Consider the following 109,921-nt stretch of genomic DNA (forward strand, 5'->3'; position numbering starts at 1 on the left):
TTCAGTTTCTGAATTATTTGTTTTTTGTCTTTTGGTCAATTTTGATTTGAGACGCTCAAACAGCTTTGACTTTCTGTAAGCTGGCTCTCCTTCTTGCCTTCGACAAAACCCCATCACTGCCAGTCTATCTCCATACGAGGGAAAATAGCTTCTCATCTGGTCATCAGTCATTAGCAGGAGGACACTGACATCAATCTGAAAATAAATAAAATTGTCTTATTATGCAATATTTAAATAAATGATTGTTGATATTCATGAAATTACAGTATGCCTATGCCTGGGTTGATTCATACTTATCACAGGCCTACATTTAAGAAATTGCTTACAAAAAAAAAAAAAATATTGAAAAAAAAAAAAAGAAAACAGATGAGATGAGCTGTTGTTTTCCTTAAAATAAAAAAATAATAGTTACTATTGAATGATTTGTCAGCTATCATAAAGCTTTTCAGAACAGTAGATGTCATTTTAATGGTTTGTGACATTTACTCTTACGTTTTAAAGTAAATTAATGCAACATTTAATATAATTAATTATTGTTCTGCACTGTGTACGTTATACAATCAAATGCTTTCGCAGACAATAGCAGGTGTCAGTAGACATGTTCCGCAACAATGTCACTGGCACATGATGCAAAAACAAGCTTCCACATTGTTCAGCTGTGTCAACTGGAATTATAAAAGAACAGACACTTCTGGTGGTCCCAACTGGAAAAAAAAAAAAAAAAAAAAAAAAAGTGAAACAGTATATAAAGTGGTAACAACCAGCAGGGGTGTATACCACCAGTAATTGACACTTTTTTAATCTTTTTTTTCCTCCTCGTCTCAAGATCATTCAGAAGAGTGCTTGACCTTAACACTGCCTCTTCACAATGCAATGCAAGTTTGTAGGTAATAGGCCCATTAACTGCATGTCTATTAATGTGGCTACAGAAAGTCAAATACTACATCTCCAGATAAGTATTACATCCAGCATCATGCGAAAATAAAGTTTTACTGTAAATTATATGACAGTTAATGAGGTATCTGTGGTCACATGTCACATGTATATTGTGTGTTTTCTAGAACGGGCAGTTTGTGTAATAACCAACATAGAGTAGGCACTGGTATTACAAAATATTCAGTAGCACATGCCACTAAAATACAGATGTGCCACAAACTAACAGATTGTTAGAAAAAAAAATTACTTTGAAGTGTTTAATTGAATTAGCCTAGTTATTTACTTTTTTATCCCCTTATCTGTCAGTCAGAGGTGGACAATGTCAGTGACACATGCAAATGCTACTGGTCGTGCCACCTGATGTGTCAATAAGCATGTGTGTCAATAAGCGGCACGTGTCACTGGGTTCTGTGCATCAGATGCCATGATGTAATTTAAATGTTAATACCACCTCTCTATACATCTCACAATTCTGAGAAAAAGGAAACAAAAGTTAGAACTGAGAAGTATAAATTCTCACTAGTGAGAGAGAGGAAGACTTAAGTTTAGTCTTAATTTTATTCTGTCAGGCAATTAAATCCTGGTATTTCAAAAGGGTGAAAACCATTGGCACATCCTTCTATGCTTTGTGCAATATCCAGATTTCACTGGCACCCCCAAGTAGTGACTCACAGATGAGGTGAGCAGCTACAGAGCACGTGTTACATAAAATCTTAACTAAATAGCTTAATGCTGGGTACACATCACAAGATAATCGGGCTGATTTTGGGCCGATTTCTCCCCTTCCGACAATCCTAGGTAATATCCCAATTACCTTGATGGTTCTACAGATTATCTTATCAGATTTTCCTGTGGTGTGAGGTGTGTTAAGAGTAACTGAATCTACTCAGAAGAACACTGGAGGTGCCCTGATTGCGAATCAGAAACCCTGATGTGTGGGGTGAACCCCGGAGGACAAACGCGCGCATGCTTGGAGAAACAATATCCAATCAGAAAGCGAGCTGACAGAAGACAGAAGCATAAATGCAGTCATGGCAGCACAAAAATGGACTTGGACAGAAGAGATGGAGGATCAGCTTGTCAATTTGTTGCAACAGCATGAGTACATACCAAACATACCAAAATAATTCCAAACACTATCAACACAATTGTCTTCCTGCCTATCGTCCGTCATGTTTATTCTGAAGTCTCCAGAGATTTTGGGAGATTTCTCGTGTTCACGGTCAGGACTCTGGTTGAAAATCTGTTCGTGTGCGGTGTGCTGTGTTTTTCACATCACGGCACACCACACACTATAGGAGCAAAACGGTTAAATCTAGGATTTGTCCATCCTCATGTTTGTGGTCTCTCACATTTTGAAAATCTTTTAAGTTTTCAAAAATCTTTTAGTGTGTACCCAGCATAATTTAGTGGTTTAAAAAAAAAAAAAAAAAATGCATTTACAAATCAGTTATATTTTTCAAGATGTATTCAGTTTGTGGCACGTGCCACTGAATGTTATGCAATACTAGTCCTATTGTACATTTCTGATCACACAAACTGCCCATTCGAGAAAACTCACAGAAATAAATGTATCAGTGTTCACTACAGATACCACATTAACAGTTGTATCGGTTACGCAAACCCTTTATTTTTGTAACTGCCCCTATAATTGTAATGTAGGTCTGCACAAGATAAACCAAAACTTACTAAATAATGTTTTTTTTTTTTTTTTAAATTAAGCTACATTGAGACTGCAGGTAAATGTGGCCCAAATCTGTTTCTTTTTTGGTCAGATCTGTTTCTCTCATGGTGAACAGCACAAACCACATGGAATCTGATCTTTTCAATAACAAATTGTGCCACTTCCATATGCATTACTAAATACGATACAGGTCAGATGTATCGCCATCTGAATATGGGGGTATTTTTGTTCCATAATTCCAAATAAATAGATTATGACCCACAAATAAATGTAAATAGATTCATTTAAAAAAAAAAAAAAAATGTATGCACAAATACATAGAACGAGATCCACAAATATATGTTAGGAGTTTCACAAAAATTAACAGAATTCACAAATAAATAAAACGAGATTTGCTAATAAAAAACATTTCACAAATGTGTTATATCATAAGCACAACTCTTCCTGGCATTAATTTGTGAATCACCACCTGTACACCTGTGAATCACTTTCTCCACCCACTGACTACTCTTGCCAATCATATAATGGTTACATTACACTGACCAATCGCAGCACGTTTGCTACAGCCAATTACTTTTTGCTTTACAACCAGGCAGGAACAGATTCATTTCAAAGAGATTCAAAAGAGGGGCACTTAGTTGGAAATGAGCTGAAGTACCATGTGTGTGGTTAAGTAATGAATCGGCAAATTATACAGATTCATGACAATAATGAACAGTAGTGCGTGCAAATTAAGTTCTCTTATGGATATAACATTTACAGGTTTATCAAGCACCTCTCAAAAAGGCATAAGCCCTTATGTTGATTTTGTGGAGTTAAAAATTGACATTTCATGGTTGCTGATGTACAATAAAACTTATCATCAGTAAAGTTTTGGCCATTATTTGGATGGGGTCCACAACACAAAAGATTTTTTGGAGTATAATGCTTCTTTATATTGCCAACAGGATCAGTAAATCAGGTTAACATGAATTCTCTAGCTGATGCAAGCAGCCCGGTGCTATGCAGCAAATAGTAGACATTATAATAGTTATAAATAAATGGTTTACATTAATAGGGTCATGTAAATGCAGCTTGTCCACAATGAGTGCGGTGCGACACTGGCAGAACAGATAACCTATTCTACTTCTGAAATACAGTATTCCACACTTGCACAATACCATAATACCAAATATGAACCTGAATGACCATCAGTGACGTGCCAGTATGAGACTCATAACTACAGTGTGTGTATGGTTTTTGTGAGTGGATGCAAATAAAAATGTTGTAATGCTGAAAAATACACGTTTGTATTTATTTTGGTTGCTGTAGCTACCTTTTACAATCAAAAATGATTACGTCGGATTCATTTGAAATATTTGTGTAATCATTTCAAGTGTTTGACTGCTGGAAAATGAAATGAAATGCATAATCTATTTGGAATTCAACAACCTGTCAAGTTTAAAAAGAACCCACGTAGACTATCTTCTCTACAAACAATGATAACGATTACAACAAACTCAGTGTCAAACTCAGTTCCTGGAGGGCCGCAGACCCTGCATAGTTTAGTTCCAACCCTGCTCCAATAAACATGCCTGTAGCCTTCGATTAGGAGGACTTGATTAGCTGAATCAGGTGCATTTAATTAGGGCTGGACTTTGCAGGGCTGTGGCCCTCCAGGAACTGAATTTTCATTAATGTTTAAAATATTACTTAAGACACTAATGTTTTACAGCTAGCATGCTGCTCATATCGGTCATTAAAATGTTTGACTGATAAATGGAAATGCTGTTGGCTGTTGTGTGATAATCTATTTTGGCGATCTATTTTGTTTATCACAAGGTTGAGTCCAGTTAAGTTAATAATTGATGCTTACGGTTCTAGCCAGAATAACATGACACTTCAATAATGCGTCTGTATACGATATAGCGTTGCTCCCAATAACAGAGAGCACAGTTTCTCTGGCATTTTCAAATGGTGCATAAAATACAATAGTTTGGCTTGGCTTGACACACAGTCTAATGGTCTAACGAAATCTAAATTTTAAATATTTTTCTTTACCGATGTTTAATACCATACATCATATTAAAACCAATGCAGGATGAGACCGCCCATGACCGTAAAGCAAAATGCGATTGGTTGTAGCGAGAATGTGCTGCGATTGGTCATCGTAATGTGACCATTATCTGATTGGCTAGAGTATTGTTTCAAAATCCACAAATGCGCAGAAAGAGATCCACAAATGCGTGCAGCGATCCACAAATACGTAGAAAGCAATTCACAAATGTACAGGTGGAGATTCACAAATTAATGCAGGCAGAGTTGTGCTTATGATATAAAAACATTCGTGAATAGGTTTTTTATTAGCAAATCTCATTTTATTTATTTGTGATTTCTATTAACTTTTGTTAAACTCCTAAAATATATATTTGTGGATCTCTTTCTATTTACTTGTGCATACAATTTTTTTCTCTCTTTACATTTATTTGTAGATCATAATCTATTTATTTGGAAATACGGAACAAAAATACCCCCCTATTCTGAACAGTCATATCAGAATTTGACTTGTACATCAATCCAGATCAACATTCATCACGACTCAATGTTCATGGGAGCCACTTCAATGATTTTACATAACCAATGCTATCAAGACAGGTATGTGTCGGAACACATCAAGCAAAACATTAGGGCTCATAACATAAGTTTCAAAAAGCATTTGTCATATCTTTGTCTTTGTTTTTCACTATAAATAATCAAAAATCACAATCGCTTACTTTAATGTCCTCCTTGTTTACTTCCATATGACTATGAGCTGCATGACATCTTCAGTGTTCCCAAGAATTGGGCTACTTTTACACTGTTGATGTAGGTTGTTTTTCAAGTCTGCAGGTTGAAAACATGATTGGGCTACTTTTGGATCTGTTTACACTGGAAATCTGATAATGTCGGTAAATATCAGGAAACATATTTACATCAGGAAACACATTTCTGAACATTCCTTTTGCCATTAATTGTAATAATCCAGTGAGATTTATGTATGCACAAGGAGTCTGACAACAGTTAGTGCTCCACACAGAGATCTGATCTCACCATCATCCATCTAAGATTACATCAAGTAACAGAAAAAAATAAAATGCTTGACACTTGAAGAAACTTGCATGCAAAGCTTCCTGTAAAATTGCACTGGTGTACCTTGGACAAAAGATGTTTTGTCACAAAAGCATCCTCACATTACTGTAATTTTACACAAGTGCCTAAAAATTCACATTTCTGTAGCTTTGCAGGAAGCTTTCTTTCAGCTTTCTCCAGTGTCCTGGAGACATTGCCACAGTTCTTCTGGATTTAGTCTGTCTCAGTTTATTTCTGTTTCTTCATGCAGTGGTGTGTTGTAACAAATAATATTTTGTTACAGTCCTTTAGTATGTTTTGGGAGATTCTGTGCTTCACTTGAGTTTTTATATTTCTGTCAACTTTCACTTCTACTTCACTACATTTCCTTAATAAAATGTACTATACATTTACAAAACATTTCTCTAAATCACATTCATTACTTACTAGTTGGATGAACAGACTGCAGGAAAGCAGGTTTGATGAATCAGTGGTTTGGCATTTGAAAGTTAGATTGTAATATACAAGTTTAATGAAGTTAGAATTAACTTTTTTTTTTTTTTTTTTTTACATTTTAGACACAATATTGCACATTTTGCTATATTTTGGCCACAAAAATAGTTCTAAATGGCACTGGATGGTGTTTCCCTTTGGTGAATGAATCCTTTTGAATGAATTGGTTGAATGAATGATTCAGTTCACTCACTCATTAAAACAGTCAAGTGTGTAACTAAAGAATCTAAATGCCTGTTCAGATTCAGATTCCATATTTGCAAAAAATGTTTTCTTATGTACACAATCTTGCTGCTCAAACTGTGTATAGAGCAATTTTTTTATATTTATTTGCTCCTTTTCTATTTTGAATTCACTTGTACTTTTCATACTTAAGTACATTCAATATTTTAAAAAAATACTTACTTTAAAAAAAAAAAAATACAACTTTTACTCAGGTAATATTCTAAACATTGACTTTAACTTCTACCAAAGTTACGGTTTTCATGTAATCCCAGATGGACTTGATGAAGGCGAGATTAGACCTCTGTGTGGAGCACCAGCTGTTGTCAGAAATCTCACTGGATTATTACAATTAATGGCAAAGGGAATGTGTGCATATGTAAACTGATTTCTAACTGACACACTACAACAAAAGATATAAATAACTGGCTTAAAACTTTTTTTAAATACCAACATGCCTAAGACCAGCAAAAAAAAAAAAAAAAAAAAAAAAAGTATATTAAACATATGGAGAAGCCTAATGGTTGCACAAATTAACTGGTATATAATAAACCATGTGTTTGAAAGCAACATATTAGTAAATATTTTTCTGCCATTAAGTGCGTATGTTACACCAACTACATAATGCTCCGCAGAGAGTGGCATGTGTCACTCGAGATTGGAGTTAGATAGATCGTATGTGTGTAGTTAGATAATGGTGGGGGGTGCTTAGGAGCGCTGGCCACATGTTCCAGGAGCGTTTTAAAGACACTTTATTACGCCAAGAGGATTGATCAACAGCTATTACAGACATTGTGATTTCTAAAGAAAATTGTGCTGCCACAAAGGACTACTTAACGACCAGTGACGTTGTGATTAATTGCCGCTCTTGCGGGACTGGAACGTACTGAAAAAGAGCGCGTGCTGTCTGCGAAGACACTGACCATCCAGCACGGCTGATTCCTTTCCCTAGACCTCGGGGTGGGGTCTTGTTTCCTGGAGATGGGGAAGTGTTTTACATTTTAATTCTTTTTCATGTGTTGTGTGTATGTGTGATTGTGTACGCTGTACGCTGTGAGTTTTACAGTTTTATGAACATGATTACTCTGTGTACGGGACGGGGGCGGCGCTGATCTTTTCACTTTGCTAATGCACAGCATAAATTTGGTTTAGTAAACTTTGAGTTCATGTTCGGGGCTGGGGTTGTTAATTAAAGAAAGGGAGATGGTTTGTATCCTGTTGTGATGTGAATTCCGGCACGTGCGGGGTTGGCGCTGCACCATGTTAATAAAAGACGCACATTGATTCAGCTCCTGCTTGTTTATTGCATAAAACACAAACAAAAATCGTGTCTGACCCACTCCATGTCTCCCGATATATTACGCATCTTATGATGTCTCCTCTTATCTTACTCATGCTGTTCACTTTTCATTTTCAAATTGAGAATGGGTTGTCGTGAGACAGGCGGAAAGAGTCGTCGCAATAAAGAAGACCCTTTTCTTTATAGAATGTGTTTTTAAGATTTAAGATTCGCTGGTTATTGTTGTATACTGCTACTAATTAAGTACTTTAACTCTTCAAACTTTTATTTTTATATTTCCAACATTTATTTTTCACTGGCACAATGTGTTAATGTGATATTAGTGGTATGACTTTAATTGTATTTTGTTAATTGATGAAATTAATATGCTGATAAATCTGTATTGAAGTTCAGCTATGAAATGTAAAAGATAAAACCTAAATAAAGCTGATGTGAAGCAATAACTTGTGTTATTGAATATATAACAGTAAAATTAAAACAAATAAAAATAATAAAAATTAACTGTAAAAATAACTAAAGTATGATTAAAACTACTGTTGTTATTTTTACGGTAATTTTACTGTGGTATGAAATACAGCAACTACTGGATAATTGTTGCCAGTAAGTTACAGTTAATTTGACAATAAACATTTTACAGTGTAGCCAACATCATTCTCTAATAACCACCTTGCCCTTGTACTTGCTGAACTGAAGAATATATTCTCTTAACACCTCTTGCTTGTCAGAGACATCCCCTCCTCTCTGTAACACAACAGAGCGGGCATTCATCTTGACCAGATCTTCTCTTTGAGGTGCTGACTTGTCCTGCAAAGAAGGGCTGTCTTTAATTCTTTTTGCCTCTTCAGAACTGTACATAAAAATATATGTGTGTTTATGAAGGTGTAAAGAAGTCTTTTGTCAGGTTTTATGAAGTTTTTTTTTTTTATTTAGCATGTTCAGAGATTCAGTTTTTCTTTTTGTTGCCTCAGTGCAACGTTGTGCGATAAGGGGTACTTTTCAAGGATGTTTTGGACAATACCTCACATTGGCAATAATGTGTGACAAGAAGGGAAGATGCAGGGTTCCTGTGATGTGCAAAAAAGTGTAACATACACCTCTTTTTCACAGCAGAGAAGAACTGCTTTTTGAAGTTTCGTACAGAGTGAAATCTCATTACATGAAGTATATTATATGACATGACACACCACATGATGCAAACCTATGCCTGTATCAAATCCAATATATCAATATGTTTTAAGTGTTGTTGTTTTTTTTCCCTTTTTACTTAATGATTTCTTGACATTTTTGAAAAAGATTTGTGATTTTTTTATTGCTCTCTGAGCATTGTCTTATGATAATTTTCTCTATGATTCTGTACTGTTGTTGCACAACATTGCCTCTAAGGCAACGAAAAAATATTTTTGAGTGGGTGGGTCAAAAAAAGTTTGATCAATAATATGTTCCCAAATGAACCCAGAAAATACAATGCAATACAATAAAATAAAATACTTCTGGTATTTTAAAGAACAAATGGAAATAAATGAAATATATATATATATATATATATATATATATAAGGCAAATATTAAAAGTGCAATAGTATGTATATACCTATATGCATATGATTGTGCAAGGAATGTATTTGGCAAATGACATGCCCAGACCTCAAATACTGTTTTATAACACAGTGAAGTCACTTTTTTTCCCCCCTCCATCCACCTCTGCTTCTCAGCCTCATAGAATGGAGACTGCTGAAAGTCTCTCCATGCCATTTCTGCACTCAATCCCTGAGCCTGATAAAGGAAAAACACTTTGGCAGGACAGTAAATGTATTTGCCTACCACTCCAGGGAATCCAGTGTGAATATGAGGACTGTCAGGTTGTTTCAGTGGCAGGTGGCAGAATCTACACAAACGACCAGTAGGATGCTCCAATGCTGACTTCCTTTTGCCTCTCTCCTCAATCACCCTCTTCCTCTCTGCCCCTCTCTGCTTAGAGGCCTCCAGTTCCCGCTGAAAAAAAAAAGGAGTCTCTGCAAAGTCAAAAGAAAAGAGAGTTCTTGCTCCCGTGGTGCTTGGCCAACAAACCATCAATAGCATTTCTCATTGGATCCGTCCATCTATTATGATCACAAAGACCTGGCCACCTGTCTTAACGGGTCCAGTGCGAGCAGCACAGGGAGAAGCAGCTATAGGCAGTGGTGATGTGCTTGGCAGTTCTAAAAGAGATTCACAAAATTACAAAATTAAGTATTTGTGTTTTGTGTGCATAGATGAGGCAGACAAATTACACAAATTGATGTCTGTATGAATAACATAATAACCTGCATCTAAAAGAAACTCCTCAGATGTTTGTTCCTTCACTGTCACAGCACTCGGAGTGGAAAACCAGTGAAAATGGCAGTCTGTGGGATGGCCTCTAGCTCTGCAGCAAGAGGGGTCTCAGCAGAAGAGGAATCCTCTAAGCATTCCTGAAATTGTAAAATGAGTGTAATATGCAAGTGAGAATTCTTTTTTTTATCAAAAGTCTGTTAACAAAAAAGTTTAAAGACTTACCTGAGATGGAAATGAGAACTCAAAGCCAGATGAAGACTCTTCTTGCATCTCCACATCTCCTAGGTCTGTCTTCCTGCTTTTGTGTTTGTCAAAGTCAAGAGTCTCCTGTGTCCCTGCTGGAGATGTGCAAGGCTGGATATTTGGGTTGCCCTGTCACTGTTATAGATGCCCTGTTTAACTCCATCATCAAAACAGGGTCAAGCACTCCAGGTAAGACAACCCCAGCCTGCTTCAGGTCAACCAGCCGCTGATAATTCCAGCGCACCACACCAGTCATACCCTGCACCTGGAACAGCTCAGGAGAGATGCGATTGCCCGTGCCCATCCAGATGGGCACAGCAGCTCCTTCACCCTTGACATGGTTGAGCTGCAAGGTCCCACCATGTCTGAAGAGGATTCCTTCCTCCACCTCAGGGTCTCTCAGGCAGCCTCTAAGGATGTGGTACACTGAATCCACCACACTTTTAACATTGATGATTTAAAAAGGAATCCTTGTTGGGATCCTTTACAAAATAGAAATGGTGGAGCACTTCTTCCACTCTTTGGACCAGCTCTCTAGGATGTGGCACTTTTGTCCTGCAGTGCTCTGTGATGTGCTGCTTGGTGGGATTAGATGGCTCAATACCACAGAATCTGTATGCTTTCTTCAGTTTCTCCAGGTCACTCTGATCTACTACAGAGAAGGCAGACAAGAGGAACTGGCAGAAGGAGCTATACAGAGGATGGTGCTCCGAAACACACTCCCTAGTAAACCGCTGCACACAGTAATACAAGTCCAGTTTAACAACTAATGTCCTCATTGTATTTCTGGCAAGCAGCTTGTAAATTCTTGAGGTTTCCTGATGTAACTTCTGCCACAACAGCTTAAGTGGTCCTCCAAGTTTCCCACTGCTGGTGCTCATACAGTCCTGGGTCCATCACTCTGAAAGTGGCACAGCAGTCCCTAAGTACATAAAAGGGAAATAAAAATTCATTTTAATGTATTCATTACCTTTGCTTACACTACTTGATGTGATGTGTGAGGAGATGTGATTATTCTTACCTGTCCACCCACTGGTACTTGGCCTTGGGAATACCAGCAGCACTGTAGCGATTGGCACCCCATGCCACCCATCAGTGTCTTTGTAACCCCCAAACGGTGCAGTTGTGTCATCCTTCCTCAATGCCCCAGTGATGGTTTTCTACAGCCCTGCTTCGGCATCCCTGACGTTCTGCACATTGAGAAGGAAAGCCAGGTGTGCTCTTTCATATTTAAGGTGAAGCACCTCGGACAGCTGGTTGGCCATGTCATTAGGGAATTTTCCAGAGCTCCTCAGTTCATCCATCACCGTTTTACAGATTGCCTTCTTATGGGTGAGGAAGGCTGGCAAGATGTTTCTGAATCGCTGTGCTAGCATGTCCAGCCACTGAGGTTTATCAGCGAACCAGTATTTTTTGCATGCCTTAAAGCACAGACGTGAAGCAAGGATGTAATATTGCCCACCAGTGCGAAGAATCACTCGGGGCCTTCCCACACCAGAGGACACAACATGAGGATTTGGACAGCTGTAGAGACAGGGCAGAATGTAGTTGTTTCTAAGCCTTTCCATTATACTGTGCTCAGGTTTCCAAATGAAGAAGGGATGGAGCTGGAAGTATTTTGGTGACGGAAGGCCCATGTCTGTCTCTATAAGCTCAGGCTGAGGTGCATAGCACCACAAGGAGACCATATTCATGAGGTGTCTTACTGGGTGTGATCCTGGCCAGAGCCCTATGTACTCCATCTCTGTTTTCATCCAAATTCTTTGATGAAGAGAGCAGTTCCAGAGGCTAATATCTTGCAAGTAGCTGGGAATAGGTGCCTCCGTCTGTGCAGACGGCATTGATGCAGGAGCTGTAGTTGCTGATTGTGCTGCCAGAGGTGGTACAGAGCCATCAGTCTGTGAAGAAGACCTACACACAGGAGCTGATGGACTGGGAGAACTAGAGACTGCATGTGATGTCGGTGAAGGCTGTAGCAGAACTGCATGGAACACAAAGCAAAGGAAATTAATATACATATCTGTGCGTGTGTAATGCATTGAATGCATGTGTGTGTTTAACTGTCTTTACTTTTTTGTTCAAGTAGCTGGGAACAGGGGTTTCAGTCAGTGCAGACGGCATTGGTGCAGGTGTTGATTGTGCTGCTGAAGGTGGTACAGAGCCTTCACCCTGTGAAGAAGATCTACACACAGGAGCTGATGTTGATGGAGGCAGACCTGCATGAAACAGCACAGGGAGGAAATTAAAAACATATTAAAACACTGAATGTACATGATGTGTATTTGATTGTCTGGACTACATTGAATGACTAGAATCAATATTTTTTCTAGTAATGCAAATTCTAATAATGTTCAAATGTCTGTAAGCAAACATTCCACTTTTAACAACCGTTTTACTATATTACTTTATCTGGGCCCATAACCTGTTAACAGAGTACGTGCAAATAACACACAAACTTCTGTGTACTTTTTCCCAACATCCAGTCGCTCTGACTGGCACATTTTTATTAAACAGAATAAGCATGTGCAATCATTCAGTCATTAATTAGGTCACATGACATACACTTGACACTGTGATTGGATTGCCTGTCCCACAGAGAAAAACAAAGCTGGGAAAACAAATAAAATACAAATATAAATTAATTCAAATGAATACAAATGAGAGCATAATACTTATACATCTTAACAAAATCAGTTTAAATAGCATGAATCCTATTCATGAAGTGCACTCTCCCTCACCACAGGTAGGAATCAAACCTTAACAGTAGTTAGAACAAAAGAATGTTTTTTAGAACAGGCAAGAACACTGCCAAAACAACAAATAAGAAAATTAAAATTAGAAATGGAGGATAAGTCTGTATGTTACAGAATAAGCCTCCAAAACTGATGTGGAAAGTAACCTGTAGTAGATAAGACTGTGGATCTTTTATTAACTCAGCAGGCTGATCAGAGGCAGTACTGGAAGGAGCAGTTGATCTTGCAGTGGAAGCCGAATTTTGCTGCCTGGAACACACTTCTGTCTCATTATAGAGAAAGCATATCCATCTGCCCTGGTATCCCAAATTTTTTAAGTGTCTTGTGCTCTGATGGGCCTTTCCTGAAAGATACTTTGACTCTCCCGGGGAAAGAACTGTTTTCTTCATGATGCTGTTCTGAAATCAGAATGTATTCATTACCGTCTCAGCATTAGCATAAAAATACTTAATATAGTGAAATAAGACAGTTAATACTAAAGCATCAGTAATATATAAAACAGATTTTTTTAAATTGCCATACTACTTCATTATATTACTTTTTTTTTAGCTGAACAAATGCAGCTTTAGATGGTTATTTAACTGTATTAAACACTTTTGCTTAATATATGTGTAAAAGCATGTATGTGTATATGTGTAACGAGTTTTACACAAAGACACATTTTAAATTATACCATTGAATTGCACACACATATATATATTTTTTTTGTAATCAATTTTTTTATTTCTTATTTTATTATTTGTGTACTGTTGTTGTCTCTGTGTACTGGAAGCTTTCTCTGTCACCAAAGCCAATTCCTTGTGTGTGCAAACATACTTGACAATAAAGCTTTTCTGATTCTGATTCTGACTTAAAAAAACAAAAACAAATCTGAAGTCGTTCAACCCCTAGTATGAAGTAATGAAAATAGTATGAAATAATAATACTAATACAAATAAAAATAATAATATGAAATGTGGACAGATATGAGGGTGCAAATGACAAGACTGTTAGCTGATGTTACTTTGTGTTTTACTCTGCTATTTTAAAGGGTTATTATTAGATGAATGTATTTTTTAACATAAATGGCACTTCAGCTGTGGTTGTGAACACTAGGCGGCGCAATTAGGCTTATAAAGCAACAGAAACACAGAAATAAATGTGAGTGAAAGGATTCAGTCCTCTATCTGTAATAGCAGAAAGTCATGATGATGATTTTTCACGATTTTCATTTACGCGTTGGTGGTAGTGGTTAGCGTATTAGCTGCTTTCCAGGTTCGGGCCAGCCCCCAGTAATAACCAACTGCAGAACCGCAGAACCATACTTCATGACAGTCTGCAAAATTATTAATTAATAACAATTATAATAGTTCAGTTGTTGTCATTAATATTTTAATAATGAAAATATTTAAATATGATTAATTAAAATGAAACCACCCAACAATATTTTGAACATGTTTTACACACTTCATATATATCAACATTTTGTATTTTGATACATTCTTTAAATTAACTTTGCTAAAGAAGAATGTACAACTTACAGTTTAAATTAAATTTACTATGCACAGGAACACAGAGAGTGTTATATTAACAATTATAGTACAATTATTTATAATCGTTTTTCATATAGATACACTTGACAAAAAAATAAAAAAACATATGGTGTGCAAAAATAAGACTAATTCTGTAAGAACTGTCTTTGAGTAGGATGTGTATAATAATTATTTAAAATGACAAAAATATTTAAAATAATATTAATAATTAAATTATTAATAAACAAATATAGGGTTTTGTTATATTTCTTACTTCTTTTTAATGTAGTCCCTAAGATATTATAAACATTAAAACAATAAGACAAATTTGAGTCAGTTTTCTTTGTGTAGGTGTCTAAAAATGTAACTGTTATTAATAAACAATTATTTATGGGGACATTGCCATTGGTAATTAATGTTTTACATATTGAAATATTTATATTTAAAATGAAAACACCATACAACATTCTGATGTTTTAATCCTGTTTTTGTATATTTTTATTGTATTCTATATTGCATATTTTACCTTTTTAAACAGGCGTTGTCAACATTTAGTATTCTGATATACTTTCACATGTAAAATTAATTGTTAAAGGAGAATGTGAAATGCAAAGTTTGTCTAATTGAAAAGAACTATAACGAACATATAGTGTTATAGCAAGTACTGAAAACACTGCAAATAAGTACAACATTTTTAAAACATACAAGCAAGATAAAAAAACATATTTACAAATACACAAGATAAATCCAGAATCCAGAGTAAGTCCAAAATTGCAAAAGATAGAGAGAGAGAGAGAAAGAGGGCATGGAACAAACAGAATGATTTTCATGGCCAACAGAATTATAATGTTTGTGAACGAACTTATTATTATATAAACTATTACAAATACTCATTATTATATGAACTAGTTCTACTAATGAACAGCCGATCAGAAATGCCCTACACATGCACAGACCTTAAGTTATTTTTTCTTTTCAGCAATCCACCTCTGTCTCTCAGCATCTCTCAGATTGGGGACTGCTGAAACTCTGTCCATGTCATCTGTGCATTCATTCCCTGCGCCTGATACAGGCAGAGCACTTTAGCTGGACAGTAAATGTATTTGCCTGACATTTGCACACAAAATTATGGTTACGTTTGTGATGTTTGCGGGTCAATTTGACCCGCATATTTTAATATTCTAAGGCAACTGTACAGACCCAAATTAAAAACATGTTTTGGTTATATTTTGTTACCTTAGTTTTTTTACTACCCAATGAAGCTAAAAAAGGAGCTTTTCCTCACTTATTTCAATAAAAAAATATATTTTGTCAGCCACATATGGTAAAAATGAGCTATCAAAGTTTGTGAAAATATAAAGTTGTTTTACCTGTTAACGTTCTGTTCCACTTTTTGAGCATAGATATAAAAATGACTTTTCCAACCTAAATTGTTAAAAATCTTGAAAACGTCAGAGCACAGATTTAAGTTTGGTATCTTTTTAAAGAGAAGACTTCACAGATTATTGTAGAAGTAAAAAAAAAGTTGTAAAAATAAAGTTTAAAAAAATATAGAAGTTTGTTTATGAAAATTTAAAATATATAAAATATATTTTTTTATATTTTTATATAAAATATATATTTTACAAAACAAGTTCAACTCTAAAACTATGAAAATCAAAGCTAAATACTATCTGAACAAGTTTTGTGCCAAATTTTAGGTTGATATCTCAAAAAAAGAACTTCAGTAAGATTTTTTTGCACGCAGTACCAAACTTTTTCATTAGATGACATTCATATTCCACCTTTGACCATATAAGCACTCGTCAATTTCCATATATGGTTTGAGTGATCTGAACCATATTTTTCCATACTTTTCAAAATATTTATGAAGTAGTATAGTATAGTATAGTATAGTTTGGCACCACATCACAAATGAAGAATCTATCGCTATTTATCTATTGCTCTATCATTTCTTTTGAAAATTAGTCACCAAATATGAAACATAGAGATACAAAAATACAAATATTTTTATAAATCATAAATTCATTTATTCATTATGTGTAATGTGTGAAAAGGATTGATAAAAGTTAATAATTTGTACATGATTGTATGGGGTTTTTTTCATAGTGTGATTTTTGGGGAATTGTATTGAATCCAGTTAGGGTCAATTTGACCTGGAACAGTGCATGAGGGTTAATCTTACCTGCTAGTTAAGCACTATTAGAATGAATAGGAAAAGTTAAGGGAAGTTAAGCTTAACCATTTTCCTGCACATAGACAAATTCTACTGCTTTTGTTCATGTAACCATCTTAATAAATACATCTACATCATGTTATTTTATTTTATTTTTTTTACTTTTAAATACTGAGGCGACTAAGCAGATAAGCAGGTTGGTTCCAGTGTTCAGTGTTCTGACAGTAAATCTTGTCCTTTTAACTTTTCTACCAGGCCAAGGACAGGAACACATAAGAACACAGGACACAAAGTTTTAGTACAACATCAGCAGAGTTTACTGAACAATCTTTTAGTTGTGTCTTTCCCAGTGCTCAGTGTAACTTACTCTGACCAGCACTGTTTCAACAAAACAAGGTCAACGGACTAAACCTTAAAATGGAGACCTCGTCTTATCTTTATTTATGAAGACAACACAAGATTAGATTAAAGAGTAACAAGGTTAAAAGTATTAAGTAAATGAACATTGAATAATAATGAACAAATATACATGTAGTGATATCAAGATAAAGATATGATAAAACAAATGTACAATTAAGTACAACATTTTTGCTCAGATTGGGTCTAACTATACATTTTACTGCAAACTCACAACTTCCGTACAGCTCAAATAAGTGTATTAAAACAGACTGGATTGGAGATTGGAGTTCATTTACATCACATTTACATTTATTCATATAGCAGACTCTTGTATAAGAATACATGTGGAAGACAAAAGAGAAAATACAGGCTAGAACACGGAGACGAGACCTCAGTCTCTTGAACTTGATGTGAGCAGAGAGCGACTCACCAGTTCAGACAGATAAACACCCAGTACTACATAAAAAAATAAAATAAAAAAAATCTTTGTAGCCTAATATGTATATTAAGGTAATATATACATTACCACAATGTTGCAATATTTGAAACATTTCAACAAAATCATTCTGCTTCAGATGAACCAGATTACATTAAAAACACGAAGAAACTCCTTTAAAAATAATCATAAAAATAAACTACCAGATGTTTAGTGTTTTGCAAAGTGATTGTCAGTTTGTTTTATCATGAATTAAGCCATTTACAACTTCTTAATGATGAATCATAAGGTTACAGTCCAGGATCTTATTACAAATCACCATATTTCAAATCGCTTGTCTCCAATGAACTTCTTTCTGTCTCTGACTTTGTTTCCGAACAGTCTGCAAACACAAAATTGACCACAATATAAAGTCATCTGATGTGAGAAAAGTCAACTGAAGTTAAAGTATTCATCATAAAGTATATCATTAATGTATATTTGGCTAAGCTGTGCACAAAATATCTATTTTAAAATGAACCACTTACATTTATGTATGACAAGTAATTTTAAATATGCATTTTCATATATCAAAAATACAGACTTAATCGTATTTATAAATGCTTAAAAAAATGCTTATCATGTGTCCCTTCTATTGTAATTAAACAATTTAATCAGATTACAGAAAACAGATATGACTTTATAACATAGAAATCAAATGATTTATGTTATGTTAGTTAAATCACTAAAACGACTGTTTTATTAATAAATGATGTGGGCTCATAGAGGGTTAATAAACCTATAGTAATAAAACAGCGATCACACACTCACCGTACAGTCTGAATATTGCTGTGAGCGGAGACGACACTGTGGATTCTCTCTGCTGATTCATCTGTGACATTATTGTGACTCAGGCTATAAGAAGAAATGAGACAGAAACAATAAAATGACAGAAATAAACATAAGTTTGAATAAAGAGTTTCTCTGTTCCTGCCGTGTCTCTGTAACTCACTCCAAAGTCTGAGTTTTGTGCAGATGCGGCAGCAGCGGCTTCATGCAGTCGTCAGTGAGTTTACAGTGACTGAGATCCAGTTCTTTCAGCCCTTCAGAATATTCCAGAAACAGCGCCAGCTGTTCACAAGCGCTCTGGTCCATCTGAGTGTGACTGAGGTCCATCTCTCCTCCCAAAGCCTGTGAAAGAGCCTCAGCCATCCTCAAAGAGCCTTTCTGAGATCCACCTTTACTAATACAAGCCAGAAACTGCAGCAGCAGAGCTTTACTACAGCTGATGAGAGGAAGGAGAACACAAAGACAAACATGAATGTGAGAATAATACTGTATATAATGAGCACATTATGTCATATCAGTAATAAAAGCGAACTGTCAGATTTCTCACCTCAGCTGGACTTGAGGCAGGATTGGCCAAAGTTGTTTCAGGGCCGTATCAGAGATCTCACAGTCCTGTAAAATCAACTTCACAACCCTCTGGGTTTTCTGAAGCACAGATGAGATTATTCTACAGTCTTTATTTGTAAGTTTCAAATGTTCTTGATTTTTCTGTGTGTCTGTTAAATCCAGAGCAGAGCAGCAGGAGAAGTCTAGTCTGTTGTGAAGAGCAGAGAGCAGAGCAGCTGCTGCCTCCTGCTGGAGATCAGAGGAACTGCAGCAATGAAGCAGCTTCAGCAGCAGCCGCCTGTCAACACTAAAACACAAAAAAATGCTAACAAAGAGATTCTTGAGCAAAACAACAGTCTATTTAAGTCTAAGACAGTTAAGTCACTGCAGTTAAATCAGTAAACCTGAGTAGTTTGACTTTGTTAAGCAAAGGCAGAAAGCTCTCCAGCTCCTCCTCTGGTATGGAGGTCCAGAGCAGATTGAGTTTGATAGTGTTGCAGTGCTCTAGAGTGAAGCGCAGGGCAGCGCAGTGAACAGAGTCCAACACTCTGCCGTTCAGGTTGATGTCATTTCCTGCTGAACTCATCAGACTGGACACATACTGAGGAAAACGAGTCTCATAAATCTCCATAATGATGGACAGAGTAAAGCTGGGGCTCAACCTGTGGAGAATAAGATCACTCAATGAATCTACCTTAATCACAGGCAGTCAATGAATACAAATTCACAAACTGACAAGAAAACTACAAGCAACTTCAATGACCTAATGGATGAAAGTGTTTAGTCACAATATCAATTTGCAGGCCGATCTGGAAGGCTAATTGGCCATGGGAATTTCTGATGGGTGTAGAATAGCAGTTTTCAATTTATGATTAAAAATAAAGTCTTTGTCTACAACATAAATTACATAGTCTGACCTCAAATTAGTGTTTTTTTTTTTTTTCTAAGTTTCAGTCAAGTTAACTGAACTACACAAGGACTACAACTGGATGTTAGTTTAATGTGCATAACAAATCAGACAACTGTTGTAGTTTTTGTGGCAACTTCTGTTTTAAAAGCGCAAAACTACTGGTTTAAAAAACGTCTCAGGTTACAGATGTAACCCTGGTTCCCTGAGTAGGGAACGAGACGCTGCGTATAACGCATTGGGAACCTTCTGCGTGTTTGCATCATTGAAGCACTCATGTATCTAACCAATCGCGTAGCGAGGCGTCAGAGGCGGGTGACGTCACGGACCAGGAAACTATAAAGCATACCCGGATGCAGAGATCGCTAGCTTCTGGGATAAGTCTGAAGCAAGCACTCGCAAGTATGCTGGGGGTACGACATCTGTAACCTGAGACGTTCCCTTTCATGGGAACTGTCGACGCTGCGTATAACGCATTGGGAACGCAATCCCAGCTGTGCCGTAACTTCAAGTACTTGCCAATGTTAGCTTGACAATACAGAAGACCCCGGAGTGGAGCCGACATCCAGGTTGTAAAACCTAATAAATGTGTGCTGGCATGACCATCCAGCTGCATCACATATATCATCAATGGAAATTCCAGACATCAAAGCTTTTGATGCCGCCATACCCCTAGTAGAATGGGCGTGGACATTCAGTGGGGAAGGCTGTCTGGCCGCTTCGTATGCAAGTGAGATGGCCTTGACCACCCACTTGCTCATCCTCTGCTTCGATGCTGGGCCCCCTTTCTTAGGGGACCCATAACAGACAAACAGTTGATCTTATTTTCGCCACAGGGCAGCTCTCTGGACGTACGCATCTAAAGCCCTCACTGGGCAGAGCTGATTCAGCTTTTCCTGATCCGAATTCCCAAAGGGAGGAGGGTAAAAGGCCTGGAGCACAATAGGGCCTGGGACATTGGTGGGGACCTTCGGCACATAGCCAGGTCTAGCATGAAGGAATGCCTTCACCATTCCTGGGGCAAATTCCAGGTAAGATGGAGCAACTGAAAGTGCTTGTAAATCTCCTATCCTTTTCAGGGAAGTGATAGCAAGTAGGAAAATAGTTTTTAGAGTGAGGAATTTTTCTGGAACCTCCTCTAATGGTTCGAAGGGAGCCTCGGCTAACCCTTGCAGTACCACGGCCAAGTCCCAGGCCGGAACCCTTGTGCGCACTGGAGGCCTCAACCTCAGTGTCCCACGGAGGAAGCGTGTGACAAGGGGGTCTCGTCCAACCGAGGAATCCCCCTCAAGAGGAGCATGATAGGCTGAGATAGCCGCAACATAGACTTTTAAGGTAGAAGGGGATAAGCCTTCTGAGAATTTTTCTTGAAGGAATCTTAGCACAAAGCTTATGGAAGAGTGGACAGGGTCCGTATCATTTTGTCTACACCAAGTAGAGAATAAATTCCATTTATAGGAATATAGCTTCCTCGTGGAGGGAGCTCTGGAGTTAAGGATGGTCTCCACAACCTCAGTTGGGAGACCGGCATCTATGAACCTGGCCCCCTCAGAGGCCAGGCCCATAGCTTCCACAGTTCTGGGCGAGGATGTATTATCGTGCCGCCCGCTTGCGACAGGAGATCCTGTCTGAGGGGAAGCTCCATTGGGGAGCCGTCTAGTAGGGACACTAAGTCCGAGAACCATATCCTGGTTGGCCAGAACGGGGCTACCAGTATCAGGCTGGCCCCCTCCTGGCGTACTTTCTCCAGAACCCCCAGGAGCAGAGCGAACGGGGGAAATGCGTACAGACGTAGCCTTGGCCACGTCTGTACCATGGCATCCAGACCCAAAGGTGCTGGATGTGTTAGGGAGTACCAGAGTGGACACTGGGTTGACTCTCCTGATGCAAATAGGTCGACTTCTGCTTGACCGAAATTTCTCCATATGAGGTCCACCACTTCCGGGTGGAGCTTCCACTCCCCGGGCCTCGGCCCCTGTCTCGACAGGGCGTCTGCTCCCACATTTTGATACCCCGGGATGTAAGCTGCCTTTAGCGAGAGCAGCTTCCCTAGGGACCACAGGAGGATCCGACGGGCCAAGTAATATAGTTGGCGAGACCGCAGACCCCCCTGATGGTTTATGTATGAGACCACCGACATGTTGTCCGTGCGGACCAACACATGGTGGTCTCTCAGGTCTGGGAGGAAGTGTTTCAGTGCTAGAAATACCGCCATCATCTCCAGCCGATTTATGTGCCAGGAGAGCTGATGGTCCTCCCATAGACCCTGAGCTGAGCGACCACTCATGATCGCCCCCCAGCCCGTGAGGGAAGCATCTGTCGTAAGCATTACACGACGACCAGAAGTCCCCAGCACAGGTCCCTGGGACAGGAACCAGGGATTTTTCCACATGGCCAGAGCACGAAGGCATCGCCGCGTGACTTTGATCATGCAAAAAGGATTTCCCCTCGGAGAAAACCCCCTGGTCTTGAGCCACCACTGTAAGGGTCTCATGTGCAGAAGGCCAAAAGGTATCACGTTGGACGCAGCTGCCATCAGACCCAACAATTTCTAAAACTGTTTTACAGTGAGTGACTGGCCTAATTTCACCCCTTTCACGGCTGCGAGAATGGAACTCACACGAGCGGGGGACAGATGCGCCCGCATCGTGGTGGAGTCCCAGACTACACCCAGATAATTGGCAGTCTGAGCCGGAACTAGCACACTCTTTTTGGCATTGAGCCTCAGCCCAAGCCTTTTCATGTGGGACAGGACAGCATCTCGATGCTGAGCTGCCAGTTGCTCTGATTGAGCTAGAATCAACCAATCGTCGATATAGTTTAGTACACAGATGCCCTGGAGTCTCAATGGAGCCAGGGCTGCATCCACGCACTTCGTGAATGTGCGGGGTGATAATGACAGGCCGAACGGAAGAACCCTGTACTGGTAGGCTTCGCCCCCGAAAGCAAACCTGAGGAACTTCCTGTGAGAAGGATGGATGGACAGTACGCAGTCTTTCAGGTCTATCGCCACAAACCAGTCCTCAGACCTGATCTGTGGGATAATCTGTTTGAGTGTAAGCATCTTGAATTTTAGCTTTTGTATAGAGCGATTTAGCACACGTAAATCTATGATAGGACGTAGTCCCCCATCCTTCTTTGGAACGATGAAGTAGCGGCTGTAAAAACCTGACAGCTTGCTGGGAGGAGGAACCCTTTCTATAGCTCCTTTTTGCAAAAGTGTCACAACCTCTTGTTCCATCACCAGAGACTGCTCGGGGGTCACCACTGTGGGAAGGACCCCATTGAACCTGGGCGGGCGAGACCTGAACTGAATTCTGTAACCCTTCTCTATAATGAGCAGCACCCATTTCGATATATTCGGTAGAAGTTTCCATTCTGCCATAAAATCTACTAAGGGAACCAGTCTCTCGAGACTGGCCTCTGGTGTTTTTTGAGCACTTGGCTCGGCTCTCTGAAGCGGCGCACCGGCAACAGATAGCCGAATCAAGTGACGGCCGGCCCTCCTCGGAGGGTCGGCGGGGACCACTGCGCCCTGACGCACACTGGATGGCAGGGTTAGCATAACGGTCCCCTGAGGGCGCCGAAGGGAAGCGGGTGCCAGATATTTTAACACCGGGCTCCCTCCGGAGGGGACCGCCCTCACTGGGTCCTGACCCACAGATGTCAGGACCGCTTCGAAGCCTTCTTGGCAATAATAACGGCCCGCAGGTCCGCTTTACCCCCAGAAGGCTTCTGCTGTGTGGACCGCCCCGACCCCCAGGTTTTCTGCGGAGGGGTACGAGTGGCCACACTAAACTTCTGTTGCGCTCTGTGGTGCGCAGAGGAACTCGTAGACGGCCGAGGCTGCTCCCGCTCAGCAGCCCCGGGGGGAATTTTTGAGCGGCGGGGGAGGAACCTCTGGAACGCCGCAGATTGTTTTTTAGTCTCCTGGAACCTGTCGAAGACTGACGTTACAGCGTCGCCAAACAGGCCCGCAGGAGACAGCGGCGCGTCCATAAGGGCAGTTTTGTCTCTGTCCCTTATGTCCGAGAGGTTCAGCCACAAGTGCCTCTCCGTGGCCACCAAGGCTGCCATAGAGCGACCCACTGACTTGGCCGTCTCTTTGGTGGCACGGAGAGCCAGGTCTGTTGCTTTCCTGAGCTCCTGGATGCACTCAAACGTGGCCTCCCCGCTCTCATCGATTTCCCCCAGCAGGTCAGCTTGATATGCTTGCAGCAGCGACATCGTATGTAAGCACGCTGCTGCCTGGCCTGCTGCCGCATAAGCCTTGCCCACCAAGCCTGATTTTGTCTTTAGGGGCTTAGTGGGCAGCGTCGGGGTTTTTAGGGACGATGCAGATTCGGGCGAGAGATAGCCCGCGAGCGTCTCTTCAACCCGAGGCATCGCCCCATAGCCATGCTGTTTCAGCCCCACTATATTGCTATAGATCGATGTTTGGGGGCTGAACACTCTGTATTGAACTGGCCTTCTCCACGATCTCGACACCTCGGTGTGGAGATCGGGGAAGAAAGGCAAACCCCGACGCTGGGGTAGTGACTGGGCAGGGAGAAACCGTTCATCGAGCTTGCTTTTCGGTTTTGTCTCAGCTCTCTCTGCTGGCCAGTCGATTTTTAACTTATCGACAGCCCTAGTCACTACCTCCAAGAGCTCCTCATACGCTGGGGAAGAGGATGGCGGTTCCTCCTCCCCAGCCTCGGCGCTTGCCGCATCAACCTCCTCGGAGGAAGAGAGGTGAAGCGCCGGTGTCTCTCTCCGGGGGGAAGAAACCGCAGCGCGTGCTTCCACCACCAGAGGAGAGACACTGGACCTGGCAGATGAGGGACGAGATAAGGCTGGGCCCGTCTCCATCCCCTCTGCCAGCTCCATTTGTGAACCCCACGAATGGAGTCTGCGCTGTGCCTCAGCAGCAGCGGGACCCGATCCGCGGGGAACACCAGCCAAGGCACCCTCCTTATCAAAGAGTGCCCGGCGTGATCTTAATACTCTGAGGGTGAGCTTATCGCAATGCACACAGACAGCCCCCTCGAGAGCTGCCTGTGCGTGCTCAACCCCCAGGCAAACAACACACATTTCATGTGTATCCCCCGGTGTCAGGTATCTATCGCAGGGATGTACACATTTGACAAAATGCTGCTGTTTTTCCGCCATTTTTTCCTGTGTCTTTATATATATATATATATATATATATATATATATGGTGCTTGTGAAAACTCTTGTCCTCAGACAAAGAGATTTTAAACAGGCTACTTTCGATGGTAGACAAACAACACCAAATAAGACACACAAGATAACATAGAGTGCTTGCTGAAGACAACAGAAGCTAGTGATCTCTGCATCCGGGTATGCTTTATAGTTTCCTGGTCCGTGACGTCACCCGCCTCTGACGTCTCGCTACGCGATTGGTTAGATACATGAGTGCTTCAATGACGCAAACACGCAGAAGGTTCCTAATGCGTTATACGCAGCGTCGACAGTTCCCACGAAAGGGAACCTCACTTTTGAGGCGTGACTTTGTGTAATATATGTTGCAAAATATAACAGGAAAGTATCTTCAAGTATAAACAACAGACATTATTTTACTCATAAATCAAGTAAAATGAGGATTAAAAAACATTTACAATTCCAGAGGAAACTCATGACTCAAAAACAGTCTTGTAAACTGAACATCTCTCTCCTTAAGAGATTCTTTTACCTTTTCAGCTGGATTCTGTCTAACACCAGCAGAAGTTCTCTGATGTTTTCACAGAGGATTCTGCTCTTTCTAAAGTCCAACTTCAGATTCAGAGCTTGGTGTTGCAGCAGGTAATGAATCAATTCCCAGGTCAGTGAGCAGGAAGTCAGATCTTTAGACACCTTCTTCAGGAAAGAGCGTGTTAGTTCATCATCCTGTGCTTCATACACCAGTGAAACCAGCTGCTGAAGAGTCTCTTTAGAGAACCTGAACACACACAGACAGAACAGCACTTGTCAGTTTGTGAAACAGGTTGATTTACTCACAAAAATGGACCTACTGAACTGAACACAGACCTGATAGTCAGAGTTTCCTGGAGACCCAACAGAGCTGTGAGAGACAGAGCCTCTGATTTACACTCAGTGAGATCCAAACACTGAACAGACAACAGTCTCAGGAGAGACGTCAAGCTGCTCAGGATATGAGAGAGATTTTGCTTTGAGACTTTTGTGAGCAGTGAAAACTCCTCTGTGCTCAGTGGAAAAGGAGCATTCAATGACCTCAGTGCTCTGAACATCTTCACTAACAGTTTGTCTTCCAGACTGTCAAAGATAAAATAAAATCATAAAATCATGAGAAACATTCATTAGTACATTTAAGGATGTTTTAAATGGCAATGCAGATAATGAATGTCAAACCTCAGTTTCTGCAGGTGTGTGATGTGTCTGAAGAGCAGTTTGAGTCCTCTGAGAGAGATGACGCTTGTGTTTAGAGTCAGGTTTAGTTTTAAGGGGGAACAGCCCAGAACTCTCCCCACAGATCTGCAGGTGCTGCTGGGTAATTTTCCACTCAGAGTGACGGTGAAGTCTAAAGCCTGGAGCAGAGGAGTCACCTGATCTACCTTCACTCTGGGTCCAAACACTTTACATAGTGAAGGGATGAACCGCTCAGCATTCCTACAGGACAAGGATTTAATGAATGAAAATGAATAAACATATACACACACATATACACACATATATATACATATATATATATATATATATATACACACAGTGGGTACGGAAAGTATTCAGACCCCCTTAAATTTTTCACTCTTTGTTATATTGCAGCCATTTGCTAAAGTCATTTAAGTTCATTTTTTTCCTCATTAATGTACACACAGCACCCCATATTGTGCTGTGACACTCATATATTTAACTCAGGTGCTGTCCATTTCTTCTGATCATCCTTGAGATGGTTCTACACCTTCATTTGAGTCCAGCTGTGTTTGATTATACTGATTGGACTTGATTAGGAAAGCCACACACCTGTCTATATAAGACCTTACAGCTCACAGTGCATGTCAGAGCAATTGAGAATCATGAGGTCAAAGGAACTGCCTGAAGAGCTCAGAGACAGAATTGAGGCAAGGCACAGATCTGGCCAAGGTTACAAAAAAATTTCTGTTGCACTTAAGGTTCCTAAGAGCACAGTGGCCTCCATAATCCTTAAATGGAAGATGTTTGGGACGACCAGAACCCTTCCTAGAGCTGGCCGTCCGGCCAAACTGAGCTATCGGGGGAGAAGAGCCTTGGTGAGGGAGGTAAAGAAGAACCCAAAGATCACTGTGGCTGAGCTCCAGAGATGCAGTCGGGAGATGGGAGAAAGTTGTAGAAAGTCAACCATCACTGCAGCCCTCCACCAGTCGGGGCCTTATGGCAGAGTGGCCCGACGGAAGCCTCTCCTCAGTGCAAGACACATGAAAAAGACACAGAGCCCTGACTTAAACCCAATTGAGCATCTCTGGAGAGACCTAAAAATGGCTGTCCACCAACGTTTACCATCCAACCTGACAGAACTGGAGAGGATCTGCAAGGAGGAATGGCAGAGGATCCCCAAATCCAGGTGTGAAAAACTTGTTGCATCTTTCCCAAAAAGACTCATGGCTGTATTAGATCAAAAGGGTGCTTCTACTAAATACTGAGCAAAGGGTCTGAATACTTAGGACCATGTGATATTTCAGTTTTTCTTTTTTAATAAATCTGCAAAAATGTCAACAATTCTGTCTTTTTCTGTCAATATGGGGTGCTGTGTGTACATTAATGAGGAAAAAAATGAACTTAAATGATTTTAGCAAATGGCTGCAATATAACAAAGAGTGAAAAATTTAAGGGGGTCTGAATACTTTCTGTACCCACTGTATATATATATATATATATATATATATATAAAATTATCGTGTCATGGTAATATTCAAGCATATTGATTTCAGTTTACAATATGTGGTTGAAAAAGCATATATTTTAAATTAAATATAAAGAAATTTAAAATGGTATTTAAAAAGTATTTAACACAGACCTGAGCTGTGAGATGTAGGGCAGACACTGGAGGAATCCCCTCACTTCACTCTCTTCATCTGTCCAGTCTATCAGCTCTACTGGTTTCTTCTCTGTTTGGAGTTTCAGCACTTCTAGGAGGATGGAGCTCTTTCTCTCTGAGAGATCTATGATCCAGACTGCAGGAGCTGACAACTGATAAATTGGCTGTAATGCTGGAAGGACACTCCTGCCTGTTTGAGTCTCACAGTCCTTCACATGTGACCACAGATCCAGCAGGAAATCAGAGTGATGGTAAGCAAAGTTTTCACAGCGGGGGATAGATGTGTAGCTGCACACAGATGTTAATAGTTCAGTGTAATTTTCTTCTGTATTTTCATCAAACTCTGATGCTGAAACAAACAGATTCAGCAGAAACTTTACAGCATCTTCCCTCTTCCAGTAGATAATGTCACAAAATCTGTGGAGATAAACACATAATTATCACTTTAATGTACAGTGTTGGAGAATATAAAATATTGAAAGTGACTCATTGATTTATTACTAATTATTATAAAAACATATAAACATAAGTTGTACATAAGTGGAGTATTTTTTTTATTTTTTATTTTTTCACAATTCAGTTTTAACTTCATTCAGTATATTTCAGGTGTAGTGTCTGGTTGTGTATAGAGTGTGTGTTATAAATATAATCCCAAATTAAATAATTGGTAAATAAAGAATTTTTGTGTAGCTTATATCTTTCGAAATCTAAACAAAATTAAAAAACAAAGTTGGAGTAATTTAATTTCCTTTAAAAAAAATCATTTGAAATACATGTAATTGGCACATATTCAGCTGATATGAAGGTAAACCTGTGTCAGACAGTTGGTTTCTACACTTTGTTTGTTTTCTGATTGACAGCATGGATTAACAGGCAACAGATAATGTGATTATATATCGTGGCTTCATCCAGCATGCTAATCAGACTACAATTGTCCTTGTCGTTCTGCACTAACTGTGAAAGTCAAGGGTAATGTGTGATGTTTTTTAATCCTGCAAATATTTGATTATGTATTGTGTCATGTATATTTGGACAGAGACATAAAGATTGTAGCTCAACTATGCAAAAACCCACTGTAGCTCGATTATAACTGCATATATAAACATACTGTAGGCTGCATGAAGCTGCTATAATAGAAATACATGAACAGAATCAATCTCTACAGAGACTGAGTGAACAAGATTTGATCAACAGATCTAATTACAACAGGACTATCAGCGGTCAGCTACATAAACACAGCCGCTAAATTAAGACATAAGAACTAGTCTGACCAACTAGCAGTTAGTTAGTGCTAATCAGTCTTACTTTACAGATTCAAATTACACCAATCTACCTTTTTATGTAACTGGTTTAAAACAGTTATAATCAGTCTTCAAGAAAAAACTATGAAATGACTGACTTGTAAGACTAGTCTGAGAAGTTTATGCAACCGGCCACTGTGGTGTTGACAAAACCACACTTCAATTCAGTGTTTTCAATTTTGGTTCACATTCACATATATTTTCCACCCAACATACACATTAATTTAATTAATTTTATTAATTTTATTGTGAGCACTGAATACATTAAAAGCAAATATGGTGGTCTGTTGCCTATGAGACTCTCACCTGAGCTGTGAGATGTAGGGCAGACACTGGAGGAATCCCCTCACTTCACTATCTTCGTCTGTCCAGTCTATCAGATCTACTGGTTTCTTCTCTGTTTGGAGTTTCAGCACTTCTAGGAGGATGGAGCTCTTTCTCTCTGAGAGGTTTATGATCCAGACTGCAGGAGCTGACTGATAAATTGTCTGTAATGCTGGAAGGACACTCCTGCCTGTTTGAGTCTCATAGTCCTTCACATGTGAACACAGATCCAGCAGGAAATCACACTGATCAATCTGATACTCAGTATCATCATCATCATAATTCTCCTCACAGGGGAAAGATGTGTAGCTGCACACAGATGTTAATATTTCAATGTGATTTTCTTCTGTATTTTCTTCAAACTCTGAAGCTGAAACAAACAGATTCAGCAGAAACTTTACAGCAGCTTCTCTCTCTATGTGGATAATGTCGCAAAATCTGTGGAGATACACACATAATTATCACTTTATTGTACAGTGTTGGAGAATATACAGATGCATGATGCATCTCAATTATAATGTTGTAGAAAAGTTCATTTATTTCAGTAATTCAACTCAAATTGTGGAACTCGTGTATTAAATAAATTCAGTGCACACAGACAGAAGTACTTTAAGTCTTTGGTTCTTTTAATTGTGATGATTTTGGCTTACATTTAACAAAAATTCACTATCTCAATAAATTAGAATACTTCATAAGGTCAATAAAAATAAAAAAAAAGGATATTTTAAACAGAAATGTCAGGCTTCTGAAAAGTATGTTCATTTCTATACTTGGTTGGGCCTCCTTTTGCATGAATTACTGCATCAATGCAGCGTGGCATGGAGGCAATCAGCCTGTGGCACTGCTCAGGTGTAATGGAAGCCCAGGTTGCTTTGATAGTGGCCTTCAGGTCATCTGCATTGTTGGGTCTGGTGTCTCTCATCTTCCTCTTGACAAGATTCTCCATGGGGTTCAGGTCAGGCGAGTTTGCTGGCCAATCAAGCACAGTAACACCATGGTCATTGAACCAGCTTTTGGTACCTTTGGCAGTGTGGGCAGCAGGTGCCAAATCCTGCTGGAAAATGAAATCAGCATCTCCATAAAGCTTGTCAGCAGAAGGAGGCATGAAGTGCTCTAAAATTTCCTGGTAGATGGCTGCGCTGACTGTGGACTTGTTACGATGACAGTCACAGCAGCCACAGTGCTTAGCTCTCCAGTGTTTGTACTGTTTTTGTTAGTTTTTCCTGTTTTTTGTTTTTCAATACGATCAGTTTTACCAGGGGTGAACTGCTGAACATTCGGCAGTACACACCACAAAATCTTTTACCGGATTTCGATTATTCAGACGTGTTGTTGAATGTTGTAGTCGGTGGAGCGGCAGCGCTGTTTAGACGCTTCAGGACGCGCAGACGGGGGAAGCGCGCCGGCGCGCTCGTGAAGCTCAGACAGCGCGGATCTGGACAGCATCCATCTGGCCAATCTCCGCTCTCTACCCAACAAAACGGACGAACTCCTTCTGCTCTCCCGGACAAATAAGGATTTTTCGAACTCTGCTGCTCTGTGCTTCACGGAAACCTGGCTGAACGACGCGACGCAGAATCAACAGGGAAATCGTGCGGCGGCGATACGTGCTTTTACGTCAACGAAAGGTGGTGTTCAGATGTAACTGTGTTAAAGAAGATGTGCTGTTCCGATCTTGAAACACTCTTCATTAACAAACCGTTCTATTCGCCGCGGGAGTGTTGCTCGTTCATTCTGGTGAGTGTCCGCAAGAGCACGTGAGCTCGGCTTTATGATACTCGCTGATATGATCACAGAAAGTGGGCAACAACACCGGGACTCTGTTTTAAACATTCTTGGGGACTTTAATAAAGCGATTTTCTCTCACGTGAACTTCCAAAATACAGACAGCATGTTACTTGACCCACCAGAGACAGTAATACACTGGATCACTGTTACACAGCAATAAAGGATGCATATCAGTATTATTTCTGTCCCACGGGCAGTTTGGAGCTCTCTGATCACGGTTTAGTTCATCTCATACCGACCTACAGGCAGAAACTGAAATCATCTAAACCTGTAGCAAAGACTGTAAAGAGATGGACCACCGAAACAGAACGGGCTTTACAAGCCTGTTTCGAATGGACTGATTGGAGTGTTTTTGAAGCTGCTGCCACCGATCTGGACGAGCTCACAGAGACTGTTACATCATATATCAGTTTCTGTGAGGATTTGTGCAGTCCTACAAAGACTCATTTAACTTACAACAATGACAAACCATGGTTCACTGCAAAACTCAGCCAGCTCCATCAGGCTAAAGAAGATGCTCGCAGAAATTGGGACAGAGTCTTGTACAAACAGGTCAAATGCACACTGCAAAGAGGAATTATTCCGATAAGCTTGGAATCAGTTCTCTTCTAATGACATGGCTTCAGTGTGGAAAGGTCTGAAAGTCATCACCAATTACAAGACACCATCCCCCAGCTCTGTGGAGAATCAACAACTGGCAGACGATCTGAACGAGTTTTATTGCAGGTTTGAAAAAACACCATTCACACCTCCTGTAACCCACACCTGCAATTCAGTTCAGTGAAGATGATGTGCGCCAGGTCTTCAGAAAGAACAAGAGAAGAAAGGCACCAGGCCCAGACAGCGTTTCACCAGCCTGTCTGAAAACCTGCGGTGACCAGCTGGCCCCCATCTTCACACAGATCTTCAACAGATCACTGGAGCTGTACGAAGTCCCCTCATGCTTCAAACGCTCCACCATCATCCCCGTCCCAAAGAAACCCAAAATTACTGGACTTAATGACTACAGACCTGTGGCTCTAACGTCTGTGGCCATGAAATCATTTGAAAGACTGGTTTTGGCTTATCTGAAGGACATCACTGGACCCCCTTCAGTTTGCTTACCGAGCAAACAGGTCTGCGAATGATGCAGTCAATATGGGACTGCATTATGTTCTGCAGCATCTGGACAGACCAGGGACTTATGTGAGGATCCTGTTTGTGGACTTCAGCTCTGCTTTTAACACCATCATCCCATCACTCCTCCAGCCCAAATTAACTCAGCTCTCCGTGCCCACCTCTGTCTGTTAGTGGATCACCAGCTTCCTGATAGACAGGCAGCAGCTAGTGAGGCTGGGAAAATTCTCATCCAGCACCCGCACCATCAGCACCAGTGCCCCTCAGGGCTGTGTTCTCTCCCCACTGCTCTTCTCCCTGTACACCAATGACTGCATCTCTAAAGACCCCTCTGTCAAGCTCCTGAAGTTTGCAGATGACACCACACTGATCGGCCTCATCCAGGACGGTGACGAGTCTGCTTACAGACTGGAGGTTGAACAGCTGGCTGTCTGGTGCAGTCTTAACAACCTGGAGCTCAACCCGCTCAAGACAGTGGAGATGATCGTGGACTTCAGGAGAAAACCCCTTGCTCTCCCCCCACTCACCATCATGAAAAGCACTGTGACTGCAGTGGAGTCATTCAGGTTCCTGGGCACCACAATCTCCCAGGAACTGAAGTGGGACAACCACATTGAGTCTATTGTGAAATAGGCCCAGCAGAGGTTGTACTTCCTTCACCAGCTGAGGAAGATCAACCTACCACAGGAGCTGCTGAAACAGTTTTACTCTGCCATCATTGAATCCATCCTCTGCACGTCTATATCTGTCTGGTTCAGCTCAGCTACCAAATCTGACCTCAGAAGACTACAGAGGGTAGTCTGGTCTGCTGAGTGAATCATTGGTACAACCCTCCCCACTCTCCAAGAACTGTACTTATCCAGAGTGAGAAAAAGGGCAAAGAAAATCACTCTGGACCCCTCACATCCAGCACACTCTCTCTTTGAACTGTTGCCATCTGGTCGAGGCTACAGAGCTCTGAGCACCAGAACGACCAGACACAGGAACAGTTTCTTCCTTCAGGCAATCCATCTCATGAACACTTGACAAACACGGAACACACAACACTATTATACATTCTTTACTTAAAACACATACTTATATATATTTCAAATTTGCACACATATTTGTACATACAAATTGTTTATATTATATATATTTTTTTTGCTTTTTTTGCACTTTGTCTATCTTGTATATTAGTCTTTTATTCTTTTTATTATCTGTGTCTTGTCTTGTCGCTGTCACTCTGTTCCACTGTGGAGCTTCTGTCACTAAAACAAATTCCTGGTATGTGTAAACATACCTGGCAATAAAGCTCTTTCTGATTCTGATTCTTTCTGACTTCAGAAAACACAGTGGACCAACACCAGATGACATGGCAGCCCAAATCATCACTGACTGTAGAAACTTCACACTGGACTTCAAGCAACATGGTTTCTGTGCCTCTCCACTCTTCCTCCAGACTCTGGGACCTTGATTTCCAAATGAAATGCAAAATTTACTTTCATCTGAAAAGAGGACTTTGGACCACTGAGCAACAGTCCAGTTCTTTTTCTCCTTAGCCCAGGTAAGATGCTTGTGATGTTGTCTTTGGTTCAGAAGTAGCTTGGTACGTGGAATGTGACAGTTGTAGCCCATTTCCTGAAGACATCTGTGTGCGGTGGCTCTTGATGCACTGACTCCAGCTTCAGTCCACTCCTTTTGAAGCTCTCCTAAGTTCTTAAATTGGCTTCGCCTGACAATCTTCTCAAGCCTGCGGTCATTCCTTTCACTTGTACACCTTTTCCTACCACACTTTTTCCTTCTAGTCAATTTCCATGAATATGCTTTGGCACAGCACTCTGTGAACAGCCAGCTCTTTCAGCAATGACCCTCTGTGGCTTACCCTCATTGTAGAGGGTCTTGATGATCGTCTTCTGGACAACTGTCAAGTCAGTAGACTTCCCCATGACTGCTGTTGGGATTACTGACCTAAACCCAGCATTTATACCCTGAGAATGTTAATTTAATAGAACTTGAAATTAAATATTCTAATAATTTGAGATTGATTTTTTTTTATTTTGATGAGCAGCAAGCTGTAATCATCAAAATGAAAACAAAAAAGTCTGAAAATATTTTACTTTATGTCTAATAAATCTAGAATATATTTAAGTTTTAGTTTTGGAATTAAATTACAGAAAAAAAAAAAAAACTTTTTCATGATATTCAAATTTGAGATGCACCTGTAAAATATTGAAAGTGACTCATTGATTTATTATTAATTAATATAAAAACAAATAAACATAAGTTGTACATAAGTGGAGTATTTTTTTTCACAATTCAGTTTTAACTATTCATTCAGTATATTTCAGTTGTAGTGTCTGGTTGTGTATAGAGTGGTGTGTTATAAATATAATCCTAAATTGAATAATTAGTAAATAACAAATTTTTGTATAGCTTCTATCTTTCGAAATCTAAGCAAAATTAAAAAAAAAAAACAAAGTTTGAGTAATTTAATTTCCTTTAAAAAAATTCATTTCAAATACATGTAATTGGCACATATTCAGTTGATATGAAGGTAAACCTGTGTCAGACAGACAGTTTCTACACTGTGTTTGTTTTCTGATTGACAGAAACACTTAATCAAGATCCATTAAAGTCAAGGGCTGTTTTGTTCTGTGTATTACATCACATCAGTAATCATGTTTACATGCACTTTAAACATTCAATTTCAGTTGGGCTAAAACAATTATTAGTCTTTTAAAATGTTCTGGACATTTTTTTTAGTCCAGTTGAAATTGTACTGGTTTGAAGATTGATTAACAGGCAACAGATAATGTGATTGTATCTTGGCTTCATCCAGCATGTTAATCAGACTACAATTGGCCTAATCATTGTGCACTAACTGTGAAAGTCAAGGGTAATGTGTGATGTTTTTTAATCCTGTAAATATTTGAGTATTGTGTCATGTATATTTGGACAGAGATGAAGATTGTAGTTCAACTATGCAAAAACCCACTGTAGCTCGATTATAACCGCATATATAAACACTGCGTGCTGCATGAAGCTGCAATAATAGAAATACATGAACAGAATCAATCTCTACAGAGACTGACTGAACAAGAGTGAGAGAAGGATTTGATCAATAAATCTACTTACAAGATGACTGCCAGCGGAAAGCTGCATAAACACAGCCGCTAAATTAAGACTGTGTCATAAGAACTAGTCTGAACAACGAGCAATTCGTTAGGGCTAATCAGTCTTACTTTTTAGATTCAAATTACACCAATCTACCTTTTTATGTAACTGGTTTAAAACAATTATGATCAGTCTTGAAGAAAAAAAAAAAAAGGAGATGACTAACTTGTAAGACTAGTCTGAGAAGTTTATGCAACCGGCCGCTGTGGTGTTGACAAAACCACACTTCAATTCAGTGTTTTCAATTCTGAATCCACATATATATCCACATATATATTGTCTACCCAACATATACATTAATTTCATTCATTCTATTGTGAGCACTGAATACAATAAACAAGCATTGTGGTCTGTTCCCCATAAAACTCTCACCTGAGCTGTGAGATGTAGGGCAGACACTGGAGGAATCCCCTCACTTCACTCTCCTCATCTGTCCAGTCTCTCAACTCTACTGGTTTCTTCTCTGTTTGGAGTTTCAGCACTTCTAGGAGGATGGAGCTCTTTCTCTCTGAGAGCTTTATTCTCCAGACTGCAGGAACTGACTGATAAATTGTCTGTAATGCTGGAAGGACACACCTGCCTGTTTGAGTCTCATAGTCCTTCACATGTGAACACAGATCCAGCAGGAAATCACATTGATCTGAGTGATAGTAAGCATAGTTTCCAGAGAGGGGGAAAGATGTGTAGCTGCACACAGATGTTAATAGTTCAGTGTAATTTTCTTCTGTATTTTCATCAAACTCTGATGCTGAAACAAACAGATTCAGCAGAAACTTTACAGCAGCTTCTCTCTTCATGTTGTTAATGCCACAAAATCTGTGGAGATAAACACATAATTATCACTTTATTGTGCAGTGTAGGAGAATATAACATATTGAAAAAAGTGAATTTGAATTATTAATTAATATAAAAACATATATGAACAAAACATGGAGTGATTTTTTTTTTTTTTTTTTTTTGCACAATTCAGTTTTAGCTTCATTCAGTTTATATTTCAGCTGTAGTGTCTGGTTGTGATAGAGTGTGTGTTATAAATATAATCCCAAATTGAATATTAAATTAGATATTTTTGTATAACTTCAATCTTTTGGAATCTAAGGAAAATTAAAAAAAAAAAAAAAAAAAAAAAAAAGTTTGAGCAACTTAATTCATTTCCTTAAACAATTGATTTCAAGTACATGTAATTGGCACATATTCAGTTGATATGAAGGTAAACCTGTGTCAGACAGACAGTTTCTACACTGTGTTTGTTTTCTGATTGACAAGATTGATTAACAGGCAACAGATAATGTGATTGTATCTTGGCTTCATTCAGCATGTTTATCAGACTACAGTTGTCTTCGTCGTTCTGCACTAACTGTGAAAGTCAAGGGTAATGTGTGATGTTTTTTAATCCTGCAAATATTTGATTATGTATCGGGTAACACTTTACAATACGGGTGCACTAATATGCATTAATTCATGCTTAACTAATGCACAGATAATCATGTTTTAATGTATGACTCATGAAGAACTAAACCATTAATAAATTATTACTGCATCAGCAACTAATAAAGATTCTATATGATAAATTAAGTAATATATGAATTGTTATTAATTAAATGTGTCATAATGTATTAATTCCTTAATAACATATTTTATTAACTGAAAGTGTAAAACAACCACCCTAATAATGCAGGTGGTAAAAGAGAAAGCTAGGGATGCACTGATACCATTTTTTAAGGACCAAGTACGAGTACCGTTACTTTTTTTTCTAGTACTCGCCGATACCGATACCGACGCGACACCTATACATTTGTTAATTTCTCTCTCTCTCTTTTTTTTTTTTTTTTGATGTTGCAGTTTTCCAAGCACAACACAGTGAGACTAATGAATGTAGGACAGCTTCTTTATTATTACTCTAATGAAAAAAGTAATAATTTTTATGTGCTTGTCACAAACTTAAAGAACAAAAATTTCACAGTGTCCAATAACCTTCAAAGGGCATAATTACCAATATATATAATTGTTGTTATAAAAAGAAATTTACAAACAAATTACAAATACAACAAATACTATAGAGATACAAATTAAATAAACTTGTTTTTCAGATACAGTAGGTTTATTTACCATGTATACATTTATTTAACATCTTTTGTTGTTTTCTTAACATTAAAGAGAGGAAATGTCATTGCTGGCTATGGAGGCCTCACTAAGCCATCGGATTTCAACAAAAATATCTTAATTTGTGTTCCGAAGATTAACGAAGGTCTTACGGGTGTGGAACGGCATGAGGGTGAGTAATAAATGACATTATTTTCATTTTTGGGTGAACTAACCCTTTAATGACAAATATAGGCTACGGTCCCTTTAAGACCGAATCCATGGATACTGACACATATCCTGTTTTCACCCAAATTTTACGTCCACTTAAGCCATAACCGACTGTATTTACGTGAGATACTCCACACGATGGACATTTTGACAACTATGTGTGCATTTGACCATTCAGGCGCGAGGAGAACTGATCGCGCGCTGTCTGAAAGAACTAAGAACACGCGCAAGAAAGAGAGAGAGAGAGCGCGCGCGAGAGAGCACTTTTGGTCTGTGTCATTCAGCGCGATTCGCGATTCTATCCCGCCTTCACTAATCGATAACGAATTGTGATTGAAAGCATGCAGTTTGCAATGTGCGGGTTGTCATCATCAATTTTGAAGTATTTCCACACCTCTGAGGCTGACATTGTTTCTGCTGCTGCCGTCGGTGTCTGTGCACGGAAAATTCTGTCAGTTACGTCACGCGAGGTATCGGTCTTTGGTATCGGGGGTATTTTTACGAGTACGAGTACAAGTACATGAGCTTGGTATCGGTATTGGTGCATCCCTAGAAAGCCACATGAAGAATCAGAGTTCATCACAAGTAGCTTTATCACGAGCTGAAGTATATAGCCTACTAATATAAAGAAGGTGCACAGAGTCATTCACGCAAACACAAAACACCATCATGGTAACCCACAACACGTCTTACATAATGCAATAAACATTCATTAAACAACAGAAGATGTAACATAAAACCCTAATGTACATAACTGATAAGAAAAACTATTAAGAAACATGATTATTTAAGCAAAATACTTTCAAATGTGGAGTGTCAAACAGGGAATTGTGGGAATATCAGTTTACAGTTTTTGACTGTAAATTATACATTGATTTGTTCTTTTTTACTTATAAAAATTGTAAAATTTACAGCATTTTACTGTGAAAATTACATAAAATATCTGGTTAGAGCTTTTACAGTTTTTCCCTGTATATAGCGTTTTTACAATATTTTACCATTAAAATCACATTCATTTTTTACAATCTACAATAAACAAGCATGGCTGGTCTATTCTCCATAGAACTCTCACCTGAGCTGTGAGATGTAGGGCAGACACTGGAGGAATCCCCTCACTTCACTCTCCTCATCTGTCCAGTCTATCAGCTCTAATGGTTTCTTCTCTGTTTGGAGTTTCAGCACTTCTAGGAGGATGGAGCTCTTTCTCTCTGAGATCTTTATTCTCCAGACTGCAGGAGCTGACTGATAAATTGGCTGTAATGCTGGAAGGACACTCCTGCCTGTTTGAGTCTCACAGTCCTTCACATGAGAACACAGATCCAGCAGGAAATCACATTGATCAGTCTGATTCTCAGTACCATAATAATCACAGGGGAAAGATGTGTAGCTGCACACAGATGTTAATAGTTCAGTGTAATTTTCTTCTGTATTTTCATCAAACTCTGATGCTGAAACAAACAGATTCAGCAGAAACTTTACAGCAGCTTCTCTCTTCATGTTGTTAATGTAAAAAAATCTGTGGAGATAAACACATAATTATCACTTTATTGCCCAGTATAGGAGAATATAAAATACTGAAGAAAGTGACTCAATTTTTTTTTTTTCACAATTCAGTTTTAACTTCATTCAGTATATTTCAGTTGTAGTGTCTGGTTGTGTATAGAGTGGTCTGTTATAAATATAATCCTAAATTGAATATTTAGTAAAATAATTATTTTTGTATAGCTTCTATCTTTTGAAATCTAAACAAAATTAAAAAACAAAGTTTGAGTAATTTAATTTCCATAAAAAAATCATTTCAAATACATGTAATTAGCACATATTCGGTTGATATGAAGGTACTACCTCAGACTACAATTGGTCTCATCATTGCGCACTAACTTTGAAAGTCAAGGGTAATGTGTGATATTTTGTAATCCTGCAAATATTTGATTATGTATTGTGTGATGTATATTTGGACAGAGAGATGAAGATTGTAGCTCGACTATGCTAAAACCCACTGTAGCTCGATTATAATCGCATATATAAACACTGTGTGCTGCATGAAGCTGCTATAATAGAAATACATGAACAAAAGTGAAAGAAGGATTTGAACATCAGATCTATTTACAACATGACTGTCAGCGGTCAGCTGTATAAACACAGCCAATAAATTAAGACATAAGAACTAGTCTGACCAACTAGCAATTAGTTAGGGCTAATCAGTCTTACTTTACAGATTCAAATGACACCAATCTACCTTTTTATGTAACTGGTTTAAAACAGTTATAATCAGTCTTGAAGAAAAAACAATGAAATGACTAACTTGTAAGACTAGTCTGAGAAGAAGTTTATGCTACAGCCGCTGTGGCGTTGACAAAACCACACTTCAATTGAGTGTTTTCAGTTTTGGTTCAGATTCACATGTCTACCCAACATACACATTAATTTAATTAATTTTATTGTGAGCACTGAATACAATAAAGAAGCATGTGTGGTCTGTTCCCCATAAAACTCTCACCTGAGCTGTGAGATGTAGGGCAGACACTGGAGGAATCCCCTCATTTCACTCTCTTCATCTGTCCAGTCTATCAGATCTACTGGTTTCTTCTCTGTTTGGAGTTTCAGCACTTCTAGGAGGATGGAGCTCTTTCTCTCTGAGAGGTTTATGATCCAGACTGCAGGAGATGACTGATAAATTGTCTGTAATGCTGGAAGGACACTCCTGCCTGTTTGAGTCTCATAGTCCTTCATATGTGAGTACAGATCCAACAGAAAATCACACTGATCAATCTGATACTCATCAGGATCATCATAATAATTCTCATCATAGGGGAAAGATGTGTAGCTGCACACAGATGTTAATAGTTCAGTGTAGATTACTTCTGTATTTGCATCAAACTCTGATGCTGAAACAAACAGATTCAGCAGAAACTTTACAGCAGTTTCTCTCTTCATGTAGATAATGTCGCAAAATCTGTGGAGATAAACACATAATTATCACTTTATTGTACAGTGTATAGGAGAATATAAAATACTGAAAAAAGTGACTCATTGAATTATTAATTAATATAAAAACATGAACATAAGCTGGAATGATTTTTTTTTTTTTTTTTTTTTTCACAATTCAGTTTTAACTTCATTCAGTATATTTCAGTTGTAGTGTCTGGTTGTGTATAGAGTGGTCTGTTATAAATATAATCCTAAATTGAATATTTAGTGAAATGAATATTTTTGTATAGCTTCTATCTTTTGGAATCTAAACAAAATTAAAAAACAAAGTGTGAGTAATTTAATTTCCATAAAAAATCATTTCAAATACATGTAATTGGCAAATATTCAATTGATATGAAGGTACTACCTCAGACTACAATTGGCCTCATCATTGCGCACTAACTGTGAAAGTCAAGGGTAATGTGTGATATTTTGTAATCCTGCAAATATTTGATTATGTATTGTGTGATGTATTTGGACAGAGAGATGAAGATTGTAGCTCGACTATGCTAAAACCCACTGTAGCTCGATTATAATCGCATATATAAACACTGTGTGCTGCATGAAGCTGCTATAATAGAAATACATGAACAAAAGTGAAAGAAGGATTTGAACATCAGATCTATTTACAACATGACTATCAGCGGTCAGCTGTATAAACACAGCCATTAAATTAAGACATAAGAACTAGTCTGACCAACTAGCAATTAGTTAGGGCTAATCAGTCTCTTTACAGATTCAAATGACACCAATCTACCTTTTTATGTAACTGGTTTAAAACAGTTATAATCAGTCTTGAAGAAAAAACAATGAAATGACTAACTTGTAAGACTAGTCTGAGAAGAAGTTTATGCTACAGCCGCTGTGGCGTTGACAAAACCACACTTCAATTGAGTGTTTTCAGTTTTGGTTCAGATTCACATGTCTACCCAACATACACATTAATTTAATTAATTTTATTGTGAGCACTGAATACAATAAAGAAGCATGTGTGGTCTGTTCCCCATAAAACTCTCACCTGAGCTGTGAGATGTAGGGCAGACACTGGAGGAATCCCCTCATTTCACTCTCTTCATCTGTCCAGTCTATCAGATCTACTGGTTTCTTCTCTGTTTGGAGTTTCAGCACTTCTAGGAGGATGGAGCTCTTTCTCTCTGAGAGGCTTTATGATCCAGACTGCAGGAGCTGACTGATAAATTGGCTGTAATGCTGGAAGGACACTCCTGCCTGTTTGAGTCTCATAGTCCTTCATATGTGAGTACAGATCCAACAGAAAATCACACTGATCAATCTGATACTCATCAGGATCATTATAATAATTCTCATCATAGGGGAAAGATGTGTAGCTGCACACAGATGTTAATAGTTCAGTGTAGATTACTTCTGTATTTGCATCAAACTCTGATGCTGAAACAAACAGATTCAGCAGAAACCTTACAGCAGTTTCTCTCTTCATGTAGATAATGTTGCAAAATCTGTGGAGATAAACACATAATTATCACTTTATTGTACAGTGTATAGGAGAATATAAAATACTGAAAAAAGTGACTCATTGAATTATTAATAATATAAAACATGAACATAAGCTGGAATGAATTTTTTTTTTTTTTTTTTTTCACAATTCAGTTTTAACTTCATTCAGTATATTTCAGTTGTAGTGTCTAGGTTGTGTATAGAGTGGTCTGTTATAAATATAATCCTAAATTGAATATTTAGTGAAATGAATATTTTTGTATAGCTTCTATCTTTTGGAATCTAAACAAAATTAAAAAACAAAGTGTGAGTAATTTAATTTCCATAAAAAATCATTTCAAATACATGTAATTGGCAAATATTCAATTGATATGAAGGTACTACCTCAGACTACAATTGGTCTCATCATTGTGCACTAACTGTGAAAGTCAAGGGTAATGTGTGATATTTTTTAATCCTGCAAATATTTGATTATGTATTGTGTGATGTATTTGGACAGAGAGATGAAGATTGTAGTTCAACTATGCAAAAACCCACTGTAGCTCGATTATAATCGCATATATAAACACTGTGTGCTGCATGAAGCTGCTATAATAGAGATACATGAACAAAAGAGAAAGAAGGATTTGAACATCAGATCGAAAGGTATAGTTTTGTTGGTGCTGAGGCAGTTTTAGAGGAACTAGATCGACTCAGTGACTTGGACAGCGACGGGAGCTATGATTCAGTTTTTGAGACTGTGTTTGCGACTTGAATAATGCATGTCAAATTATATTTTTGTATTACTGTTTCCTTTATTACTGTAACTGGGTGCATGCATATGAAATGTATTTGTTTGTGCTTAAAATCCCGATGATTTGTTGCTTCTGAAGTTGTATTTGTGAATATTGTGCATTATAATCGTATTATTCTATTATAAATAAATAACTAAAAGATATATTTTCATGTTGCAGATCTTGTTTTTGTCTACCCCATTACATATTTATTGCATTTATTGTGTCTCTTTGAGGAAAAAGAACATGAAACATGTTTGGGAATACTTGTAAGTGCTTTTAGTAAATAGTAAAAGTGGGATTTTTGGTGTAAAATTCTTTATAATAGCTTGTTTTTGCAGCCAGGACTTTGGAGACTCCAAAAAGACACTAAAAATCCATTTTGCCTCCCTTTGGTTTCATAGCTATAACTTTTGAAAGCAAAATGTTAAACAAATAATTATTTTTTTTCAGTGTTTTCTGACATCTAGTGGAATCAAATGGAATTTACAATAGGTAGCTGTGTCACACAAGGCCAGAGTTATACACTTTCAAAGAGAGGATTCAAAGAAAAAAAAAAAAAACAAAACACAAAAGCGCCTATTTTTTTGTGTGCTTATTTTGATATTTTGAACACATATAATATTTTTTATTACATTTGACACTTTATTTTGTTTTTTTAAAGGGTTTCCTTTAAAATGACACCAATATTTTGCATTTACTTCACTGTATGTGGGTAGGGGGAGCCATCAGATTTGGGTATGTCCAATTTCAGGCGGAATTCCAAAATAACCCAAAGAGCTTAAGGGGTTTTAAAACAGTTATTATCGGTCTTGAAGAAAAAAACAATGAAATGACTAACTTGTAAGACTAGTCTGAGAGGTTTTATGCAACCGGTCATTGTGGTGTTGACAAAACCACACTTCAATTCAGTGTTTTCAATTTTGGTTCAGATTCACATGTCTACCTGACATACACATTAATTTTATTAATTTTATTGTGAGCACTGCATACAATAAACAAGCATGTGTGGTCTGTTCCCCATAAAACTCTCACCTGAGCTGTGAGATGTAGGGCAGACACTGGAGGAATCCCCTCACTTCACTCTCTTCATCTGTCCAGTCTATCAGATCTACTGGTTTCTTCTCTGTTTGGAGTTTCAGCACTTCTAGGAGGATGGAGCTCTTTCTCTCTGAGATCTTTATTCTCCAGACTGCAGGAGATGACTGATAAATTGGCTGTAATGCTGGAAGGACACTCCTGCCTGTTTGAGTCTCATAGTCCTTCACATGTGACCACAGATCCAGCAGAAAATCACATTGATCAGAGTTACTGTTAGCATAGTTTCCACTGAGGGGGAAAGATTTGTAGCTGCACACAGATGTTAATAGTTCAGTGTAATTTTCTTCTGTATTTTCTTCAAACTCTGATGCTGAAACAAACAGATTCAGCAGAAAGTTTACAGCAGCTTCTCTCTTCATTGTTGTTAATGTCACAAAATCTGTGGAGACACACACATAATCATCACTTTATTGTGCAGTGTAGGAGAATATAACATATTGAAAAAAGTGAATTTGAATTATTAATTAATATAAAAACATATATGAACAAAACATGGAGTGATTTTTTTTTTTTTTTTTTTTTACACAATTCAGTTTTAGCTTCATTCAGTTTATATTTCAGCTGTAGTGTCTGGTTGTGATAGAGTGTGTGTTATAAATATAATCCCAAATTGAATATTAAATTAGATATTTGTGTATAACTTCAATCTTTTGGAATCTAAGGAAAAAAAATAAAAAATAAATAATAAAAAAAGTTTGAGCAACTTAATTCATTTCCTTAAACAATTGATTTCAAGTACATGTAATTGGCACATATTCAGTTGATATGAAGGTAAACCTGTGTCAGACAGACAGTTTCTACACTGTGTTTGTTTTCTGATTGACAAGATTGATTAACAGGCAACAGATAATGTGATTGTATCTTGGCTTCATTCAGCATGTTTATCAGACTACAGTTGTCCTCGTCGTTCTGCACTAACTGTGAAAGTCAAGGGTAATGTGTGATGTTTTTTAATCCTGCAAATATTTGATTATGTATCGGGTAACACTTTACAATACGGGTGCACTAATATGCATTAATTCATGCTTAACTAATGCACAGATAATCATGTTTTAATGTATGACTCATGAAGAACTAAACCATTAATAAATTATTACTGCATCAGCAACTAATAAAGATTCTATATGATTAATTAAGTAATATATGAATTGTTATTAATTAAATGTGTCATAATGTATTAATTCCTTAATAACATATTTTATTAACTGAAAGTGTAAATTAATTACCACAATGGCTTGAAGTCATGTACTTCAACTTTCAGTTGTCTGCTTTAATTAATTATTACCTAATGATTTGAAAATGTATCATTATGTTATGACTACTTGTTGAGGCACATGACTATTAACTAATTGTTAAGTAATATGTAATTAATGGGTCTTGACAGTTGTGCATGCAGTGAGTGTAATGACAGATAATGTGTTTGAAGGATGGGTAAGTTGGGCTGCACACAAACATCAGCACAACAGAATCTGAACTACAGATTGATGTTGCACTGTGTTTAAACTGGATGCGACTATTATCGAGTCATGCAGCAACAGCTGTTTACACTGGACATGACAGACCATTGCAAGTCCATTTGTCTTTCATAACAGAAGTGACGTTTTGTTGTGTTGTGTTGTGTCATGCCGCACCCTGTGTAGTATCACTATCTCTGATTATAATGGGTTCTATTGTCTTTGTCCGGTCTTGACACAGTGTTATGAAATAGCAGTGCCCGCCCACATGTTCTCAGTGTTCCACCTTTGAATTCTAGACCTCAAGCTTAAGCTGACACATTCCTGTGCCATGAACAACAAGGTTCTGGATGCAGCAGTTCATCTGGTACAGTGGAATCATGGTTGTAGATAGTTGGAAATTGAAATCCATGGCTTAGTGTAGATGTCAAAACCATATTGACATATTACCTAACAATTAGTTAATAGTCATGTGCCTCAACAAGTAAAGTCATAACTTAATGATACATTTGCAAATCATTAGTTAATGACTAATTAAAGCAGACAACTGGAAGTACATGGCTTCAAACCATTGTGGTAATTAACACATTAACTGACACTATTAGTTAATAAAATATGTTATTAAGGAATTAATACATTATGACACATTTAATTAATAACAATTCATATATTACTTAATCTATTAATCATATAGAAACTTTATTAGTTGCTGATGCAGTAATCATTAATTAATGGTTTAGTTCTTCATGAGTCATACATTAAAACATGATTATCTGTGGTTAAGCATGAATTAATGCATATTAGTGCACCAGTATTGTAAAGTGTTACCATGTAATGTGTCATGTATATTTGGACAGAGAGATGAAGATTGTAACTCGACTATGCAAAAACCCACTGTAGCTCGATTATAACTGCATATATAAACGTACTGTGTGCTACATGAAGCTGCTATAATAGAAATACATGAACAGAATCAATCTCTACAGAGACTGACTGAACAAGATTTGATCAACAGATCTACTTACAACACGACTATCAGCGGTCAGCTACATAAACACAGCCGCTACATTAAGACATAAGAACTAGTCTGACCAACTAGCAGTTAGTTAGTGCTAATCAGTCTTACTTTACAGATTCAAATTACACCAATCTACCCTTTTATGTAACTGGATTAAGTTATGATCAGTCTTGAAGAAAAAAAAAAAAGATGACTAACTTGTAAGACTAGTCTGAGAAGTTTATGCAATCGGCCGCTGTGGTGTTGACAAAACCACACTTCAGTTCAGTGTTTTCAATTCTGTATCATGTCCACATATATATTGTCTACCCGACATACACATTAATTTCATTAATTCTATTGTGAACACTGAATACACTGTAAAAAAAAAAAAAAAAAAAAAAAGAAAATCCGTAGTTTTTACAAAATAATTTTGGCAGCTATGGTTGCACATTTACAGAACAAACTGTAAATTTTACAGTATAAAACTAATTTACAATCAAGAAAATTTGAATGTAAACCAGTAAATTCAACAATGCACACTAGTACTAAAATCTGTTTTGTACCTTTAACATATACTGACAACCACCCTAATAATGCAGGTGGTGAAAGAGAAAGCTAGGGATGCACGGATACCATTTTTTAAGGACCAAGTACGAGTACCGTTACTTTTTTTTCTAGTACTCGCTGATACCGATACCGACGCGACACCTATACATTTGTTAATTTCTCTCTCTCTCTCTCTCTCTTTTTTTTTTTTTTTTTTTTTTTGATGTTGCAGTTTTCCAAGCACAACACAGTGAGACTAATGAATGTAGGACAGCTTCTTTATTATTACTCTAATGAAAAAAGTAATAATTTTTATGTGCTTGTCACAAACTTAAAGAACAAAAATTTCACAGTGTCCAATAACCTTCAAAGGGCATAATTACCAATATATATAATTGTTGTTATAAAAAGAAATTTACAAACAAATTACAAATACAACAAATACTATAGAGATACAAATTAAATAAACTTGTTTTTTCAGATACAGTAGGTTTATTTACCATGTATACATTTATTTAACATCTTTTGTTGTTTTCTTAACATTAAAGAGAGGAAATGTCATTGCTGGCTATGGAGGCCTCACTGAGCCATCGGATTTCAACAAAAATATCTTAATTTGTGTTCCGAAGATTAACGAAGGTCTTACGGGTGTGGAACGGCATGAGGGTGAGTAATAAATGACATTATTTTCATTTTTGGGTGAACTAACCCTTTAATGACAAATATAGGCTACGGTCCCTTTAAGACCGAATCCATGGATACTGACACATATCCTGTTTTCACCCAAATTTTACGTCCACTTAAGCCATAACCGACTGTATTTACGTGAGATACTCCACACGATGGACATTTTGACAACTATGTGTGCATTTGACCATTCAGGCGCGAGGAGAACTGATCGCGCGCTGTCTGAAAGAACTAAGAACACGCGCAAGAAAGAGAGAGAGAGAGCGCGCGCGAGAGAGCACTTTTGGTCTGTGTCATTCAGCGCGATTCGCGATTCTATCCCGCCTTCACTAATCGATAACGAATTGTGATTGAAAGCATGCAGTTTGCAATGTGTGGGTTGTCATTATCAATTTTGAAGTATTTCCACACCTCTGAGGCTGACATTGTTTCTGCTGCTGCCGTCGGTGTCTGTGCACGGAAAATTCTGTCAGTTACGTCACGCGAGGTATCGGTCTTTGGTATCGGGGGTATTTTTACGAGTACGAGTACAAGTACATGAGCTTGGTATCGGTATTGGTGCATCCCTAGAAAGCCACATGAAGAATCAGAGTTCATCACAAGTAGCTTTATCACAAGCTGAAGTATATAGCCTACTAATATAAAGAAGGTGCACAGAGTCATTCACGCAAACACAAAACACCATCATGGTAACCCACAACACGTCTTACATAATGCAATAAACATTCATTAAACAACAGAAGATGTAACATAAAACCCTAATGTACATAACTGATAAGAAAAACTATTAAGAAACATGATTATTTAAGCAAAATACTTTCAAATGTGGAGTGTCAAACAGGGAATTGTGGGAATATCAGTTTACAGTTTTTGACTGTAAATTATACATTGATTTGTTCTTTTTTACTTATAAAAATTGTAAAAATTTACAGCATTTTACTGTGAAAATTACATAAAATATCTGGTTAGAGCTTTTACAGTTTTTCCCTGTATATAGCGTTTTTACAATATTTTACCGTTAAAATCACATTCATTTTTTACAATCTACAATAAACAAGCATGGCTGGTCTATTCTCCATAGAACTCTCACCTGAGCTGTGAGATGTAGGGCAGACACTGGAGGAATCCCCTCACTTCACTCTCTTCATCTGTCCAGTCTATCAGCTCTACTGGTTTCTTCTCTGTTTGGAGTTTCAGCACTTCTAGGAGGATGGAGCTCTTTCTCTCTGAGATCTTTATTCTCCAGACTGCAGGAGCTGACTGATAAATTGGCTGTAATGCTGGAAGGACACTCCTGCCTGTTTGAGTCTCACAGTCCTTCACATGAGAACACAGATCCAGCAGGAAATCACATTGATCAGTCGGATTCTCAGTACCATAATAATCACAGGGGAAAGATGTGTAGCTGCACACAGATGTTAATAGTTCAGTGTAATTTTCTTCTGTATTTTCATCAAACTCTGATGCTGAAACAAACAGACTCAGCAGAAACTTTACAGCAGCTTCTCTCTTCATGTTAATGTCAAAAAATCTGTGGAGATAAACACATAATTATCACTTTATTGTGCAGTGTAGGAGAATATAAAATACTGAAGAAAGTGACTCAATTTTTTTTTTTTTTTTCACAATTCAGTTTTAACTTTATTCAGTATATTTCAGTTGTAGTGTCTGGTTGTGTATAGAGTGGTCTGTTATAAATATAATACTAAATTGAATATTTAGTAAAATAATTATTTTTGTATAGCTTCTATCTTTTGAAATCTAAACAAAATTAAAAAACAAAGTTTGAGTAATTTAATTTCCATAAAAAAATCATTTCAAATACATGTAATTGGCACATATTCAGTTGATATGAAGGTACTACCTCAGACTACAATTGGCCTCATCATTGCGCACTAACTTTGAAAGTCAAGGGTAATGTGTGATATTTTGTAATCCTGCAAATATTTGATTATGTATTGTGTGATGTATATTTGGACAGAGAGATGAAGATTGTAGCTCGACTATGCTAAAACCCACTGTAGCTCGATTATAATCGCATATATAAACACTGTGTGCTGCATGAAGCTGCTATAATAGAAATACATGAACAAAAGTGAAAGAAGGATTTGAACATCAGATCTATTTACAACATGACTATCAGCGGTCAGCTGTATAAACACAGCCATTAAATTAAGACATAAGAACTAGTCTGACCAACTAGCAATTAGTTAGGGCTAATCAGTCTTTACAGATTCAAATTACACCAATCTACCTTTTTATGTAACTGGTTTAAAACAGTTATAATCAGTCTTGAAGAAAAAACAATGAAATGACTAACTTGTAAGACTAGTCTGAGAAGAAGTTTATGCTACAGCCGCTGTGGCGTTGACAAAACCACACTTCAATTGAGTGTTTTCAGTTTTGGTTCAGATTCACATGTCTACCCAACATACACATTAATTTAATTAATTTTATTGTGAGCACTGAATACAATAAAGAAGCATGTGTGGTCTGTTCCCCATAAAACTCTCACCTGAGCTGTGAGATGTAGGACAGACACTGGAGGAATCCCCTCATTTCACTCTCTTCATCTGTCCAGTCTATCAGATCTACTGGTTTCTTCTCTGTTTGGAGTTTCAGCACTTCTAGGAGGATGGAGCTCTTTCTCTCTGAGAGCTTTATCTTCCAGACTGCAGGAGCTGACTGATAAATTGACTGTAATGCTGGAAAGACACTCCTGCCTGTTTGAGTCTCATAGTCCTTCACATGTGAACACAGATCCAGCAGGAAATCACATCTCTCATAACTCACAGATGATAGCAGGTTCTTCACAGTTTCTTCTATTCTCTCTTTCTGGTGGACAGCAGCTTGCAGACACAAATCCAGTATAAATAATCTCTTTCTTTTCTCCCATGATTCAGCTGTTTTATTCTGTGGCACAGCAAATCTAAAGATAGAATGAACAAGATTCTGTTAGAGATGACAAAGTAAGTGTTAATATAAAAATGAACAACTAACACTGATCTATTGTAACAGCTTATCAAATATAATCTGATACAATATGAGATCAGCAGGAGACAAGAGAATTTCATCCTCTGAAGTTTGTGGTGAGAATCAGCATGTCAGTCCTGATAACTCTGTCGGGTTTATTTTGTTTTTATCAGTTTTATTTTTACATAATCTCTTAAATATTGTAAAAATATATAAAATCATAGTTATAATTGTAATGATGGGTCGGCAGAGCGGGGATCCATTTGCAAGCTTTATAAAAGAACAATATTTACACAGGTAGACAGGGGCAAAGGCAGGAACATAAACAAGGACAGGCAATGGTCGAGGCAGGCGGCAGACAAACAGAATCAGGGTACAGGCAAGGATCAGGGCAGGCAGCAAACAATCACAGTCCAGGAAACAGGCAAAGATCAGGGCAGGCAGCAGAGAATCACAAAGAATAAACACTCCAACCGGAAACCAGGAAACAGTCCACAAGAAAACGCTCAGTAATGATCACAACAGCAAATCAAGACTTCGCAATGAGGTGGTGTGTGTGTAAGTCCTTTATAGTCCAGGTAGTGTGCTAAGCTGTATGTGGCAACTGGTGATTGGTGTGGAGTGTGCATGTGATTGGCAAGGAGGATTATGGGAAATGGAGTCCAGGAACTGACAGGAACAGACAGTGATCGTGACATAACGCCCCCCTTCCGGAAGGCGCGTCCTCGCGGCGTAAATGGCACAGATAGGGAGGGGGTACATTGGAGACCTGTTGGCAGACGGGAACGGGGTCTCCAATGCAGGTCCAGGAACTCGGGCAGCCATGGCGGGTCAGGTGCCACGGGCGGCCACGGCGGGTCAGGTGCCACGGGCGGCCACGGCGGGTCAGGAGTGTCGGGAGGCCACGGCGGGTCAGGTGGCTTGGGCGCCCACGGCGGGTCAGGTGGCTTGGGCGCCCACGGCGGGTCAGGTGGCTTGGGCGACCACGGCAGGTCAGGGTCCGTAGCTGGCCACAGCAGTTCACAGGCGGTTGAAGGCCGTGGGCGTGTAAGGTCCCCACCCGCAAGCTCAAGCAGTTCGGAGGCCGCTGATGATCGCGGCCGTGCAGGGTCCCCACCCACAAGCTCCCCACCCTCAGGTATATGGCCCCCCCCCAAAAAGTTCTTGGGGAATTCAACGGAGGCCGTGGCGGTTTCGTGGGTAAGGAGCTCGGGTGGCGCCGGCAGGGAGAGGAGCTCGGGTGGCGCCGGCAGGGCGAGGAGCTCGGGTGGCGCCGGCAGGGCGAGGAGCTCGGGTGGCGCCGGCAGGGCGAGGAGCTCGGGTGGCGCCGGCAGGGCGAGGAGCTCGGCGCCGGCCTCCGTGGCCGTGTCAGGAAGAGCGGATTGCTCTGGGACGGCAGCGGGCTCTGGGAAGGCCTCCGGGCCTACAGCGGGCTCTGGGAAGGCCTCCGGGCCTTGAGGGATGGAGGAAGCCTTCTTCCTCCTCCTCCTCCTCCGTTTACATGGTTGAGGCGGTGGCTCTGTGCCTACCTCCTCTGTGGGCTCACGGGTTGGAGCGGACTCACTGGCTGGGACGACCCCTATGTTCCCAGACACTGGCGGGGCGGCCATCTTGCCCGTGGGCACTGGCAAAGCGGCCATCTTGTCCATAGCATCCCGAGAGTTTGAGTGCGTAGCAACCGGCGAGCTTGAGTGCGTAGCAACCGGCGAGCTTGAGGGCGTCGCAACAGACGAGCTTGAGGGCGTCGCAACAGACGAGCTTGAGGGCGTAGCGGCCGGCGGGCTTGAGTGCGAAGCGGCCGGCGGAGGCTTAGGAATGCCAGCCGCTCGTGCTGAAGTCAGCGGTGGATCAGCCACACTGGAACGCAACCCACACCGCTCCCAAACAGATCCAGAGACGTGATGTAGATCTAGAAGATCAGTGGAGATGGGACGTGACTCGGGAAGTTTAACTTGGTCTTGACTTGGCATTGTAGTAGTGGTGGCCGCCATTTTGTGAGTGTCATCTGGCGTGGCAGCCATTACACGACCAGACGAGGTGTCGCATTCCTCCGCGACACCCACAGTAAAGGGAGAGCCCACATTCAATAAAGCATAATCCAGAAACTGACTTAGAGATGAACGGGGTCCCTCACGAATGAGTTGTTTTTTAAGTGGCTGGTTAACACCCTCACAGAAAAAGTCTATCAGTACACAGTCTGGCAGATCTGAACCATATGCAACATCCAAATATTCTCTGATGTATTCCTCCAACGACCGGGTGCCCTGCTTGAGCCATAATAATAATTGTGCAATGTTCATACCGGGCCAGTGTTCTCCAGGAGAGCCGCTGGATCCATGTGTCGGCGAAGTCTTCTGTAATGATGGGTCGGCAGAACGGGGATCCATTTGCAAGCTTTATTAAGAACAGTATTTACACAGGTAGACAGGGGCAAAGGCAGGAACATAAACAAGGACAGGCAATGGTCGAGGCAGGCGGCAGACAAACAGAATCAGGGTACAGGCAAGGATCAGGGCAGGCAGCAAACAATCACAGTCCAGGAAACAGGCAAAGATCAGGGCAGGCAGCAGAGAATCACAAAGAATAAACAATCCAACCGGAAACCAGGAAACAGTCCACAAGAAAACGCTCAGTAATGATCACAACAGCAAATCAAGACTTCGCAATGAGGTGGTGTGTGTGTAAGTCCTTTATAGTCCAGGTAGTGTGCTAAGCTGTATGTGGCAACTGGTGATTGGTGTGGAGTGTGCATGTGATTGGCAAGGAGGATTATGGGAAATGGAGTCCAGGAACTGACAGGAACAGACAGTGATCGTGACAATAATACTCCAAAACCTTTGATGTCATTTGTTCAGGTCAAAGTTTGCACTCTATGAAGTACTTGTTTACAAAGCACATTTGACAAATTAAGCCTAAATTGCAAATTTGTCAGCAACATACGTGTAAATTGTTTTTTTTTTTTTTTTTTTTTTTTTTTTGTAAGACCGATTCTGAAATCTAGGATCATAATTGTTTACAGATACAAGTTTGCTTTGTAAGAATATGACTAAATACATTTGGATTAGTTTACAGACACAATGTGGACTTTTACTGCAGCTCAGTTACAACCACAAACACTAAGAGTACAAAGTACCTTAAAGCACAAAATGACTGTCAAAATAATCTGACTATAGTCACAGACATTAATAAACAAGTGTAAGATAAATTGTTCCCAAAAAGTGTGCATGTGTGCACCTGAGTTTCATCTGTCTGGAGAAAGTACAGGTGTTTTAAACTATTGGTGATGGCCAACACAGTGGCCAACACAATCTCACAGCAATTCGTATGTATTTTACGAGGTGGCTAATTTGTAGGAATTCGTATGACCTCACGTTTTTGTACAATTTGTCTAGACTCTAGTGATGGGTAGGTTTTGGTGCGGGGTTAGGAGTGGTCCTCCCTGGTGAGGCTTTTTGAAAAATTGTACACATTCGTACGAGTGAGATAGAATGAATTTGTACGAATTAGGCACCTCATAAAATACATACGAATTGCTGTGAGATCGGGTTAAAATGGCTGATAAATAAAGCAAACTCCCACAGACTGACTCAGAAAAGCTTTATATTCTACTTTGTTTAAGAATTATTTATCTATCCCCTGGTTTCACAGATGAGGCTTAAGCTAGTCCCAGACTAAAATGCATGTTTGAGCTGTTTTAACTGAAAGCAACTTGTACTGAAATATCTTAAAATATGTCAGTGCCATTGTTTTGTCTCAAGATGCATACCAGTAATGTTTTTTTCTAGGGTATATGCATTGACCATTTACGGCTATATATTGATACATATAAAAATATTTATAAATGAAGACAAAAATAGCATTACAAGTAATATTCACAAAGTTTTATCCTTCATTGTGTACATATACCGATCAGGCATAACATTATGACCACTGACAGGTGAAATGAATAACACTGATTATCTCTTCATCATGGCACCTGTTAGTGGGTGGGATATATTAGGCAGCAAGTGAACATTTTGTCCTCAAAGTTGAAAATATGAAACATATATAATTGTGAAATATATTACATTATATATTTCTATGTGTGTGTATATACTGCATGATATACTGCATCTTCTTCTTCTTCTCCCAAATGAATTGCTTTTTTGAGGGCCTAAACATGCTCGAAAACTCATGAAACTTTACACGCGCATCAGAAGTGGTGAAAATTTATGTCTGTTATGGATCTCAGAATTAGGCGTGGCAAAATGGCTCGATAGCGCCACCTACAAAATTTCAACGAAGTGCCCCTCACGCTGCGTTTCACGTACAGGTGTGAAATTTGGTACACACATGTAACATCCCAATACCTACAAAAAAGTCTCCCGGTACGAAATCTGAAAACCAACAGGAAGTGAGATATTTAAAATTTTCTCTGCAAAATTTGTGCAGTTTTTGCCATTTCCACACGTTGTACTTTAACGAACTCCTCCTAGAGCTTTAATTAGATCAACATCATATTTGGTCAGTCTAATCTAAAGGCCTTTGAGACGTTAAATTGCAACATCTAGAGTTTTCCCTGAAGGGTGTGTCTGTGGCGGCCTGACAAAGTTTGATGTTTCACCATGAAAAAGGAAGTTGTTGTAACTCGGGCAAACAATGTCCGATCTGCCCCAACTTCACGTTTTATTAGAGTCCTGGCCTGAAGACATCTACATGACAATATTCAGTTACAGTCATAGCGCCACCTGCGGGCAACAGGAAATGACATGTTTTACACTGTGATTAACTCCTCATAGAGATTTAACCTGATCAACATCATATGTTATCAGTCTAATCTTAAGACCTTAGCGATGATAAATACCAAAGATCTTGAATTTTCGCTGAAGGGCGTGTCCGTGGCGGCCTGACAAAATCTGATGTTTCGCCATGAAAGAGGAAGCTGTTGTAACTCAGGCATACTATGTCCGATGTGCCCCAAACTTCACATGTGTGATAAGGGTCCTGGCCTAAAGACATCTATATGAGAATATTCAGTTAGTCATAGCGCCACCTGCTGGCAACAGGAAGTGACATGATTAACGCTGTTATGGTCTCCTGACAGCATATTAAAATGTGCCAGCAAGTTCTAAACAGGCTAGCAACATGCTAGAAAAAATGTTAGCAAAACACTTAGCTAAGGGCTAAAGCATGCTATTAATACAGTGTAAGAAGAAGTTGCTTTAACTCAGGCATGCAATGTCCAATCTACCCTAAACTTCACACATTTGATGAGAGTCCTTCCCTGAAGACATCTACATGACAATATTCGGTTATAGTTATAGCACCACCTACTGGCAACAGGGAGTGACGTTTTTAACGATGCACTATTAGCAACATACTAAAATATGCAATTGACTACTAAACATGCTAGAAACATTCTAAATCATGCTATTATCGTCATGAAACAGGAAGTTATTGTAACTCAAGCATACAGTGTCTGATCTGCCCCAAACTTCACATGTGTGATAAGAGTCCTGGCCTAAAGACATCTATATGCCAATATTCAGTTAGTCATAGCACCACCTGCTGGCAACAGGAAATGGCATGCTTTACACTGTAATTCACTCCATGAAACACATTTTAATATGCCAAGAAGTTCCAAACATACTAGAAACACGTTAAGTCATGCAACACTTGGCTGAGTGCTAATGTTTGCGATTAACAACACAAAACAGGAAGTTGTTGTAACTCAGGCATGCAATGCCTGATCTGCTCCAAACTTCACCTGTTCGATAATAGTCCTGGCCTGAAGACATCAACATGGCAATATTCAGTTACGCTCAAAGCACCACCTGTTGGCAGCAGAAAGTCTGGCACTTTGAAATGACTTTGCCATAATTCTCCTGTATTACTCGCTTACATGCATGTTGCCCACTTTTCACTGTTTTCCTGAGGCCAACGGGTGGCGGTGAGCCCGGGTGCGAGGGCCCTTTCATCGCTGCTTGCAGCTTTAATTAGGGCCCGAACACCAAAGTGCGAGGACCCTATTGGATTTCCTCCGTTTATTATTATTAGGGCCCAAGCCACTAATGGCGCAGGGCCCTCTTGATCCCCTAAGGATTATTAGGGCCCGAGCACCGATGGTGTGAGGACCCTATTGGAATTACTCTGTTTATTATTATTAGGGCCCAAGCCACTAAGGCGCAGGGCCCTATTGTTTTTCTAAGGATTATTATAATTATTATTAGGGCCCAAGCCACTAAGGTGCAGGGGCCTATTGTTCTCCTAAGGATTATTATTATTATTATTTTTTTTTTTTTCTTCAACCTTCCAGGGCTTTTTGGGGGCCTTAACGTGCTCAAAAACTCTTGAAAATTGGCACACACATTGGAATCTGCGGCTATTAGGACGCCGCAAAGGCTGGGACCCGGGCGTGGCACAGGGGCTCTACAGCGCCCCCTTGAATGGGGTCCGAAACCTTGGTCCATATATCAAACACGCTTGCATGAATTATTATGAAACTCAGTTCACATATAGACCTCATTGGCCCGAACAACTTTCGTGCTCAAAGTTATACGCTAGCTCAACAGGAAGTCAGCTATTACGAGTTGTTTGAAAAACGCATGCTCTGGAATTTGATATACTCCTCCTAGGCGATTAATCCCATCACCACCAAACCCGGTCAGCATGAAGTCAAGACATTGATGATGCTAAATTGCCAGCAGATTTTTGATATCTCGAATGGTTTGGCTGTGGCGAGGCAACAAATTTATGGCGAGAAAAGGGAAACAGGAAATGTGTTATAACTTATGCATACATTGATTGATTTTTATGAAAATTCAGCTGTGTGTTCATTTTAGGACTCCGATCACATGGATGTGACTATTGTGAGTCAAAGTTATAGCAAAGTTATAGCAAAGTTATAGTTATAGTAATATGTATTTGTGATATCCTAAATATTGTTGCCAATATTCTTGATTGTTTTTGAGGCGCTTAACATGCTTCAAATTGCATGAAACTCAATACACACATCCAAGATGTCAACCAGTAGACATAAGCAAAAGCCTAGAAATGGGCAGGGAGGAGGGCCTCTATAGCGCCACTTTTTGACAAAAGTGGGGGGGGTTAGTTTTACCTACAGTCATCAAACTCGGTACATGTATTGTTCTCATCAAGTTGAGCAATTTTCTATTTTACACTCATTAGCTCCGACCAACAGGAAGTCAGCTATTTTGGTTTGAATGTGAATTTTTTGAAAAACAGGCTATCAATTTTATACTACTACTCCTACAGGCTTCATACAATTGACACGAAACTTTTTTAACTTAGTGCTAAGACATTGAAGTTGTTAAATTGCAAACGGATGTTGGATATCTCAAACGGTTTGGCCGTGGCGAGGCAAAAAATTTATTGCGAGAAAAGGGAAACAGGAAGTGTTATAACTTCTTCATAAATTAATTGATGTTGATGAAACTTCAGCTGTGTGTTCGTTGTACAAGGCTGATCACACGGATGTGAATATTGTGAGTCAAAGTTATAGTGCCACCAACTGGCAGCAGGAAGTGTGTCACTTTCAACATGCTTTGAGATCACCCTCTTAATTTTACCCGATTTGCTTCAAACTTCATCAGAATAATGTCAAAACATGGCATATGTAGACCTTTGAAAAGAATTGTGATATCTCAAGCACTGTTGCCTTGGCAACGCATCAAACTTTAATATTTGTTTTGGATGCTTTTGAGACTCTTAGCATGCTTCAAATTACATGAAACTCGACACACACGTCAGGATTGTTACCCAGTAGACATGGGCAAAGCCTTAGAAACAGGCGGGGAGGAGGGGCTCTATAGCGCCACCTTATAGTGCAGTAAATGTGGAGTGAATTTGACATAGTCCTTTGATGTTTAGCCGTTTTAAATTCCTATTGCCCGCCGTGCACAGTTGCCCTGAAGCCACCGGGGTGGCGGTGCCACCAGGCTTGGGCCTGCCATCGCTGCTTGCAGCTATATTTATTATTATTATTTTATTTTATTTTTTTTCTGTCATCTGGGGCTTTTTGGGGGCCTTAACATGCTCAAAAACTCTTGAAAATTGGCACACACATTGGAATCTGCGGCCATTAGGACGCTGCAAAGGCTGGTACCCGGGCTTGGCAGTGGGGCTTTCAGCGCCCCCTTCAACGAAGTCCAAAAACTTGGTCCATATATCAAACACGCTTGCACGTATTAGTATGAAACTCAGTACACATATAGAACTCATCGGGCTTAACAACTTTCGTGCTCTAAGTTATACGCCACCCCAACAGGAAGTCGGCTATTACGGGTTGTTTAGAAAAACGCATGCTCTATAATTTGATATACTCCGATCACCACCAAACTCGGTCAGCATGAAGTCAAGACATTGAGGATGTAAAATTGCCAGCGGATTTTTGATATCTCGAACGGTTTGGCCGTGGCGAGGCAACAAATTTATGGTGAGAAAAGGGAATCAGGAAGTGTGTTATAACTTCTGCATACATTGATTGATTTTTATGAAACTTCAGCTGTGTGTTTTTTGTAGGAGTCCGATCACATGGATGTGACTATTGTGAGTCAAAGTTAAAGCACCACCAACTGGTAGCAGGAAGTGTGTCACTTTTAAAATGCTTTGAGATCACCCTCTTTTTTTTTTACCTGATTTGCTTCAAACTTCATCACAATAATGTCAAAGCATGGCAGATGTAGACCTGTGATTGAATTTGTGATATCCTAAATATTGTTGCCATGGCAACACATCAAACTTTAATAATATTCTTGAGTGTTTTTGAGGTGCTTAACATGCTTCAAATTGCATGAAACTCGACACACACATCAATATTGTCGACCAGTAGACATAGGCAAAACTGTATAAACGGGCAGGGAGCAGGGGCTCTACAGCACCACATTTTGACAAAAGTGGTACACATATTGTTCTCATCAAGCCGGACAATTTTCTAATTTACATTCATTAGCTCCGACCAACAGGAAGTCAGCTATTTTGGTTTGAATGTGGATTTTTTGAAAAAACAGGCAATGAATTTTATACTACTTCTCCTACAGGGTTTAAACAATCTACACCAAACTTTTTTAACTTGGTGCTTAGACATTGCAGTTGTTTAATTGCAAACGGATGTTGGATATCTCAAACGGTTTGGCCGTGGTGAGGCAACAAATTTATGGCGAAAAAAAGGAAACAGAAAGAGTTATAACTTCGGCATACATTAATTGATTTGCCCTGAAGCCACAGTGGTGGTGGTGCCACCGGGCTTGGGCCTGCCATCGCTGCTTGCAGCTATATTTATTATTATTATTATTCTTTTCCAAACATTATCACAGTTTTGAGGGCCTAAACATGCCCGAAAACTCACGAAACTTTGCACACGTGTCAGGACTGGCGAAAATTGACATCTGATATAGGTTTCAGAAATGGGCGGGGTAAAATGGCTCCATACCGACACCTATAAAACTTCAATGGTGTGCGCCTCGGGTTACGTTCGACGTACATGTACGAAATTCGGTACGTACGTGTAACGTCCCATTACCTACAAAAAAGTCTCTTGGAGCTAAGTCCTAAACACAACAGGAAGACGCTAAATTGCGAAGATCTTGAGTTTTCATAAAAGGGCGTGTCCCTGGTGGCCTGACAAAGTTTGATGTTTCGCCATGAAACAGGAAGTTGCTGTAACCAAGGCAAACAATGTCCGATCTGCCCCAAACTTCACACACTTGATAAAAGTCCTGTCCTGAACACATGTCCATGCCCATATTCAGTTATAGTCATAGCGCCACCTGCTGGCAACAGGAAGTGTCATGTTTAACGCTGTTATGGTCTCCTGACAGCATATTAAAATGTGCCAGCAAGTTCTAAACAGGCTAGCAACATGCTAGAAAAAATGTTAGCAAAACACTTAGCTAAGTGCTAAAGCATGCTATTAATACAGTGTAAAAGGAAGTTGCTTTAACTCAGGCATGCAATGTCCAATCTACCCCAAACTTCACACATTTGATGAGAGTCCTTCCCTGAAGACATCTACATGATAATATTCGGTTATAGTTATAGCGCCACCTACTGGCAACAGGGAGTGATGTTTTTAACAATATGATGCACTATTAGCAACATACTAAAATATGCAATTGACTACTAAACATGCTAGAAACATTCTAAATCATGCTAGCAACACCTAGCTGACTGCTAAAGCATGTTATTATCGTCATGAAACAGGAAGTTATTGTAACTCAAGCATACAGTGTCTGATCTGCCCCAAACTTCACATGTGTGATAAGAGTCCTGGCCTAAAGACATCTATATGCCAATATTCAGTTAGTCATAGCGCCACCTGCTGGCAACAGGAAATGGCATGCTTTACACTGTAATTCACTCCCTGAAACACATTTTAATATGCCAAGAAGTTCCAAACATACTAGAAACACGTTAAGTCATGCAACACTTGGCTGAGTGCTAATGTTTGCGATTAACGACACGAAACAGGAAGTTGTTGTAACTCAGGCATACAATGTCCGATCTGCTCCAAACTTCACCTGTTCGATAATAGTCCTGGACTGAAGACATCAACATGGCAATATTCAATTACGCTCAAAGCGCCACCTGTTGGCAGCAGTAAGTCTGGCACTTTGAAATGACTTTTCCATAATTCTCCTGTATTTACTCGCTTACATGCATGTTGCCCACTGTTCACTGTTTTCCTGAGGCCAACGGGTGGCGGTGAGCCCGGGTACGAGGGCCCTTTCATCGCTGCTTGCAGCTTTAATTTTGTTTTTATCATTTTTATTTTTACATCATCTCTTAACTATTGTAAAAATATATAAAATCATGGTTATAATACTCCAAAACCTTTGATGTCATTTGTTCAGGTCAAAGTTTGCACTGTATGAAGTACATGTTTAAAAGTATATTTGACAAATTAAGCCTAAATTACAAATTTGTCAGCAACATACATGTAAATAGTTTTTTTTTTTTTTTTTTTTGTAAGACCGATTCTGAAATCTAGGATCACAATTGTTTACAGATACAAGTATGCTTTGTAAGAATATGACTAAATACATTTGGTTTAGTTTATAGCCACAATGTGAACTTTTACTGCAGCTCAGTTACAACCACAAACACTAAGAGTACAAAGTACCTTAAAGCACAAAATGACTGTCAAAATAATCTGACTACAGTCACAGACATTAATAAACAAGTGTAAGATAAATTGTTCCCAAAAAGTGTGCATGTGTGCACCTGAGTTTCATCTGTCTGGAGAAAGTATAGGTGTTTGAAACTATTGGTGATGGCAGAGTGGCCAACGCAATCTCACAGCAATTTGTACGTATTTTACAAGGTGGCTAATTTGTAGGAATTCGTATGACCTCACGTTTTTGTACAATTTGTCTAGACTCTAGTGATGGGTAGGTTTTGGTGCAGGGTTAGGGGTGGTCCTCCCTGGTGATGCTTTTTGAAAAATTGTACACATTCGTACGAGTGAGATTGAATGAATTTGTACAAATTAGGCACCTCATAAAATACATACGAATTGCTGTGAGATTGGGTTAAAGTGGCTGATAAATAAAGCAAATTCCCACAGACTGACTCAGAAAAGCTTTTTATTCTACTTTGTTTAAGAATTATCTATCTATCCCCTGGTTTCACAGACGAGGCTTAAGCTAGTCCCAGACTAAAATGCATGTTTGAGCTGTTTTAACTGAAAGCAACTTGTACTGAAATATCTTAAAATATGTCAGTGTCATCGTTTTGTCTCAAGATGCATAACAGTAATGTTTTTTTCTAGGGTACATTTATAAAAGCTACTTAAATACCGTAATTGAACTAAGGCCTAATCCTGGCTTAGGCTAAACCGAGCCAATATGTATTACTTTTGGGGAATTAATGAAGTGGTTGGTATTTCTGAGAATTTTTGGCTGAGCAACATTAGAGACAGACTAACAGTAGTAGTTCAGATTCTCTCTAGTGAGAATAGCTGCTCTGATGAATATTGATTCAAAGTAAAAAATAAATAATAATAATAATAATAAAAAAAGGATTAAATATTTTTTTCTAGTAATTCTCAAGCATAGTACAATTGTTGCCACTAATTGTGACTTTGTGTCGGCAACGCTAAAAATGAAAGATGGAGCGGTCACAGCGATAATGATCCCGGTCATGAGTCGGAACCGCAGGTGGTAAGTAAAAGTGCATCAAATGTCTGTTTTGTTGGCAATCGGCACGTAAGTGCATATAATGTAAACAACACAAACGTATGAGTCAAAAGTTATCCAGGGATAATGTGATGGTGTATTGTGTGTGTTTATATCTGTTTAGCTGACCATTGATAGCTTGCAGACAATTGCTACGCAAAAGCTGCGCGTGCTTGTGACTCTTTAGCTTCGCCCACGGCACACATCCAGGAGCTCAGCTGTTTTTGGAATCGGTAACACATATCTGTCTTTTATAAATCTGATAAAACTTAAGACTCTTCAGAGATATGAAGGATGCTACACTACTCTATAGATACTCAGGATTAACATGAGATTGGCTGAAACTGTGTGTTATGTACCCTTTAAAGGAGATGTAGCACTTAAACCAAATGTTTGTGACAAAAAAGGTCAAAATGAGGGTTAAAAATAATCTTTTTGAATATATGACTGTATATAATATTGACAGAGAAAATATTAAAATAATTGCGAACATCATGTCAAGACCCCTTAAATCTATGTTCAAGGGCATGGACATGACAAAATCGTTGATTTAATTACTTTCCTGCTCTCAGTGTGTTTTGGCTCAATATTAATGTAAATGCAGTCAGTTCCACCCAAAGTAAATGTAAACAGTAGGAACAAACAAACAAAAACAAAAAATGGATAGCTATCAAAACAATGAATCTGTCTTACAGTATAAATGCAGACAAAATCTTCAGATGTATTAAAACAACCGAAATTAAGCTTACATCACTAACGGATCTGATGTATTTCAAATTATTCAGCATTATTTACCCATTATTTCAGCATTATTAATGCATGTAAATGACAACATTAATATAAACTGAACCAATACATTTCCATATATGGGAAACTAGTGCTCATATTTTTCAATATACTGCAACATATGCATTGACCATGTATGGCTATATATTGATAGATATAAAAATATTTATAAATGAAGACAAAAATAGCATTATAAATGACAACATTAAAATAAACTGAACCAAACTATGAGTGGAATTTTCCCATAAAACTCTCACCTGAGCTGTGAGATGTAGGGCAGACACTGGAGGAATCCCCTCACTTCACTCTCTTCATCTGTCCAGTCTATCAGTTCTACTGGTTTCTTCTCTGTTTGGAGTTTCAGCACTTCTAGGAGGATGGAGCTCTTTCTCTCTGAGAGCTTTATGATCCAGACTGCAGGAGCTGACAACTGATAAATTGTCTGTAATGCTGGAAGGACATTTCTGCCTGTTTGAGTCTCATAGTCCTTCACATGTGAGTACAGATCCAGCAGGAAATCACAGTGTTCATTCTGACACTTGTCATAAAGGCAATCATTATCATAACAGTCAAATGATCTGTAGCTGCACACAGATGCTAACAGCTCAATGAAATTCTCTCCTGTAGTTGTAACACACTTTGAAGCTGCAACAGTCAGATTCAGCAGAAACTGGACAGATTTCTCCATCTCCAAATCATATTCATGAATTCTGTGGAGAGACAAAATGAGAAAGTCAATGTCCAGAGCTGGATAAAATGAAATACTGTATGTGATCCATCATATAAATAAGATTTATGAGTTTTTTTTCCCATCTATTGTTTATGTTTATATTTGGACAGAGAGTTGAAGATTGTAGCTCGATTATGCAAAAACCCACTGTGGCTCGATTATAACTGCACATGTAAACATACTGTGAGCTGGATGAAGCTGCTACAACAGAAATATGAATCACTCTCTACACTGTAAAAACAAACTGACTGAATGAGGGTGAGAGCAGGATTTCAACAACAGATTTACTTACAAGTACAACACTACTACTATTGACAAAACCCCATGTCAGTATAGTGTTTTTTGTGATGATATGCAATTAAATTCCGGTTCATGTTCACATACATGCGGTGCGTTCCAAACGGGATATATTGCCCTCCGAAGGGCACTTCGGAGTGAAAACAATCATGGCTGCCATATTGAAGGGTCATTCCAAACCGAAGTGCTCAAAACTGGAGACTTCAAAGGGCCCTACGGAATGAAGGATTTCGAAGGGTACAACTGATGGACACTTCGGGCCCCCATGATCCTTTGCACAGGGAAGTTGTTTGACGTTACAGAATGGGTACAGGAGGCTTGGAGTTTGATTTTACCTATAAATGTATGAATAGTATTTTTCTATACTACTGTAATATTTATACGAGTTAGATTTGGTACATTATTATGGTCAAAACGACAATGTACTTCAACAAAAATATTTTACAGCTATCTTTATCAGTCCATTCAAATGTTTCAAATACATAAAAACAATATGCATTATATTTAAAAGACCGGCAGTAGCTTATAATGTTACTACACTAAATGAATGCGTATTAATACAAAGAGTACACCAGGGAGATAAAGATGAAGGCACCTCCTTGATTATCTCATTATGATGACGCAGAAGTGCGTTCCAAAAAAATAGTTTTTATGACCCCTACACCCTTCATCCCTTCGAAGCTCTCACTCAGGAGGGTAAACCCTTTGAAGGGATTAGGGCAAAGGAATGAGCCCTTCCGAATGGAACGCAGGGATGATGTTTTATTAACAAAGTTCAGGAGGAGCAGGTTCAGATAATTAACCTAATTAGCACAAGTGGAGAGCATTCAGTTAATCAACTCAACCAACGACAAGAGGTATATATACTGCAGACTTACCTTTGTTTATTTGACAGTTTATAAGCATCCCTCCTCCACCCCATCTCCTCACTTCCACTTCTAGTTCTATCTGTTCTTACCACAACCGGGGGAGTACTCTGGGTTCAGGCCAAAATTCCGACAGCATGCCAAATACGCATAACTTACTCTATTTAACTATATATAAATGTGAACTTGTGAAATATTGTTTAATACATATTTAAGTTAATTACATCACATTAATTCTATTGTGAGCACTAAGTACAATAAAACAAACATGGTGGTCATTTTCCCACCAGGGTCTCACCTGAGCTGTGAGATGTAGGGCAGACACTGGAGGAATCCCCTCACTTCACTCTCTTCATCTGTCCAGTCTATCAGCTCTACTGGTTTCTTCTCTGTTTGGAGTTTCAGCACTTCTAGGAGGATGGAGCTCTTTCTCTCTGAGAGCTTTATTCTCCAGACTGCAGGAGATGACTGATAAATTGTCTGTAATGCTGGAAGGACACTCCTGCCTGTTTGAGTCTCATAGTCCTTCACATGTGAACACAAATCCAGCAGAAAATCACAGTGATCATTCTGACACTTATAATAAAGCCAATCATTGTTATAACAAAGAAATGATCTGTAGCTGCACACAGATGCTAACAGCTCAATGAAATTCTCTTCTGTAGTTGTAACACACTTTGAAGCTGCAACAGTTAGATTCAGCAGAAACTGGGCAGCGGATTTTCTCCTCTCAAAGCTGAAATCATATTCATGAATTCTGTGGAGAGACAAAATGATCAGGTTAATGTCTAGAGCTGGATAATATAAAATAACCTTTGTGACCCATAATATAAATGAGCAGAGTTTTCCCAACTACTGTTTGTTAGGACTGGATGAAGAATGTTTATCTTTCTTGTAAATAAAGTCATAAGACAAATAAGTATTTCAAGTTTTTCTTATGTCTTTGGTTTCTAAAAATTAATCTGACTTTAATAAAAATATCAAATTATTTAATGGGTTGAATTTAAGACACTCCTATAAAATTATCTAAGTTATTGATTCAGGAGATATTAAGGTAAAACTGTCAGACAGTTTCTGCACTGTGTTTGTGTGCTGACAATCAGGAGAGTAAACACCTGGTTTCACAGACAGGGTTTAGATTAAGCCAGGATTAGACCTTAGTTCAATTAAGTTTTTTTCTTACCAGTGCGAAAGAGACTAAAAATACTCTGGCAATTTTGGATGTACAAATAAGAGTTATATATTATTAAAACTGTGGAATGTCTTCTTTTATTTGTGTACACACAGTAAAAACAAAAAGTTGTGCTTTTTGCAAAAAAAAAGAAAACTAACATGATGCGTGTTGTCGTCTCTCTCTGAATGAAGTCCATTCTGATAGTCCTCAGAAAATGAACTGTAACTTAGTGAATACTCATCACACAAACATGAGACATATGTCTAAAGAAACATTGAAATGTCACGTTTTAAAGCATGTAAGTCAAATCGAAAACTAATATTCTCGGTTTATGTAATCTGTTTGAAAAGAGAGAGATGCCAGTCGTTTGCGACTCACCTCATTATCCACTAACGCGGCGACGCCCACGGAGCGCGCGTTCTATTCAAACACAAATTCTGAGGCGATACATGCAACAGAGAGTGAACGCCCGTGTCAGATTCATGTACATCATTTTGAGATGCGGTGAGGAATAATTCTAGAATAATTCTAGAGGAATAATTCTAGAAGAATTTACCTCAGAGGAAGAGCACTTTCAATTTTATTTCGATCGAGGATCAACTTGATCAAGTTGATGAATGTGAATGGTAAGTTTTATTCTTAAGTTCTTTATTCTAATCGCGATATAGTGTCTGTGAATATTACATGGCAAATAGACCGTTTAAATATGAACTCTGCATGTTCTGTGTGTCTCTGTATGAATGGCGCAGATGCCTGTTTTGTTTACTACATATACATATTGGCTATACACATATTGGCTATTCCTAAATTATATTGCTATACTGAGATGAGTGAAATCGACTAAAATACGTAATAAATACTGAAATAAAATGTGTTAGCAAACTTATTAAACTGCACATTAACATTTAGGCTCTACAATATAACAAATATAATACATAATGTCATAGAGGTAAAATGAATGTTTAGACGATTTCTTTGGCCTGTTTTTAACAGATTATGAAGTGTTTACTGTGAAATAGTCTAGTGCCATATCAATGAAGCTTTTGTTCACAATGAATAATTAAAATTCAGCTTTGCATCACAGAAATACATTATATTTTAAAGTATATTAAAATGGAAAACCATTATTTTAAATGGTAACAATATTTCACAGTATTGCTGTTTTCTTCTGTATTTTTGATCAAATAAATGCAGGCTTGATAAGCATGAGACTTCTTTCAAAAACATTAAAAATAGTAATATGTGTCCAATCTTTTGACCGGTACTGTAATTTAAAATATTACAGACCTATACAACATTTTCTTCACATGATGTACAATAATACGTGCATGCATAAGATCACAAAAATCATGTTTTCTGTTAAGAGTGGACATTATATTAACGTTAATACAATAACTGATACGACCCTGTTATCAGCATGCTCACAGGTGTTTTTTTTTTCGGTTATCTCACAGATTTGAGAATCATAGTGACCAGATATTGGCACACAGACTGCATATATGATACTGAGATCACTGACTGGAAACAGGAAAGTTTTGCCAGGTATGTGATGTTCACGTAGGCCATGTGTCCACCAAACTGTTTTTAGACAGCTGAAAACGCTAGACGCTCTGCTTAAAACACCTATCTGTGAGCGCTTGAGAGCGCTTCGGCAGCGCAACTTTTTTTTTCAGTTGAGACGCTTTGTTGCTATGATACGGAATATCCGTGGCCCTCTTACTTATAACTGATTTTGCAGGTAATTTGTTTCAGACTTAAAATGTTGACGCAATGTAGAGTACTTGCTATGTATATTTGTTGACCAGCAATATTAATTTCTCATCCATTTTGTTTCGTTCTCTGCTTGTTGATGTCGTTGTACAGCAAGAATGTTGTGACAGTTGGTCAGTGTTGTATTTGTCCCACTCCTCCTCCACTCTGATTGGATGGCTGAATAAAAAGTGACAGTGATGAGCGCAGTGTTTTACTCAAAGTTGAACGTTCTTCAACTCGAGGTGACCGGTAAAAAACGTCGAGCTCTCAGCGCTTGAGCGTGAAAAAGACGCTCAGCGCCTCGTTATGCTCCTGGCATTTAAAAAACACGGCGCTTCCATTGAAAACAATTGGAAAAGTACGCTAGTAGCTGGAAAAAACACTTGGGTGGACACACGGCCTTATACCTTTGAACAGGATTTTTTTCCTGGTATAACTGTGTAGTCAAAATGTGTATTTGACTCACATTTATATAGTTAACTATATTCTAAATAAACTACAAACAAAAAAAATGGTGAATCACAGGTGTGAATCACAGCATTATTCATGAAGATTCATGCCTCTTCACATATGGGCTTCCTAAACAAAAAGTGTCTTAGAAATTTAAAATCAATACCTTGTTTTATGCGTCAGAGTAGGCAGGATAATTTTTACATCATTGTGAAGCAAAAACTTTAGACTAAAATATACAGTTCCCAAAAGTCTTGTGAAAAAATGTTTTTTGAGGCCTTATTTCAGTGACACAGGAACAAAAACACACATAAACGTAATTCTCTCAAAAATACAATCATGTACATACTTGTTGCTCACATATTATTGTAGCCTTGTTTGTGCTGAATACAGTGTAATGACACTTTTTCATTAATATGTTTATAAGCAACTGAAAAAAGCAAAAATGTCAGGGCATGTCAAAACTACACCATGACCTCAAATCAGCCTCAGACCCCAGAGTCAGCTGCTTGAGTCAAAACAATGTCCCTGACATATTTTAAGATGTGTCAGTGCAAGTTGCTTTCAGTTAAAACAGCTCAGCCATTCATTTCAGTCTGGGACTACACTTAACCCTTGTCTGTGAAACTGGGGGTTAATCTACAGCTCCATTTAAGTCAAGTGCTGTTGTGTCCTGTGTTACGTCACATCAGTGTGTGCTGGAAATAGATGAACAATCACATTCTACACAGAACAAACAATGACCACAGGGAAACAGGAAACACAAACACAGAGACTCTCACTTGAGCTGTGAAATGTAGGGCAGACACTGGAGGAATCCCCTCACTTCACTCTCTTCATCTGACCAGTTTATCAGCTTTACTGGTTTCTTCTCTGTTTGGAGTTTCAGCACTTCTAGGAGGATGGAGCTCTTTCTTACTGAGAGCTTTATGATCCAGACTGCAGGAGCTGACTGATAAATTGGCTGTAATGCTGGAAGGACACTCCTGCCTGTTTGAGTCTCATAGTCCTTCACATGTGAACACAGATCCAGCAGGAAATCACATCTCTCATAATTTACAGATGACAGCAGTTTCTTCACTGTTTCTTCTACTGTCTCTTTCTGGTGGAGAGCAGCTTGCAGACACAAATCCAGTATGAATAATCTCTTTCTTTTCTCCCATGATTTAGCTGTTTTATTCTGTGGCACAACAAATCTAAAGAAAGAGTGAACAAGATTCAGTTAGAGATGGTGAAAGATAAAGATTCTTGAAATTAATCAAACAGTTTGTCAGATAATAAAAGGTCAGTGTAACTGAACAGTGAAAAGTGATGAACAGATGTTTTTATAATTATCCTTAGGCCCTGTCCACACGAACGTGGGTATTTTCAAAACCACAGCTTTTTCTATGTGGTTTGGTCGTTGGTTCACACGCAAATGCAGTAACCAGTACATGAAACCGAACTTTTTTGAAAACTCCGGCCAGGGTGAAGATTTTTAGAAACTACAGTTACAGCGTTGTCGTGTAGATGGTGAAACCGGAGATTTTGGCCAGTGACATTGTGTGCGCGCTGTTATCTCCTTTGTTTGAAGTCAGATTCTGTCTCCTTTGTTTGCGTGAGGCAAGTTTGTGCAATAGAGGACATAGCCAAAATATTGCTGCTAATAACTGTGCTAACAGGGCTTTTAACATATACATGCACAGTTCTCCCATTATATTGCGGAACAGAGGCGTCAGAATGCAATACTATGTCAGGACATTCTAAAACGCTTAACGTGAAAAAGCTTAACATGGCTTCATTTACAGTGTTATTAACAAACCAAACTTAGTAAACACCTTAGAATACTATGTACAGATAAGCAGATGAGCCCATAATATGAACGCAATACGTTTAATTACACGTTAAGCATTTTCCTCCCATAAAAAAAAACGCTTAACGTGACATTAAAGTGACATTAAAAGACCAAACTCAGTAAACACTATACTAAGAAAAATTGGTTTTGTGCAAAATTTGATCTTTTAATATCACATAGTAGGCTACATTAAGCAACGTTAAGCGTTTTATTTATAACGGTTTTCTATGGGAGGAAAACACTTAACGTGTAATTAAACAAATTGCGTTCATATTCTGGGCTCACTGCTGTACATAGTATGGTTTATTAGTATGATGTTTACTGAATTTGGTCTTTTAATATCACTGTCTTAGTACATTAAGCCATGTTAAGCGTTTTTCACGTTAAAGGTGCAATATGTAAGATTTTTGCAGTAAAATATCCAAAAACCACTAGGCCAGTGTTATACATTTTGTTCACTTGAGTACTTACAATATCCCAAATGTTTCCAACTATTTGTAAATCGTGAGAAAATTGCAATTATAACCAAGGCTCCGGGTACGTGTGAGGAGTCGCCTGTCAATTGCGTCATATCCGCGTCACCCTTGGTTTCCGGTTTTATTTTGTAAAAACCATGGAAACACCAAAGACGCTTTAATATATTACATGTTTTAATAGGCAAGGGAACAACTGTTTGGTTACGTTTATAGACAGAAAACTAATTGTTGTTATATAGCTCAACACGTTTAGTCTTATTGTCTAAATCTATTTTTCTTGATTTTTTGCGAGTACTATGCTTACCATGCCTCAGAGAAAAACACTATTTTGTCAAGTTGCTAACATAGCATAATCAGATGCAGCTTTATTTTTAGTAACAGTAATACAGAATTTTCTCCATCATACAATACATTTTAAAATTAATTGCATGCCATTTATCAACACAAGCCATCCAGCATTTAATATGATATTCTAAAATAGATCTATCTTACTGCAGTGTGTCTCAAACAAGTGTCTCACATCAGCCACTGAGCGAATGCACAGAGTAACGTTATAACATTTTCAACACACTCAAATGTATCTAATATGATAAACAGAGCTGCGTTACCTCATACTCATGACCGGAAAAGCATAATAAAAGTTCCGCTGCTCGTGAGGCGTGTGATTCCGCACTCAAACTTGTCATCATCAAGCTATGCCTTTGTTTTGAATAGGCCTCTAGCGACCTCTATCGGACAGAAATTTTACATATTGCACCTTTAAGCGTTTTAAAAATGTCCCAGTCACGGCTTATGTCAATGTTTTTTTTTTTCCTTTGAATATGTCACATTGTATTGTTCTGGTTTATGAAATTAATAATAATAATAATAAAATGACAATGTTATAGCCTACCAAAACCTAATAAACTTTTTTCCAGGCTTCTGATTGGCCAACATGGCTTTTGACTGCTCTTCATAGAGTGTTTTTGCGTTTTCATGTGGATGGAGATTTTTTTAAAACCGTGCTTGTGTGGATGCAATTTTTTTTTAAAAAACGAAGGAGGAAAAACTCTGTTTATAAAAATACTCGTGTACGTGTGGACTAGGCCTTAGTTTTCAGTTTTTTTTTTAATCAAAAATTATACGGGCAAGTGGAAACACACTAGTTGAAATCAATAAAAAGAAAACAAAAAAAGAAGGTATAACTGCGAATAAACTGAAACAATGAAAAAAATATATAGCTAGTAATTTAAATAATTTCCAGAAACCACAATTTTTTCCCCAGATACCTAGAAACCCAAATATAGTCATGTATCAGCTGTCAGTCTCACTGTGTGGAAGAAAACATTATGAACTCAGTTACTCAGAACCGCTGATCACAAACAGATGTGAAGAGGTGCACTTGCCAGCTCCTGTTGTTAGTCACCACAACACAAGACCAACACGTTTCAGAAGTGGTATTGCCTAGCTGAGACTTCTTGGTCTAAATCATACAAAACGAAAATGAAAAGATCTGATTGGGGGTTTAAATCCCTGAAATCTGGCAACCGTAAGCATGAAAGCTCGTAAGAACAGTCTGTAATGTTTTGTCTCTTCCTTTATCCGACAAAAAGTGATTTTGGTCAAGTTTTTGGCCACATTTCAGTCTCGTCTTTTTCGTCATCGATATTGCATGTGTTGATATAGTCACAGTTATCGTTTAATGATGTTGGTGTCATCTCTCATTGTCTTGTCTTAGTCATGGAAAAAAAGGTTGTCAACAAACATTTTTCATCATGGTTTTCGTTAATGAAATTAACACTGGTCCAAAGAGGTGGAGCTGGACATCATTTGACTCTGCAGTGAGCACCACTTGAAGATAATTGCTGCTTGCTATATTTAGGGGTTCAAGCACAAAGTGCTGAAAGAGCCTAGAGACATGAAACCTGGCCAGATGGTAGGTCTCCATTTTGAAAGAAAACGGCCACCAGGTGACGTTATCGTGTTTTAGAACCTATATATCATGCAACGTCACACATTCACACAATATTAATATATGTCATATCTCCTCAATAATATCTCCTCATTCTGAATGACTTTGCTTCAAAAACCTTTTGCACTTGAACTTACGTTGAACTCATGATGTATGAGGTGAATGCATCATTAATATTCTAAATCTAAAGCTGTATTTTCAGCATAATTACTCTAGTCTTCAGTGTCACATGATCCTTCAGAAATCATTCTAATATGCTGATTTGATGCTCAAGAAACATTTCTGATTATTATCAATGTTGAAAACAGTTGTGACTACCATTCATGTGTAAACCATGATAGGCCTATATTTTGTTCAGAATTATTTGATGAACACAGTTAAAAGAACAGCATTTATATGAAATAGATTTTTTGTAACAATGTAAAAGCCTTTACTGTCACTTTTGATCATAGGTGTAATTTGCAGATGGGACATCTCCCCACCACTTTTTGATCTCACGGCATGGTCCGCACGGATGTATCTAATACAAAATAAACATCTCTAGTTGATTAGCAATTTGTTTGTTTGTGTTAAATAATAGGCACTCTGGCGCCGGGATGTGTTGTTTTTTAAATCGTGTTGAGGGCTCGTTGCCGCTGTTATCAGTGGTGCAACAGTGTTCTCTTGGCGCTCGTGCACACTGCGCGGACTTCAGGCTGAATCCCAAATGGCACACTTCTATGCACTTTTGATCTTGTGGACTTACAATGGCTGCCATGTGCGCGTGTCCGTTAAGTTCACGAGACCGTAGAGTGTCCCATTCATTATTTTAGGTTTCAGAAGGGTGCTTGCGAGCGCCCCCTTTGCGCCCTCGATGTGCACTTCAGCTGAGCCCACAAGTCTGCAAGCTACACAGAGGACTTTACCCGGCAGTCAAAGCGGCATTACATCACGAAAGTGCAGACTCAGTGGAAGACTATGAGGGTTTTGTCACAGACACGCCAGGCTCTACACTCTCACAGACACAGTCACTCACTCAGTCACTGTCCGGTCTCCTTTTGCAATGTACGCTGGTCCTGGAGATGCAACCGCACCTGTACCCCAACGACCGCGCTAAGATCGCATTTATAATCTCTCAGCTAGAGGGCAAGGATCTTCACTGGGCTGAACCACTGTGGTCACAAAAGAACCCCATCACACAGTCTCTCTCCAGTTTCATCGCTCACTTCAAGGAAGTTTTTGGAAGGCCTGCCTGGGATTCCTTGATCGGTGAGCAATTATATCAGCTCAAACAAGGTTCAATGTCCGTTAATGATTATGCGCTCCAGTTCAGAACCCTCGCTGCCTCTAGCGGATGGAACGAGCAAGCCCTCATTACCACATATAGTCAAGGGCTGGATCCACGCGTGCGGTTGCATCTCGCTGCATACGAGGATTCCATCGGGCTCGAACGGTTTATCCAACTCTCCATCCGCTTCGCCACTCGTATGCAGTCGTGTCTTGAAGAACACCAGGGCCAGCCGTTGTTCCCATCGTCACTCCGCCGACCAGAATCCGTCAGCTCCCCAGAACCAGCCAATGAACCCATGCAAGTGGAGAATACTGATCTGTCTTCGGCTGAGCGGCAGAGGCAGCTGACCCAGAATTTGTGTTTATACTGCGGATTATCTGAGCATTACATCTCCGAATGCTCCACTCGCCCAGCTCGTCCCATGGTGAGTGTCATCATTCCTTCTCTCAATAAGATGAAACCACTCACCACTGTTGTAAACCTTACTGATGCCGGTTTGTCTCTTCCAGTTAGTGCCCTCCTCGACTCTGGGTCAGCCGGCAACTTCATCTCTGGCGCACTCTGCCGCCAGCTCCGCCTCAAGACAACAGCCACGCTGTCGACTTACGAGATCCACTCAGTAACTGGGAAACCCCTCAGCCGAAGACAAGTTCGTCTCAGTGCTGGACCCATCCAACTTCAAGTCGGCATCCTACACGTTGAACAACTCCATCTGCTGGTTCTGGAGGAATCCACCTCTGACGTAATTTTAGGGTGCCAGTCTTTGGAGCAGCATAATCCTGTCATCTCCTGGAGAACTGTTGCGTCCACGAGCAATGTTACTCCCACTTCAGTGATGTCTTCTGCCCCAAGAAAGCCTCCACGCTGGCTCCACACCGGCCATGGGACTGTGCCATCGATCTGCTGCCAGGTGAGCCAGTGCCCAAGGGGAAAATTTACTCACTTTCCATCCTGGAGGAGAAGGCCATGGAGGAATACATACAAGAGGCTCTGTCACAAGGCTACATCCGCCCATCTACTTCCCCTGCTGCTTCCAGCTTTTTCTTCGTGGCTAAGAAGGACGGAGGCTTGTGGCCCTGCATTGATTACAGAGCACTAAACAAGATTACCGTAAAGTTCCATTACCTGCTTCCTCTCGTCCCATCCGCGCTCTAACATCTCCGGGGTGCCACTGTGTTCACCAAGTTGGACCTCCGCAGCGCGTACAACCTCATCCGGATACGTGAGGGGGATGAGTGGAAGACCGCATTTGTGACCCCTACTGGCCACTATGAGTACTTGGTCATGCCGTATGGATTGGTCAACGCCCCCTCCGTATTCCAGGATTTCATCCATGAGGTGCTCCGGGAGTTCCACCACAAGTCAGTCCTGGTCTACATCGACGATATCCTGGTTTACTCCCGGAGCATGGCCAACCATCGCCGCCACGTTGCGGAGGTCCTGCAACGCCTGAGGGAATTCCACCTGTACCTCAAAGCAGAGAAATCACCTTCCACCAGCCCTCAGTGCAGTTCCTTGGGTACTACATCGATCGCAGTGGCATCCGGATGGACGAGAGGAAGGTCTCTGCTATCAAGGACTGGCCCATTCCCACCACCATAAAAGAACTCCAAAAATTCCTAGGATTCACCAATTTCTACCGACGCTTCATTCAAAGTTACAGTACCATCTCCACTCCACTCACCAACCTCCTGCGCAGTAAGCCCAAGTCTCTGTCCTGGAACCCAGCAGCCACCCAAGCCTTCAAGACCCTGAAGAAAACTTTCACCACCGCTCCCCTCCTGGTACATCTGGAACCCGAGAAACCCTTCGTCGTGGAGGTCGACACCTCGACTACCGGAGTGGGAGCGGTATTGTCACAGCAGCAGGGGAATCCAAGTAGACTCCACCCATGCGCCTTCTTCTCCCGCAAACTCAACCAGGCGGAGATCAACTATGACATCGGTAACAGGGAGCTTTTTGCCATCAAGCTTGCCCTTGAGGAGTGGAGGCATTGGCTCGAAGGAGCAAAACACCCGTTCATTGTGTTGACTGACCATAAAAACCTGGAGTATCTTCGAGACGCAAAACGACTTAACCCCCGCCAAGCACGATGCGCTCTGTTTTTCACCCGCTTCAACTTCTCCTTCTCATAGCGCCCAGGGTCAATGAATGTGAAAGCAGACGCCCTCTCGCGTATCCATGGTCCCGATGAGCCCTCAGAAACTCCCGAACCTATTCTACCTGAAAAGCTCTTCGTAAACCCCATCGTCTGGTCTGAGGAGACACTTCCCGAGTCCAATGCCTCCACCAACGCTCCGCCGGGTTGCCCCCCCTCATTCACGCATCTCACACGTCATTGGGCACTGGCCACCCGGGGGTCAATGAAACCCTCTCGCTGCTAAAAGAGCGCTTCTGGTGGCTGAACATGGCATCGGATGTCAGAAGGTACGTGCAGGGATGCAAGGAATGCGCCATCTCAAAGAGTCCCCGGCACCTTCCCTCCGGTAAACTCCAGCCTCTGCCCGTTCCCAACTGCCCTTGGTCACACCTAGGAGTGGATTTTATCACCAACCTCCCTGCCTCGGATAACTGTACCTGCATCCTAGTAATTGTTGACAGATTTTCCAAATCATGTCGTCTGATTCCCTTAAGGGGACTACCCACGGCCATGGAGACTGCTGAACTTATGTTTAACCATATCTTCAGATATTATGGAATTCCAGAGGACATCGTATCAGATAGAGGGCCCCAGTTTATCTCCAGGGTCTGGAAGGCCTTCTTCACCCTCCTAGGTGTGACTGTCAGCCTCTCCTCCGGCTATCACCCCCAAACGAACGAGCAGACGGAGCGGAAGATTCAAGAGATCGGCCTCTTCCTCCGTACCTTCTGCCACGGCCACCAGGACTCTTGGAACCAGTTCCTGGGTTGGGCCGAGTACGCCCAAAACTCCCTGCGACAGCCTACCACCGGACTCACCCCGTTCCAGTGCGTACTCAGCTACCAACCCCCACTGTTCCCCTGGTCAGGGGAGCCCTCGGACGTACCTGCGGTCAACTACTGGTACCGAGAGAGTGAGAGGGTCTGGGAGTCAGCGCACCATCAGCTCCAACGAGCCCTACGCAGGCGCAGGATGACAGCCAACCTTCGACGCTCCAACGCTCCCAACTACCAGCCGGGACAGAAGGTTTGGCTGTCCACAAGGGACATCAGGATGCGCCTGCCCTGTAGGAAACTAAGTCCCAGATTCATTGGCCCGTTCACCATCCTGCGGCAGATCAACCCCGTCACCTACCAGCTCCCACCTGAGTATAAAATTCACCCCACATTCCACGTCTCTTTGTTGAAGCCTCACCATCCTTCTGTTTCTGTTCCCACAGAGCCTGGCGCAGCCGAGGAACCACCCTTCCTATCATCGTGGATGATGGAGCTGCTTACCTGGTGAGAGAGATCTTGGACTCCTGGCGTCGTGGTGGCCTTCTTGAATACCTGGTGGACTGGGAGGGCTACGGCCCCGAGGAGCGCTCATGGGTCCCCAGGAATGATATATTTGACCCCAGCCTACTTGACACCTTCCATGCTACTCACCCAGAGAGACCAGCACCTGAGGGCCGTGGAGGGGGAGGTAATGTCACAGACACGCCAGGCTCTACACTCTCAAAGACACAGCGCACGTCATCACCAGAGTTTTAATCACTCACACATGCAGCCCATCAGCACCCTCATCAACAGCAGCACAAAAGACTCACGCTCTCACTCAGTCACTGTCCGGTCTCGTTTGCACAAGGTCTCACCTGCCTGCTTACTTCTAGGACTCCACCGAAGCTACTTACCTGTCACCTGTGTTCCCCTTCGACTCCTTGTTGTCTCCTCGTCTCCCGTGAGTTTGTCTGTGTCTGCTCCAAGCTCCAAGTCTGTCGTCCATCTGCCATTCCTGCTAAACCAAGACAAGTATCAGTTGTTCTACAATATCTGCCAACGTATAACCTGCCATTACTCACCTGCACTCTGTCACTCATCCTGGTTGTTCAAATAAACATCTGCACCTATATTCCTGTGTCGCTGTCCCCTTCTGTGTTGTAACAGGTTTAAGGTGCCATTTGGGACCGGGCCTCAATCTATTGATTAAGGCTGTTGCAGAGACTCTCTATTTGTTCCAGTGAAGTCACAAAACAAAATGCACACGCTCTGTGATCGATTGGTTCTGTCTTGTGTGTTCAGACAAGCAGGAGAAATAGTTCTTTCCTACACAATTTTTTGCTAAAATGGTTTATATTTCCACTTAGACACTTGATTTATGCACTGAATTTCATGCTAAATAAATAAATTACTGGTTAAAAAAACATTTTAGGATCGATATTTTTATGTGAGGATCGATCTTTTCGGGCCTGTTTACACCTGGTCACTTCATGCATTTTTACTGATCAGGTCAGGTATCTGATTTATCAAAATGATTGCATTTACACTTGGCCACATAAATGTGTCTCTGCAAAATGGATATAAATCCGATCTTCAATTCCCATGCTATATGCAGATTTAATTGAGTTCACGTCACCGAAAGCAACAAATATGAGCTGCATTTCAAAATCAAAGACCGCAGTAGGAGAGAGCGTGGTCACAGCACTGGTAAATTTATTTAGTCTCATTACTTTTAATGAAGATGATTGTGTGTTGAGCGTCTGCGACTAACTTTCAGTTTCATATGCAGCAGTTTGCACGTCAGCTTGCTGAAGAGATACTCAGCTGCCCATCTGTGGCAATGTGTGATGCAGTAGCACTGTCAAACCTGGCTATAACGTGTGAGAGCATGTTATAGGCTAAATAACATTTTTTTTTTTTAGCATTTTTGGGAGGAGTAAAATGTACATATGTGGTTTCAACAACCAGATGCATTTAGACTTGTTCAATTTTTACTGGAATGAATCCCAGACCACCTCCTGAAGTGGTTTGAGTGATCATCTCGAATGCGTTTCGGAGGGCACTTACACCTGGTCTTTTCATAATCGGATAGCTATCAGGTGTAAACAGGCCCTTAGATACAACATCAGTATCGAAAGTACTGATATTTCAGGATCGATCCGCCCACCCCTAATATAGACCAGTGGTCGGGAACCTATGGCTCGCGAGCCACATCTGGCTCATTGACAAAAATCACGTGGCTGGTCTTGAAATTGGTCCTGGAATTGACTGATCATTAGAGATCAGTCAATTCCTTTTTTGTAGAGCCTACCGAGGTTAATAAAAAGTTTATAATAATAAAATATTTCAAGTTGTACTGGCCAAAGTGCGTGTTCAGGGCTGTTCGCAAGTGTCACGACAGCAATCAATGACAAACCACTTACTTTTCTATGGTAACCTAGAGCTGCTGCACTCAGATTCATGCGGACATGCTGGCGAAAGAAAGATTTTTTGAACAGCAGCGAAAATTTAAAAGTATGTAAAATAGTAACTGGACCAAAACATATCCTTTTATTGAAACTGGTGCTCTGCTGTGCCAACTGAGATATTTTGAAACATACTTTCGATTTTGCCGCATAGTGTCCTATTACAGTTTTTTTCAATTGCTAACATACTTTTGTCCAATCTGTAGTCACATTTTCAAAACTCTAAACACATTTAGCAGAACATCCGTCTGTTGTGGCGATACCATTGACACAATTCATGTCGTTTTCACACAAAATGCAGTCAATTAACAAGTTTCTATAATGTTTAAATTTTCTTTTCACATAAGCTTACCCCATACCCATACCATACCTCCACTTTTGCAACAACAGCAGCTCAAAAATATTGAAAAAAATATATAAAACAAATACTGAAACAATTGATAAGCATTTTTAATTGGCAGATCACTGAAATATTGAGAAATAGCAGATTCCAATCTCAGTTGGAGGCATAGTCAGGTGTTGAAGTTCTTTCCATTACATGGACATACAGTAAAATAGGACTCTTTGAATTGGATTTGGATGTGTATGAAGAACAACAGCAGAGAGAAAAAATGTCTATGTGAGGGAGAGGAGTAGATGAAGGAGGAGAGAAGAAGTTGGATCAGGACAAGGGAGTAGAAGAGGTAGAGGAGAGGAGGAAGAATGTGTGCTGGACTGTGCATCTCTATGATTTTCCCCCTTACATATGTCAAACCTATGAAAGCTTATTTCTGCCATGAATAGAAAATAAAAAAGTGAATTGTTTATTTTTATCTCACAATTCTGACTTTTTTCTCTCAATTCCTGTAGTTTATATCTCACAATTCTGAGAAAAAAGTCAGAATTGTGAAATGTAAACTCACAATTTCAAAATAAAAAAATAAAAAATTGAATTGTGAGATAAAAAGTTACCTTTTATGCTTTTTTTATTTTGTGGCGGAAAAAAGCTTCAACAGTAACCAAAGGCCATGTATTTTGGATTTGTTGTTGATCAATGGCATCAATTTCATGTTTTCATTTCAGTAAAATCTTCATACTACAATGATTTCACTACAACGATTCCACTACCACTGTTCCATATATGCACAATAAGTGGTCTGCATAGGACACCTAGGGGACACCATACCACCCACTATGTGGGCACCATCAACACCACACACCCACCCTCAGAAAGAGATTTCAACGGAGGGGTCAACTGAAGTTCTTCATAGGGGATCCACTTGACCAGTAGCTGCCCTCAGCAATTCTGTTACTTTCTTCTTCTTTTTTTCTACTGTACATTCTTTAGAGTAAAGCCTCATTCACTTATGTTGCCAAGAATGCACACACTCAACACTCAACCAAAAATGTAGAATGTAAGCATTCTACTTTTACTGCACTAAAAGGAAACTGAATTTTAAAAACTATGGATTTCATATTTTCTGCAGGTAGAACTGAAACGTGACAGTAATACAGTTTCCGTAATGCCATCAACAGTATTTTGACAGTCATTGGCTTTGATTGACTATATGTTATTCATGTTGGATAGAAAACTAGTGCTAGTGTTTGACAGAACGACTCGATTTTGAATCAGGTTCGCTGTGTTTTGATAGAGTTAGTATGTGTTGAAAAAGGGTTTTAGCATTTTGAAATGTAGAGTTTGTATTTATTTAACGAAATACGGTTTTGGGCAGAAAATTAACTATTTGGCTAATTGTGTGATGTATGTGTGTTGCTGTGTTAAGAGTTTAGAAAAAGTACTTTGAGTATTGGTAAATGCTTGTTAGCAATTGTAAAAAACTGTAATGTATTGTACATCTGTATGATAATCCACACAGCTTTCAGTGGATGGGGCTGTTGGCGTTATTAATAAAGAAACATGAATGAATGAGAAAGAAAAGAGTGGGATGTGCTTGATATTAAAAAGAAAACTCAATAAAGCCGCAGAAGAGAACTGAATCCGCTACTGACAGGAAGTTTTTGTGCGCATGCTCCGAGCGGAATACGGACAAGCATTGTATTCGGTTGTGCGCCTAAACAGTGAAACTTGTTATTTATTGTTTGTTGCATATTTGTGTATTTTAGTTGTATTTGGACCTAATAAAGTTACTATTATTAAAACGTTATTGGAAAAAAAGCATGTTTTTTTTAATAATATTAGACTATATTATTTTTACTTTGCCTCTTTTGGAAAAATGCATTAATAAAAAATAAAAAATTGCCTCTTTGGTCAAAAAAGGTTCCTGACCATCTAGGCAGAGTTTAGCCCTAATTTACTCATTCTACTCAGTAAAATAAAAGGATAAGACAAATAAAATTAGAAAATGTGAATTCTATAATTTATTTTTATTCATATCTCCCACAAAAGCTCCCCACCTCCGCCTATGTTCCCGACCCCGATACAGTTATTTCTTCTCATGCAGGTGGCCACTGGTGCAACATTTTAGCCAAAGACGTATGTGTCAAGAGGCAACAACGGAGTCGGCTCCACTGGTTCTTTGTTGTCGTTTTGGTGTGTCATGGCCTTAAGAGACTACTGTCATGAATGTTAACATTTTGCACACAAGGTCTCACCTGAGCTGTGAGATGTAGGGCAGACACTGGAGGAATCCCCTCAATTCACTCTCTTCATATGTCCAGTCTATTAGCTCTACTGGTTTCTTCTCTGTTTGGAGTTTCAGCACTTCTAGGAGGATGGAGCTCTTTCTTACTGAGAGGTTTATAGACCAGACTATTGGTGACAATGGAAGCAGATGCAGAAAAATCAGCAACAAGAAATATGGTTAAATAAAAAAAAAAGAAAAAAAGAAAAGTAGATAACTATATTGTTTTAAAAGTGTCACGTGTCTCACCATCAACCGGTACTGGTGTTTCCTCACTAGGTTTGCTGGTGATGTCCTCATAGACAGCAGAGACTCTGACTCTATAGCAGGTGCTGTGAGGTACAGTTAAAGTACATTCACACTGAGGTCCTTGAGTTAGTACTGATGACCAGCCCTCCAGTCCTGCTTCTTTATACTCAACCATATACCGCAGCACTGGACAATCTTTATCAGTTTCAGCCTTCAGCCAGACAAATCTGAGAGTGTTTCTGTTCAGTTTATTCACCAAGGGTTGTCCAGGAGTTGCTGCAAGAGCTGTATGGAAGTTCATAATCTTGCTGAAGTTACTCATACAGCCCTTCTCAATAACTAAATACCTCAGCTGAAACTGTTTGCCTGATGTAAGTCCTGAAATAATGAAGGTTTCCTCAACAGATTTGGCATAAAAAATGATCCGTTTCCAAGTGTTGCTGTTCATTCCATCATTATCCAGAGCTCTGTACTCCACCAAATACCCCTCAATGCTTCTGTTTTGTGTTTTATTCATTTTTAGGGACATGCTACAGTGTTTTATGTGAGATATTTGGGTGAGATTTGGCTTTGTCTGAAGTTTCATATTTCTGCTCATAATCGTCCCAGCATAGTAAAACTGCACAGAGTATTCTGGAAAACTATCATCAGGTAGTAATGCAGCAATGAATTTGGTTTGCTTTGGATCTTCATTTGTCTCTTTGGCAGCAATGAATACTTTTAGGTCGGAAAGTACTTTCTGACTGACACAAACAGGCTTTAATGACTGCAGTGAATCTTCTGGCTTTATGCAATCATGTATGGTCAATGTGCACTTTTTCACTAATTTAATGTGCTGCTTCAGAGCTGTGAGAAAACAATCTTCAGCCTCCATTGATGAAATAGTGAAGCAGAATACATTGTTCATCCGAGGATCATTAGTGACATGCTGAAGCTCCTCTCGTGATTTCACAATAGTCATGTTCACTGCTCTGCACTCATTTAAAACCGCCAGATCAGTTTTTTTCTTTTCAAGCCATTGATGTGTGTTCTCTGGATTGAATGGAGACTGATTACAATTACTGATAAGTTCTTGAAAACTCTTCTGTCTGTCACCTTCCTTGACATTTATGGATTCAATAATCTCAGCAGCTTTTCTCTGAAACTCTGCCATGTACTCTTGTAGAAATTCTGAAAAGTTCTGAAGTTTTTCTTCCAATGCAGGAAACCTAGTAATCACAGTCAGATTATCATAGTCTGTTATCATGTCCTGACACACCCTGATCTGTTTCCTCAGATGTTCTATAATGTTCTCAGCTTGGTGCATCAAGTTTTCACTGACTCCACTCAGAGCAGCACACACAGAGCTCTTGTCCAGTTTCTTCAGAGGATACAGCCAGACCTTCAGAGGAACTGCTCTCTCACCTTTGGATCCAAGCAGTGTCGGCAGAGAACCATAGATCTCCACCGCCTTATCAAAAGACACTGGACTCTTCCAAAATCCCACATCAATGTACAGACTGCAGTCATATAAAATGCTGTTTGCCTTTTCAGTTTCATTAAGACTTGAGAACACATCTCTTGCACTGAGAGTGGTGGTAAGCTTCTTGATAACATTTTCCATTTCTGTATTTCTCTCTGTGCTGAATCTCTCATTATCAAAAACAAAGAAAGCTTGAGCTCCATAGAACACAGCGATGATCACATGTGTAGCTGCGATTGCATTAATGGCTGAGGTAGGAGCTCCTTCCTGTAACAGTCTTTGGCTGATCATGTCCAGTCTGGTGGTGGTTTTATAGTGTAGAGTAAATCTGTCCTGATGTTGAGACTGAACTGGGTGATTCAGAAAAGCTGCAGCTCCATTTAGCTCCATAAGACCACACAGAGCACTTACTCGTAACATAGGTGACATTTCAAATGCTTTGCATCTCTCCTGAAGTGAGTCATCTTCCAAAACCTTTAGATGTGTTTTCAGTTGGGGCCAAGATATTCTGTTACTTGTTACAGTGTGTTTATCCCAAAGATTACCATCTGTAAACACATTCACAGCACATTCTACTTTAATTTTACTTATTTAAAAAAATGTTCAGTCCATATACACATACACATACAATATCAATTCACATCACAGCAACCTAAGAGGAGGCAGTATGGAATAGTCTAATGTAAAAAAAAAAAAAAAAAGTCAACGAACATAGCACTTTTAGTTAGCAAATTTAAATAGTACACATTATTATTAGCTTTTACAATTAGCATTTTTCCAGAAAACATTTTTTGGAAAAGGGAAAATAACATGAATGTACAGATAACAGAGAAAATGAGAAGAGTAAATGAGAAGGTTAGACCAACCTGAAGTAAATGAATCATTGCGACAGTCATACAACATTCCAAGATCCAAAGGACGTCCAAGCGTCGCAATCTCAGTTACATCCATAGGCAAATCTGTGAGTGATTTTGGGGGAAATGTACACAGTATAACATTTAATTGACAGCTATTTTAGAAAAGCCCTTGAAAAACATTATTAAACAATAAAACATATTTTGAACCATGATATATAAATATTACAGTACAACTCTTTGACTGGATTACAAAATAGCATAGTAAACAATGCACCCTCTTTCCCAGATATATTTTACAAGCTATATGCTTAAACTCATAATAATATACAAAAAATAACAGATACAAACTTCCAAAATATAGCAGGTTTTCTGTAATTTCCAAATTGTGGCACTGGAGCCATTCACTGATTCCCACATAAGAAGCAAATCATAATATTTGCTGTAAAAAATGATTAATCTGAGGTGAAGTCATAGAGTCGAGCCAAGATTGTGATATCTGTTAACACATTTCATTTCAAATTATACTATTTAGCTACATTTACTAATTAGGAGATGCTTTCATTCAAAGTTACTTACAAATAGAGGCTATTTCTATTTATCAGTTGAAAGGATGTCAAATGTAAAGGTATCTAAATCAAGTTCCACTAAAATAATCCTATGTGATATTTCTAAGACCTGCTGTAAATAAGCTTGTAAGGAGTATCAGTCATACCATTACAGGAAAACCCACTGTAGAAGCACTTAGTTGGATGAAAATTTTCATTTTTTTCATCCTTTGAAATCTAAGCAAAAAGAAAAAGTTGTTTGAATATTGTCAAAAAACTAGTAATATGTTTGTATGTGTGCTGCATATATCTCTTTGTGCTGCATATACCACTCTGATTTCTTTATTTACCTCTTCAATGACTCTGTCTTGAAGCTCTTTGATCTCCTTGATGTCCTTACTGTCAGGCATTGACATAATAGCCTAAACAAAATAGCATCAGTGGTTTAAGCTAATTTATAAAACATACTTAGCAAATCAAGTTATAACAAAACTAAAATACACATTCATTTAAAATGTATGTCAATACAACTCCAAGGTCACCTGTTAAGTAAAAATATTTAAACACTCTCAATGTTATAATCAATGTCTGATTATAATACCAACATTTGCAAGATTGCAAAACACTGCATGGACAAACATAGTCATACAGCTTGCATTTAACAAAACTCTGGTGTTTTGATTTCTCAAAGCCTATGGACATGTATCATGTGGCTTCTTTTTGAACCTCAGTCATTAGGAATGCTTTGTCATGACTGTTTGGCTTATGGACTTTGGTTAGATTATGCTCTGATTGGTCATTGCATTCATGCACTCAACAACCACTTCTGTGACTGACTGGTTACAATCATATATATATATATATATATATATATATATATATATATATATATATATATATATTATAGAAAACTTTGATGTAGGAGATCAAAACAGAATGCAGTAATTAGCATGTAATCACAATTATTTTTTAATTTAAATATGCAGACCCTGCAGCTATTTATTCTGCCATAAATGTGTATTTAATTTTACAATCACCTCCACCAGGTTGTGTCTCTGCAGTGCTGGTACTGTGTAGTGTTGTCTGATGTGGGTCTCACAATAGGACACAGTGCAGGTCAAACAGGATTTAACAGCTTTGAGCTTCATCTCAGCACAGATATCACAGGGCACATCTTCAGGTCCAGCATAACAGTGAGCAGGAAGAGCAGGACTAAATCCTGCCTTCTGGAGTTCCTCAATCAGTTTAGACAAAGCAACATTTACACTCAATACAGGACGACTTCTGAACCTCTTTCTGCACTGAGGACAAGCGTAACCTCCAGCTTGAGTTGGTTTGCTCCAGTAGATCTCAATGCAGTGTTTGCAGTAACTGTGTCCACACGGCATGGAAACCGGATCCTTAAAGACCTCTGTGCACACTGGGCACTTGTAGTGATCCTCTGTCAGCAGAGTGGCTGAAAGTGTGCTGTGGGAACATCTTTGGTTATTTCATTACTTTCAACTGTAATGCAATGATCGTAAACACAGTATTATAAAAAAAAGTAAAAACAAGAAGAGATTGTTGTGCCTAAACTTTCAGAGTGTATAGTGCCTAAAATTTGATATCACAAAATGGGACACTTTTAGAACAACATTGTAAATGCAGATCCAATTCCAATATTCTAAATTCCGAGTATCGGCCAATACAGAGACTGATCTGATAACAGCGATGATTGATATTAGAATATCTATAACTCTCTCTGTGTGAAACTGATGATCAAACTTCCATGTGTTAAACACAATCCACTAAATACACATTACATCATTATAGAGAAAAACAACAAATTAATAAAAATATATAATCAATCTACAACAAAAAATATATTATAAACTATAGGTGAGTGGATAATTCAGCAGAAGAAGTACTTCTAGAAAAAAATAATTGTGCACAGTAATTTTATAAAATCTAAACATTTAGTGAAATACATAATTTTGTGGGGAAAAATAAAAGTGAACATGCTAAATCTGGTAAAGTGTTAATGAAAAAACAAATGGCAAATTACTATTTGTATTCTTATAAAATACATTCATGAAAAACGGTTTATATTTGATTTATATATACAGTTGCCAGAAAAAGTATGTGAACCACTTGCAGAATCTGTGAAAATGTGAATAATTTTAACAAAATAAAGGAGATAATACCAAAATGCATGTTATTTTTTATTTAGTACTCTCCTGAGTAAGATATTTTACATTAAAGATGTTTACATATAATCCACAAGACGAAAAAATAGCTGAATTTATTAAAATAACCCCATTTATAAGTATGTGAACCATTGATTCTTAATACTGTGTGTGGTTACCTGGATGATCTACAACTGTTTGTCTGATTTATGATGGTTCTTCATGAGTCTCTTGTTTGTTCTGAACAGTTAAACTGAGCTCTGTTCTTCAGAAAAATTCTCCAGGTCCTGCAGATTCTTCAGTTTTCCACCATCTTTTGCATATTTCAACCCTTTACAGCAGTGACTGTATGATTTTGAGATCCGTCTTTTCACACTGAGGACAATTGAGGGACTCAAACACAACTATTAAAAAAGGTTCAAACATTCACTGATGCTCCAGAAGAAAACACAAAGCATTGAGAGTCGGGGGTGAAAACTTTGGAACAGGATGAAGATGTCCAAATGTTTTTTATTTTGTTTAAATATACATTTTTTTCATTTAGTACTGCCCTTCAGAAGCAACAGAAGATACTTTCATGTTTCCTGGAAGACAAATTAAATGCAATTTACCTTGATCTTCAAATTCCAAATGTTTTCACCCCCTGTCTATTAATGCATCATGTTTCCTTCTGGAGCATCAGTGAATGTTTGCACCTTTTTTAATAGTTGTGTTTGAGTCCCTCAATTGTCCTCAGTGTGAAAAGATGGATCTCAAAATCATTCAGTCACTGCTGTAAAGGGTTCAAATATGCAAAAGATGGTGGAAAACTGAAGAATTTTTCTGAAGAACAGAGCTCAGTTTAACTGTTCAGAACAAACAAGAGCCTCATGAAGAACCATCACAAAACAAAAAAACAGTCGTAGATCATCCAGGTAACCACACACAGTATTAAGAATCAGTGGTTCACATACTTATAAATGGGGTTACTTTAATAAATTCAGCTATTTTTTTTGTCTTGTGGATTATATGTAAACATATTTTATGTAAAATATCTTACTCAGGAGAGTACTAAATAAAAAATAACATGCATTTTGTATTATCATCTTTATTTTGTTAAAATTATTCACATTTTCACAGATTCTGCAAGTGGTTCACATACTTTTTCTTGCAACTGTACATCTAAACAATTTATACGATTTATATACAAATTTAAATCTAATATAAATTGTTTATATATATAAATATAACATATTATATATAAGAAAATAAATAACATAAAATTATGAGACATTTATTTTAAATGTATTGCACAGCTTTTTAATGGGGTAACAAGATATGATAGATACGACAGACAAGACAGGCTTTTAATAATCATTCAGTGTGAAAAACTCCAATAATATTAAAGGTTTCAATTCAAAGTGGCACAAACAGCATACAGTATATGTGCATCCCTCGTGCAGAATGTTGTGCTTAAAGCAACATGGAGTCACAGTGCTTTGTACTCCGTATAGAGCTAATCTAGAGAGCAGCGAATCATCTGTTTTGATGTCTTTGACAAAAATGTGCAGCTATTTATTAAAAAAATTTTTTGATGAAACTTATCCACATTCAAGTGTTGATAAAAAAAGAATGCAAGAAGCTAGAATATATTTTTTAAAGCATAGGCTCTGTTCTTTCTTTTGTCATATTGTATGTTCAGATATTCATACAACAAAATATTCTGGGGGACATGAAAATTTTGTGAAAATGATCAAAAATGTTGGCGCTGACTGGCAACTCTTTTAAAAAACACTGGCAGGGAAAGAGTTAAACTTTGGGCAATTTAGTGAGCAAATTGTGTAGCATCATCAAGTTAACTTCTAAAACTGAGATCTATTATAACAATAATTCTTCATTAAGTCTCAACTTTTGATTTTGGGAATTTCTGATATAAATAAAATAGATCTGTATCAATTCAACATTACTAGCTTTTTTAAAATACTCAAAAGCAAGCATACAATCTCATACCTTCTGTCCCTGTAATTCTGTGCTTCCTGTCTGAATGCAATCGGTCGGTCCACTGAATGATCAATTTTAATAGATGTGAGGGAAGGTGCTGGAGATGTAGCTTCATCTGGCTTTAAACTTTCAGGAGGAGAGACAAAATGAGTTTAAGAATGCACAAGAGATATGCTATGCAAACAAGCACAGTACAGTAAGCACGCTGACTTTAATCCCCTGAAAATGTAAAAATGTAATGATGCCGGCCTTTCTTCAGTACTGATAGTACAACTCGGAATTGACAGCTTCAGTGATTATAAAAGGAATGCTCTTTATTTTCAAATAGTTAAATAAAACAGTTAAACAGTTAAAAAGAGTGTTACACTATTTTTTCAAAATTAAAATTGGTAGAGAATCATGAAATTTTACAGGTATTTGGACAGACTACTGAAGTTTTGGCATTGTAGCTACACTACAAGCTGATCAAAGAATGCAAATTCTCATACCGTTTAACACTGTAAGGCTGAGTTCTGTCTTTGAATGCAATCGGTCGATCCAATGATTGGTTGCTTTTTAAAGAGAAGTATGAAGTTGCAGGAGATGGTGCATCAGCTGGTCTTGGACTGTCAGGATGAGATGGAAAATGTAAGTTTAACAATGTAAAAGAGACATACAACATAAGCAAGATAAGGATAGTTGTATGTCTAATAAATTGTTTTTTTTTTTTCTCTCTCTCTCTCTCTTTCTTTATCATGCAACAAGCATACCATTTAAAACAGAGCAAATTATCATACATTGCATACCTAATGTAACTAGGGGGTTCATTGATGAACGCAATCGGCTGATCCATTGACTGATCACTTTTCATAGAAAGGTGTGAGAGTGCTGGAGATGGTGCTTCATGTGGTCTCAGACTGTGAGAGTATAAATGAGGTTATAAAACAACTATCACAATGACATACAAAACATATAAAATGACCACAGTCGTACTTCTTTTAGAGAAAACATGACTAAAATATATTTCAGGCCTGGACTGACAGAGTAAGTTCTCATACTTCTCCTTCATGTAACTTTGCGCTCCACTGTTGAATGCAATCGGTCTATCCATTGATTGGTCACTCTTTACAGACAGGAGTGAGGGTGATGGAGATGGTGCTTCATCTGGTCTCAGACTGTAGGAGTTAAAGCATAGTTGTTTGATTTGTTAATAGGACCTTGAATGCACACACAAGCTTACAGTGTTGTCATAAGTACCGGAAATTCAGTACAAAGTTGATGCTGAAAATGTAAAAGCGCAATGATGCCAGTCTTTCTGCAGTACCGATAGTACAACTCTGTAAATTAACAGCTTCAGTGATTATAGAAGGAATGCTCTTTGCTCACATTTTTGCTTATATCACACTCACATTTTGAAAAAAAAAAAAAAGTAAAATTTTTCACGTTGCTTAGAGGATACATGTAGCAAAATGTCAGGAGTGACAAGAAAATGTAATTATTAGAGTGAATCTGCTAAAAAATATTTTTGTAAGTCTTTATTTTCAAAGAATTAAATAAAACAGTTAAATAGTTAAAGGGAGTGTGTTACGCAATTTTTTTTTTTCAAAATCAGTATAATGAAATTTTGGCAAACATAATACAAGCTGATCAAACGCAAAATGCAAATTCTCATACCGATTAACGCTGTAAGGCTGAGTTCTGTCTTTGAATGCAATCGGTCGATCCAATGATTGGTTGCTTTTTAAAGAGAAGTATGAAGTTGCTGGAGATGGTGCATCAGATGGTCTTAGACTGTCAGGAGGAGAAAATTTAAGTTTAACAATGTAAAAGAGACATACAACACAAGCAAGAAAAGGATAATTGTATGTCTAATAAATAGTTTGTTCTTTATCAAACAACAGACACACCATTTAAAAGAGTAAATCCGCATACTTTTCATACCCAGTGTAACTAGGTGTTTTATTGCTGAAAGCAATTGGCTGATCCATTGACTGGTCACTTTTCATAGAAAGGTGTGAGAGTGCTGGAGATGGTGCTTCATCTGGTCTCGCCCTTTGGTACATGGAGAACAATGCGAGATTATTATTAATCATTACAGATTCTAACAGCCTAGAAAGCAGAAGGAGAAACAAAACCAGTTTAAAAATTCACAAAAATTATCCAATTCCAAACAAGCAGTTTTGTAGCTAATAAACTGTTTTCTTTACCATACAATAAGCACAATATCTTCAACCTCCTGACAAGTTTAAATTCTCATACTTCTCTCCCATGTAACTTTGTGCTGCATTGTTGAATGCAATGGGTCTATCCATTGACTGATCACTCTTTGCAGACAGGTGTGAGAGTGTTGGAGATGGTGCCTCATCTGATCTCGCCCTTTGGTACATGGAGAACAATGCGAGATTATTATTAATCGTTACTTCTAACAGCCAAGAAAGCAGAAGCAGAAACAAAACCAGTTTAACAATTCACAAGAGATATGCAATGCCAAACAAGCAGTTTTGTAGCTAATAAATTGTTTTCTGTATTATACAATAAGCACAATGGGCCTCATTTATAAAACAAACGTACAACACAATACTGGACATATGGTCATTTCCACGCAAAACTTGGCATTTATCAATATGGACATGGGTGGTGGCTACGATCAAATCTCACGTCAGGTCTCAGCTCATGTACGTAAGATTTAGAGTTAGCGTGAAGTACAATCTTTGCTGGTCAGCGCCCAACCAAACATGTTTTTGCGAATGTTAAGGATGATATTTTGATGTGGATATTGGAGCACGAGTGAAGTACAACGCCTTGATTATATAATGAACAAAAGTTTATCAGTTAAATGTTACATTGTAAATACAACGTTTGGATTCTTGCCGAATGAGAGAGGTATGTGAGCCCAATGACGTTTCAGTTTTGCTTTAAATAAATTAATTTCACCATGATTGTATGTTGTTTATAATTAATGCCACTATAGCCTAATATGTGTTTTAAATGTATAAGTTAATATATAATTTTATAGCTTCTTATTTTTCATTCTTGCTCTGTTCTGAATACCGTAAAATTTAAAGGATTTGTTGTGGAGTGAGGAGGGGAACTAGAATAGCCAAGTTAAGAATGTTTGTAAAAGTTTCATTTTATTTACCGGTATTTAATATTCATATACATTAATGTAATTGTTTGCAATTACGAGGTTGAGGGGTGTTTTTGGAGTAAGATGTTTCTTTTTCCGTGAGATTACTTCCTCTTCATGGCCGGCTTACGTTTCTCCGTGTCGTAAACTGGGGCGTGATATTTAAATGACGCTTGTTTTCAGGTGCCACATTTATCAACATATGATCAGTCATACTATGGGACTGACAGAATAGAATGTTGCATGAATCACACGTGAACCCTCTTGTAAGATGATTTCTGCGCTTGGATCTGCGCTCGTTTCTATGTTAGATTGATAAATGAGGCCCAATATCTTCAACTTCCTGACAATTTAAATTCTCATACTTCTCTCCCATGTAATGTTGTGCTGCATTGTTGAATGCAATTGGTCTATCCATTGGCTGATCACTCTTTACAGACAGGAGTGAGAGTACTGGAGATGGTGCTTCATCTGTTCTCGCCCTTTGGTACATAGAGAACAATGCAAGATTATTATTAATCATTACAGAATCTAACAGCCTAGAAAGCAAAAGGAGAAAAAAAACCAGTTTAACAATTCACAAGAGATATGCAATTCCAAACAAGCAGTTTTGTAGCTAATAAATTGTTTTCTTTATTATACAATAAGCACAATATCTTCAACCTCCTCCTAACAATGTAAATTTTCATACTTCTCTCTCATGTAACTTTGTGCTGCATTGTTGAATGCAATGGGTCTATCTATTGACTGATCACAGACAGGAATGAGAGTGCTGGAGATGGTGCCTCATTTGGTCTTGCCCTTTGGTACATGGAGACAAAAGTGTTGTAAAAGTTGAAATAACATGTTAAGTCCATTAAATGCAAACATAAATATTATTGGAATTGAAGGTTCTAGAAATCTTCTACATGTACTAAAAAACATCTATTCATAAGCTAGCCTTTGTCTTTAAAGCTACACCATGTAAAATTTTGTTTATTTTTATTTTACAAAATTCAAAAACTCTTTCTAATTGGTATTTTTTTGTACGGAAATGTGAATGTTGTTAACACAGCCCTATTTGTACCTGATTATGTGTGTTGTATAGCTATGTATTGGTTGCTTCTAGGACTAGTAATTGTAAATTATAAAAATAGAAGGATTGGGTGTTGTCTTAAGGTTGTTTGGGGATTTTTTAATGTTTTTAGATATTGTATCTTTATTTAAATGTTGGTTGCAACGTGGTTGTCTTGTTTTAATTGTGGTATGCTATAGCTGTTCACATGATTGACCTTGATTGCTAACAGCTGTAACCAATTGGAACTATGGTTTCTGAGTAGCCTACTTATTGAGCTGTTGCCTTTGTATGTATGTGTGTGCCTGACGAAGGTCTTTGACCGAAACGTTGCAACTTTTACAGTGCTCAGCAAAAATGAGTACACCCCCTTTGAAAAGTAACATTTTAAACAATATCTCAATGAACACAAAAACAATTTTCAAAATGTTGACAAGACTATGTTTTATAAAACATCTGTTTAACTTATAACATGAAAGTAAGTTTAATAATATAACTCAGAGAACAAAATTTTCAGTTTTACTCAAATTAGGGTGATGCAAAAATGAGTACACCCCACTGAAAGTCTGTGGAGCAAAGCTAAATTTTAGACTACAAATGTCAATTTAACAAGAATTCAACCACAGGTGAGTGTAATTATTCATTACACAGGTGTCCAGCAGACAGTTGACTATAAAAGGGTGTTAAAACCCCTTCCCATTTCATGCTGTCAGCAATGGCACCACATGGAAGAGAAATGTCACAAGAAATGTCCTGAGAAAGAAAATAATTTCTTTACACCAGAAAGGTGAAGGCTACAAGATCAGCAAAGCTTTACTTATCAGTCAGAATACTGTAGCAAAAGTGGTACAAAAATTTAAAAAAGATGGAACTGCAACCATCTCACAGAGACGTCCAGGTCGTCCACGGAAGTTAACAACTCGACAGGAGCGTCTTCTGATGAGAAGGGTTTAAGAAAATCAGCATGCAAGTTCACTGCAGTTATCTAAAGAAGTAGAAAGCCAAACTAGGGTGACTAATTCCCGTGACACAATACGGCGTACACTGTAGAGGAATGGCATGCATGGGTGCCATCCACGAAAGAAGCCTCTCCTAAAGCCCAGGCACAAAAAAGCCCACCTAGAGTTTGCCAGGGCCTATGTTGACAAAGATGAAGACAGCTGGGACTCTATACTCTGGAATGATGAGACCAAGATAAATGTTTTTGGAACTGATGGCTTCAAAACGTCTCGGGTTACGTTTGTAACCCTGGTTCCCTGAATAGGGAACGAGACGCTGCGTTGAATCGCATTGGGATCACTTCTGCGTGATTACATCTTGAAGCACTCGTGAAATCGAACCAATAGTGTGACGGGACGTCAGAGCGGGTAACGTCACAGACCAGGAAACTATAAAGCACCCCTGAGAACAAAGAACGCCAGCTTCTGATATGGATGAAGCAGATGCTCACAGGCGCGCAGGGAGTATGACTAAGCAACGCAGTGTCTCGTTCCCTATTCAGGGAACCAGGGTTACAAACGTAACTCGAGACGTTCCCTTTCATGGGAACATCGACGCTGCATTGAATCGCATTGGGAACCCTATCCCAACTAGGCCATAAGACCAAGTGCCTGTCCGTTATCTTTGGGACGAGAGCACCGCGGACCCCGGAGTGGAGCCCAAATCAAGGTTGTAAAACCTAATAAAGGTGTGCTGAGATGACCACCCAGCCGCATCACAGATCTCGTTGATGGGAACTCCCGAGAACAAAGCTTTTGAAGCAGCCATACCCCTGGTGGAGTGTGCCCGGACAGCCAAAGGTGAAGGCCGCCCGGATGACTCATAGGCAAGAGAGATGGCCTCGACCACCCACTTGCTCATTCTCTGCTTAGACGCTGGGCCCCCTTTCTTAGGGGACCCGTAACAGACAAATAACTGATCAGTCTTTCGCCACAGGGCAGCTCTGTGGACGTAGCCCTCACTGGGCACAGCAGATTTAGTTTCTCCTGATCCGGATTTGTGAAGGGTGGAGGACAAAAGGCCTGCAGAACAATGGGCCCTGGGACATTGGTGGGGACCTTGGGTATATAGCCAGTTCTATGATGCAGGAAAGCCTTGACCATTCCAGGCGCAAATTCCAAACATGAAGGAGCAACAGAGAGTGCTTGTAGATCTCCAATTCTTTTGAGAGATGATATAGCCAACAGAAATACGGTTTTCAAAGTGAGGAACTTTTCAGATACTTCCTCTAAATGTTCAAAGGGAGCCACAGCCAACCCTTCCAAAACAATGGCCAAGTCCCAGGACGGAGTTCTTGCACGCACAGCAGGCCTCAGCCTCTGGGTACCATGGAGAAAACGTATAACTAGGGGGTTCTTTCCCACAGAAACATCCCCCAAAGGAGCATGATAAGCGGAAATAGCTGCAATATAAACCTTCAATGTAGAAGGAGATAGACCATCTGAGAATTTTTCTTGGAGAAATTGCAGTACATGACTGATGGATGAGTGGAACGGGTCCACCTGAGATCGACTACACCAAGTAGCAAACAGCTTCCACTTATATGCGTAAAGTTTTCTCGTGGACGGAGCTCTGGAGTGGAGTATGGTCTCCACAACCTCAGTTGAGAGACCGGATTCTATGAGCTCGGCCCCCTCAGAGGCCAAGCCCACAGTTTCCACAACTCTGGGCGGGGGTGAATTATCATGCCGTCCGCTTGAGACAGGAGGTCCTGCCTGACTGGAATCTCCATGGGGGAGCCTTCTAATAGGGACACTAGGTCCAAGAACCATATTCGGGTCGGCCAGAACGGGGCTATTAGTATGAGACGGACCCCGGGGCTGGATGGGTCAAGGAATACCACAACGGGCAATGAGAGGTCTCTTTCGAGGCAAATAGATTGACTTCTGCGTGACCGAAATTCTTCCAAACGAGCTCCACCACCTCGGGAAAACCCCTTGGTCCTGAGCCACCACTGTAAGGGTCTCATGTGCAGCAGGCCAAAAGGTATCACGTTGGACGCAGCTGCCATCAGACCCAACAATCTCTGAAACTGTTTTCCAGTGAGTGACTGGCCTAATTTCACCCCTTTCACGCCTGAGAGAATGGAATTCACCCGAGCAGGAGACAGACGTGCCTGCATCGTGGTGGAATCCCAGACTACCCCTAGATAGTTGGTAGTTTGTGCTGGAAGAAGTATGCTCTTCTTGGCGTTGAGTCTCAGCCCTAACCTTCTCATTTGTGACAGAACAACATCTCGATGTTGAACTGCTTGATGCTCTGATTGAGCTAGAATCAACCAATCGTCGATATAATTTAGCACGCGGATGCCCTGGAGTCTCAGGGGAGCCAGAGCTGCATCCACGCACTTCGTGAAGGTGCGGGGTGAAAGAGACAGGCCAAATGCAAGAACCTTGTATTGGTATGCTTCGCCCCCGAAAGCAAACCTGAGGAACTTCCAGTGCGAAGGATGGATTGACAAATGGAAGTAAGCGTCGTTCAGATCTATTGTCACAAACCAGTCCTCGGACCTGATCTGTGTGGTGATCTGTTTGAGTGTAGGCATCTTGAACTTGAGCTTTTGCACTGAACGATTTAACATGCGTAAATCTAGAATAGGACGCAACCCTCCATCCTTCTTCGGAACGATGAAGTAACAGCTGTAAAACCCTGACTGCTTGCTGGGAGGAGGAACCCTTTCTATAGCTCCTTTTTGCAAGAGTGTCATAACTTCTTGTTCCATAACCAGAGACTGCTCGGGGTCCACCACTGTAGGAAGGACCCCCTTGAACTGGGGCAGGAACCCGAACTGTATTTTGTAACCCTTTTCTATCGTGAGCAGCACCCATCGAGAAATGTTGGGAAGACGTTTCTATTCTTCTAGAAATTCTACTAAGGGAACCAGTCTCTCGAGACTGGCCTCTGGTGTTATTTGAGCATCTGACTCGGCGCCCTGAAGCGGCGCACCGGCAGGGAGCAGCCGGATCAAATGCTGGCCGGCCCTCCTCGGAGGGTCGGAGGGGACCGCTGCACCCTGAAGCATGCGAGGTGGCAGGGTTGGCAGAACAGCCCCCTGAGGACACCGAAGAGGGGTTAATTTTATAGACTCCGGAGAGGGTCCTGTATTAAAGAGGAGACTTCTTCGAAGCCTTCCTCGCAATAATGACAGTCCGCAGATCTGTCTTACCCTTGGAAGGCTTTGACTGTGTCGCCCGCCCCGGTCCCCAAGATCTTTGCGGGGGAGCACGGGTGGCGACACTTGTTTTTGCTGTGCTATATGCGCAGATGAGGAGCTGGTAGATGGCCGAAGCTGCTCCCGCTCAGCAGCCTCGGCGGGGAGAGAGCGGCAAGGGAGGAACTTTTGAAAGGCTGCTGACTGTTTTTTGGCCTCCTGGAACCTCTCGACGACCGAGGTGACTGAATCGCCGAAGAGGCCCAGGGGAGACAATGGCGAATCTAGCAGCACGCTTTTATCTCTCTCTCTGATGTCAGAGAGATTTAACCATAAGTGCCTCTCTGTGGCCACCAGGGCTGCCATAGAACGGCCGATTGTTTTTGCCGTCTCCTTGGTGGCCCGGAGAGCTAGATCGGTGGCTTTTCACAGCTCTTGTATTGTCTCAAAACTCGCCTCACCGCTCTCATCGATCTCCCCCAGCAGGTCGGCCTGATAGGCTTGCAGGATTGACATTGTATGTAAACAGGCTGCAGCCTGAGCTGCTGAGGCATATGCTTTGCCCACCAGGGCTGATGTTGTTCGTAACGGCCTGGTGGGCAGCGTCAGGGATTTAAGGGACGACGCAGAGTCGGGCGAGAGATAGCCCGCAAGCGTCTCTTCGACCTGGGCATCGTCCCATAACCATGTTGTTTCAGCCCCATAATGTTAGAATATATCGATGTCTGGGGGCTGTAAACTCTATATTGAGCCGGCTTCTGCCACGATCTCCACACCTCGGTGTGGAGATCGGGGAAGAAAGGCAATCCCCGACGCTGAGGCTGTGACCGGGCGGGCAGAAAGCGCTCATCTAACTTGCTTTTCTGCCGTGCTTCAGGTCTTTCGGCTGGCCAGTCTATATTTAATTTAGCCACCGCCCATGTCACAACCTCCAACAGCTCCTCATATGCTGGAGATGAGGATGGCGAGACCTCTTCTCCAGCCTCGACGCTCATCATATCCAACTCCTCAGAGCTGGATAGATGAAGCGCCGGTGCCTCTCTCCTGGGGGAAGAAACCGCAGCGCGTGCTTCCACAATCAGAGGACAGACACCGGGTCTGGCAGGTGAGGGCCGAGATAAGGCTGGGCCCATCTCTAACCCCTCCACCAGATCCATTTGTGAACCCCAGGAATGAAGCTGTCGCTGTGCCTCAGCAGCAGCGGGAACCGATCCCTGGGGAACACTCGCCGCGGCGCCTTCTTTCTCTTTGTCGAAGAACGCCCGGCGTGAACGGAGTGTACGGAGCATTAGTTTTTCACAGTGCACACAGACAGCTCCCTCAAGAGTGTTAAAATGGAGAAAAAAAACCTTGGGAGAAACCAGGCTTAGTCGGGGTGCCAGTTCTCCTCTGGCCAACAGTGCTTTGTTACAATTCAGGTTGCTATCATAAGTCCAATAGGATCGCAACATTAAAAGTATTTATTTCAGTTCCATCCAATTGAGGATCGTATTCATCACGCCGGTATGGACGGTTGTTGAGGAACTGTGTCGTGGCTGTCGTGTCGATGAGGCCTTCACAGTGGATGATCTAGTTGACTCAATCTCTGCTGATACTTCATATATATATATATATATATATATATACATATATGTGATATATATGCTTGGTGACAACGAAAAATACTCTTGTCCTCGGACGAAGAGATATTTTTGTTTGCTGTATGTGTAGCGGACAGACAACACCAAATAAGACTCACGAAAACACAGAGCGCTGCTGAAGACACAGAAGCTGGCGTTCTTTGTTCTCAGGGGTGCTTTATAGTTTCCTGGTCCGTGACGTCACCTGCTCTGATGTCCCGTAACACTATTGGTTCGATTTCACGAGTGCTTCAAGACGTAATCACGCAGAAGTGATCCCAATGCGATTCAACACAGCGTCGATGTTCCCATGAAAGGGAACTGTATGGCGTCGCAAAGGTGAGGAATACAAAGAAAAATGCATGGTGCCTACAGTGAAACATGGTGATGGCAGTGTCCTTATGTGGGGCTGCATGAGTGCTGCTGGTGTCGGGGAGCTGCATTTCATTGATGGCATCATGAATTCACAGATGTACTGCTCTATACTGAAAGAAGATGCTACCATCACTTCGTGCCCTTGATCGTTGTGCACTTTTCCAACATGACAATGATCCTAAACACACATCTAAGGCCACTGTTGGATTTCTGAAGAAGAACAGGGTGAAAGTGATTCAATGGCTCCTGATCTGAACCCAACAGAACACCTATGGGGAATTCTGAAGAGACAAGTTGAGCATCACTCTCCATCCTCTCTAAAAGAGGTCATTCTTGAAGAATGAAAAAAGATAGATGTTGCAAAATGTCGCCAACTTGTTCATTCCATGCCTAGAAGACTTGGTGCTGTCATTAAAAATCACGGAGACCATACAAAGTACTAGATGTAGTAGTTTTTGTTGTGGGGTGTACTCATTTTTGCATCACCCAAATTTGAGTAAAACTGAAAAATGTGTAATCTAAGTTATATTATTAACCTTACTTTCATGTTATAAGTTAAACAGATGTTATATTAAACTTAGTCTTATCAACATTTTGGAAATTGTTTTTGTGTTCATTGAGATATTGTTTAAAATGTTACTTTTCAAAGGGGGTGTACTCATTTACGCTGATCACTGTAAATTTTTCTAAATGAAGGGAGAACACAGTGTGCAGATCTGTTTTGGATTATTTGTTGACAAAACTGATAATCTCTGCAAATCACTGTGGCCTACAATAATGATTTATTTATTAGAGATGTCGGGACATATTTCACAGATCTTGCGAAGTGTTAATAAAAAAAGAAATGAAAAAATATCTGGCTACTGTAGGTGGAAGGTGAAAGCATATTCATCCTTTTCATTTTTCAGGGAGGGGTGGGTATAAACGTTGTTAGTAACATTCTCTCTGATAAAATGATCACCTCTAACCATGGCTAAACAAGCATGCCTTAAACCTTCAGATTCATCCAAGGAGAACAATGTTCAACTTCTAGAGGGCCAAAACTTATGTGAAAACTCAGAGTCTTTATGACAATAATGCCAGAGTATTAAGCTTCTATAGAGTAGTTGTTTCATTTGATCTCAAACTTTCAGGATCAGAGAGAAGACATGGGGATTGTAAAGCGACTCGCAATCACAGTATAAATCGCTGATAGGGCGGCTCAATTTAAAGGACAGGTGAAATGGAAAGGTCCTTGTAGCATCAGGTAGCCGTTTGGCTAGTACTTCTGTGGGACTGGGTGTCCCGATGTGTACTTCTATTTCAAGGGAAGGTAAGCATGTATTGCGTTTTTCTCCTTGCTGGTAAAGCAAGTGTGTATTGCTTATTTTATGACTGCATTTGTCCCAATGAAGTTTTGTTTGTGTATGGGAGGGAATTCGCACTCTCGTGTTTTAAAAGGGTGTATTTTGGTGTAACATCACTATAGATGCTGTTTTTTTTGTTTTTGTTTTTTTTTGTGTGTTTTTTTATGGTGTTCATTTATTCACTAGCCCCATTATAGATCGCAGGTATTTTTACTTTAATTGGGGATATTTGTGTCCATCAATGCATCACATTGGTATGAATTTGTAATGATGGTAATATGGTTATTTTATTATGTTTTAGAATGTTTGCCTGATGGAATAAATTCAGGATCATGTATGTTTTGGGTTGTGGCCTTCTAGGGTAAGTTTATTATAAGTTTATAGGGGTGTAACAGTACACCTATTTGTACCGAACCGTTCCGGTACAGGGATTTTGGTTCGGTGCACATGTGTACCTCAGAAAAGCCATTCAGTGTCCACAGCTTGTTAGTTCGCCAGAGAAATGAACTCTTTCGCTTAATATATGCACTGTATTAGCCCATATATTCATTATATTTTACTTAACCTGTTAGTGATGTCTTGATTATTTAATGTAGCCTAAGTTTAAATAAACTGTCATGAAAATGACAGCCACTGTGTATAAATGATTATATTTCAACAACGAATTGGAGTAAAACTTAATTTTATAATTAGATTTAGAAGTTAATGCAAAAACTGCCTTATGTGCAGCTTATACGTTTGCATACAATTTGTTGTTTGAGTGTTGATTATTATATCTAAAAATAAAAAGCGATTGAATTTAGGCTAATATTTTGGGCTCAGTTGTTAACTTTTAATATTATAGTAGCATAATGTTCAAAGAAGGGCTCCTTACATAGTTTATAGCATCAGCAAAGATAATTTTTTTTCCTTATGAAACTTTAGGTATAATTTAATTTAATATATCTAAAGACAAAAACACAATTTGTTCAACCACTGTTTAATAATAAAAAAAGCAATTTTATGTTTAGTTTTCTCCCCACCTGCTGTACCGAACCCATACCGAACCGTGACTTCAAAACCAAGGTACGTATCGAACCATGAGTTTTGTGTACCGTAACACCCCTATAATTTAGTTTTTTTGTTTTGTTCTTTTGTTTTGTTAATTTGACGTGACTGTGATACTCATGAAAAAAATAACCTACTTTGTTATAGGTTGTTGGATGTTGATGGCTAGTCGCTGTTCACTTGTGTGTATTTTCTTTTGTTTTTGACATAACTGTGAAACTATGACTGCTCCCTGCTTTTGATTGTAAGTTTATTTTCTAGCCAGCTTAGTGTGGTTTGGTTTTGTTAAGTGTATTTGGTTTAGTAGCTGGCTAGTGGAATTGTTTTCTCTTTTTTTCCCCCCTTTAATTTTTATTTGTTTACTATAAGGGGCTCTCTCACCCTTGGTTACAGCTGGGGTAGCTTCCCACCGTTGTTGGTGGAGAACCGAGAGTAAAAGTTAACGAAGCTCTAACAGGTTTTGTGGGTTGACTTGTGTGATTTACTAATTGTGAACGGGTTTCACATAATCCTGTATTTATTGAGGGGTTTATGGGGGTGAGTTTGCAGTAAAGTGTCCCCTGTATAGGTAGCTCAGTTACTTTTATTTTTCTCTTTTGGTTGGTCAATTTGAGAAGCTGCTACCCCTGTTATTTGATTTTGCCCAGGGTTGATGTCCTGAACAATTTTATGGTCCTGCTTAATAAAGAATTATGTATTTTTCTACTATTTGTTGTCTTATGTGACAGATTTGTTTCTTTCTCTTCTTTTTGTGGACCCTAGTGGGTGCCACATAATAATGGATGGTCGTACACAGCACACAATGATAACAAGCAGCTATTTTAATACATGAGATACAAACATGAAACAAATAAGAGAGTCTATTTGTAAAACAAACTCAAACAAAGGTTCTGAAAATCCAGTAAAAGTATTGTAAACACATTGGTTTTATATGTAAACATGTTAAACTCAAAGTGAATTGCAATACATCATTTCAAAGCATACAGATTATGGTCTTAACAAAAAGGGGGTCTACGGACACTGAAATTTCAGAGAAACGTAATCAATTTTAAGAACTTTCAGTTCTTATATATTTATTTAGTTATTCAGTGCAGAATCAGTTTGTTACTACAACTGTTAGTGCAACCAACTGAGAGCTATGAAATGCAAAAGTAATTTAAAACTGCGTTTGTAAATAATGACTTACAAGGTAACAAGGTAGTAGGCCTACTGTAGGCTGTAAACTACACTTCATTTTGAGTAGGCACAGTTATAAGAAAATATTAAAAATCTAATTTTATTCACACAAATATTGCTATCTGAAAACTCCCAAAAGAATATGCTACACGGGGAAAGTGTCGAAGAATGTCAAGTTTCTATGACGAAAAATTGAGGCCTAACAATAACCACACTTTTTCTTATAACTAGTATAATTAATTTGCCACAATTAAAAAAAAAAAAAATTAAAAATTTTTTTAAAAATCAGAGTGAAACACACTTACCAGCTAAATCTATTTTGCTCTTTTGACTTTTCTGAATTCTGTGACTAACGTTAATTCCGCAATGGAAATCACTGTTGTTGGCAAATTCTTAACACAGACAAGCTGTTGTGCTGCAAAATGTCGAATATCGAAAACCAATCCAATCCAAAACAATCCTTGGTACTGGTACTGTTATACATGTAAAGTACCCGAGCAGACAAAAAATACACGACAGGGTAAAAAAATGTGAAATTTGAAAGTCTGTCAAAGGCACACGTGTAGTCAGTCTGTGGTGTGGCACATTTTACTTTCGTTTTGTCTTAAAGGAGAACTGTCTTGTATAATAAACGAACTATTAAAAGAATTGTTGTACATAATTATTTAATTTAATTTAAAAAAAAAAAAAAATTTTCCTTGTTTTTTTCCTGTGTTCTCCAAAACATTACATTTTATCATTATTATTGTTGTTTAATAATTTTAAAATAATTTATTTCCGTTTGTTCATTAAAATACCAGAAGTATTGGCCTTGTTTGCACTGATTTTTTATTTATTTATTTATTTTTTTAATTTTATTGACTTGCATCGTTGTTTTATCTTGCTCAGATTTGTAAACACTAAATGTTAACAACTGTTACTATTAAACTCTGTACATGATTATTTAATTTAAAATACATATTTGTCTTGTTTTTCCTGTGTTCTCCAAAACTTTAGATTTTATTATTATTATTATTATTATAGTTGTTGTTTAATCTATAATTATTTAATGTTTGTTTATTTAATTATTATATATTTTAGTTAGTATTGTACTGTATTTATTACCCTTTTCAGTTTTATATAATAATATGTATATTATTGTACTATAAATACAATGAGAAACTTACTATTTTGGGTGTTTATTGGGTTATATTTTATATATGGGTTTTCTGTACATCGTTATACAAATATAATGTGAATCTCTTTTTTTTAAAAATGGTCTAAAATATAAAAGGTTTAAAACATGATCAAAATGTTCTTTTCAATTATTCACATTCAAATATTTTCTATGTTAAAGATAACTATACCCTATTCTAAATGTAGCCTACATAATTATTTAATTTTAAAAATATCTTTTCTTGTTTTTTCCTGTGTTCTCTAAAACTTTTTATTTTTAGGGGTTCAAGCGCGTAGCGCTGAAACCCTGTAATTGTTAAATTTTCCAAGGATCAGCATTCTCCCCTAAAAGTGATCGGGCAGACCAAACCGTAAGTCATAGAGGCTTGAAACTTTGAGGGTTGGTAGTACTCATACCGCCTACGTCACCAAGGCTCGCCCCGATCGGCCTGATGGGGGCGCTATAGCGGTCAAAAGTACGAAATGGCTCATAACTCCTGAACCGTTAGACCCAGACTCAAGTGTCTTATATCGTTGGAATCCTTGGCTCTTGACGAAATTTCCAAGTATTTTGCGAACTAGTCCTAGGTTTTTGACCCGATCGGAACCAAACCAAGGCAGAAATGGTCGCTAAGGGGTGCCAAAACATACAATGTGGGTGGAGCCACTTCTATTAAAATGGCTATAACTCGAAAAAGAAATTAGATATTTGCACCAAACTCAGTTCACGTGTGTATGGGCTCAATCGGTCACGATAAAAAAAAAATTGCGAACTAGTCCTAGGTTTTTGAGCCGATCGGAAAAAAACCAGTGCAGAAATGTTCTCTGGAGTCTGAATATCAATAATTATGAAAAAAATTCACTGATTAAAAAGCTTTTGTGGAGAAATAGCTAATCATTTAATTAATCGACAGCCTTCAGCATGTTTTACACTAAACAATACTTTCGTTGGGAACTATAAATAGATTTTAGCTTGATAAAAATGTATTTTTTTAAGAGAAGGCAGACTAGGGAATGTTGCAACTGATGTCACTGCCATTACGCTGAGAGGTGAAATATGCTGATTTGCTGCTCAAGAAATATTTATTAATATTATCAATGTTGAAAACAGTTGTGTACAATTTTTTTTCAGGATTATTTGATGAATAGAAAGTTATGATTAGAATGATTTCTGAAGGATTATGTGACACTGAAGACTGGAGTAATAATGCTGAAAATTCAGCTTTGCCATCACAGGAATAAATTGCATTTCAAAATATATTCAAATAGAAAACAGATATTTTAAATTGTAAAAATATTTCACAATATTACTGTATTTGCTGTATTTTGGATCAAATAAATGAAGCTGATCGGTAGTGTATATTTTGTGTTTTAGTGAGTGAGCATATTTGTAAGTACAACAAGCCAAGTTTACCTGAGCAAAGTGTTCCTCCCTCACCTCCTCAGGTGGGTCATTAGGTGGGAATCTCTCACTGAGAGCATACGGCTCTGAGGACTGATGCTCTCCCTACCTTGCAACAGGTACCTTCTGGGACTTGTGCTTGTCCCAGTCCAGGGGGACAGGACAACAACCAGGCTAATATTGCAGTCCAAACCTTTCTCTGGTGTCTGTCTGTGAGACAAGCAAGGCAGGGTACTTGGCCTGGCCTGTCACCACATCTGAGAGCTTGTTCAGTTCCATGATTAGCACAGGATCAAAAACTGCAGGCAGCTTTAATCAAGGCTGCTTCAGGTCTACAAGGCGCTGGAAATTCCATCGAGCCACTCCAATCATGCCCTGTGCCTGTAAACGTTCTGTGGATAACTGAGTGCCTGTGATCCATCTCACCTGATGGAAATAGAACACCTCCTGCTGAGAGGTGAATCTCAAAGGGATTCAAACGGGTACAGCTGCCGCCTCCCCCTTCACATGGTTCAGCTGGACTGTTCCACCATGCCTATAGAGGATCCCCTCTGCAACCTCTGGTCACTCAAGCAGCCTCTGAGGATGTGGACTCGCTGAATCCTCCACACCTTCAGAATCGATGGTTTGAACAGTGGCACACCATCAGGATCGCATTCTAAAAAGAATCTTTGGAGAACGCTCTCTACTCTCTCCAGCAGCTCTTTGGGGTGTGGGACCCTGGTGCGGCAGTGGTCCCTGATGTGCTGCGTTGTTGGATTTGCACTATCCCACAGAAGACATAAGCCTGCTTCAATCTCTGTAGGTCCGTCTGGTCCACAACACTAAAAGCTGCTGACAGAAACTTGCAGAAAGCACTGTGCAGTGGATGGTGTTCTGACACACACTCTCTGGAGAACCGCTGCATGCAGTGGAACAAGTCCAGCTTGATGTTAATGTCGCTGTTATATTCTTTGCGGGAGGCACAAGTGTTGATGAGATGCCCAGAGGTTGCCGCAGCCACTATAGCCTCAGTGGTCTTCCAAGAATCCCAGAGGAGGTGCTCCTGGGGCTCGGGGTTTGGGATCCTGAAGGCAATCTCTGTTCCACACACAAAGTATATTTAAAATATTAAACATTCAAATACATAGGAAACATGTATTTGCTATACTATATTTTGTTTACTTTACAAATATGATGGATGTGATGGATGGTTCTTACCTGTCAACCTACTGGTAGTTGTCTTTTGGCAGTCCTGCAAAAATGTAATGACGGGACAGCCCATCATACATTGGCTGCAGGGATTTATCACTTTCAGACTGCAGCATCACCCAGGACATGACCTTCCAGTTTCAGTTTCACATTCATCACAGCGTATGACGACATAGTACCTGATGCAAGAACAACCTTACGGGCCACTTTGCGGGTATGGTCAGCCCTTAAGGCTTGTCCAAACGTGCCTTGGAGGATCAGATTGAGAGTGCTCTCCTGCCTATGGTACTCCTGAATGAGGCAGTCAACCAAGTAGTGGGGTGAGACTGTTACGCCGCACCAGCCGACCACATCACCATACTCACCAAATGGAGCAGGAGTATTTGTTGCTCTTAGTGCCCCTGTGATGGTCTGCTGACCATAAAGTCCACTGTCCCTATCCAGCACATTCTTAACAGTGGACAGGTAAGCCAGGTGTACACGCTCATACCTGAGGTGGAGAGCTTCATTCAACTGATTGGCCATATCATTGGGAGACTTTCCTGTGCGCCGCAACTCATCCATCACAGTCTTACATATGGCCTTCTTGTGCATCAGAAAAGCCGGCAAAATGTTGCAGAACCGACTTGGCAGCATGTCCATCCATTGGGGTTTGTCTGCAAACCAGTACTTTTGACAGACTTTACAGCTGAGCTGAGAGGCCAGTATGTTAGTACTGGCTGCTTGTACCAATAATGACACAGGGTCATCCAACTCCTGATAAGACAACGTGAGGATTCGGACACCCGTACAGACATGGCAGAGTGTAATTGTTGCGGACTCTTTCCATAATGGCGTGCTCTAGTTTCCAAATGAAGAATGGATTAAGTTGGAAGTACTTCTGTGATGGCAGCTCATAGACAGCATCAATAAGCTCAGGTTGAGGTGGGTAACCCCACAAAGAGATCATGTTCATTGGATGTCTCACCGGTCCAGAGCCTGGCCACAGTCCTAAGGCTTCCATTTCTGTTTTCATCCAGATTCTCTGCTGTTGAGGGCAGTGCCATCAGCTCACATCCTGCTCATAGCTTGGCAGTAGTGGAATCGCATGCTTCTCCTCCAACTGAGTTGAGGGGTACCCAGTAGAGGCTGCAGGGAGTCCTGAGAAAGACTGGCCAGCAGCTGCAGGGGGTCCTGAGGGAGGAGTAGAGGCTGCAGACTGTGCAGAGGTCACTGGGAGGAGGGTTGCAGGATGACATGGGTGACATTAGTCATAGATGAGCATTACATTTGTTAAATATGTTAAATCTGTTTTAAATTTGATTAAGTAAAATGTTATATTAAGTCCTTACACTGACAGAACATAGTTTCCTGCACTGGTCTCAAATGCGGTGTGGTCTTGCTTGTAGATAATTCAAGTAATTCATAATTCAGCATGTGTACACGTTCATACACCAACTTGGCCGAGGAGATGCAGTGGCACTATATTCATCAGGCCGGTCTGGTTTTGAGAGTGTCGCTGGTGGTTTATGCCTGCCTAACACAGAAAAATGTAATGTCCTTCTAATACCCTGTAGTACTGTCCCTAAGTAAATGTGTTAATAAGTAGCAATGTAAACACATGCAAACCCGTAGAACACATGTCAAGACTCTTTAGAATATTAGGGATGTATATTAACGAAGGTGTAATGCGTGTATGTGTTTTCAGCGCCCATGTGAAGTTTAATCTGACTCCAATTTCAAATGGTTATTACATTTAGATTGTTTCTAATTAGGAATTAATCCTAACTATTGGTTATGTATTATGGGAGAATGGGAGACTGCATAAGATGTTGTTACAAACTTTACAGTACCTGTCAAAAGTTTGGAAACATTTATAATTTGCTAATGTTTTTTTAAATAAGTCTCTTATGCTCACCAAGGCTGCATTTATTTAATCAAAAATACAGTAAAACAGTAATATTGTGGGATATTATTACAAATTAAAAGAAATATTAGTGTGTAAATAAGTGCTATGATAAATAAATGTAAATAAGTGTACTAAATATAAATAAGTTTGTGTGTATATAGCCTACTATTATGTATCTTTAAGACGCCATTTTAATCATCGCAGTTTCAGTGTTAGTTTACCTCACTGTGTCACTCAATGTATTTTGTCTGGTTCAATGGTTCAATATATATTGAACCAGACAAAATACATTGAGTGACACAGTGAGGTAAACTAACACTGAAACTGCGATGATTAAAATGGCGTCTTAAAGATACACAATAAGGTGAAAACAGAATACTATGCAGTGACATCAAAATTAGTTTTTATAAGCAATAAGTTTAGTATCACACCGAACGCTAGTGAAACTGCAATGAGTCATGCATAGCAGTCAGAACATAACGATACAGCTACACTTTCAAGCAAAATAATCATATTCAAACATTTAACATTAAATTACTTAACGC

General features: G+C 39.3%; 1 protein-coding gene across 16 annotated transcripts; it reads right to left on the bottom strand.

The window, feature by feature from the left end:
• Positions 1–17,149: 17,149 nt before the first annotated feature.
• On the bottom strand, positions 17,150–104,326 carry LOC127496079 (protein NLRC5-like). Of its 16 annotated transcripts, XM_051863682.1 has the most exons (34): positions 104,046–104,326; positions 93,665–93,774; positions 93,339–93,455; positions 92,106–92,222; positions 91,779–91,898; positions 91,521–91,637; positions 90,905–91,021; positions 90,653–90,763; positions 90,356–90,472; positions 89,877–89,993; positions 86,760–87,189; positions 86,073–86,144; positions 85,890–85,959; positions 85,187–85,279; positions 82,859–84,868; positions 82,581–82,737; positions 69,877–70,290; positions 66,017–66,475; positions 64,083–64,535; positions 50,409–50,822; positions 48,984–49,424; positions 40,387–40,842; positions 38,959–39,402; positions 35,946–36,389; positions 29,496–29,951; positions 27,868–28,305; positions 26,226–26,483; positions 25,884–26,129; positions 25,549–25,794; positions 19,351–19,608; positions 18,948–19,253; positions 18,564–18,836; positions 18,383–18,466; positions 17,150–17,954 (listed from the first exon to the last, which is right to left on the bottom strand). In XM_051863682.1, the coding sequence occupies exons 2-34, from the start codon at positions 93,673–93,675 to the stop codon at positions 17,888–17,890; spliced, it is 9,933 nt and encodes a 3,310-aa protein (XP_051719642.1). In that variant the 5' UTR covers positions 93,676–93,774; positions 104,046–104,326; the 3' UTR covers positions 17,150–17,887. The 16 variants fall into 16 exon arrangements, 11 of the variants coding, with proteins under 11 accessions (XP_051719642.1, XP_051719643.1, XP_051719644.1 ...); XM_051863683.1 differs by lacking the exon at positions 27,868–28,305; XM_051863684.1 differs by lacking the exons at positions 27,868–28,305; positions 29,496–29,951.
• Positions 104,327–109,921: the final 5,595 nt, after the last annotated feature.

Source organism: Ctenopharyngodon idella, chromosome 15 (genome assembly GCF_019924925.1).
Source record: "Ctenopharyngodon idella isolate HZGC_01 chromosome 15, HZGC01, whole genome shotgun sequence".
NCBI lineage: Eukaryota > Metazoa > Chordata > Actinopteri > Cypriniformes > Xenocyprididae > Ctenopharyngodon > Ctenopharyngodon idella.

What these genes read in the sequence shown, in the direction of transcription:
- LOC127496079 (XM_051863682.1), bottom strand. An exon ending in AGTTACACTGGGTATGAAAA is followed by an intron (nt 91,638 to 91,778) that starts GTATGCGGATTT and finishes TCCTCCTGACAG; the next exon opens with TCTAAGACCATCTGATGCAC. An exon ending in CCCTACATCTCACAGCTCAG is followed by an intron (nt 39,403 to 40,386) that starts GTGAGAGTTTTA and finishes TTATCTCCACAG; the next exon opens with ATTTTTTTACATTAACAACA.